We start from the raw sequence: 144179 nt of genomic DNA, 5'->3' as shown, positions 1-144179 counted from the left end.
TAATTAATTGTGATTTTTTTTTCCTCAATTTAAATAATCTTTATTATTTAAATAAATTATTTTTCAATTTCTATCTCTATTCAGTTATTCAATTATCATTAACCCTTTTCTTAATATTAATTAAATATTTATTATTTAATTAAATTCAATTTCTAAATAATTAAATAGTTTCTTTAACTTATTTAATTAGCTAATTAATTCTTCTAATTCTAATTCAAAATCCTTAAATGCTAATTTCATTTAATTACATTATTTCTTCTAATTTCTTCTCATTTCAAATACATGTGCAAGATTTCAAAAATCAAATTGAAAACCAAAGTCAAGTTCTAAATATATTTAGATAACAAATTGAATTTAAAATAAATTCAATATTTGAATTAAATTCTCATGCAAAGATTAAATTGAAAACCAAAGTCAAGTTCTAAATATATTCAGATAACAAGTTGAATTTAAAATAAATTCAATATTTGAATTAAATTCTCATGCAAAGATTAAATTGAAAATCAAAGTCAAGGTGCAAGCACATGCTAAATTAATTAATTTAATCAATTAATTAATTAAATTAATTATCTTTTCAATTCCTATTTTTATCTTCCACTTTGATTTTTTTCTAAAAAGCATTCAATCAGTCATCTCAGTTAACTATTCCATCTATTTTAATTGAACATTTCAATTAATTGATTAACTACATCTTTTCTTTAATTCTCTCCAATCATTCTTTTTCTAAATAAAGCTTTCTTTGTCATCAATCAATTATCCTCCAATCATCCTTTTTCATCTTTCAATCAGCTTTTTTCTCAATTAGTTAGCTCATTTATCTATTCAATCTTTTATGTTTCGCCTCCAAATCAGTAGTTCAACTATCAATGTGAGCTCACCTGAGTTCCACCTCTTGATCAATTTGTTCCACCTCTCATTCAATTCTCTCCAATTATCTATAAATTGAGCATTCAATCTCCATTTTCAACAATCACGATGAATCACGAACTTTGAATCTTTGTGTCATTTGCAGGTTGTCAGCGCGATATCTGAGAGCCACCATACCACAAAGAAGAGAAGAACAATGGAAGCCATGATGCACAATAGGGAGTTCTATATTGATCTATATTTCATTGAGTTTTTGTTTGAATTCTATTAGGATAGGGATTCATGATTTCCCTTTGATTTCTAATTGATTATATGATGAATTTTTACATACGACAAATAGAATTAATCGTCAAGGTAATGTCATTCCATCTAATGGTTTATGTTTGGAATTTGTATTTTTCTATCATGTTTTGTTTACTGATGATGTAATTGATGATCGTGAAGGTCATCAAGGCATGGATGACCACCTTCCAAAGGGACTAAAAAGTTATCCCAGACAATTTAGTAGGTTTCCCTACTACAAGCAGCTACACATTGTGCATTTGTTTGATACTATGCATATTTGAAAGATTATAACAGAGTCATTATGGAAAATATTGGATGGAATGCGTGACAAAGAAAAAATTGTCAAAATTTGTAGTGACATTCAGGAATCCAATCATGCAATTAAAAATGGCATTCAATCAAATAGAAATGGAGACCAAATTAATATAAGTTCCCTTCCTTGGTTATTAACAGAGCAGCAAAGCAATGCTATAAAAGAAGTCATACGAAAAATTCGATTTCCCACAGGATTTGCTACGAACATAAACAATCTCATATCAAAGAAAAGTGAATTTGGGTCAGGGATGAAAACGCATGATTGGCATACCTTCATTAAGGTAATTCATGTTCTTGTGCATTTACTATATAATTGTATACTGTGCATGTACTTTTCATTGTATTATGTTAGAAAACAATGAAAATATCATTTTATAATTGTTGTAGTACGTTCTACCTCTCTCTCTCCCAGACCACTCCGACAATAATGTCAAGCAAGTCATATATGATCTTGAAAAATACATGAGGTAAGTAGTGATGTTTTTCCAATTTTTTGTATAGATATTATATTTGTGATTTGTTTTACTTGTTATGTAATATATTTTATATTATTTTGTAAAGTCTTGTTTATATATTTTTGCGTCTTGAATCTCTTGTAGGTGGTTGTCATCTAAAGAAATTCATAAAGAAGATATAAAATATTGGAAGAGAAAAATTCCTCATCTAATGTGTGAAATGCAAAAGTGTCTACCTTCAACTTTTTTTAATGCAAAAGAACACTACCTCATACACCAAGTTGAGGAGATTGAATTGTGTGGACCTGTATACACTAGGTCAATGTGGATGGTTGAGAGGCTCTTGAAATTTTTGAAGGCTTTGGTTTGACAAAGAGAACATCCTGAGGGTTCTATGGTGGACGGATATATGGTATACCAAACTATGGTGTACATTACTTAATATCTTCCTAAGTTTGCAGCAAAGATCCACATAGATCTCATTTGGGATCCCAACCCCATTAACAAATTCGAAAGGGAGTACTTGATGGGGAAAGGTAGATTAAGGAAAGTGAGAGGTAAGTATAAGATGTTATTGTAGTTAACTATTTCTTAATCTTCAAAATAAATTGGTTGTTAGTCATCTATTTATTGTTTGTACAGTTGGTCGAGAGTGGGATGCACTACATTTGTATATTGCAAACAATCTTGATTGGATGACGGTATGGATTGAACGATGTCAACATTTTGGTCACACATTAACATTGGAAGGTGTGTCTTCATTGGTTAAAGAAGCTCATCGTAATGGAGATTCCAATGTTACGCAAAGGGAAATTGATTTAGCATATGGTTTAAGAGATAAACAGGTACGTATAAATTTATTAATCACCCATATGTTTATCAACTCACGATGCAATAATTTTTACATGTTTGACATATTGCAGGTCAAACACCACAACGCTATCTACTTTAATGGTCATAAATTTTGCATCAAAAAGTTCGATGACACGAAGAAAACTTGTGATTCTGGGATGACTGTAGTCTTTGAGGTGACCAATATTTCATCTATAAATGACATACATCCTCAAGAGTCTCAAAATCGATACTATGGCATTTTGGATGATATACTTGAGTGTGACTTTAATTCCTTCAAATTAGTTTTGTTCGTCGTCAAATGGTACAGGCTACAACTAAATAAAAATGATCCTGATAGAACTGTTATTGAATATAATAATGGATTTACAATAGTTAATACAAGGTTGTTTGAGCCAGTTGGGGATGAGCCCTGTGTTCTTCCAAGCCAATGTGAGCAGGTATTTTACTCAAAGGTTCCACATAAACCAGGTTGATCATTTATTGTTAGACATGATCCAAGAGGAAGGTCAATAAAGTATAATGTGATGAAAGAATAAGATACCAAAGAAGTAGAAGATGATGTATATGATGATCACGATCGATAATTAGTCGATGATGTTCCTGACGGAAATGTTCACGAAGAAGAAGAAGTTGATGATGATGATGATGATGATGATGATGATGATGATGATGATGATGATGATGATGATGATGATGATGATGATGATGATGATGATGATGATGATGATGATGATGATGATGATGCTGATGCTGATGCTGATGCTGATGGCGATGGCGATGGCGATGGCGATGGCGATGGCGATGGCGATGGCGATGGCGATGGCGATGGCGATGGCGATGGCGATGGCGATGGCGATGGCGATGGCGATGGCGATGGCGATGGCGATGGCGATGGCGATGGCGATGGCGATGGCGATGGCGATGGCGATGGCGATGGCGATGGCGATGGCGATGGCGATGGCGATGGCGATGGCGATGGCGATGGCGATGGCGATGGCGATGGCGATGGCGATGGCGATGGCGATGGCGATGGCGATGGCGATGGCGATGGCGATGGCGATGGCGATGGCGATGGCGATGGCGATGGCGATGGCGATGGCGATGGCGATGGCGATGATGATGATGATGATGATGATGATGATGATGATGATGATGATGATGATGATGATGATGATGATGATGATGATGATGATGATGATGATGATGATGATGATGGTCATGATGATGAGTTAGATGAAGAAGAAGACCAATGGCATGAATGGAATGTATGAGGTATGTGATTAGTATATTATCTATCTATTTAATATTGATTTCTTGATAAAAATTTATTTGACTTATATGGTTACATAATTAATTCATTATGTGGATTGTTTAGTAGCTATGTGATGGATGGTGATTTATGATATATATTTGATTGATTACATGTTTATGATGATACATATGTGATGCTTATGATGCTCAATTACATATATGATGATACATACATGATGCTTATGATGCTTATGATACATATTTATTTATTGTTTATCAAATTACAAATGTAATGCTTATGATGCTCAATTGTCGGTGCTGATTTCATGTAAATATTTTGTGTGATGTTGCCACCCTTAGTGGAAATAGGTAATTGACTACAGACATCATCAACCCTTTACTTGAGGATCCTGCATAGTCTACATAAAGTAAAGGTAAGGAATAAAAAAATATAAAATGAATATGATGACTGCATACTATTCATGTTATGTACTATGTAATTTTTAGTATATGTATCATGTAATTTTTAGCTAACATAAGATAATTGAATTATATATGCAGGAACCTAAACCCCTTTGACGAGGATCCTACACATTCTCATGGATCGACGGGTATAAGTCAATACACCCAATAGAAACAGTTTATTTTTAAGAAATTACTAGGAAAACAAACTTCCTCAGTTTTTCAAACCTCGACATTAGCAACAAATCTAATACAGTTATCAACACTTGAGGCCCCAGTTGGAATTATTCAAATTTTAATCACAATATCAACTTTAGGGTCGACTTCTTCAACAACATTACCCTCATTTGCAAAATATCTCTCTCATTACTAGCTAATTCTCTCATTTGATGGAGTGTAGGTATCACCAAATAGGTATTTGTCAGATGTGTCTTCCTCGAATGAGGAAAATGCGGGAATAGAAGACGAAAGTGAGACATGTAGTAGATCTAAAATAGGGAGATCAACTAGAGGTCAAAAGATTAGAAGAAAATTCAATAAACGTATGAAATTTTTCCTTGCTCAAGGGGGGTCATATTCTTACGATGATGAGACCAAAGGTGACATCGAGGTGCCCTTGAGGTACAAACATCTACAGAAACAATGGGTACCCAAGGAACTTCCTCCAATAAACATTGATTTTTGTGTTAATGAGAGGATATATCACATAGCACCTTCGTCGTTACATGGTTTGGGCCTATTTTCCATGGACGGCATAAAGGTCCGTTACAACAAAGTTATTGAATTGATGGAGTTTTTCGGACCTTGTTACAATTACAAAAATTGGATGCAGATTGTTCGATATAAAAAAAGTATGCGTAGGTATGCATTGTTAGCAAATTATATACAACATAAAGATAATGATCAAAATAAATGAGTGGCTATATACATTGATGGAAGGCCAAAAACAACATGGAATATTGCAGGTTTTATAAATAGTACGTGACCTGGGTCAACTAATAAGCAACTCAATTGCATATTTGAGGTGCGTGAGGGAAATCATGTATCCGTATGTGCGATAAAATCAATAAGTGCAGGGGAAAAGTTGCTAATCGATTACAATTTAAATCGTATAGATACAAACAAAGTTACTATCATGGGGGTGGTACATAGTATATACCATTTAAACCAACCTCCAATTAATGACTCCAATATACCATTTTATTATTAAGTTTTTTTGCTAAGTCTATTGGTTTCATTTCGCTAACGTTTTTATATTTTTTCTTTGTCACAGGGCGACATGGATCCATCAAATAGCACAGATAGGGATGTAGGTCCTGACACTTCTACCGATCAGGTAAACCTTATTGTAATTGTACAAATTAGATGGAAGCAAACTGTTACATTATTATGTTCTTTTCTTGAGTGTTTTGGAGTAATTTTGATTGTGTTAATAATATTCTTGTCACAAACAGATGTTCAGGGAAAGGGAAAGGGACCTGCAGTACCTCAACACCTCTATAGGGATGTGGACTCAACAGCATTATGCGATGATGACATCGCATTTACCACAAACCCTACAAAAATGATGAAAAAGTTTGTTAGAAAAATTAATAGAGAGATTCTTGCTTTGGCATCCATGAGCCCTCAAACCAATGAAATAAAAGAGGGTGCAACAATTGATGTGGATAGCACAAAACTTGCAAGTAAGTAGTAATGAAAGCTTTAATTATAACAAAAGTTCAATAATGGTTTATATTTTATTCACTTCTATGTCGTTAACTAAAATATGTACGTGTTATTTTTATAAGATTTTATGTGTCCTCATCAACCTAGTGGCCATTATCAGGGTATTGTAGGTAGTTCAGGTGATGACCATGTTATATACATTAAAACTGCTCCTTTTTTAGACTTGTGAACTTTTTTTTTAATTCTAGTGTTATTGATCGTATATTTATTATATATTTGATGCAGAGGGATCTAGTTGATTCTCTTCATGACTGCTCATTCATACCTTAGGGAAACAAACCCCCTTACACATCCCTTCACTTGTTCTCAACAAACCCCCAACACATCCTTTTTCTAGATCCTTGACTTGGATCAACCTCTCACTTCATCACTTATAATTTTCGAGAGCTTCATACTGTGATTTGTTCTTCACTGTCATTTCACCTCTCACAATATGATACTCTCTCCTTTTAAATCTTGTCACATTCTACTTGAGATCACATTCTACTTGAGCTCAACTTCCAACAAGACAAGTTACATGTTCAAGAAACTCCATGTTATCCTTAACATTGTGAAAATACAAAGTATTTCAACCATTATACCTTAACATATACTTACCCCTGTCCTCCAAGAGTGTTATTTCACTGTCCTCATCTCATTAATGTCTGCTCCAACTGCCCAAGAACTCATAATCTTCACTTACTCATAGAATCCTTACAAATTCTAAAACTGCAAAATAAGGAACCCCAACTACCATTCATTGTGACTGTCATGATCAAACAAGTAGATTGAAACTTTCTTGGCTTATCAATGTCCATCATATTGGGGAAGGGTATTTAGAGTTGTTCCAACCTTATTTAATCAACACAATCCTATTTCAACCCATTGGACATCACTCAACAAAACAATATGGTTTGTTGTCCCAAAACAAGGAAAACTTTGTCGCAGTCTTCTAGGGCACTAGTTTTCTTGACATTTGTACAACCATTCAACACAAGAATAATTAAATATGAAAGATACTTGAGTTGACAATAAAAATCCAGAATTTGAGAAGTTTTCAATGACTACATGAATGGATATTAACAAACCCTTGTGACTGACCCGGAACTAAGGGTTTTGGACAGTTTAGAGAAAAACAATTCAACCTCTCCTCATTCTTCACGGCAATTGCTCTAACTTGGCACAAAACAAAGTTAATTCATTACACTTCACCCTCAAATCCTTGATTAGATATTTTTAATCTATTTTCTTGATGAGAAGAAACTTGAAACAGTGCATGAAATGTGACTGTCATGGAAATTTGCAATTAACAAGTTCCAAAACACAAAATCTTATTGATTTTATTAAACCATAATATATTTCAGTGTTCTTCAAGGTGTCTCCTTCCTTCTTCATTTACACTACCCTCTTGTCACAAATTTACCTACCTTTGTCCTCCTTCATATTGTTCTATCATTAAGATTAGCATCGAACACTAATAAAGGTTAATCTATCTTTACAATTCTTAATAAAGGTTCATCCTTGTTTACAATTCTTGTAGTTTTCATATATTTGATGTTTTATGTATTGAATGTATTATTCTTTAGGTGATGTCAATGTTCTTGTGCAAACGCCGCCTCATCTAAGGTTAGCCCCACCTATATTGCTGACTGTAATGTTGGCAACGCGCAGCATGCAAACATCGTCTACTACATGTCATGTTGTCCCACCCACTGATGGTAGATCCCTCTTTTTCTCTCTCTTTCGTTATGTGTCCATTTCCCTTGAAGCATTCTTTCTTGGTGGAATTTCATAATGGATTCCTTTTCTGTAGCAGGAGATGCACATGAGGATGCACCAGAGGCGATTACTGTTGATCACATACCATCATTTCCTAGATCTTCTTGTATTGCTAGTATGGGAATGTTGCATGCCACATTGGTGGTGAGCGACAAAGAATTGATTCCCTTAAAGATACAGAAGGTTCCAGGTACTTTAAAATTATTATTATATATAGTCTAATTGTAATTTACTTACTGATCACTCATTTTGGACTAATGATCTCATGATTTTTTTGCAAGAAATGATATTTTTTATAAAAATCTTAATGACATTGCATTGCAGATATTTGAGCCCACCATATGTAAAAGGTGGAACATCATATGTGACCTAACCCTAATCCACTATTTTGATTTCATATCATTACTAGAATAGTTTTCCTTTTATCCTTTTTCTTGAACTATATCAAAGGTAGCTTTAGTTTATTTTTTAATCTAACAGGCTTGTTTTTGCTTTAAAGGTGGAATGACCAAGAAAAAAATTTAAAAGATGAACTAACAAACCGTATGGTTGGGTTGTTTGAAAATGACACATTTGACAAAACCAAGGTCCTTGAAAAAGTTGGCACATATCTAAAGTATGTGAGGGACCAATACAGGACACATTTAGAGAAGAACGTAAAGTACGAGCGTCCCCCCATGATTCCAGAGAGGGAGTGGAAGGACCTGATTTTGGATTCAAAGGAGAGAATTGAAAGGAAAAAGGAAACACACCACTAGATGCCAGAAGAAGGTATGTGATACTATTAAGAATGTAATTATGTACTAATTATTCTTTATATTTATATAATCTAACATATTTCAAACTTTTCATAGACTGAGTGAAACGTCAAAGGAAACCAAGGAAAGACAAGAAAAGCATGGGCAACACAAACTCGGCTCTGGTGGTTATATGAAACTTGCCGCATGAATTGTAAGAATCAGTAAATGAAATATCACATCAAAATATTTATAAATTGCAAACAATTTTTTTTTAATCAAACAATACAAGCAAAATTCACAATACTAAGCAAAAATGAAGGGCTTTGAATTCAATAGAGCGCCCACAGAAGATGACAAGAGAATTGCCTACAAGCAAGGCTATACAGCGTGGCTGAACGGCTACGAGAATTCAGTGGGAAAACACGAGATTTTGATGCATATGTCACAAAGGTAAATAATATAAATGAAAATGATTTCAAATTGAATTTTGTACCAATAATCTATTTGATGTTAAGTTCCAACATAAAGTGACTATATTCTTTTTAAATAAGCAAGCAATGATAACAATGCACATGACATTGGAATGCAGCCTATTAATCATGGAACACAACATGGACATGAGATCCGGATGTGTATTCCAGTAGTGGAGGTATTCATTTTCTATTCAAAAAAATTTATGTAATTATTAATACAATTAAACATCTTAATTAAATTGTAATTAGTGTAGTAATTAATGTAACCTTTTTTGTTAATATTTTAGAGCATGTAGTCGGTGGTGACCAAGTGGAGCATGATCCGGGTAGACAACATCAAGAACGTGATGTTCCCCAATCAAGTAAAGAGGACCATTGTTATTCCTTTAAACAAATTTAATTGCAATTTGTGTATTGATTAATGTAACCTTTCGTATTTCAACTCCAAGGGATCTAGAGGGTGTTCAACATGTTGAGGTTGAGGCTAGACAAAATGATGTGGAAGATGATGTCGCCCCATAAGGTAAAGAGTGCCACAATTATGTTCTTTTAATTAATGAAATACTTGTGACAATAATAAAAAATGTTTTGAATTTAACCCATTTCTTTGTTATTGCAGATGACCCCCTTTGGTTCAATGTCCTCATCCTCTTTATAGGACTAGGCATACATCGAGATCATGAGCAGAGGGCAAAACAACTGAAGATGGGGGAAATGATGAAGAATACGATGCTCCACTTAATTTATACATAGCTTCAACAAAAAATATTGTAATCTACCTTATTTGATAATGATTGATTTTTATGTGTTAATGAATGTAATTATATGCTAATGAATGTTCATGAATGATATGTGTTAATGAATATTGATGAATGTTATGTGTTAATGAATGTTAATGAATGTTGTGTTAATGAACGTTATGTGATAATGAATGAATTCTATATTTTAATAATGGATGAAAAAATGATTGAATGTTAGATGTTAACGAGGAATCTAGAGTGATGTTAGGGGGGGAGGGGCCAAATGAGCTTCCACCTTCACATGGTTGGCCCTGTTAAGTAGAGAATATTAAACTATTCTTGAAACAAAGCGACGCTCAATAAAATAACACACTTTTCAATATTTCATTATGTTGCACAGTTAAACTTATTGAAAAATGTATATTGAATCTTAATTGCAAGGTCCAACAGAGCCAACATGAACAACAACACCACAAGTTGTTGGGTATAATGAGCTCCCATATTGTCTTGTATGCACACTAACACTATGAGTTTCTTCTAGTGCTGATATGCATGGTGTGACTGCAAAAGTTGTGAATATGCCTCATCCTTGTAAACTTTTTTATTAGTTGACATTTTCTTTAGCATTTTTTTAATTTTCCTTATCATTTTAATTCTAACCACTTTTATATGGAATTTATTGTTCTATTTTTTTACTATCTACCAAACATTATTGATACAAGGACTTGCATTGCATCCATTTTTTCAATTAGGTATTATAAAGGGTAGGTTGTATTTGTAAATGTCTCTTTGAGTTCATCCAAATTTTATAACTGTTACCTCACATCTCGTTAATGTTGCAACAGGGATTATGGCCAACATAGGCTACGATTGCAACCTCTCGGTGCCATAGAGTCTCTTTGTTCTTAAAATTATAGCAGACTGTCAGGTACATTCCCTCTTTTTCACTCCAAATTGTAACGGTCAATGCACATGACCAAATTTCCTTTGACATCTAGAGGATAGTATTAACTTTTAAGTAATTAGAGGCTCTGAGGCGTATTTGGCCAGTATTTATTTTTGTTGGATATGATGGTTATGTTTTAAGTCATCTTAAGATGATCTCAATGAGTAATCATTCACTAATGACATTTTTTCATTTTTCTTCATGAATGTTGGTAATTTTTACAAGTTAAGATACCCATTGAGCACATAGGCACCTTTTAACATTTGTTAATAGCGGGGGGAACAACTCTTTCTAATGCTAAAGAGGATACAGTGAAATTCACAATAACCCATTTGTAGGTCTCAACCTCCAAGAGACATAATTAAGATGCTTGAGTCATCTATGTGCATGTTAAACAACCTCAATCTATTATAAGCCTGAATTAACATATAATTAGATGAGTGCACATCAAAAAGTTGCTACCTCCTAGAGGTAGGAATAAAATGCATCAAAGCATCCTTGTAAATTCATTACTTTGTTAATATAATACTTGATCTCTCTAAAAAAAATGTGTTATGCACAATGATTATGATAGCCAATAGTTCTCATTTGATGATCATCTAGGTCAACTTTTGATCTAAAAGAAACTTATCACAAAAGGGGTCGTGGACTATCCTCGTTCACAGTCAAACCTCACTATAGTTGAGATATCAAAGCTTTCAATCACACGAAAGATATAGCAACTGTAATGTAGATGTCAACTTGAAGAGAATGAGTAGTGACAATAGAAGTCATACAAAGTTAGAGACCAAGAGTTGCCAGTCAAACCAAAATCCCTAGATCCATAGATGATACAAAGAGCAGTCAAATAACTCTTCATGAGTGTAGATAGTTAGCAAATCATAGTGATGAAGGTTTTTTAGTGGTTATGAGAAAACACTTAGATAAGAGATCATTTTTAAAAGATGACAAGGATGCCATCATACTCATTGTGACAATAAGGACATTCACTATTGCAAAGATAGTTGTGAGTAAGAATTTTTGTATCAAATCAATATAAATAATATCCTATGCTTATTGCAGAAGCCATACACCTGAGCCAATATTCATAGTGATAAAGGAGCCTTTCAACATTAGCAACATAGAGGATATAGACTATCAAAGTTTCAAATAGTGGTAGGCATGCATTCAAGGTAGCTCAAATAGAGGAGATTTGTTAGAGAACAAGCCATGATAGAAACCTAGAGACAAATCCTTGTATTGGGCATAGTTAAGAAGGATAGTGCCCTAACAAGTTCTAATGATTTGCTTGAATTGATCAAAATATTGTTGCATTATTAGCCGATAGGCTACATTTTGTGTGGGGTTTTGACTTGAAACCTGTCTCACGCCGTAAAACAATTAACGGGTTGACGTGAAAGTGTCGGCTTTCAGAAGTCATTATATGATTTTTTGTATTATTATTTTTATTTTTTTTAAATAATCGTCGGAATTCTGACGCCCTCTTTTTGCACCGATGACTATACCGTCGGGCATACAGCATCCTCGTCAGTACATAGTTCCTGGTTGCCCTCAGACGACATCAGCATTTCGTTGGAAATCAACAAAAAACATCTGACGAGGATGTTGTATGCCTGACTGCATTCTCTTGGCAGATGAGTGGTCGGAGTAGCACTTTTCGATGGCTACGTGTGTCGGCAGTCCAACAAAAAAATAGTCGGAATTCTGACGAGCTACCGTCAAAATTGACCCCCAAATGTACTAGTGGGAGTTCTGGGACTCTGAAGTTTTGAGATCATTTATTTAGTGACCCCAGAACTTCGGGATCTTGAAACCCCAGAGCGTGCCTGGGTTACTTTATTGACCAGTTTCTTTGCGGTGCACTTTGTGTCCCTTCTTTTTCCTTGTTTGTGTGATTTGTCCTCTTCTTGACTTTATGTTTGTGTTTCTTTGCTTGGTTGTCTTTTCATTTCGTGTGTTTTGTGTTTGGTAGCTTACGGTTTTTCTACAAAAAAAGCCAATTTTGAAATCGGCAGTTAGGGTTTTCGTTTTCTTCATTTTGGAACTTCGAGTTCCCGAAGTCGCAAAACTTCCCTTTTGGCTTGCTTCGAACTCCGGAACCCCAGGTTTTCAGGATCCCAAAGTTTGCTTTTCTTCTTCCCCCTAGCTTCGGAACTTTGAGTTCCTAGAGTCCCAGAATTGGTTTGTGTTGTTCCTCGAGTATTTCGGCATTTCAAAACCCTGGAATCCCAAAGTCATGGTCTTTTTCGCCAAGTCCACCTCAAGATTCTAGGATCTTGAAACCTTGAAATTGGTCTCTTTGTTGAGTTCCAAGCTTTGGGACCCCGGAACTCTGAGATCCTAAAATCATGCATAAGGGTTTCTTTTGACCCTGGAACCCTGGGATTTTGAATTCCCTTGCTTTCTAATCAACCTTCTAAGGTACTGATTACACGTAATCTCTTATGCAGATTGAAGAATTCTTATGGAAATATCAACAATCTGAAGGAAGAAAGTCAGGAACAAGATAAAGCTCAAAAGGAATCCCATCATCCACTTCAATAGACTGCTACATATGAAACTAACATGGTTCCAAGGAGAACAGGAGACAAAAAAGAAGTTAACCCCTAGCTCATCCATGTTACCATAGAGAGGGAAACCATAATCTTGTTGATAACTGCAATTTTGAGGGAAGGCTTGGACTACACTTGTCATGCACAAGCAACACCACAATGTAGAGACACTCATGTGGAAGGTGGAGGCGTAGTCACCTCTAAAGAAGACTCAGGGATCACATGCAACAGGTGATAGCTAAGTGGAGTTCAAAATAAGGGACTTGCATGTCGATTGCAACTCCCACCATTTTGTAACTGAGTCTTAGGCATACTTTACTCCTAGAGTATAGGGGGCAAGACACTATAAATGTAATGAATTAGGCCATTTCAAGGATCTAAAAACTAAAGATTGGAGGCCATAGTTAAAATTAGAAGTAGCTTAGGAGATGGAAATTTTCTGGAACTTGGTTGAAGGTCATTCTAGATTTTTTCCATTGCATTTTCATGTTAGCTTAGCTGGAAGCAACCTAATGTAAGCAAAATCAAACATTCAGTGTCACAAATCTGTTGAATAACTATCCTCATTCGAAGGTGAATATATGAAAGAGAGAGTTGTGTTTGCGTGACTTCAATCTATGCATGTATATGGTGATTGATGTTAATGTCAATGTGGTTTATTCTTTCTTTCCATTGAATCTAGCTTCATTGATATGTTAAATTGATGATTTGCATGTTGATGTATGAATGTTCCAATTTCCTCTAGGTTTAGTTGATATTGTCAGATGGAATGAATGTTGAAAGTTCATCATCCTCTGCATCCCCTTTCACTTTCTTTTTTTTTTTGTCAATTAATTTAGATTTAGTTTAGTTTTTCTAACTTATGCAAATAAATCAGAATGTTACGAATCAACAGGCCCCTTAACAAGTACATCTATGTCAACCACTGAGTTACCCAACATCATCATAACCCGACTATAGAGACCTTACAATCGTCAATCTTTTGATATTGATAGCTTTTTAGGAGAGGTGGTGTGTGAATTCATGTTCTGCCTGCATGTTGGTGAGTGTTTTAAAACACCCATCAACAGAAGTGGTGCTAGAAGGAGGGTCAGGTAAAGTTTTTATGATTTGTTTGCTTAAGTTATGGTGAGCTGAGCCTTGGGAAATCTTGGCTCTGATGGGTAGTCCTTGGTGCATACCCAGGGTTGTTCACCCAATCCCTCATCATATGTACAATGGGCTTCCTATGTTCTATCCTGAAACTAGACAAAGTGATTTCAAGAATTCTATAGAACTTCTTCAAAATGTGTCACATGATATCATTTGTAGCTTGTTTGCAAGTACTTTTCAAGGTTCGGCAACACACTGGTATGCAAATCTGCCCACTGGTTTAATTTGTTCTTGGTGGGAGTTGGAGTTTTTATTCATGTATCAGTATGATCCAGTAATGAGAACACAAGATGTTTTAATTCAATTTCCAAGGGTTAAAAGAAATTTTGTTGAAACTATTTCTCAATTTAATCATAGATTTCTTTTAATGTATCAGAGACTTCAATCTACAAGCAGGATTATCGGCACTTATTGCTTGAAAGAACACTATCTTTGCGGTATTGGTCCCACATTTGCAGCAAAAGTGAGAAGTTTGGGTGAAGTCAATGATGTTAATCAGTCAATTAGTATAGCCTTGATGTTATTACAATCTGGCTTTGATGCACCAAACGACCATTACAATGAATTCAATGACCGAGTGACAGAGAATTGTCAATATGCATGGGATTTCGAATCAATATACACCATTCTTGTCCAACAATGACCACATGAGAATCGCAGTGTTTTAAACCTTCTTAACATATATTCAACCAACTCAACAAATGAACATAATCATGACTAATGAATGCAAATTCCAAATATGAATGACAATGTTTCATCTTATTTTAAGAGTCTAACTGTTGCAACTTCTTTTTTTATCAAGATTCAATAAGTAGAGCATCAAATTATAATGAAATTACAGCTGCAACAACAAGTGTACAACCATGTCAACCCAGATGGCTAAGTCAGAACAAAGATAAGGCAGTTGCATTAAACATTGATCATGAGAGGGAAATCAAGTTTGGAAGTGATTCAACAACTGCTTTTGAGATATTTTGAAGAAGTTGAAGTTGTCACAATGCTGCCCCAATATTTTTATAATAAAGAATCAACAAGTGGAGAGCTTCATATGCATTGTCAACGTGAGTTTCATGATGATCAACCACATAATGAAGGTGTGCAAAATTTTGGTTTATGGTTGGATACTACACTTGCACATAAACATTTGAATGGAAGGTTGAGAGAGTTGAGTGTCTCTAAGTCTCTAGTGGATATTTCATTGGTATATGGATATAGGATACATTGCACAAACAAGCATTATGAGATTAATTGTTATGTTTTCCTTGAGTGATTGGATAGATATTTTAAACACATGATTATAATTGAGGATGTATTCACTCCCCTGGCATATCATTGGGACCTCGAGTTGACAAATGAGTTGAGAGAACAACTCTTACTACTAAAGGCACAACAGGATTCACATCTATTCACTCATAAGGGAAATCTGCTCAATGAGAGCTAACATGATGAATAATTTAAGACAAGTGTGGATGAAGCTAGTAAGTTGGTGTTTATGCCTTCCTCTATTGATGAACATGAAAGAGATGTTGACTTGACTTCACTATGTAACAAAAATGTTCATTTGTGTTTGAATTTATTAAACAAAGAAGCTGAGTTGACGGCTAATCTTGGTGTGATTACATTAAGGAATGATAGTCTCATCGATTTAAAAAGGTAGCAATACTAATCTGTGCATTGATTTTGTGAGTAATGAGACTGATCTTACAAAGATTGTGAAGTTGAAAAGGTAAATGATGGTTGCATTTGTATTGATGACAGTAATAAGTTTGAAGTTAGCCCCATAGCTGATGAAAACATGAATCTTTCCCTTGAATTTCAAAGCTATGATGCCCCAAGTGATCAGAATTGTAATAATGAGAATGAAGGATAAGTATTCTCTGATGAAATTGTAGAAGATATTTTCTTATGTGTTGATGACAAGTTGGGAATTAAAACTCTTGACACAAACAGAGAAGTGGATTTAAATCATAAACTCCTTGACAAATGTCTGGATCATATTTATATCAGCCATGAGGGTGGATTGGAAACTATGATAGGTGTTGATGGAACTGTTTATGCACATGAAACTAACTCTCCATTATGGCAAAGCGTTTATGACAGGGTTGAACTTGATAAAACACGAGCAGACCAAGAGCATACTTGTGAGAGGAAATCAAAAACGGAGTTGTCTACACAAGCCCATCAATGGGAAATCAAGGAGTGCCTCTCTAAATCTGATTTTTATGAAATTTCAATTGAAGGATCTTATTTTTCATTTTCTAGTAACTTTGAATTGAATGATAAAATATTAAATGTTGATTCATTTCTCTCTAATTTTGTTGATCCCATCCAGGAAATTGATGAAGTCGATGTTGTGCATGAAAAGGAGGATCTCCAAACATTGCAAACTAAAAGTGAAGATTGTGTTTAGCCCACTGTGGAAGAGGAAGTACAAAGAATGATGAACCTTGTAGCAAAGCAAAGTACAACAATGGACAAACTAGGATACTCTAGTGATATAGAAGATTTTGCAGTATGTGATTCATGTAGAATTCATCTTTCGAATTCACACCCGAAGGTATGTTGTTCTGATTTTATACTTGACTAGGAGATTGTTATAAATTTTAAGATGGATACTGAAGAAGGTGATCTAAACAAGAAAGAACCTCATATTTCTTGTTTATTAGGAGAAGGCTTTGAAGTATATAGTCCAATGGTAGTCGAGTGTCTTATTTCCCCCTTTGGGATTTTTATTCATGATAATGATTTGTTAAAAATTGAAGCTAATCTTGTTGACAATCAACATAACATGTAACTAACATATGTTGCTTTTCTTGATAGGTATGAACCCAAGTTGGACAACAAGTTGTACCTTGAGTAGGGACCTCGTAGCGATGAAGTTATGGTGTAGGAGAGTGCTCCTACAACGCAATCAAATCAGGTGGCTTCCTTCCTTTTTCCTCTTGTGTTGATAACTTTGTATTTGAATATGATGCGGGGGAAATAAAAACATGTTTGTGGGTAGATCATGGTCAAAATGAAAGCCCACAGTTGATAATCTTTAAAATTTTGTGCTCTCAAAATAAATTGAAACTATTAAAACTTTACATTTCCGAGTATAAAAATGAGTTTGCTAGACTTGGGACTTGGTCGACTAAGCTGTAACTATTGAACATAATGAAGAACCAGTCAAGAAAGGTGAAACTTTTTGTTGTCTCATTTTGTTTAGATCAATTCTTAAGTTGGTTTAGTGTTAGTTTAGGCTAGCTAGTTCCCTTTCTATTTTTGTTGTTTTTCCTTGTTTGTTTGGTCTTTTCTTTCTTTCAGTCTTCCCATGTGTCTTCTTTTGTTCCTTGTGTTTTGGTTTAGTCTGTCTTGTTTCCTCATCCCTTTTCCTTGTTCTTTTTGTTCTTTTTGTGTTGTTGTTTTCATGTGTGGGTTATTTTTATTTCCTTGTTCCTTTCTTGTGTCTTTGTTCCTTCTCCTTCCCTTTTAAGGGCTCCCATGTTCCAAGGTGGAAGTTGAATTGTCGCATAAGGGATATAACTGAGAGTGGCTTAGTTGATAGTTTGCTACATGTATTTTCAAATACTTGAACATTCACTTGCCTTAGAGACTTTAGTTTACTTTCATACTTCTCAATCTTGAGGTTACTGGCATGTATCATGACTTGGTGCATTTTTTAGTTTGTAGGAAGCAGTTGAAAACCTACATGAACAACACATCTTAAGAAATCCATAAGTTAGTTTATATCAAGTGTGGTGGTTCTATTCAGGGTGAAAAATCCGAAGGTTTACATTTCTTCACGATCTCCACTGTGGTTCCCAACCCAATATCAAACTTCATTGTTTGAAAATTGAGAAAAGAGAAAAGAATGCAATCATGAGAAAGTACAAAAAAAGAGAAAGAAAGGATAAAAGTAAGAAAAAGAAAAGCAGAAAGAATCATCAAAATCTCAATTTACAAGGGTGATTCAAGTACCTCCACTGGGTTATAGACACCTGACTGGTAATGGAGCAATACTTGAGGAGAACAAGAGGTATCTCTATCAGGGCTATAGACTCCTAGCTAGTAGAAGATCTATGCCCAGGATATCATTGCATGTTGGAAACTACATGCTTCACCTACATAGCTTGGATAGTGCTTACCTTTCTTGGTTGTAACATAACTTGATGGATGGTTAATGAATCAATTGCACACACTTGGGATTTCAGTTGTAACTTGGGTCTCTTTGGTGTGTTGAGGCTTGATTATGTCAGTGTTCTTTACGTTGTCTAGTATGAACATAACTAGAGATTCTAGGATCTTAAAGGGTTAAGTACTTGAAAATGTGTGAAATCATTTTCCCAGCTAAGTCGCAATTTTTTATGCCCTACATAATGCACCCCAACTTTTCACTTCTCGAGCTAGGGGCCCCCCTTTTTGAATCGCTTTGTTTTTATCCTATTTTCCTTTCGTTCGCATTTCGAAACCCCGAGTTCAGGTAGGATCCTGAAGTGCATCTTATTCCTTCTGTTTCTTCTACTTTGTTTGACTTCAAATTTTTAGGATTTAGAAACCCTAAAGTCTTCATTGTTTTCCACTTTGACACTTTGAAACTTTGGAATCCTAAAATCTCGAAGAGTCCCTTCATCGGTTTCTCTTTGATTTCAAAACTTCGAAACCCCAAAGTCTTGAAATCCTACGTTTTCTCCTTAGAGCCTCAAGATCCTATAATTTTGGAATCACAGGTCCTCTCTTCATTTTGTTTGTTTCTTCTTCGGAGTTTCGGGACTCCAAAGTTCTGAGGTCATTTGTTTAGTGACCCCGGAACTTCAGGATCCCGGAACCCCCGAGTGTGCCTGGGTTGCGCTGTTGGTCGGTTTCTTTGTGGTGCGCTAAGTGTCCCTTCTTTTTCCTTATTTGGGTGAGTTCTCCACTTCTCGATTTTGTGTTTGTGTTTCTTTGCTTTATTGTCTTTTCGTTTCATGTGTTTTCATGTTTGGTAGCTTAGGGTTTTTCTGCAAATAAGCCAATTTCTAAATCGGCAGTTAGGGTTTTCATTTTTTTCATTTCAGAACTTCAGTTTCTAGAAGTCCAGAAACTTCTCTTTTGACCTGCTTCAAACTCAAAAACCCCAGGTTTCCATGATCCCAGAGTTCGCTTTTATTCTTCCCACTAGCTTCAGAACTTCGGGTTTTCGGTCTCTGTTGTTCCTTGAGTATTTCAAAATTTTGAAATCCTGAAGGCATAGTCTTTCTTGCCAAGTACATCTCAGAATTCTAGGATCCCAGAACCCCAAAATTGGTCTCTTTGTTGAGTTTCAAGCTTCGGTACCCCAAAACTCTGACATCCCAGAATCATGCTTAAGGGTTTCTTTTGACCTCGGAACCTCAAGATTCTAAAGTCCATTGCTTTATAATCAACCTTGAAGGGTATTGATTACGCGTAATATCTTGTGCAAATTGAAGAATTCATATGAAAAAATTAGCCATCCCAAGGAATAAATCTAGGAACGAGATCAATCTCAAAAGGAATCCCATCATCCACTTCAGTAGATTACTACATATGAAACTACCATGGTTACAAGGAGAACAACAAACAAGAAGTTAACTCCCAGCTCATCCATGTTACCATAGAGAGGGAAACCATAATATTGTTGATAACTATAGTTTTGAGGGAAGTCTTGGACTACACTTATCATGCATAAGCAACACCGCTAGGTAGACACACTCACGTGGAAGACGGAGGCGCAATCACCTCTAAAGAAGACTCAGGGTTCACATGCAACTAGCGATAGCTAAGTGGAGTTCAAAAGCAGAGACTTGCATGTCGACTGCAACTCCCACCATTTTGTAACTAAGTCTTAGGCATAGTTTACTCCTAGATTATAGGGGGGTAAGACACTATAAATGTAATGAATCGGGTCATTTCAAGGGTCTGAAAATTAAAAATTGGAGGCCACAGTTAAAATTAGAAGTAGCTTAGGAGATGGAAATTTTGTGGAACTTGGCTAAAGGCCATTCTAGATCTTTTTCATTGCATTTTCATGTTAGCATGGCTGGAAGAAACCTGATGTAAGCAAAATCAGACATTCAGTGTGACAAATATGTTGAATAACTATCCTCATTTGAAGGCGAATATATGAACTTCAATTCGATTTCCTGTTTACTTCAATTATTTTCTTTCATGTGATGAATGTTTAATACTCTTTTATCTGATTCAACTTCCTGAATCTAGAGAGAGTTGTGTTTGCATGGCTTTAATCTGTGCATGTATATGGTGATTGATGTTAATGTCAATGTGGTTTAGTCTTTCTTTCCATTGAATCTAGCTTCGTTGATATTTTATGATGATTTGGATGTTGATGTATGAATGTTCTAATTTCCTCCAGATTTAGTTGATATTGTCAGATGGAATGAATGTTGAATGTTCATCATCCTCTTGCATCCCCTTTCACTTTTGTTATTTATTTGTTGTCGGTTAGTTTAGATTTAGTTTAGTTTTCTAACTTATGCAGATAAATCAGAATGTTACGAATCAGCAGGCCCCTTAACAAGTACATCTACATCAACCATTAAGTTACCCAACACCGTCATGACCCGACTATAGAGACCTTGGAGTCATCAATATTTCGAGATTGATAGCTTTTCAGGAGAGATGGTGTGTGAATTCATGTTCTACTTGCCTATTGGTGAGTGTGTCAAAACACTTGTCAACAAGTAGGTTCCATTATCAACATCTTTATCACTAGATATGATTTAATCCAATCCTCATGAAATTTTATGTTTTTTCTTGTGCCTTTATTATTTATACTTCCTTTGATGAGGACCGAGTACACTCTTTTGGATGATTAGGATAATGATTCCCCAACTTCATTTTTAATAGCCCTATGAGGCTTCAATTTCACATAATGCACCAACATAAAAAATGCTCAATCATGAAACTCAATCCAATAAGAATGTTCCTCATCAATACACATTTTTTTAGTAATTTGAATTCATGCTTTGAAATGTTGGCATGATACTTGATGGATTTAAAACTTTTTTTTTTCAAAAAAAATAATTTGAGGTTCTTCTTGTTCTTTTTGGAGAATAAATTTGATGCTTACTTTTGTCATTTAATTCATGGTATAAATCCATGGAGTAGTTGGCATGCTTCTTAGGAATCTTTAAGACTATTAAAAATTTTGTTTCAATGGTGATGTGTGTCATGGTCTTCCATCAAAATGACCCATGCTTGTTTCATCTTCATTGGGGAATCAATTGATCGTTTCAAACTAAACTAAAGGTATCTACTAGATTTCATTAGGTCCAAAAAAGGTCATGGTTGAGAGTTTTCCTAAATGAATATCATTTATCAATGTTTACAAATGAACCTTAATGTTATTTGTGTACTCGTTAGTGAGCAAGTACTAGGAATTTAATTCATTGGGGGTTAAGGAAGTATAATTTTTTCTTGTGGGTGCAAAAAAAGTATTGGAATCACTCAGTGGAATTAAAGGTGTATAAGGCCTACTCGTACATATGCTCTTTGAATGTTTAGCAATACTGTCTATATCTATTATTGTGGGACTTGTGGGTGTGCTAATCATTAGGAACCTCTGTCGGGAATCATATTCCTACATGTGCTTTCATTTGTTTCTGGGGCTTGTATAACATTTTCTTGGTCAAAGAATGGTTCCTAAGTGACTTTCTAAATATTCTTCATTGGTACCAATGAAGATATTTAGTTTTTCCCTTGAAGTGTTAGCCATACCAATTATGTTTATGTGGACTTTTTGTTTATAGGTAACCCACTTCATAAGGTTTAGTGGAGGAATCTCATTTGGTTTTGGGTGAAACAAGGTAGGTTTTATTTTCTTGGAAAACACATCCTCTTCTACATCTATAGAGATATCAATATCTAAGGGTAAGTTGATCATGTATATTTGATTCATTTATCCAAAGGATAATTAAAATGGTTCATTAGTCTCTAATAATTTCACTTTCAGAGTGGTCTTAATCAAGATAGCTCTTACTTGTTTAGAACCTTATCCTTGATCATATGTCTTAATCCCTTATTTTTTGATGGGTTCTAAAAAGTTGCATCTTTTCTTAATTCATATAGTCTAGGGAATGGGTTTGATTACAACATTGTTTGTATCAAACTCATAATATAAAAGTGCCTATGTGAGCACCCTTAGCAAGAACCATAACACCTAAACATCTTGCATCCTACAATCGAGAAAACAACATGCACATCAAAATCATTCAATTTACTTAGAAAAAGTAGGTTCAATACCAAACTAGGGATATGTATTATGGTATTGATCTCTTTCACTTGTTCATTGGGGAATCAAATTAAAACTCTTCCACAATAAAATAATTTCATATAATAGTCATATCCAAGATACACTTTCCTACCATCACTTTCTTCATATTTTGTACACCAACCCCAATGTGAGGTCCATGTGAAAGGATAACCAAATTCAATCAGCCACGCACCTTTTTGTTACATGTGCAGCCAAGGCCATGACAAATCCATTACCATCATTTTGGGAGGACTTTTCAAATTCCTCATTAATTTTTTGTAGTCATCTTTTTCTTCCTTACAATATCCTCGAAAATGGTCAATATGTCATAGGTCCAACATTTTTCTTGGAATTACTAGGATAGTTGGATCTCTTATGGGATTTATACTTAAGCTACTCTTGTTTATTTCCATTCTTTCATTTTCCTTTCTATCTACTATAAATAGTAAGGACATGCTTGGCTAAATTGGAAGTCTTTATATGCGTCTCTTTATAAAGCAATGGCCTTACTATCTTATCCATTTTGAATTTAGAGGTAGTAGTCTCAATGACCATAATTAAGTTATCCTATGAATATAGAAAAGAACACAACAAAGTAGTGCAATGATCCTCCTCTTCCATCATCACTCCAACAAAGTGAAACTACATAACAACCATGTTAAATGCAATCAAATATTTGACACCATCTTCTATCTTGAGAATATACAACTTGTTTCTTATAAAAAAAAATTGTTCATTAGGGATTTAGCTTGATAAATCCCATTCAACTTCTTTCAAATGTTCATTATAGTAGTGTTTTCATGCACATTCAACAATAATGAATCAACAAAATAGAGTCCAATGAGAGCCTTAGATTTTGCATCTATTTTGTCTTCAATTTTTTGTGACACGTCAACAAGTTCGCATCCAGATATAGCAGCCCATAGATTTCTATTCACAAGCACATCCTCCATCTTGAAATTTTAAACTTAAATGTTTGTACCTAAGAAATTGTCCATTTATATTTTGCATCTACTTGGAATCTCTTCTTACATTAAGATCAAAACACTTATGCCAAACCTCTCCCTCAAATAAAGATTACTAGAAAAAAAATTCTAAATACATGTAGAATTTGAGGTGATTGGGATTAGACATTAGATGAAAGGAAGCAAGATATATGGAAATATTTCCTAAACTAATCGTAGATGAAAGTATTGTTATGATTTTTGAATCTTTACAATTACATAAAAGAGAAACACGTATAAAATAATTATAGAACAAATGTATACATGGGTAAATTCATTTTAAGATATATTCTTGCAATCCAAACTAGGAATTAATTGTATTATCACCAACAAACATTACAATACAATCTCAAGGACGTGTGATTACAAGAGTATAACCAACATACAACTCTAAGATTATTCTAGTAACATAATGCATATATTAAACTATCAAACCCTCTATCTCAAGAACCTAATAAATAGGAGAAGCAATTCTCGAAACCAGTAAATACTAATTACAAAAAACATGAGTTACAACCACCTAAAATGTGGCACCCAAAACCTTTTAATAAGAAATTCAACATTAAAAACCTAAGCTAAGTCCATAAGTCAAAAGTAGTATATCCAACCGATATGTCTTACACTCGATATTACCCACTCGCCAATTCAGGCATTTCATTTTGGCTCCATTACCTTCATTCAAAGATACTTTATGATGTGTCATAAAATAAGTCATAAGTTGGTCAATAAGTCTAACTTTGTCTTACAACTGATTTTGGCCTACTTGATGTTTTTATATTTAAATGTGGGAGGCTGAAATTTCGAAGGCAAAAAGTTTTTATTCAATAGGTTGTTGGGGGTCTTTTTATTTAAATTGTAGATCTCAAAAAAATCTATGCAACAAACATCCCTTGAAAGACAGAAACTATGTGACTTTTAAATTTGTAGTTGTAACATATTAAATTGATTCTTCTTATTTCATTCTATGATATATAAAAAATAAGTGAATCTATAAGTGATAAATTCAATTTTTAGTTGAAATATAGTGTGATCCTAATTTAGACTTGAAATAATCGAGAGCATGGAAACAAGATTCATATAGTAGAGGATATATATATATATATATATGACCAATGGATGGATGCAAAAGAGAAGGCATGGATTTGTTTGAATATCCCACCTTATACACTTCATATAGTTGATTTATTGATCCTATGATTTGTGAGGTATGATGGCTTCTTAAGCTATCTTATCTAATTGTGAAGAGAAATTTATTCCTATTGGAACATACCAATATGTTGAGAGGGAAGGTGAATCAATATATCTTCAAATTTCTACTTCAACTACTTCTCTAACAATCATCATCACTTTGTTAGGTGTATTGACATGAACATCAATAGTGCAAGCAATGAATGCGACAACACAAAAGAACTCAACACCAAATTTTACATAGGATATTATAGAATAGAAAAACCATGGTGAGCAAGCTACTTGGATCTACTGCCCAAATCTAGCCTCACAAAGAAATATAAACAATACAATGTCATTTGAAGGCATCAACCCTCAAGAAACACCAATCCTCTTGACAATACAACGTTTATGGGCACTAAATCCCCTAATCTGAGAGCTCCAACTCAATATAAACTAGTATCTATGATCTACGAGAGTATTGTATGAGTGAACAAGCAAATTGATCTTTCAATAGTGGAAGTGTGGAGAAGTATTGTTGTGCAGACAGTGTGTTTAACCGGAACTGTGATCAAGCATTTGGAGATGCTATTCTTTTGGTTCATGTAATCTAGATTGTTGTTCAATCTTTGTAAGGTGGTGAGCCTTCCCATGGTTGTAGCCCTTTGTTGTTTTGAGCAGTGAGCTCTAGGCATTGTGCCTAAATGCATGAGCATTCCCCATTGTAATATTTACAGATACTACTGCAAAGTATCATCATCATGTGGGTAGGTTTTGATCGTGTTTTTTCCCTTAACCAGGTTTAATTAATATTAAAGTAAGTTATTATATTATGATAATTTAATTAATATTAAATTATTCTTACAATATTACTATTATTAATATTTCTAATAAACTCTTCACCAAAGTAAAAAAATCTATTAAGACTATTATTATTATATTGTACTTTTTTCTATTAAATATAAGGAAAGCACAATACAAAAGGATGAAGATAGCAAATATATGCAGCTCATATACGTGAGTGACTACACAGTAACCATTGAGTATCTAAAAAATAGTCAAATTTATACAACAAGATTCCAACAAGCATATACATAAAAAATTTACGGTATAAGATATCAAATGCCTAGTCATATATAATTTCTCCATCCAGAGAACCATTGTCTCCCATAGCTCAATCCACATTATCCAACCCTATGCGCCCTCATTCCACATCAGCACCTTGCCCCATAAAATTGGGTCCACATATCGATGTATAACATGTTCCACTACGGGAATGTTCTATTAATGGGGAGGTTCATTCATCTTTTTCCAATGATTAAGCTCTCTGATGAAATCATCTAGACCAACCTCGAATGGAGATCTTTATTTAGAGCTTCTGGTCCAAGTGAACCCATGTGAGATTTCTCGGCAAAACACTATAGCACAACCATCCTGAAGAAGCCTCTCAAATTTCCTTCTAGTGAGCTGAAAGACTATTGTGACCTGCAAATTAACATCATAAAAAATGAGTCTCCTGAGAGACTCAGTAAGGCATCTATCTCTGCCACTGAACACACTAGCATTCCTTAATTTCCAAATATACCATAGCAATTCAACTGAAAAAATAGACCAAAAAATATTAAAATCTTTCCTAATGCCATGAATATAACCAGAAATGATCTCATGAGTAAATATTTTACCACCAATGCATAGCCTAAACATGTTTCATAGTTCCTTAGCAAAGAGGCAATCCAGAAAAATGTGCATAAAAAACTCAGGAAGCTTACAAAGGCTACAAATGGAAGGTCCACCATCAGGAGCTCTTGTAGGGAGTCTATGCAGGATGAGACGCCAAAGAAAATATTTCTTTTTAGGTTCAACTGGCCTAAACTAGACGTGGTTAAAGAGTTTAGTCCAAAAGGAATCACACTAGTTCAAGTTCCAATAGGAAGTTATGTGATCCAGTATAGAGCCATTATCAGTAAGTAGTTTATACACAGTTTTGGCTTTAGTATCTATCAAAACAGTCCCGACAGGCCACTTAAAGGAAAGAAACCTGGACTTATCTAGAACACATGGTTTGAGGAGAGAAAGGGGGAATAATCATTATGAAGGATAGTAAATGTTTTCATTTGAGAGATGGGAATATCAAATTTCAGCATCATATCAACCCAACTATAGAGACAAACATCTTTGAAAATATCTACAAAGTTCACCATTCCTTTGCAAGCCCATGCCTTGGCAGATTACCCTTGGAGAAGTGTCGGCATCTTATTATTATGTTTAAGGTTCCACAAAATCAACCTATCACCACAAACCTCCTTATCATCCCATATGATGTCATTATTCAATAAGAACTTCCTATTAATCTCCCATGCTTTCCAAATGGATTTGAAGACTGTTTATCCTGTAGGCCTAATATCAAATTTCCCTACAATGATGCCATTAAATGATAGACCTTTCCATTTAGTGATTTTCCTAGGAACAAATTTAGCAATATTATGCCTGATTAAAATCTTCCATGGTTCATTTCCTTGTAAGGCCTTACAAATCCATTTGGCCACAAGGGAGACTCCTTGCAGTCTTAAATCCTTCAAACCAAGACCTCCCTTTTCCTTGCTCATTATGCACCATTGCCATTTCATAGCATGCCATTTCTTTCCTCCTTTCCCTTTGGACCAAAGGAAATCCTTAATTAATCTTTGGATATAATCAAATTGATAGTTATTGAAGATCCATACAGATGACTAATAGATATTATAAGAATCTATAGAATTTTCTGACACATCTGCACTCTTCCTGCCATAGATAGGAAATGTTTGTTTCATTTACTTAGTTTATTATTAATTTTTCCCTTTATCCACTCCCACATATCTTTCAAGTCAGGCAGAACATCAAAGGGAATCCCAAGATATCAAACCTATAGACTAGCCCCCCGCCCCCCCGCCCCCCCGAAGAGAGTACTTGTTGAACCATGAGGGAGGTTTAGGCTCCCAACTCAACATGATAGATTTAGATAGAGAGATTATAATACCCGAAGCTTCACAGAAAACATTCAATTTTTCCATTAAGGTATCTATATTTCCTTCAAAACATTCTGCTAGGATGGTTGTATCGTCTGCAAACTGGACATTAGATAAATCCTCCCCATTAGGCAGAATAAGTCCTTTCACCCCAGGGGAAATACTGCACTCACAGCAAATAATACAATGCATCTGCAGTAATGACAAAGATAGCAGGTACTAATGGACATCCCGGTCTGATAGACCTAGAGAGATTAAAGTCATCTGATCTACACCCGTTGACATCCACACAAGCCCTCGCATCCTTTAGTAATGTCTTTACCATCTGACAGTAAAATCTAGGGAATCACATACCCTCCATCATTATGTGCACAAAACTCCATTCTATCCTGTCATAACCCTTTTCAAAATCCAATAGGATCAAAGAGGTATCTTGTTTAAATTCCTTTGCCAAATTCATGGCTTCCCAGCAGGTAAGCAGTTTCTCAAATATACCTTCCTTTCACAAACCCAGTTTGGGTGCGATTAATCACCTTCGGTAGTATGCCCTCCACCCTCTTAGCTAGTACCTTCGCCAAAATCTTGTAGGACAGGTTCCGCAATGTAATAGGCCTCCAGTTCTTAATCAAGGTTTTGTCACCTTCTTTGGGGATTAATTTGACGAGACCTCTATTAATTTCCCCCCCTAATGATCCTCTTTCAAAAGCTTCTTTATATACCAAAAGCAAGTCCTGACTAATCCATTCAATGCACTCTTTGTAGAACTCCACAAGGATACCATCAGGGCTAAGTGCTTTATCATTACTTAGTCCTAAAATAGCCTTGTTGATTTCTGCAAGTGAGATCTATTTCTCCAACATTATAGCATCTTCTTTGCTCACTTTCTTTGGGATAAACCTCTTAATTCTGTCTCTTGCTCTCAATTTTCCCTCATTATTGTCTTCAGAGGAGAAAAGTTGTTGGTAGAAGCGTTCAAAGGCCTTCAGTATCTTTGATTAATCAGATATTGAAGCCCCATCCTCCCATATGCTATCAATATTGACCTTTTCTTCTTTATTTTTGAGAAGTTGGAAGAAGTATTTAGACCCTCTATCCCCCATATCCAACTAGTTAATACGGGCTCTTGTTTTGACTCCCTAGATTCTCACATTTTGTATCCTTCTCAAAGCTCCCTTAGCAAGGCACAAGGCATGCATTGCAATAATGTTAGTGGGATTATTTTTGATATCTTCCTCCGCTTTCACCAACATCAAATGGGCTTCAGATTCCATCCTCCTAAAATCTTTGGCTCTCTTTTTACCCACAGTTTGAAAGAGGTTTTTCCAGCTATGAATAAATTCAATCCACCTGTTGATGTGACTATCTTGTTTCACAATTTACATATTGAAGTGCCTGATAATACGAGTTGCCTGCATGATATCTTCATCCTGTAGTAGAGAGGTATTGAGAGAAAATGTGTCCTTTCGAGCACTTGGTCTCGGGGGAGGTTCCTTATACAAGATACCAATAGATATGGGGTGGTGATCTGAGAGATTATAAGGAGTAACTCTCACCGAGGTCCCATCAAAGTCCTTTTGGCTCTAAAGAACTCCACATTGTGATAGAACCTGTCTAATCTGTAATAAATCCTTTTGCCTCCCTACTGGGAGTTACACCACGTGTACCAGACCCCTTTAAAGTCTTTCTTACCTTCTACCAAGGGATCCATGAGCCTGAGCTTGTTCAACATTTTTTTCCAAAAAAACCTCTTATCTCCTTTCCACTCAAACTTCTTACCTCCACATTTATCTTGTTGGTTATCTATCATATTGAAGTCACCCCCCATGATCCATGGAATATCATCAATCTGATACATCCATTTCCAAAGTTTTTTTATTTCCTTGTACTCGTTCGGAGCATATATGGAACCAACCCCAAACTCAAAATTTTCATGTTTTAGAATAACCCAGACCATCCAACTGCATGGTGAGCACCCCTATGGAACAACACATTTGTTCCACCTGTTGCTCAACAGGATGGCCGCACCTTCTTTTCCTTTCTCATGTTTAGTTGCAAAGTAATTAGAGTCCCTCCAGATACATTTCAAGTTTATATTTAGACAAAAATCTACAGCTTTCAATTCTTGTAAAGATAGGATGTCCACATCTTTCCTAGAATTCAAAAAACTTTTCACAACATATTTTCTGTCTAGGAATTCCAAACCCCTAATATTCCAAGAACAAATATTTAATTTCATGCACCTAGGGGACTATTTACATTGGGGCCCTAAAGTTGTTGTAGCATTTGGGCAACCTTCCTTTTGGGAATTTCTTTTCTTGATTAGAAATGGAGGACCCACTAGGTCTTCCGCTTTTCTTTTTAAATTCAAAGATTTGATTCGCTTTCAAACAGAGAGAGGATTATTTTTTTATCTTTTTGGATTTCTTTTTCCTCTTAGTCCTTCTCATCCCAATTTCTTTCATGGCTTTATCAACTAAGTCTTTATTAGGGTCTCCTTGGAAGGGGACAATAGCACATTTAGTAGCCTTATCATTATTAGCATTATCTTCACAATACTTCTCAATCTCCATATTCTCCAGGGTCCCAACAATTGTGCTAGAATCAATCATCTTACTAGATTCTCCAAGATCACTACTAGGAACCAGGCCAAATCTGAAGGGAGGAGTGCTATGTAGAGGGGAATCCTTCTCCTCAGAAGAATTACCATCTATAATTTCTGCAATTTTGGAGGTATCATCCAAGGCATCCATCAATTTGACAGAGCCATCATGCGGGGACTTATCATCTTCTGGAGACCCTTCAGATCTCGTCTAATCAACTGTGTATGGAGATTGTCTCTCAAGGGTACTACTTTATCACCCTTGAGGGTCCTCTCCAGAACTTGACTAGGACCAAAGTCCTTGCTCTGATCACAACTACACATCTCCTAATTATCAGCCTTAATCAACTTCTAGATTCTATTTATAGTATTAGTCAAGTTCTTCAATTTCGTCGAGATAAGTTGTTAGGCATTCAGAGTTCTATGAAGTGAGGGATCACTAGCATCAGCAGGCGGGGGCGAATGAGCCAAATGCATGTAGGGGGATGCATCATCAACAGAGACACGATTTGCAGCTCAAATATTGGCACTGAGGAAGTCAAGCTTCTCAATAACAGAAGAAGTCGCTTTGGGAGGAGCAGGGTATGAATTACAATCCAAAGCACAACAAGGTTTATCATTGGTAGTCGATAAAATAGGACTAGGGTAGGGAGGGACAACATCGGGTTGAGCGGCATTAGGAGGGGGAAACAAGGAGGGGGGAACAGAATGAGCCCCATAACTAATGATATCAACATAATCTGAGGCCCCTGTTTTGGGAGCCGGTTCACCCTGAACCCTAGTTTTAGATTTAGAATTAACTGAATTATTGGCAGCAACCCCTTTTAATTTATGGTTGTCATCCTTACCTTTCTTATTAATGAGTGGGAAGTTTTTCCTGACATGGCCCTCTCTCCTACATAAGAAACAAACATTTATTTCCCCCAAGAATTCAATGGGGCAGATAATAGTTTCCGTCTCCAACTCCACTTTCAAGTCACTTGGCAAATCCTTTCCAGGATTGATGGAGACCAATAGACGGGCGTCCATGTGGGTTAAGAGGGAGGTCATCTCATCCATACGTAAGACATTCCCTACAGGTTCCAAAGAAAGGGGTAAAGTTTTCCACAAGAATGGGGGAACTTTATGCACAGTAATCCATCTCGGGCTCGACAAAGCCAAAATTTCATTCAAATTAGCATATGGTTCCCAATTAACCGCCTAGAAAAAACCAGACCCAATGCTCCAATATTATTTTTTAATAACTTCTTTCTGACTATTAGAGTCTTTGAAAAGAAATTAAAAAGCCCTTTCTGAATCATATGACAAAATGAAAATGCAAACCCTAATTTCTTTCCCCATGTATTATACAACCAAATATTCATATAATTTTTGGACGGGACCTTACTAATATCCATGGGAGCAAGAAAAACCACAATACTTCTTAACCTAGTTTTTTCATTGTTAATCGCTACAGACATCTGTTCATTAAGAATGACAATGAGCGCAAGTTCAGAGATATCCTTACCTCCTCGTTCGTCACTTGGTCGAGGGTCATCCTGCGAGCACTTTGCAAGGAATTTCACTCCTTCTGATACCTTTTGTGATTCAACCACCGCCTGCTTGAAGGTTTTTTCCATTCTTTCTCCAACCACTGAACTTGGGTTTGCATTATGGCTCGGTGACTTGTTATTCATACAATATCAACGGCTAAAGGAGACTGCACTAAATGCTAAGGACGATGGAAGCCCAAAAGCATCGAGGAGGCTATCCTCGGCCCGTGCGAGGCTAGGGCTCGCACAAGCGAATACAACCTTCTCTCTCAGACAGGCTCCACATCTCCTCTCCAGCGCTACTTCAATTGTTTTACCATAAAACCCTTGTTATTCAAGTAGGACTATTTAGGTTTGTAAGACAGTAAATATGATATATTATATTGTAGTTTCTTTATATTAATATTATAATATTAGATTGGCATATTTACAAGTTAACTATTAGTATGATGGAGATAGATAGAATTGATTAATAGTTAAACTTAGAGTGAGTGGTAGTTAAGAGGAGAAAATATTTTTTTTTGCTTTTCATGCATTTAAGTGTCACAAACACATCAAATTTAATGCTCCTAATTTTTATTAACACATATTTATGCATCCATTATGTTAGTGTATAACTATTAGTATGATGGAGATGGATAGAATTGATTAATGATTAAACTTAGAGCAAGTGGTTATTGAGAGGAGAAAATAAATAAATTTTTTATTTTATTTTTCATGCATTTAAGTGTCACAAACACATCAAATTTAATGATTCTAGTTTTTATTAACACATATTTGTGCAATTATGTGAGTGTAATATGCCATCGACGTAAAGAAGCCAACCTCATACAAATCAAGAGGCACCAGCCTCATAATTGATTAAATAACAGATAATAGATGCCCCATCTGAAATAAGGTTAGAATGATACCAGAAAGAACATTACATCACACATACCACCTTTGTATAAAAAAATAGATCATAAATTCCACAAACAAAACCACAAGATAATTAACTTTGTCATATATCCAGATTCTCACACACGCACCTACGGAATATTTCTTCTATATTTTGTTGCAATTAGACACAATCCTGATGTCGACTTAGATGCAATAAAAGCATCGTAAACAATTTCCAATGTTGGCCTATAACAAATCAAACATATTGCTTCTCAATCAGCCTCTAAAATTCAAATATAGCCATTGACTCATTCATCTCTCCTTCTCACGACAGAATAGACGGTCACGATGCAAGGTCGCAATAAAAGAAATTAGACATGTCTTTTTATCTCTCAATTTCACGCAGATCTTGCGAATGCATGAAACTTGTTCGATCTTCAAGATTAGATCGTATCAATCCTTTGACTTAAGTCTTTCTTCTTTCATTCGGACAAAGGGGTGAGTGAACATTTAAGTCATAACTCAAGCAGCAAATAATGGGCAATACTAAGTCAAGGAATAAATATAAGAAAAGTGTATGCACCCACAACACCAGATTAGAATTTGAGACTTAGAGCAATGTGGAAACCCTAAATTAGAATAGAGTGATTAATGTGATACTTCTACAATGAACAACATAGATCATGACAACTTTTACAGCTCTACATGACAACATTGTAACATTGAGTGGCTCTGCAAACAGTCTCTCCCTTTGATGAACAATATCCTCAATGCCAACAATCTCCCTACAGCTTTGCACACATGATATCAATGACAACAAAATTTGTCAATAGGTCCAAATGTCTTTATATTGAAAAAATTATACCAAATTAAGAATCAATTTCTTGCTCATCCATTTACCTATTTTGATTATATCAGGCAGAAGAAGATATGCCATAATTTATTTAGTGATAGCTAATAATTATTTTTAATAAATAAATAGGTTTTCCACTTCTCAACTCACTTATTAACTTCATCATCAACCTTAATAACATATATTCTTCAAATCCGTTTCCATCATTATCCAAATTTATTTTAAAGTTTTTTTGTTTTTTTTTAATCATTTTATAAACTAGAAATTAAATTTATCTATTTCATCATCTAAAAATTATATTTTTTAACATTTTAATATTCAAAGAAACGACTAAATTTGATATGACAGTGAATGGTATTCTTTGGAGTTTTTTGTATTGTGGCAGAGGATTGAGACAAATGGATCCTATCTTCCATTATCTTTTCATTATTGCGCCTTAATTCTTTGGTAGAAATTTCCAAAGGTTGATTAATTCTAGAATTATAAATGAAGTTAAAGCTGCTTCTTCCTCCATCAGTAGTTTGTGGATGATTAAATTCTCTTTGCAGCTACTTCTATAGAAGAAACCAAACAATAGAAAATGTTGTAGAATAACTATGTTAGAGCTTCAAGACAATATAATAATTTTAATAAAAAAGTGTTTTATATTTATTTGCTACAAATGCAAATTTTGGGATGTGAACGAGGTGCTCTTCTTGCTATTTATCTTGACCTTCATTTGCCTACTAAGAAATTATCAAACAATTATTGAAATAGCATTGTTGAAAGGGTTTAGAAGACTTTGGCTAAATGCAAAAGGAAATCGTTAAGCTAAGTTGAAAAACATCATTTATGGAAAGCTTCTCTTCAAAATATTCTACTGTAGTATCTCTCGTTTATTCAAGATTCCAACTTTCATGGTTGCAAGTTTTGAGCAAATTCAGGGAAAAAAATAATTCTAGACTAGAATGAAATAAAAGACTAGGATTGAACCAATGAATTGGGAGACGGTATGCAAAACAAAAAAGAAGTGAGACTTATAAATTAGAAGGTTGCAATCTTTTTAATAAAACTCTATTGTTGAGAGTTGGTTGGAACCTTCTTCGGAATGATAAAAACTGCAGACACATGGTTAAAGGTAAGTACTTGGAAAATAGGGGTCATCTTCCCCCTCTCTTCCTAATGGTTCTTTAATTTGGAATATCTTGAAAATATCAAATTTTTTAAAGCAAGGACTTTGTTGGAGGGTGGGAAATTATAGGAGAGTTAATTTTTTGAGTGATTAGTGAAAAGATGGTCTTTTGTTGTCCTTGGTATGAATTTTTTTATAACTTGAGGAACATCTTATAAGATTGGATTAATGTTCATATATCCAAATAGAATGGATTAGAACCTAAATGGAAAGGATTTTGTTTGCAAGTCAATGGGTGCAAGATGGAATGGATAAATTGATTACCAATTGATGTAGAATATATGGGATTGCATTTTTTATTGTATTTCTAGAGAAGTTTGGACCCCCAACCCATTAAATAGTTTCCAAGCAAGGAGAACCTATTGTTTGAATGTAGATGATGAAAATGAATTTTCTTCTGATTCAGGTCAAATTTGAAATCATATGGTTCTCCTTAAGATCAATTATTTTTGGTGAGATGCCTTACATAATGGAATCCTCACTATTGATAACTTGGATAACAAGGGATTTCAACTAATAAATAGATGTGTTTTTATGTTGTCTTAATGATAACAAGATAAAATGTATTGATGATGGAACTACTCTGCATCAGATTGATTTATGCATTATACCAATGTAGCTTATGGCTTACCCCTATTAAAATCCCTCAAGTCAAAAATACTAATTTGTTGGTAAAGGTGATAGAGGATGTACCTTCAACTAGTAACCCTAAGGTCTCTACGAAAGCTATTAAACAAAAAAAATTGTATACTCTTGCTAAGGTTCTGAAGGTTAAACCCTTATCCCCATCAAAAACCTTGAAACCCTCCCCTTAGAAACCCTAACTTAGTTGACAAGTGTAAAAAGAAGATTGTCTTTGTTGATAACCAATCAATTGTGGAAAAGGGTGTCTCCTTCCTTCACCTCCCAAAGGAAAGCCTCTACTGTCATAGAAAACTAAAAAACTAAAAAGAGCCTCTCTATTGTTGCCAAGGGATAGATTGTTGTTAGTATGAAAGATGATGCTAAGGTTTTGAGGGAGCATGTTATCGATATTTTTGATGAGGAAGAGTCTGGAAAGGGTGAGGAAGAGTCTAGTAAGGGTGATAAAGAGAATTTGGGTGGTAGAAGGTCTGTCAAATTGGCCAAAGGATAAGAAAGGTAAACACATTGAGATAGATTATGAAGGAGATATTATTGAGGATGAGGATTAATTTTCCTCCAACAAATGAAGAAACCTACTATAATGAGATGGTTGACCTTCTGCAACAAAAATAAGAGGATGTCTCTAATTCTTATTTTTGCCTAGAATGATTATCATTCTTCTGGGGTTGTGGAGAATTCAGAATCAAGGGAATAAGAAACCAACAATGAGGATGAATTAGGAGGATAATGAGAGGACTGAGCAGCAAGAGGAAGATGCATAGATAAAACAAAAAAGAATCCTTTGGACTTCTACGCTCAAAAGAATCCTTTGGATTCAGACGCCAAAATTGAAGATATTAGAAACAGAATTGGTGCCATTACAAGAAACAAACATGAGCAAGAGGATTGCAAAGGTTGTGACAACAAATGGGACAACATTTATAACTCCTTGAATCAATACCAAAATAGAGTTCTAAATATGTATAAAGCCTTCTGCGAATTTGTTAATATTACTGATGGAATTATGAAGAGATTTGTGATTGGAATGGTGATTGGGCAGTCAAGAATAGGGAAAAAAAGAAACAAGACAATGTGGGGGATCAGCAGAAGACTGTCAGGAAGCACAAAAATACTAGGCATTCTTTGGAGGCTACTTGTTGTGAGGAGTCTATGGACTCTCAATCTAGACATTGGAACTATTTCGATTATTTAATTTTTTTTCTTGGGTTGTTTTTGTAGTGTAGTTGTTTGTAGGTTTTGGGTTGGCCAAGTTGTCAGTTTTGTTATTGTTGACTTTCTTATGGTTAAACTTTATTGTAAATAAGTTCAGGGTCTTTCCTTGCTTAATCTATCAAAAACATTAATAGTTAATATTGAGACACATTTCTTAATATGTTAAGATTTCAAGCACATTACCATACATAAATAGAATGTCTCGTCATCATTACAAGATTAGTCATGCTAAAATTAAAACCACTTATTAATGTAATGTTTAGGAGAAAACACGGTTCAAATAAGGCTACAATAAGTGTGGACCTTACAAGCATGTGTGTTAATTGCCATGTTGAGCGTTTGATCTTTGGAGAAACCCTAGCACCCATGTCTAGCATTAGCCATGGCAAAACAAATTACTAACATCCATGTTGGATGTTGGAGTCCATATTTTTTATTTTCAAAAGTATAATTGGCAAATTTAATTCTTTGAATATCTAATCTTCTAAAGCTAAAAAAAAGTTATGATAAAGTGACAAATATTTCCCCATATAGAATCAATTGGTTATATATAGGAAAGGAATTTTGATATTATTTTAATTTATAAATAGCATGTTTGAGCTCATTTTTAAATGAGTTCATAGATTAATTGAACTAAGAATCCATAATTGGCAATTGTCTTGTAAGTTAAGCAATCAATGGTCAAACCTTGTAATTGAATTAACTTGAAGGGGGGAACTACATTTTATCTTGATTTTGTGGATGTATATATAGGCAAACCCATAGGATAAGAATTTTAATAGGATCAAATCAATAACTTAAAATTCATTATCTTCACAACATCTAGGATTTGATAACCTTCTAAGAGAGAGTGGTGGTTCTTTCATGGCGTTAAAGATTTATAAAACACATATGGTTAGTAAATATAATTATATCTTTTGGCTAATGATATGTTCAAACATCAATCATGATCCAAGATGATATTGTGTTGAAAAGGATATATCTATTCTATTAGTTGCACTAGATAATAACTGAATTAATTGTACAAAGTAGTCTTTTATATCTTTTAATCCAATAATGTATTGTTTGTCAATAATTGATAAACTTGCTTGAAGACCAATTGTGATGCTTTGATATCATGTGTACTTACATTAATGATGCATATTCTATAGAAATGACAAATGATTTGTTACCTTTAAAAGAAAGAGAAAAACTTTTAATGTTTCCAAGTTTTATTGTGGTTTTTTAATGGCTAAGTAGAAGAGTCGTTGCATCTTTAAAATACCACATGAATTTCAATTGACTACATTTCTTTTAACTACACTTTACATCTAATTAAAGAAAAACTTTCTTCTTTAATCAACAAAGGGCCAAGGCTGGATATATATATAAAAGTAGGATATACATAGTACAAGTTTTTATTTTCCTATCTAAAGAGGTCAGAAGAAACACGCCCCAATTAAAATATACATTAAATGCCCAAAAAACTATAGGGGCATACCAAAAAAACATCTTCCACACATAGAGTCTATCGAATCACCAGATAATAAACCAAGTCATTCACAAGAAAGAAAAGAAAACTAAAAATGCCAAAACCGGCCAAGAAGAGCCATGACAAAGCTACACTGGAGAAGAGGGACTAGAGGCAGGCGAAGAAGGAGCACAGATAATTGAAGTGTCCACCCAGTGGACTATTGTCAGAATCTGCCTACTCCACTCAATTTCAAGAGGTTTTGTAAAGCAATCAATCTTTTCCATAGGCTTGAGGCTCCCATGAGAAAAGACGTCTTTTAGTTTAGTTTCCCAATCGTCCACTCTCTCAACTGGAGCAAGTTCTATCAACCCATGAAATTCTAGATACTTCCTTATCCAATTCTCCTCGGGGGATTTTGTCAATTTGAATATTGCCCAGAGAAAATTTTCACTTTTACGATGAAATGCCTTTCTTTAAACATTATTTCTTTCTCAAAATATAAAATGGGAAACCTATGGGGAGGTTTCCCGTTTCTGATAGTAACATTGAAATCTATTGGCAGAGGGATGGTCAATTTTTCATCGATATTCTATAGGATGTTTCTCAAACCACCCAACAAATCTTCCTTAAATACTTTCCTACAAAGCCTCTCAGTTTTGTCTTTGGGCAAACCAAAGTGAAGGAGAGTAGCTACGAACAAAACCAGTATTTCTATGTTTACCCTATATTTGTGGTTTGTTCTCATAAAAAAATCACCTAGTATCTGTTTTACAGCTCTAGAAATTATAAAATGTGGTTCATTGAGGACCTCCCACGTCCTTTTTTCCTTGATTTCCCCTATAAAATCCATATGTCTCTTGGATGAGAGAAGTTGAATGGGGGTATCCATTGAATTTGGTCGTCTCTAGCACCTGCAATCACAAGGAAAATTGCTTTTAACACCTCTCAAAGAAGAGAACCTTAAGTTGTAGAGAAAAATTCAATATGATGGATTTGAGATATGTCTAACTAAAAGCTTGACGAAGAAGCAAAGACGCATTCAATTCCATTTGTAATCCCAAGGAAAGCCTCGAGTGGAGGCAACTTGCCCTATCAAGTCCTATCCCTGCAACTCTCCATCATTTCTAACTAATGCTCCATCTTCGTCAAATATATCCATAATGTTGAATTAATAACCGTTGTCACTATCCAACCCAACATGCCACCAAATGTGTCGACTATCTAAATTCAATATAACACTAGACCAAAGACCACTAACTTCATTTACCAGAGTGACTGACAAGACCTAGCAAATCATAAAGATCCACCATCTGATGGTTTTAGATTTGATTTTTGGCTATTGATTACATCAAGATCTTTAAACTTAGCACTCCACCTTAGCCAATACAGATAATATTAACCTATCATTGAGACCTTTTTGAAAATCTAGCCACTAGCATTAATTCAAACACAAATTTTTCTCTATAAAGTAATTCCCCCAATCCCATCAAAACCATTGTTGAAAGCAATTTCATCAGCAAAAGAAAAACATTGATCAAAATAGTTAATTGCTTGGTCAACTTTATTTTTTGAAAATCTTGGTTATTTTCAATTTTGAAATTTGCCAAAATCACCACTATTATCATTTCAAGACTAAGAAAAGTTTCTTTCTGAATAAAACTAGAGCCAGATTGTTAACATAAAACACTCTCAAATAGGATCAAATGCTTCAATCTCCAAAGGAAAAGAAGTTCTGATAAATTTATTGTTTATGTCATTTGCTCCTTTATTAGCTAACTGATATGCCTTTCCATTAGCTTCTCTAAAGATATGATTGATCATCAAGGCTTCAAAATTCTTAATTAATTTAGAAGCTCTACTTAAAAAGGAATTGAGTCTCCAATTGGGAGCTTTGCCTATCCTTAGAGCATTAATTATAAAAGTTGAATCGCCTTCAACTTCAACTTTTTTGATGCCAAGTTCTCTACATAATGCCCACCCTTCGATGGCTACTTGAACTTCTTCTACATTATTAGTATCCTTTGCTAGAGATTTTGCTATTTTAGCAACTATCACCCCATATGATGAATGAATTATACATCGTGCTCCTGAAGCACCTGGGTTACCTCTGGAGGCTCCATCGAAGTTCAACTTAAACCATCCGTCCTTTGGAGGTGCCCAAACTGTTGAAGCTCTGTTTTCGACTATTTCCTCTCCTCCTTTTCCAACAAAAGGTGGACTTTTTAATCCAAACCAATTTTTTTTCATTAAGATATCCCAGTGAAAAAATTGAGATTTATCTAATGAATGTGAAAAAAGGCCACTGTTAACTAATTCTACAATGACCTATTCTAGTTTATTAATAAAAGATTCACAAGTTATTTTTTCCCCTTGGAAAATTCTTCTATTTCTTTCCTTCCAAATCTCCCAAATTAAAACAGATGGAGAGGATATCCATACTGAATTAAATAAACTTGATCTGTAAAGAATGGGCTAGCTTTTGAATAGACTCAAAATGTCATTTGGCAGGGCAAATTTCCAGCCTAATTTAGCACATAACAGTTGCCAACATTTGGAGGCAAAAGGATAAGTCAGTAGAGTGTGATTTGTTGATTCTTCTTCAAATTCACATAGCACACACTTTTAAGGACCTGAGTAGCCTATCTTCTTAAACCATTCTGCTATTAGAATCATGCCCTGTAAAGCTGCCCAAGCAAAATAACATGCTTTTGGAAAACATTTCTTGTCCCAACAAAGAGAGATGGGAATTTCAGATCTTTCAAAATTCTGGTTGTCAACAATAGATTTGTATCCATCCTTGAAATTATAGTTACTAGAATTTTCTCCAATCCAAATGATCGAATCAGCCCCATCTTTTAAAGCCAAAGATCTTTTCGAAAGAATATCTATTAGAGACTTAATTTCTGCTATATCGGCTAGAAGAACATCAAATAATTTCCATTTCCAACCCAATGAAAGGTTTTTGTTGGAAACTTTTGTACCAACCTTAGCAGGTTTTGACCGCGCGGGATAAGGTCTCATGGGATAAGAAACGTCAAAGGTAGATAGACTTTTCCCTTATCCCGCAAAGTAAAACAGATATCAGAGGCGACCCGCGGGATAAGAAAACTAAGGCATGGTGGGCCCTAGTCAGCTAAGTATTTGGCGGGTTCAGATAAGGTCATGTGGGATAAGGCCCGAGGGGCCAACCGAGGTAATTTTGCTTATCCTGCAGGGTTAGAAAGGCAACAACGCCATCCTGCAAGATAAGAGAACAAGAGAAAACATAGGACTTTCTTATCCCATGTGTTCCTACGGGATAAGAAAATAAAGGTAAAACAAAGGCATCAAAAGCCCTACGGGATAAGGAAATAAGGGTAAATCATAGAGCCCCTTATCCCACGAGGTGAAGCCCGGTGACAAACGATGTCACGGGATAAGTAAGCAAAGAAAAATTACTGCATGGCTTTTCTCGTGGAGTTATAAAGGTAACAACAGCGGCCCGCGGGATAAGTAAGCAAAGCAATCAAAAACAAAAAGCCCTTATCCTACATAAAAGAAAGAGAACATTGTGTGGCCCACGAGATAAAGAAAAAGAAGGTAAGACAGTCAAAGTCTTATCCCGCAAGGTAAAAATAGACCCACAGAGATGTTGTGGGGTAAGAACTCAGAGCATCTCAGCGGTCAAACACAGCCAGGGAAGCATGGACCTAGGGTGCCACGTCAGCCAATTGCGGTCGTCGGATCTTCATAAAGGCCCGATCCGATGACCATGTTTTAATCTTCTATTGGGCCTGTTGGATGCCTATGTGGAGAGATCTCGCACATCCATCTTCGTGTGAATCTCTTAGATTAATGGTGGACGTTTGAATTTACGATGGTCATTGAGTTTTGAATGCTCTATGTAGGGTGGTTGTCAACCCGATGGTCAAGGTCATTCTTTGCTGAGTCAGTGCCTAATTTTGGACCTGATCTCACTTCAACCACCAGATTTTCTCACCTTCAATCTAAACATGATGCTTGCAGCCGATTCTAGACGCCACCCATGCCTCTTCAATGCAGTTTAGAGACTTTTGGCTCTACAGGTACACAAAGACGCACTCAGATGCAGGGTTTTCCCTTATTTGCAGGGATTTTCGCTCTTCCAGAGGCAGAGGGTGCCTTCAGAGGCCAGATGCAGCATGCCATCAGATCATCCTCAATCTGATCTTCTTCTCCACTCTCAAATTTTTGTAACCTAACCCGGGTAGGGTTAGGGTTTTCATCAGTTGTTCAATTTTGAGTTATGCCTGAACTATAAAGGTAATTTTTGTATTTTTTTTATGGATCTTCTTCCTTTTCATTTTTAGTTGAATACTTGTTTTCATGATTTGTAAAAGTTGTCTTGCCTTTACATTAATGGATTATTCTTAATTTGCCTCCTTTAGTTCTTACAGCTTGTGTAATGTTTTACGTCTTTCTATCAATGTATTATGTTTTGTTTTCCTTAGTTGTAAGTGTTTGTGTTGATCCCTCTGTGGATGTCGACTAAGAACTGAACTCAGTTCCTATCTTAATTTCACCAAATCCAACCTTCACTCGCACATAGGTGGCTAACTAGGATATAAATTTTTGCATACTCAGAGCAATTCTATTGATGTTATGTGCAGATATAGGCAAGAAGAAAAAACTTTCAATCTAGATGCAAACCTTTTTTCCTTTCTCAAGCAATCCTTCTTCCCTTTTTTCCCAAAAAGAATTAGTAGTGTTAGATTATTTGTGTTGGGTTGGTCCAACACCTGCATCAGATTGGAAAGGAAGTCGACCTTCTCTGTAGATTCAACATCACAACAGTGCAAGGTCTCACACTTGAGAGGTTGTTTCCATGTTTCACAAGGTTGGTGATCAAGCCTAATCACTAAGGATGTAAACTTTTGTGACAATAGTTTTTGGCATGCCCAGTGGAACAAATTTCAACATACTTGTTGAGGATTCAGTGCTTTTCCTGAGAAATTCAGCCTTTGCAGGAAATCAATCAAGCACTTGGCGACTCTAAGCAACAAATTCAGACTCTCGGTGATACCAATTGCAGCTTTATGCCAAGAAGAAACACCAGATCATCATCTAGAGGTATTTTTCAATTCACCCAACTCCTTTATTCTAATTATAGGAGAAGAAGAGGTAGACATTATTTATCACATGTTAGGGGAACCCAAGAAAAAACATTTGCACCCCTAAGGTCCCAGTCTACCCCTCCTATCACAAGATTAGCTCAACCTAAAGGCCCTGCCATCCATATTAGCATACCCTTATTTGCAATGGTGGTCCCAAGAGCACATACCTTTGTCACCTTCAATGGTGGAAGCCCCTTAGTCCTAACTCAAAAGAATGACATTCCAATAGCAGCCTTGAAGGCTATACCATTTTTTACTGGAGAAACATCTACCTCCCTTAAGGAACATATCCAGGATGTGTCAAACATATACACTGTGTTTGATGTCACTGAAGACAATGTTGCAATGAGGCTTCTTGCCTCCTCATTCAAGTGAAAAGCCTTCCAATGGTATAGAGGGTTAGCTCCTAACACCATTCACAAGAAGGGATGAGTTAGGATAAAAGCTATGCAAGCATTTTGTAGATAAAAGTGATCATCTGTCACTTATGGAGTAGCTAACTACAATCAAAAGAGCACCCCATGAGTTCATGGGTGATTTCAACTATAGATTTCAAAAGACATGGGATAGAATCCCATCATTAGTAAAGACTTCATCAAACCATTTTTTCTATATTTTTGTAAGGCTTTGAATGGTGATATTGCAGCTATAATTCAATCTATGGGAGGAAATAATCTCCCATTAGCTTACAAGAGTGTTTTAAGGTAAAAAATTGCTTAATACAAGAAGGAAAGTTCTCTCCTAGGCCTCCAATGCCCTTATTTCTAGAGGCTTCTACCCAACAACCTGTTCTAGCACCAATACCAACGGCGTCTTCAAGTCATTTGCTTACACCTGCACACCATCCAGCTTCTGAAATTCGGGAACTCAAGCCTACTATGGAGGCTTCAATGCAAAAAATGAGCCAAAAATTGCAGGGATATGGAAATGAATTGGTCTCAATCAAGAGACAGTTACCACAAGCTAACAATAGGCCTTATCAAGCATCAAATCAAAACTATCAGCAGCAGAGGCCTAATTTTCAAGGGCAGAACCAATGGAGCAATACTAGGCCCTTGAAAAGTTTGATTCCCACAACTGCAAGCACCTCAAAGGCTATAGTACCAATTTATAACAATCTTTCTCAAGAAAAAGATTGGTGTGTCCCATGCAATCAACCACATAATCAGGTCTCATGTCAGAATGGTGAGTTTTCTCAAGCCTTGGTGGCATAAGAAGAGCCAACAACATCAGAGTAGCAACAATTTGTTGACTGTCACGATCATCCATACGAGGGTACAACTTTCTTGAATTGACAAGAGGCTGATTTGTGTGGCATGAATCAAACAAGTGGGGATAGTGTGGCCAACAACACAAGATCAAAAAGGAGGGTCATAGATCTTAGTGCTAATTCTACAGCAACATCTCAGACTCCATCTGTAGCTCAAGCTTCACAACATATCCTACAATCTTCAATGACAAAGTCATTTGATAAGGTGACTACTCCAAACAAAGAGCAAGACTTGACACAAATTGTCAAAGAGGGAGAGCCACCTAAGGTTCCTATCACACCAAAATCAAACCTAGTCGCTACGAAGGTCCCTACTAAGGCTACCATCCCCTTTAATATTGTTGAACAGATGAAGAGAGCCAACCTCAATGTATCGATGTGGGATGCTCTGGCTATCCCATCTCAAAGAGACCTACTTCAGGAAGCCTTAAAGGGGATAGATGTTCCATAAAATACCAGTTAGGGTTGCAGTTCTTCAACTTCCACAAGCTTGGTGCAACCTTTGGATGTAGAGAGTTCAAAGAAAATCTGTAAGCATCCCCCTTTTTATCTGTCATTAATCATAGAAGATAAACTTGTTCATAATTGCATTATAGATAGTGGGGATAGTAGTTCAGTTATGCCAAAAGAGATAACTGACCGCCTAGGTATTAAGTATGAACCTATCACAAGAGGAGTTGTACAGCTTGATGGCACATCACTCCAGACTATTGAGGTCATTAAAGATTTAAATTTGACCTTTCATGCCTGCCCAGGTTGTAATGTGTTGCAAGACATCTCAGTGATTAACCTCCCTACTTATTTTGACATTTGTTTATCTAGGGAATTCACTACTAAGATAGGTGGCTACCTATCTTCTGATTGGTCACACATGTTGTTTAGGACAAGATATTGCACCAAAGTAACCATTAAGGATGACATGTTGCCAATGATCATATAGAGCCCTATACTCCAAGTCCTATCAGCATGAATTGTACTCTCCATGAGGAGAAAGAAGAAATTTTAGTAAGAAATCCTGCAACTCAGTTGGATGAGGTTCTTGTTGCCTATTTGATGAGTGGGCAAATGCATTTCAGTTTGACCCCACTGATGAGGTCAATAATACTGGCTTGGGTACATATTGTATACATGAAGAAGACACCCCCATTCCCAATCTTTCAAAGGAAGACAATGATATGCAGGGGATATGGGACATGTTCTTTGATGGTTCAAGGAACAAAAATTGTGCAGGGGTCGGTGTATTGATGATCTCTCCCAAGGGGGAGAAATATTTCTTTTCTTTTAGACTTAAGTTTATTTGCACTAACAGTGTAGCTGAGTATGAAGATTTGATTTTGGGTCTCCAAATAGCACAGGGGAGAGGGATCAAATCTTTGAAGGTGCATTGAGATAGTGAGCTAGTTGTAAATCGGGTTAGAGCTCAAATACCACCAAGAGAAGCCTTCTCAAGTCCTACAAACATACAACAGGGGACCTAATTGAGGGATTTGAGGCCTTCAATATTTCTAGTGTCCCTAGAAATCAAAATAAACATGTTGATAGACTAGCAGCAGTAGGTTCCCAACATGACATTCCACCCCATATTGCAGCGAAGAAAGAACAACATATCAGACTTGTGGTGAGACTTGGAGTGCCTGATAACCAAGTGAATTGGTAAGTCTTTGATTCTGATCAACAAATTGTGAACTTCCTACAAGATGAAGCAAATTTCTCCCATAGGAAGCAAGGCATGATATAGGACCAGTATGGAGATCGAACCATGCAACTCGGTTCTAATGATTTGCCCAAGAGGTTGATCACCTTGGAGGGGATCTTCAACCATGATGATCAAATGAAAGGGAGAGTGATGAACCTAGCCGCCAAGAAAGGAGACTACAAATCAATAGCCATGGTGGAAGGAAAAACTCTTAATTTGGGGAAGGTATGTTCCTAATCGAATCAAAATACTTTTGTCAATCTCTATCAAGAGTATAATGATATTTTTTCTTTTACCTATGAGGATCTAAAAGGGTTTGATCCTAGTCTAGCTCAACATACCATAGAGTTAGATCCTAATGCTAAACCAATCAGACAAGAGAAAAGGCCTATAAATCCCAAAATTGAGCCTTTGATGAGGAGAGAACTATCCAAGCTTATAGAATCTAGCATTATTTTTCCAATTAAGCATTCTTTGGGTAGCCAATCTTGTTGCAGTTAGGAAGAAAAATGGGGAAATTGGACTGTGTGTAGACTTTAGCGACCTCAACATAACCTCCCTTAAAGATCATTATCCCCTTCCTTCCCTGGAACAAATTTTAGCCAAGGTTAGTGGCTCTGAAAGATTTTCATTCTTGGATGGATACTCAGGGTATAACCAAATCTTAGTCCAAGAATCTGACCAATACAAGACTGCATTCACTACTGAATGGGGCACTTATGCCTATTGTAAGATGCCTTTTGGACTAACAAATGTAGGTGCAACCTTTCTTGTATAGGGTTTCTGGTCCCTTAAAAACTTGTTTTTCCTTAATCAAAAACAAATGTAGGTGCAACTTTTCAAAGAGCCATGGATATGGCTTTTAAGGGAGTATTACTAAAATTTGTACTAGTATATCTTGATGATATTACTGTATACTCCAAGCATGCAGCAAATCACTTTGCTCATCTTGAGCAAGTTTTCAAAAAGTGCAGGGAATATGGTGTGTCCTTGAACCCCAACAAGTGTATATTTACCATTGATCAAGGCAAACTACTTGGACACATTGTATGTAAAGATGGTCTGGCCATAGACCCAAAGAGAGTGGAAGCCATTGTGTCTCTTCCACTTCCACATCATAAGAAGGGACTTTAGAGCTTTCTGGGTAGAATCAACTTTGTTAGAAGGTTTATCCCAAACCTTGCAGGCTTGGTCAAGCCTCTCACAGCCATGCTAAAGAAGGATTTTCCCTTCAAATGGACTAAAGAGGGGAAGGAGGGCTTTGATCAGATCAAACAATCCATTGCTCAGACTCATGTCCTAGTAAATCCAAACTATGAGAAGGATTTCATCCTTTATACCTTGGGAGGAGAATCAAGTATATATGTTATCCTAACACAGTTAAATCAGGATGATTTGGAGTAGCCCATAGCCTTTTTCAGTGAAGGCCTAAAAGATTATGAACTTGGGTACAACTATGTGGAAAAACAAGTCATCATAGTTGTGAGAGCACTAAAAAAGTTTAGAAACATGCTCTCAAACAACAAGATTTAGCTCCTAGTCCCACATGCCATCATTGAGGATTTCTTTCTCAACAAGGATATAGGTGAGAAGAGAGCTCGATGGATTACTAAGGTCATGGAGTATGAACTTGACATCAAAATTACCAAGTTAGTGAGGGGAAGAGGACTCTGTGAGCAATTCAATTCATCTTTTAGGAAAGAGTCAAAGACCTCCCTCTTGTTGTAGGAAGAAGAATAGGTTGATAACCAAGGAGATGCACAAACTGGTTGGTTGGAAAGTTATGTTTGCCTTCTTAAAGGATGGTAGCTATCCTTCTCACTTTGATAGAACCAAGAGAAGGCATCTCAGGTTGCATTCCATCCCCTATGCCTTAGTGGATGGTATATTATTCAAAAGAAGCCTGGATGGTGTCTTGTTGAGGTGCATCCATGGAGATCAGACCGATAGACTATTAGAGGAATTCCATAATGGGCCCTCTAGTGGCCATTTCTCAGCAAGAACTACAGCTATGAAGATCATGAGAGCGGGCTATTATTGGTCTTCTCTATTCAATGATTCTCACAAATGGGTTAGACGATGCAAAGAGTGTAAACTTTTTGCAAGTAAGAAAGGGTTAGTTGCCCTTCCTCTTCATCCCATTTCAACTAATCAGTCCTTTACACAATAGGGGCTTGATTTCATTGGCCCTATTAATCTAATGGTAAGTGCAAGCCACGAGTAGATTTTGGTTGCCACGGACTATTTCACAAGGTGGACAAAGGTTGTTTCTTTCAAGGATGCAACCGATAATTCAGTGGTTCAATTCCTTGAGGGGATTACAACCAGATTTGGAGCCCCTTCCACCATCATATCAGACAATGCCAAGGCCTTTGTGGGATCTCAAATTATTCTATGGGCAATCCAGCATGATGTGTTTCTAAAAACATCATCAAATTATTATCCTCGAGGAAATGGCTTGGCTGAGTCCTCCAACAAGAATCTAATCAAGATCATCAAAAGGACTCTTGAGGACAATCAGAGAGCATGGCACTTAAAGTTGGGAACGGCCCTGTGGGTTGATAGGACTAGTCCCAAGAGAGCATTGGGTAACTCTCCTTTCATGATAGTAGATGGGAACGAAGCTAGAGTCCTCCTATCCCTTGAGTTTCCATCCCTGGACCTAGCACATCAGTTGGAGCTCCTAGAAAATGATGTCTTATTGGTAAGATATGCAAAACTTACAGAGCTTGAAGAGGTTAGGGAGAAAGCCAAGCAAGCTTTAAATGTCCATCAGAGACAGGTAAAGAGATACTTTGACTAGAAATCCATTTTGAGGACCTTCCAAGTCGGATCTCTTGTCCTAAAATGGGATGCTGATAGAGCGAAACTTGGGAGGCACTCAAAATTTGACGTGATATGGAGTGGTTCCTATGTGATTACGGGTTGCAAGGAGGCTAATGCTTTCAAGTTAACCAAGTTGAATGGGGAAGATCTCCCCATTGAGGTGAATGAGATTCACCTTAAAGCATGCACTTAAGGGTTATTGTTGCATCTTTTTTTGTAAATATTGTAATTTATGTTCTTCTGCTTTCCAACAAGTGCACACACACAGGCTATTCTCCAGAATGGCGAAGTTTTGACTTTTGTAGGGGCAGAGATTCATCTCTTGCTTCAAGTGTTGACTTTGCACCCAATGGACTTCATAAGGCTATTGATCAATGTGCCAAGTCGGCCTATCAACCCCTCCGAGTCACCAAAAATGTTGGCAATTTTTGTGCCAACCTTAGTAGGTTTTGACCCCAGGGGATAAGGTCTCACAGGATAAGAAAAGTCAAAGGCGGATAGACTTTTCCCTTATCATGCGGAGTACAACAGACATCAAAGGCGACCCACCGGATAAGAAAATAACTAAGGTGTGGTGGGCTCCAATCAGCTAAGTGTTTGGCGGGTTCAGATAAGATCATGCGGGATAAGGCCCAAGGGGCCAGCCGAGGGCATTTTGCTTATCCCGTGGGGTTAGAATGGCAACAACAGCATCCCACGGGATAAGAGAATGAGAGAAAACGAAGGACTTTCTTATCCCACACGTTCCCATGGGATAAGAAAATAAAGGTAAAACAAAGGCATCAAAGGCCCCGTGGGATAAGGAAATAAGGGTAAATCAAAGAGCCCCTTATCCCTCAAGGTGAAGTCGGGTGACAAAAGATGTTGCGGGGTAAGAAAGCAAAGCAAAAACACTGCATGACTTGTCCCACAGAGTTATAAAGGTAACAACGGTGGCCCACGGGATAAGTAAGAAAAGCAAGCAGAAACAAAGGGTCCTTATCCCGCATCAAAGAAAGAGAACACTACGTGGCCCACGGGATAAAGAAACAAAAGGTAAGACAGACAAAGTCTCATCTCGCAAGGTAAAAATAGACCCACAAAGATGTCGCGTGATAAGAACTCAGAGTAGCTTAGCAGTCAAACATAGCCAGGGAAGCGTGGACCCTGGGTGCCACGTCAGCCAATTGTGATCGTCGGATCTTCATAAAGGCCCGATCCGACGACCATGTTTTAATCTTCTATTGGGCCTACTGGATGCCTATGTGGAGAGATCTTGCACGTCCATCTTCACGGGAATCTCTAGATCGATGATGGACGTTTGAATCTGTGGTGGCCATTGAGTTTTGAATGCTCTATGCAAGGTGGTTGTCGACCTGATGGTCGAGGCCATTCTTTGCTCAGTCAGTGCTCGATTTTGGACCCGATCTCACTCCAACCACCAAATTTTCTCACCTTCACTCCAAACATGACACCTGCAGCCGATTCTAGACGCCACCCATGCCTCTTCAATGCAATTCAGAGACTTTTGGCTCTACAGGTACACAGAGACGCATTCAAATGCAGGGTTTTCCCTGATTTGCGGGGATTTTCGCTCTTCCAGAGGCAGAGGGCGCCTTCAGAGGCTAGATGCAACATGCCATCAAATCATCCTTGATCTGATCTTCTTCTCCCCTCTCATATTTTGTAACCTAGCCCAGGTAGGGTTAGGGTTTTCATTAGTTGTTCAATTCTAAGTTATGCGTGAACTATAAAGGCAATTTTTGTATCATTTTTATAGATCTTCTTCCTTTTCATTTCTAGTTGAATACTTGTTTTCATGATTTGTAAAAGTTGCCTTGCCTTTACATTAATAGATTATGCTTGCTTTGCCTCCTTCAGTTCTTACAGGCTGTGTAATATTTTACCTCTTTGTATGAATGTATTTTGCTTTGTTTTCCTTATTTGTAAGTGTTTGTGTTGATCCCTCTGTGGATGTCGACTGTGAACTGAACTCAGTTCCTCTCTTCATTTCACAAGATTCCAATCTTCACTCGCACATAGGTGGCTAACTAGGATAGGAATTTGTGCATACTCAAAACAATTCTATTGATGTTTTGTGCAGATATATAGGAAAGAAGATCAAGCTTTCAATCTAGGTGCAAACCTTTTTTCCTTTCTCAAGCAATCCTTCTTCCCTTTTTCCCTCAGAAATCAATAGTGTTAGATTATTTGTGTTGGGTTGGTCCAACACTTGCATCAGATTGGAAAGAAAGTCGGCCTTCTTCGGAGATTCAACCTCACAACAACGCAAGGTTCCACACTTTAGAGGTTGTTTCCATGTTTCACAAGGTAAAAGGTGATCAAGCCTACTTACCAAGGGTGCAAACTTTTGTGACAACAGTTTTCATCTACCACCTCAATATAGTGGCTCACAAAAAGGCCCCACCTTGCCTTTGAGATTGCCTTTCAATTACTTTGCCCCATCTCTTTTTCTAAAGCTTGATACCAACCCCATGAATCTGACCAAAAGAGAGCTTTCTTCCCATCCTTTGCATTCCAAGAAATGTTATTTGTGATAAGGTTTCTACAATTAAAAATGAACTTCCATACTCTAGAACCTTTTGGGGGATTTCAAACTCTAAAAATGTCTTCCAAGCTCATGTCCTACAAATATTTACCCTTTAGGATTCTTACCCATTTCCAATTAGAGTGCTTGTATATTTTCCATACTAATTTAGCTCTTAGAGCATTGGTTTTCCATAGTTGATTCCTCAATCCCACACTATCCAAATGTTTGGGTTTACATATCTTATCCCAAGCTATCAAAGCCATTTTTCTTTTCTCTGTCATACCTTGCCAGAAGAAGGATCTCATTTTCTTCACTAATTTTAAATTAGCCCCAATTGATAAGGATAAGCAAGACACAAGATAAATTGGAATAGAAGATAGAACTGTCTTTAACATAATAATTTTGTCAGCCCAAGAGAGCCATTTTGTTTTCCAACTCCATTTTTTTGTCCATCATTTCACCCATCGAATTCCAAACTTTGGTAGTTCTTATACCTTTATCTAGACGTAGGCCTAGATAAAGGCAAGGGAGTTTCCGGACCCTAAAATTCAACTTAGAAAGAATATGATGTTCCATTTTTTTTTTGACATTAAAAAAGACCTTTGATTTTTCTTGATTGGTCTATTGACCTAAGGCTAAAACATATATATTGAGGATCTTCTTGGATTTAATTGCTTCTCTTTTGTCAGATTGACCAAAAAGAATAGTATCATCTGCAAATTGTTGATGGGTGACCAACTCCACTACATTAGTGATCTTAATTCCTCTAATTAGACCATTCTATTGATTGATGTGGAAGGTTTTGCCCAAGGATTCTGCCATAATAATAATAAGAAAGGGAGAGATTGGGTCCCCTTACCAAAGACCTCTAGAAGAATAAAAAAATTGGGCCACCCTATTCCAAATCTCATAAGATGAAAGAAAAATTGTGAAATGAATCTCTAAATATCCCACCATTTTATTAGAACCCATGCCTACCTCCCCAATACCCCTCTCGAATCCATTCATTTTTTATCAAACCAAAGGGTGTTAGACGGATTAGTGACTACAAATTTATTTCTATGATCTTGAAGCCATGCAATACGTGTCCAATCTTTCCAACATGTTAGAAAAGTTTTTTCGTCAAAACAAAGAAACAAAAAAGTGTCATCAACAAACTAAATATAAACTAATTCAGATCTATTAAGAAGAATTTTTTCATAGGTGATCCAAATTAAGTCTCTCAAAATAAATAGTGTGAGCTTCGACAACAACAACACAAAGAGGAATGACTAAGAGAAACCCTTTCCTTATTGACCTATAAAGAACAAAGAGATGAAAGAAAAATATATTTATATCTACATAAATTATATTAAAAAAAACAACTCGAGAATTCTATAAGATTTGCCTCTACAAATCAAAACACTTAAATAAAAAGTATAAAATTCATTCTTAGCATCCTAATCATTGTGTATAACATCTCTTATCTCATGTTAAAAGAAACTTACAAACATTCGCCACTATATGGACCCTTTAACAAAGTTAGTTTTCATATCTTATAAATATATTTGGTTATTTCTAATAATATTATATTTATTTATATTTATATGTTTTAGTGAAGTTAAATAAATTCTTTTTTAATTTTTATTCATATTTAATAATTTAGTTACATGTTTAAGTTTATTATTTTTGTAATTTAATTATATTTAGTGTAGTAGTGAAAATTATATATTTATGCCCTTTCTTTAATATTTTAAGTCTATTTTGATTACGATGACCTTCATGCAATAACAAGTTTATAAATGTCATGTTCTTGTGTTAATCTAGCTCATGACATCATTATATTTAGATACTATCATCAATCACTCTTAGAGATTAGTCTTCATTCATAAAGTTCTCATTCACTACCTTAGATCAGGTTATTTTCTTAGTTACAAATTTAAATCTTGAAAATCCAACATTCAAATTCAATACATTGATGTCCTCCCACCCAATGCATATTTGTGTGTTTTGCTGTATTAAAAGGCATTCATCTATTCACTTTTAAGCCATACTTAGACATCATATGCCCTAGTATAGTTGCACATCATCATAGCAACATCGATGAAGAATCTAATTGTATTTTGATTAGGATGACCTTAATGCAATAGCAAGTTTACAAATGTCAAGTTCTTGTGTTAATCTAGCTCATGACAACATTATATTTATTTAGATACTATTATCCATCATTCTTAGAGATTAGTCTTGATTCATAAATTTCTCATTCACTACCTTAGATCAGGTTATTTTCTTAGTTACAAATTTAAATCTTGAAAATCCAACATTCAAATTCAATACATTAATGTCCTCCCACCTGATGCATATTTGTGTATTTTGTTGTATTAAAAAACATTCATCTATTCACTTTTAAGCCATACTTAGACATCACATGCCCTAGTACAGTTGCACATCATCACAGCAACATCGATGAAGAATCTAATTGTATTAGACAATCTCCAAAATCTAACCAATCTTAACATTTAAATTCATCTAATTTTCACAATTAATTTATCATTCATTATTTCCAATCCAAACTCATTTATTTAATCATACTAAAAATTTTGTGTAAGGGATTTATGTTTCCTTATAAACAGGAACATGAATAGATAATTTGCGTTCACTTCAGATCCCTTTTGAATCCAAACTCGTTTATTTAATTAGACTAAATTTTTTGTGTAAGGGATTTATTTTTCCTTATAAACAGAAACATGAATAGATACTTTGTTCACTTCAGATCCTTTTTAAGTCACTTCACACACCATAAACACCTACAACACCTATGGGTGTTTTTAATTTATACAATAACTTTTCAATTGACAACCTTGCACATATACCTGTGCCTATCCATGTTTCCAACCATTTTGTCTCCATTCTATATTGCCATTGCCCAGACTTCAAGCTTAATTACATAAACATTATTCCTCCATCATTACATTCAAATTCTCACCCGCAATTAGCGTCTATAAATTGACAGATAAGATAGCAAGTGAGCTTTACAAAATGCATCAGAATTGATTTAGGTTAATAAGCCAATTACATTCTTATACATTTCGCCCATCATCACGACCCAATGGATGCATGCGCACTTAGTTAAATAATTGGATAACTAACAGAGTGCTATTTTGGCAGATTTGATGAGTCACAATCTTAATCGAAATCTGTTTGAGACTCTTACACAACATTTTTCTCACCGTTAAGTATTTAGTTGAAGCTAAATTTGGCAGTAATAAACGAACAGAAATGTTAGGCAGAGCCCTGTAATATACTTGAATCTGAGATCCGTATCTCTCATTTATTCAGTTTTGCAGAAACACTTTTTAATTAAAGCAGTCCGAGTGACTTAAGCTGTTGAACATGTTCAGCTGGAAGAGGAGGTGGAGTCCCATCAGAATCTAGTATCTCACCATCTACATCTTCAACGACATATTCCTGAAACACCACAAGAAAAATCCATAAATAAATTTTGGTTTCTGCATAAATTTGTATATGGTACCCAACAAATAATATGATAGTAACAACTAACAACAGAAGTAGTCGTTTGCTCGACTATGATTACTTGTAAAGTTGAGGCTTATATGAGGTCATGTTTGATGATTTTTAAATAATTTTCATCATATTAAAGTTTCACGCTTGAATACCCTTAGGCTTTTTAACCATGACTTCTGAAACTAAAGGATGCTGCTTTAATAAGGAACATAAACATCTAATAATTTTGTTGTTTAACTTAATTAGGTTAGATGTTTGAGGCTTTGGAGTGTTATTTCAGCTATGTTCTAGTTGTTCCCAAAGTTAATGGATGATTGGATATTTATATTTAAATAGCACCATGAATTGTACTTTCATACTAGCACATATGTGATTGCATTCTCAAATCCATGATTTATCCATGATTAAGAATAAGATGGGTTTACAAGTCTTTAAAATGACTCCAGCTTGATTGTGTAAGTACCCTGATGAAACTTTACCTGAACTATAGCCATACAACAAGAAAGCCTCTTATAAAAGTGATGTCACAATGACGAAATCTCTTTGTAAATGTACTATGGTGGTGGTAATATGTGAGCTAAGTAAGGATGATGTACTCATCCGGAAAATGTGTGAGGTATGCCAGTACCCTGCACATCTCTTGAGAAAGGTGTCATAATGTTTGTAATATAGAATGCTGAACACTATAGAAACCATATCTCTGTTGTAAGTCATGATGGCAATTTTTTTTGCCAATTTTAGGGACGGCTAGGGGACAGCAATATAAAATATAGGGAAATTTTAAATGTTCATATGAAAACATGGATATAGCATGCATATTAAAACATTATAGAACCTTAAGTTTTCACAAACGAACATTTGTGTTCAAAATTCATTGTCACTACTCAATATGCTTTCATAATTCAGAATTCATTGTCAATATGCATGTGATATTAAAAAAAATAACATACAAAATGCCCAAAGGCTACACTATTGCCATATAGTTTCATTTTCAATTACGAATCTCCTAACACTGCATGAAAATCACAGAACTCCTTTGACTCTCTACCATTGTCATGGTCCACATCCACCTCATCCAACAGAATCCCAACCAATCCACCTGGTGTCTCCTCCTCATCAACATGGGCCACGTCTTTGAGATTAACATCCCACCATAGATTCAACCTCTTTTCCTGCTATCCTGCTTCTCCTCTTTCAAATGGCTGCTTGCTTCAAACCCTCTTGGTGCTCCACTTCTTCTCCTCCCATACAAATAATCAAATGAGTCAAAATATTTTGCCTACTGACTTTTAAGACGTCTTGGTGGGGGGTAGGGGCCCACAAAACAATTAAAAAAATGCCTTTTTTCGCAACTTGAAAGTGTTATTTTTTCAAGTGTCCTTGATGCCAAGGACATTTGGCCATTCCTAGGGCAGTTGAGGGATGTCCCAAACATCCCCGGCCATCCCCAGGATGGTCAAACACCTTCGGCATCAGGGGACAATATTTCTAACAAAAGGGGAGGTTTCCAAAAAATTTGCAAAAAAGGGGACGTCAAGGGATGTCCCCTAGTCATCCCAAGAACGGGGATGGGATTTTTAGGACAGAGGATACATCCCCAAGTTTCGTAATTTTTTTCCTGATAAATTCTCACAAAATTGACAATATCTTTAGCTACTTGAGAAAGATATTTGCTTCTACAATATAAATAATTGAATATATATGTATAATTGGATATATGTATTTTTTAATTTTTTATTGTTGTCATATTTAACTATATCTATAAAGGGATCTTGAAAATTTGTCATATCCATACCTATTATATTTGTATTCACATCTGATATTGTATTCGTATTTGTATGTGTTTCCATTCAACTCTAGTAAAAACTAAATTTGGAGTTATTGAAAATATGTACCATTTAGATTGATCTACATGTTACCCTGCCTTAGTCACTTCGAACAAATAATGTGAACCTTAGTTGGAGTGTGTGGTAGTTGCCTATGTGATCTCATTCTTGCATGTGTACGTTTGCTCAAGATCCAGGTCTAAAGGATGTTGAATTTGAAAAATAATTGAATGAATGATTCAATAATCGGATGATTGCATTAAACGATATACACACATATATAGAGGTTACAAGACGATGTTCTATAATTAGAACATAACGTTAAAGTTAAAGATTAAAGAGCTAAACACTAAATTAAGCATGAAAGCTAAATAAAGCTTAAAAGCTAATTACATAATAAAAAGCTAACTTAACAAGCTAAATAAATCGACAACTTAAAATAGAAGATGACCACTAAAAATCAAAGATGACCATTATAGAAGATATTAATATTATTTTAACACCCTCCCTAATGGTCATCGTACTCAATACCCTACAGAAGACACTGCAGGTGTTATGATCACAGATGCAAAGAACACTCTACTGCTACGAAGACCCTCCCAGGATCTGCAGAATGTAAATGACCAAGAGTACCAAAAGCCATTCAAGCGAATGTAGCCTTCACACGCAAATTAGAGATCTGGCACACATGAATTACAGAAACCTGAAACGATGATTTTGAGGAAAAAATCAGCAAACCCTTTTGCAGAAGAGTACCAACTCCAAAAGTGACTGCAAGATACCACGGTTGCAAATGTTCGCCCTGGCAGGTGCGACCCAAACTGACTGCAACAAAGCTCAATTTCTGAGGAGAAAAATCGATCAAAACCAGAGAACTTCGCGAATCACAATTACAAATAATTTTTTAGGAAAAAATCATAAAAACCAGCAAACAATTTTTGAAGAAAAAATCATGAAAACCTAGAAATTTGAGGTTACAAAACATCGTTTTTGTGGAAAAACAATAAAACCCAGATAACCAAAATCTTACGCGAACATCGCGGATTACAGATGAGATAATTTTTAAAGGAAAATTATACACCCTGCGAACAATTTTTGAGGAAAAAATCGTGAAAACCCTCCCATGATTTTTTGTAGAAAAAATATGGAAAACCGACAGACAAAAATTTCAGGAAAAAATCGTGAAAACCCTGGGACCTTTAAGACAAGGTCTGGCCTAAATCAATTTGATAAAGGTAACAATATTCAGATATCATGAACATGCACTATTTCCAGGTGTTGTGGCAGCTGTTGAACTTCTGTCTGTGTTCCAACATGATGCTAGTCAAAGATGTCATCACGGAAACCGAGGTTGATCGAGGTCAACTGAGTGAAAGCAAGAGACAGAAGAATTTTATTTTTATTTTTTTTAAATCAGAATAGAGGCAGCTGCACAAAAAATTTGAAACCGTGGAGGAGAGTTCTGACACGAATTCCAAGGCACGAATTTCGAGGTTTGGAAGAAACCCAGAAATTAAAATTTTCTACAAACTTAAAATAGCATAAACGATGCCCAGAAGACAACAAAATTCCCGACGTCCACAGAATAAGCACAAATTGTGAACTATTTTTAAATTCCAAGGCAAATTCATTGGCACAAAATTTAAGGCACGGAAAACGAGGCACCTAAAAAATCTGAAACCAACCCAAAAAAGCTCTCAAACAACCCACCAAGAATCTGAAAACAGAATGCAAATCCGATGGCTCAAAAATTGAGGCACGGAAAATGATGCACCGAGAAAAATCTGATGACGAACCAGTTGAGGTCTCGAAAAACCCATCAAGAATCTGCAACCAGAAAAAAAATTCTACTTGAACTGAAGGGTCAAAACCCTAGTCGATAATTGCAGAAACCCTAGGAAAGTTTTCAACCTACAAAAAAAAATCCGCCCAGGAAGAGAAAAAGAACCAAGTCTCTTTTTTTTTTTTTTTTTTTAAATAAAAAAAATAAGTTTTAAAAAAAATCTCTTCAATAAAAACTTCGAAAAATTTTAAAACAAAAACTTTCGAAATTTTTAATTTCCATGCTCTAATACCATGAAAAATAATTGAATGAATGATTCAATAATCGGATGATTACATTAAATGATATACACACGTATATATAGAGGTTACAAGACAATGTTCTATAATTAGAACATAATGTTAAAGTAAAAGATTAAAGAGCTAAACACTAAATTAAGCGTGAAAGCTAAATAAAGCTTAAAAGCTAATTACATAATAAAAAGCTAAGTTAACAAGCTAAATAAATCGACAACTTAAAATAGAAGATGACCACTAAAAATAGACGATGACCATTATAGAAGATATTAATATTATTTTAACAGAATTGATGCTAGCTAAAGAAAAGGAGGAAAATACAGCTTAAGGAGCTTTACATTAAATAGTGGATACAGGCCCACGTGCAAGAGATTGAGAACAAGGTGTTCTTACCAACTACACAGAAAATGGTGTATGGACCAAGTACAAAGGTTTGATCTTCCAACATGGAACTTTGAAATGCTCTTTCTAAAGACGGAACCAAACTGTCACAAACCTTAAATGAGTGAGGTGTGCGATGCATGTCATGGTGCTCTTTGTACTTCTATTTTTGGCAAGAGAATTTCTTGCACCTATCGTTGAACACTCTTGAATGTGCTGAATTTTTGTTATGCTTTATCTGCGTCTCATTCCTATGTGCATGACTTCAAATGGATAATGCGCAATAGAATGTCCAAGAATATCAATACTTGTAACCCAATATATGTCTAGAAAGGACTATGCCCCCTTGAATTGTGTAGAGCTCTGTTGTAGGCATGATGGCATACAGCAAATGGCATCCAGTGCACAAATGTGCATAGTTGTAGATGCACAAAAGGTGCAACAATGTGTGGTTGACCACCTCAATCTAGCCATCTATCTATAGATGGAAGTTTGTGGACAGATCTGGTTGTGTATCCAATCTCTCCCACAAGGGTTGCTAAAATGCACTAACAAACCTTGGGTCATGGTTAGACACAATGGATATTGGTAGTCCAAAATGCATCCAAACATGACTACATAAGAGGTGTGCAGTTCCCTATGTTGTGATATGTTTCTTGCAAGCAATCATAATGGCTATTTTTGAAAAATTTGTTAATAACAACAAAAAACCATTTTGATGCTTTGTCAAAGGTAGCCCACTCATGAACACCGTGTTGGTGGATTCCTAGGGCCTTTTGCAATATTACCAGAAGCTTGTAAGCCTGAGCTTTAAATTCATGGGCTTGCAGATGAAACAGAGAATACAAGACTTGATATGATGCTCAATATCTGCCCACGTATGAGGCTAACAAAAATGTTTCTTTAGCACTATCAGTGTTCTAGTGACAATAAAGTATCAAGTTGCTTTGGCGAGGTACGCCTTCTAGAACACAAAGATGCTCAAGCTTGAAGAGAAGCTTATTAAACAAATGGAATATTGTAATGTCCCCTATTAGGAGGCTGTCAATTCCCAAAGAGCAACATTTATTACTACCTATTATATTACATTAATTCAGATTAAATAGTTATAGTTGCTCATTATACAACTTAATATTGTCATTTCCCTAGTCCTAATCCTAAACCCTTCTAATTCTAACTCCCAGAAGAGGGCATTGGCTTGTCTAGGGCGCTTGACACCACCTCCTCAATACAGCCCAGATGTCAGGAACATCAGTCCATTCACCCTTGAGGCTCTTTCCTTGGAGTGGATTTACTTTGCCCCTCCCTAATAGCACCCATCTCCCTTGGGGAATAGAAGGATTAGAATAGATTTATGAGGACAAAATTATGGCAATATCACTTTGTACTATGGATGTATATTATGACTGTCATACAAATTGCAGTCTATATTAATATTACTATTAAATTCTACATAAGAAAATTATCAGGCTTCGTAAATATTAAGCATACATATTAAGCACATCCCCAATGCATACCACCAAGAACAAGGATGTTACTACCTATAACTTAATAACAGTTCTGATCAGATCTGATCCATGGTGATGTCCAGTTTGGTTCAGACTCAAGCCTGACTCTTAATTGATATCCTCTATTCTTACCGATTCTTGACATTAGACCAAATGCTCAGATTGAGCGATCCAAATAGGATATATTAAAAGATATAAAGATTCGATGATGCTGAATGAGTATGGGTTCTGTATTAAATATCTCAAAAGTCTGATCGGTTGCATCCCTTCATTGGAGTAGGCATATCCCTTTCTTTAATCGTGGCTCTGAACCTGCACTAATTGCAAGTTATTAATTAAGGACGGTTTGTTAAGGCCAATTATTCTTTATGTTAAGGCATAACAAATCGGTTTTGACATATAAATAACATTGATCAGTTTGTTATCGCTGCCAATAAAAACTAAAGGCTGATTATCACTGTCTATTGCTGAGGGGACAATCTCTGACGCCGGCAGTCCACTTGGTATTTGCTTTAATAATTAACTTTATTTATTTTGCAGGTTACCGATCAGGATGAATGCAATTTTATTATATATAAGTTTTATTGAATACTTTTTCCCTGAATTTATTTATTAATATATTTGTTTCTAATTACATTGTTATGATAATGAATGTTTACTTATCATATTTTATTTTATCCGATTCATAATCGGGGCATGACAAATTTGCCAACTTGTTTACCTTGCGCAAATGCAATTTAGCTTTGTGCAATATCTGGGCTATTATGTATACTGTGTTTTCCAGTCAAGAAATTGTCACTGTGGGAATCTAGCACTATGATGAGCATTTGAACTAACAAGCAACTAAAGCAATCTATTGCCATATTGTCTTTCTCCTTCTTGTTCTTGATCAGAAAATAGAATTGCTAGAAATATGTCATCTACTTCATGTGATGTGCATTCTCTAGCTTGCTTTGTATGTGTAGAAACTGAATTGGCTTATGATCAAAATGAATTACTGTCTTTTTCCCCAAAATGTAGTGGTGCCACTGCTTAAGAACTTCAATAATGGCATACGATTCTTTCTTGTAGGTGGAGTTGCATTGAACCATGAAGATAAATGTTTAAAAATGGTATGCAAGTGGATACCCATATGTTATGAGTATTGTGCTGAATGCATAATCAGATGCACACGTCTGAATTAAAAGAGGTGTACAATGTAAAGGCATTGCCAAAATAGGTGTTGTGCAAAGGCATTGCTTGATTTCTTGGGAGGCATGCTGTTGTGCACATGTCCAAACAAATGTTGATTTTGTGCACATAATCTATTTGACCAGTCAACAGATGTGCAAGAATGTGAAAACAAACTTCTTGCAGAAGTTTTTGACTCTAAGAAAGCTGCACAATTTCGTGACGTTGCATGAAGTAGGCCAATCTTGATTCACCTTGATCTTCTCTAGATTTGCATGGATGCCTCTTTAATCAATGATTTAGCTCAAATATTGGGTTTGCATTATGTCAAGAGTACAATTGCTAAAGTTGGCCCACAACTTGTGTTGGTTTAAAGTGTCTAAACCACGTGAGATGTGCTCCACGTGTTCCTCCCATGTCTGATTGAAAATTAGAATGTCATCGAAGTAAACAATCACAAAGGAAATAATGAAGGGGCACCACATGTCATTCATCAATGCATTGATCACGCCAAAAGGCATAAGCATCTGTTAATATAGTCCTTGATTTTGAATGTTGTTTTTAAAATGTCTTCAAGACAAACTAGTATCTAGTGATATTGTAACTTGAAGCCAATTTTAGTAAAGTATTGCACACCACAAAATTGGTACAATAGGTCATCAATGTGAAGTAGGGGATACCTATTTTTTATTGTGATTTTGTTGAGTGCACAACAGTCAATTTGAAGGCAGCATGTGCCATCTTTCTTTCACACAAGGACAATTATGATGTCACATGGAGAATAGTTTTGGTCTAATATTAGCCCAATCAATTAGCTCCTACCTTTGTAATTGAATTTCATCGTTCTCCCAAACACATCCATGGTATAGCAAACTATCAGATGAATGGATCTAGGGACCAAAACAGTGTTTTTCTTGTGCAATGTGTTGAAATGTCTTTGCATTCAAAGACAACTTTGTGATACTAGTAAGTATACTACCTTGTCAAGTAGGTGATTGCACAACCATGTGTACTATTGATGCATGCTTTCTTTCTTGTGTAGGTGAGGTGGCTCTAGATGGACCATAAAAAGCACAAACTTCTGTATGTCTGAACTCTGAAATGATATTGCAACATTGCTTTGTAGAGAGCAAGCCACCTTGTTCTTCAACAAAAACTTATTAAGGTTGAATTAGCAATTGTTGACATGCATTGTCAATTGCAACAGTTTCTAATAGGCACCATCTTTGTCATACACATATAGCCTCCCAAGTAGTATGTTGCAATGGTACATCACAAGTGACTATGTTGTGCTTGGGTTTATCTTAGATGTAATGAAGAATTAACTTGTAATAATAAATCTAGCCTAGCAACAAAAACAATAGCGATAAGATGAAAATGTGTACAAAAGGAGAATGACAATTCCAATATCTATATTCAATATTATAATCAAAGGAAATGCTCATATGTATAGACTCTGGGATGCACAAATCAAAATGACAAGTGTTCTAAAGGAGTTGAGTTGACCACAATGATCTGGTCAACTAACTCAACATGGAGTAGTGGTGTCAAGTGAACTCAACTTGGTGAGGATGTGGTGGCACCTAACTATCACCAATCAAGGAGTGAATGAGGTTATTATTCCTAATTTAGTAAGTAAATAAAATAAATTACTAAGTAAACTTAAATATAAGGTGCAATAAATACTTAAACCAACAACCCTCAAGTGCAACTTAGGGAAAATAGAAATGGGTTTCAACAAGAAAGCCACATGAGGTACACGTACAATTATGAATGAACCCCAAGATATTGTACAATGCTCACTCCACAACATGTCCACATCAGATGCATTAGTATAAACAATTGATGAAGTTGTTGGTGCAAAAGGTGTAAGAGAGAAGGGGCATCGAGAAAAGTCTCTTGGCCATCACAACATTCAAGATCTTCCTAGATCTTCCCAGCAAGTAAGTTCCTTATCTATATCAAATCTTCAAAAGTTATCCCTTTATGTTTTGTCTCAATCTTGTAGTGCATCTAGGTGTGAGCACAAATTTGTTTAAGGTCATTCACTTAGAAGAGCAATAAGTTGTCTCAATAACATCTCAATGACCTAGTTTTTTCGCAATGCAATATTCACCTTCACATAAGAAAAAAGGTTAAGACCCTATAGACTTGGATGATATTTTTCCATATAGAAACTAGACTTCACATGATGAGAACACCCCTTGTTTATAGAGGACAAGATTGTTAATTTTGTGAGGCAATCTAAGGACATAGCTATAGAAGAAGCATTAGACATTGGATTCAATGACATCATTATCAATGATGTTGAACATGAGCCACAAGAACTAATTCCATCTAGTTCCAAGGTGGAACCACGGCCTTCTAGTATGAGAGTGAAGCAGCAGCAGCAGACTACAAGGAGCTGTTTGCCCCAATTTTTCACTAGAAAGGGAAGAGAAAATTGTATATTGTTGTAACGTACACGGATATGCAATTTATAATGATGATTTTCATTTATAATCATCATAAATTCATAATACATATCATAGTTGTCAGTTAGCTGTTGTATTCACATGATGATGCAACATTGTACTCTTTTTATATTCAAATTTAATAGACTCATTTGATGCAACATCCTACTCTTTTTAGATTTTATAGACTCATTTGTACGAATTGGAACTGTATTATGAATAAAATTAATGTTTTTTAAGGAGGATAAAAAAAAAATTTAGTTGTGAAGCTTTTCCAAGTCCGAGCCAAAATTGGGTCTGCAGAGTTTTTGCAAAGTCCGAGTTTTCAAACTATGGATTCAACAAATCTGTTTGCTGTTTTTGTACTGTCATTCATCGTCCAATAAAATAAATAAATAAACACCAATACTTGTAACTAATATCTTATCTCATGACTTGTGATCAAAACTAATGATAATTCCATCTAAAAATTATACCAATGAATTGCTTAACAAATTATTAATTGTTATCTATGAGACTTAAAAAATTAATCAACTTCAGAAAAAAGCTATAAATCCTCAAAAGAACAAACAAGCTATACTACAATCATTGTACTCACTTTTGTCAACATTCTTTTTGCTAAAATGTGGTAATGACGCTGCCATATCCTCTGGCCAACCATTGTTGCTACCAATACACTGTAAAAGATCCCAACAACAGTAAAAAGTCCCAGAGTCACAAGCCCTACTATGAGTAATATTGGTGCCCCAGCTTCACCAGCACCTCCCAAACATGTACCACATTCCCCTACAGTGCCAGCACAACTTTCAAAGCATGCAGCACAGTCAGTCCACATGCAGATAGTCCCTGGTAAATGACAATCTGCACAAATGCTGCATATATTCAAACATACTGAAAATGGTCAATTTTCCAAGTAGGAGGCCCCATAAAAATGAAGAAATGGGAATCTTTATCACCTATTTCTTTGAAAGCAGACATTTTTAAATTATTTCTTCCTTTTATACTTTCTCTCCAAGATTTCCAGAATTTATCCTCAAAGACACATTCCTTGTCATGCAGATTAAATACCTCTTATACACATGATTGTTACTAGAATCCATAATCCATCTTAATAAACTTACAATTTTCATGTTTCAAACACATATTTGACAATATTTGGTAGTTGATTTAAAGAATAAACAGAACATGATATTGATAGTAGATACACAAGACCATGAAACACCAATTCATATACAATGCCTACAAATTTACCAGACTTCCAGCTGAATGTGATTTTTAAACATTTTTTAACATGCATGTAGTTGAAATCAACTAAATCGCCAATGTGTGCAATTCAATGTAAAATGTACATTTTTTAAATAAAAGAACATATATTTGATGAAAAGAAAAATTTACATTAACTATTTGGGACAATGGTATGCAGAGTAGTGAGAATAAGATCTTAAGTACAGCAAAAGTAAACAACATGGTAGCTAAAATATAGAAACTAAGAGTGCTAAGACAGTTACAATAGAAGAAAATTTTACTTGCTTCACAGTTTCAAACTTTCGTTTATAGCGGTAGAAAGACAAGGAACAAGGAGAGAGCAAGCAGCTTCAGTATCTAGTGTTTAGTGGCCAAATTGAGATGAAGGATTCCCCGTACTGTAGAACGAGCCTGTAGCATGTTCCTTACTGTAACTCCTGCATCCATTGCGAGGTGGGAGACTTCAGCAGCAAACTATGGATCTAATGAGGAAATCATTTTGTAAGTCGGTTGACAGGCTCAAGTATGTTTTGGCATTTACTATATGTCATGTCAGAACCACATTCCTGGATAAGTATTCCTACATTTGGCTGGGTCATGGTTGAAGAGCACATGAATTTACTGAGAGGGGCATGAATCAGTATATTAACAAATTTTTATTCCTTAAAACTCGAATGAATATATTAGCAATACTTTATAAAGCTTACTCAACAGCTGTGCAAGATTTAACAAATAAGAACACCAAAAACACAAAATTTACGTGGAAACCCTAATGGGAAAAACCACGGCAATAAATGCTTATATATGTATATCTTCTTTTACAATGTTTGTAGCTAAGTTACCGATTCGGGTATAGATATGGGTACAGATTCGTAGATTCGGCAAAAAAAAAAATTCCTTGGGTTCGGGTTTGGTATATTAATTTTATAAATATACATAATATTATATATATGTTCAGACACCAAAATTAAAAAATATAATTATATAAAGCATGCTGTATAAACTATCAATCTATCACTACCATTATTGATTATTACAAATGATACAATTACAATCCGTACAAACATATGTTATTGATTATTAAAATGAGTTGAATGATTGTTTAGATGCATCATAAGGGGTGAAATCAGGGTTTATTGTAAAAAAAAATATAAATTTGTTACTTTATGACCTGTGGGCCCCAATTTTGGGAACCCACGGGCCTAAGTCCGTGCAGATCCGCCCGGGTCCTCGGATTCCGCTCTAGTTCCTTCCAGGTGGCTGGGTCCTCTGTGGGTCCTGAGAACCCTGGCAGAATCCAAGGAGGATCCAAAAGGAATCAGAACCCAAACCCAGGCCTGCAAAGAAGAATCTGGTATCTTAAGTTTCTAGGCACCAACCTACTAGAGGAACCAACCCCTAACTTAATTTGTGAGCACCAACAAACTAGAAACACTGACTCCCACTTCTGAATGTAGGCACCAACCCCTAAATATGAAGCACCAACTTCACAAAGATGAAGCACCAACTCCACCAAAATGAGGCACCAATCTCAATACAAAATTCTGCTATAATTTGCCTATATATCCTTTTGAATCTTCCCCAAAATTCTCTTCACAAACTGATGTGTAGATTTAATTCAATTAGTATGAATCTGCCCAAATTTCCTTTCAATCTGCTTTCAATAAGCTGTTTAAGATCTCTTGAATCTGCTCCAAAGTTTCCTATTATCTGCTCAAGACAAACCTTCATGTATTGGCAATATTCTTCTATAAATTCCTTGTGAATTTATTTATGCAAGTCTTCTTAATTCTGCACTATTTCCTCTCTTTGGTGCATATGATCTTCAATGTCTATACAATGCACATTACACTTGCACTTCTTGCACACTTCAACAAATGATTTGGATCTGCCTTATATATCTTCCAAATGCCATTTCATAAAAAGGTTGTGACTTTTCAACAGCTATTGAATGGTTGTGTCTCTTCTTTAATAAAATTAATTTTTAAATCAAACTGTTTCTCAAGCATAATCTCTGCCTTTTGTTATTTGTTTATCAATAAACACAAATAAATGGATTCATAGCTTTTCACATCTTTATTGTTTGCTTGTCCAATTAAATGCATCGATGCTCTTTACACCTCAATCGCTGCCAGTGTTTTTAAGACATCGTATCTTTCAAAGAATAAAGATTCCTTTATTTTTGGTCTCATTCTTATTTTGTCTTTCCTGCTTTTTGTCTTTTTCTAATTTTTGTTTTTCTGTTTTTGCCTTTAGTCGACTTTCTTTAGTCAAACCTTTATAATCGCTTCCTTAATAAATAGTTACTGCTGTCTTTAATTTTCAGTGCTACTTTTTTTATTAATCGATGGTCTTAAATGTTTTGAGTGCCAGCTTAATTAATAATGTTTATCAATATAAAATTGCATCTTTTAATCTGCCACTTTTACAAATCACATTTACTCAAACTGTTTATGGTTCATGAGGTTGTCTTGACTGTGTTGGTTGAAAATTTTGTACACCCGGGAGGATGTGCAAAATTGTGGTTTCAGCCACACTATGTGAGTATAAAACTCTCCTTATTTAGGGAAGGCTCCCCCTCTATTACTACTAACACTAATCTAATTTGGGTGGGATAACATCTTATTCTCTTTCTTTAAAACAGATGATATTCTCTCTCTTATTTCAGAAAAGAAGTTACAGCAACAACAGTAAATAGAGAAATGAAACTTTTTGTAGGATTTTTAGAACATAAAGGGAAGCAAAATTTCCATGAAAGCACAAAGACTTCCGTCACTTCCCCGAGACGGGAAAATAGAAATGAAAGCACAAAGTCTTCAGCACTCCTACTGTCCTACCAACCTTGTCAAAATAATAACAGTGTACAAGACACAACATCTCAAAATCTATCTATATGATGCACTTCACCTTACATGCACAAGACTTAAAAATAAAAGGAGCACAAAGTCTACAAATCATCTCCTTACTTGAGCTTTCTACACTAGCTTCAAACGTGATAAGCAGCTCAAAGTCTACAAGACCAAGTCTGAAAACCAAACATATAACTCTAAATACAATTAGCAGCTCAAGGTTTGCAAGATTGAATTTAAATCCCTATAGAACAAAAATCACAATCGATTCCAAAAAATGTCGTCACATAACAACTTGAATTGGCACAAAGTCTCAACACAACTTGCCTCTTTTATTGAAAGCAATTTGATTTACATCTACGCTCAAAGTCTTAGAGTGCACATACAAACTGGCAGAATTTTGTTGCATTGCCAAAAGATATAGATTACAATAGACCCTCTCCAGCATATATAGGAGAGGAGCCTTGAGAAAAAGGTGGGAGGATCCCAACTAACTTGAGAAATTCTCTCAACCACCATGACTTATTCCAACTACAGTGCTAATTTTTTTCAACTTGAAGTTGCTTTACATGTAATTACATTTTACAAAAATGCAAGTAAAAGTGACACTTGCAATTAAAAAACTTGTTTTTACATGTAACTTGTCAAAACAAAATTACAAATGCATAATTGAAACTATTCTATGTGTCTCTGTCTGTGATGATCTTCATGCTGCTTCAGGATGCTAGAACTTGAAGTATTCAAGATTGGTGAAGACATCTCGAACCGGAATGGGAATTTGCATCCTGAATGATCTTTGTGTCCTTGGCCAACGATGAAATTACTATTGTATCTCTTCTTTTGTTCACTAATGAAGAACCCGTAACACCTTATTCAAGATGAAATTGTTATAAAACAATGCCCATGCCTTGATTTGTTGGTTTGATAGATCGTGTGTGCAAACAAGACTGACAAGGGAAGGGATAAATTGATGCAAAAATGGGCTCACAAGTGAATTTCGGGTTTTGACGACTGCATTACATGTGTAGAAAAACAAGAGCATTGGCTTGCAATTGTGGAGAATGGATATGCTATTTCAAATGTGTAATGGGAAAATACAAGTTTGCACTTGTAATTGGTTCCTAGAGACTCAATTTCAATTGTTTTTTAGTGCATTTTGGACCGATTTCGGGTTTTGGAAGGCTGACTGCAAGTGCATGTATAGGGAAAAACTTTTACACAACCACTTGTAATCGGGTCTTGAAGATCCAACTACAAGTGTTATTTATTTGCAAAGAGGGAACATTTAAAACTTGCTTATGAATGAAAGAAACTTGCAGTCACCTTGTGGAGATCTGACCATGGAGGGAAGAGCATTAAAATCAAACTCAAATCTGCAAAAACTTGCCAATGGTAGAGCCAAAATGGGGGATTCAATATAGTTGCAGAGCTTGCCAAGTGTTCTTCATGCCAAAAATCTCTCCAATCAAGGTACATATGAGCAAGAGCAAGTTAAAAATCCACAAAAACACTTGCAAAACTAATTTCGGGTTTGGGGAGACTTATTACAAGTTTAAAATAAATTGTAATACCTCATTGCAAGCTTTTCGGATTTTTCATGACCCATTTCAAGTTGAAAATGTCATAATGCTTTACTTGAAGCAAATTGGGTTATTTTTTGTTCATTACAAGTTAAAGTAACTTGTAATGGGAGCTTTTTAAATCACTTTACAAGTTTGAAAAAATGACTTGAAGGCCAATTTCGGGTTTTGAAGGACATTTTACAAGTTGAAAAGACTTGTAATTTCAAACACTTGCATTCACCTCAAAAAGTTCCTACAAACACTTAAAGTGAAAAAAGGAACATAAAGTGAAATTTAAAACTTGTAAATGCATCAAAAAGTTCCTATACTTGCAACGACATCTAAAAGTTTCCCAACTTGCAGTGACTGCTCTAAAACCCGAAATTGCACAGAAAATGACCAAAATGAAGGCCAAAATCAACCAAAACTTTCATAGAGATGGAAAATAAGCCCATGATTGATTTATCATCAAGAAATGTAGACTTTCCACCTTGACAAGCATGCCTTAGAGCCTTAAAATCTTGTACTTTTGTATTAAATCTCCTACTTGCAGTGACTGCTCTGAAACCCGAAATTGAAAAAAAAAAACTTTAAGACAATGAAAATTGGCAAAAACAGAGGTGAAGGACTTGGATTCATCAATGGATTCCTAGGTGATGGAAAAATGCCTAGGAAAACATGTCTAGAGCCTTAAAATCTCAAATTTCAAGCAAAAATCTGTGGGGTCGTCCCAATTTGTGCAAGTTCAAAAATTAGGACAATAGACTGATGTATAACCAGGGTCTTCAAACCATGCGTAACTAATGAAAAAATACTTTGTAATTTGTTCCTTCTAGTCACTGACTATCTCTGTTCTTTGATGACATCACTGCCAGCATCCATAGATCATTCTTTATCTTTACTTTGGTGATTTGAAGGCTGTCATTCTTTTTGATTTGTCTATGTCATCTTGCTGCTCTCTTTAAATCAACTAACATGCCTTGATCTTGATATGAAGTCGTACTGCCGTTCCATAATAGACTTGAGACAACTAGCATATTAATATGCTTATCTCTATATGAATGTCTTCAAAAAGCTAGTGATATCAATGACAATTTAGCAACAATGGTAAAGGGCATCTTCAAGATGTGTTACTGCTAATATAACTGTAGGCAATAAATTCATTGCTTGCCACCAAGCAAAGAATGCAATCTTCTGATACAGGAATGTTGAGCTTGTTGCCATTGACATCTTTGGCCCTGGCAGTTATAGTTGCCTCCAATCTTTTCATGGCAATTGCCAATAATCATGGCAACAGCATTGATAGACAACTCAGAATGAGATTAATGTTGAGTCCTTGCGGGGTTAGGGAGTGGGGAGCCTATAGATTGAGATGAAAGCACGATACCTATCTAAGAAGGGGTTTTGCCAAAATTAGTATCAATGTTTGCAAAATGGTAGTTTTCCAACATGAAATGACCATGGAAAATAAAGGCACCATTATGGGAAGGGTTTCAGGAGGAAGGTATCAACTCGGCATACGTGGAGGGATGAAAAATTTGATAGATCTAGCACAAAGTTAGAACAAGGTGTTTACCCTCATATGATGGGATCTGGGGAACGAGGAATGGATCAAGAGTTTGGAATGATAATGTTGATGATGGAGCCAAAAAGCTTGTGTAGAAGGTGATGTTTGATTTTGAGAAATCCCAAGAGAATAGCATTCTGAAGACTTAGGTTCAATATCTATAACCAGTGAAATGCCCTCATCATCAACATTGATATGAAGTTGCCTTTGAGCAGCACAATCAACTTGTTGCCTGGCACTAGAGTTCTCAAGGGAATAGGGAAGTTTTGCATTATTCAATATTTTCCTACGTAACACAAGGATGCGTCCCCGTGCTAAAATCCCCCATCCCCGTACCAGGGACGTTCCGAGGTGTTGGGGACGGCCAGGGGACATCCCCCTGCCCCTGCCATCCCCAAAATTGCAAAATCTATGGGAAACGTCCCAAAAACTTGGGGAAATTCTTCCTAAGCAAAAGACATGGCGAGAAACAAGGAGGATATCCAAGATAAGTTCATCCTCCTCTTCAACCAGATCATCCACAGAAATAATGGCAAGAAACCATAGGTAGGTGGATCAAAATTGCCTTCCTCCACCCAAATGTTTGCCCAAGTTTCAACCTCATCTCTTTCATCTTCATCTACTTAGGCGTCTTCCTCACCCACATCATTTGCTACAGCAAATCCCACGCCACTGTACCTAGGGTTCGCAGAGCACATCATGCTCATCTCTTTGTCATGCAAAAAGATTTATGCGACATGATTGTTTATTGTTTATATCTAAGAAAAAATTTGTGGTTGCATTTTAGGGTATGTTACATGTGAATACCTAAAAATAAAAATAAATCTTTACAAAAAAAAATGTAAAAAATAATTTCTTAAACCAATGATAAATCATGGACATACATATACAAAGTAAGCAATCACAATGCACTGTCAAATTCAATTTCACATGCACATTGCATAATTGCTAACAATGGCTACCAATATCTGAAAATGATTTCCTCTTAAAAAGCAGAAATGAACATGAAGAGTGAAAGCCATTTTAACAGTTAAACACAGTAAATTATGGTTTTAAAATGTCTATCCGAAATTTAACCCTATCAATAATAAAAACATTGGCATTTTCATTTTTTAAGGCAGCAGGGTTTCAGTTAATGGCTGAGCATTCCTCGATGGATAAATAGAATACAAAATCATGAATGGCACTCTTATCCATATTCTTTACAAAATATGAATAAGCATGTGCAAACTACCTTAGAAAATTACTGTCTGCAACACCCCAATGTGATCTTTGCTTAAGGATTCATATATCCACTTTGAGATTTATCAAGGTATATTATAGCAGTGTGAGACAACATGAACTTAAAAAGTGAACCATACAAAATTAGCAATAGAGTAAGCTTAGTGAGAATTCAAAATAAAAACATTAACACACAAAATTAATTGTCATACCCTGGATGGCAGCAGCAAAGACAAAGTTCCCGACAAGGTTGTGCTAAATCATTACGTACACGACGGTCATAACAAGTTATGAAGCAACCAGAGAGTCCTAACAAAGCAAAAAATAACAGTGCTCCTGCATGTATCCAATAACAGTTATTAGAATGCCACAAGGATACACACAAAAAGTCATCATCTCTGTATTGATCAGAAAACATGGGTAGCCATCCAACAAATTACTTCTTAATTGCAATATATTTTCATTTATCTGGAATGGATGTGCAAATAATCAATGAGGAGATAAACGAGCCACATTTTACTATTTCAGAGAATAGTTCAATAATCAGAGTTTCTACTTAAAATACTTTTCAAATCTTCTGGGCTTTCCATAAAACCTTAGAAATAAGAATAGGCAATTTAAGTACCCAAGTTCAATATGAGTTAAAAGATTGAAGTGGGTGACCCACAGTAATACAGGAGGATGGATGTTTGTTCAAGGGCTGTGATGTAATAGTGATGGGAGTACTTGTAAAATCTACTGTACCTATACAAAATTTTCATGTGAAGTTCATTTTTTACGTTTAAGAAAGTTAGTTCTTATTTAGTGAGTTACAGTTAAACCCTTGTCATTTATGGTCACAAGTGTTCAATTTGCCCAAGGGAATATCAAAGTTCCTCAATATGAAGACACAGAGAGATTGCAATGATCTGAAAAACATAAGCATTATGACCAAACTCAAAGAGTTAAAGGTTTTTTATCAGCAATATGCCTTGTTTAGAAAGAGCTGAAAATTACATCCCTGTACAAATCACTAATCTGCAACATCTTGGGGTATGTAATAACATTCCCCCAAAGGAACATGACGCAGAATTGATTCTTCCACATACAGCAGTTTTTCAACATATAGATTTACCAAAAGAACAAAAATATGATCAAGAAAATGAGCAAGAAGCAGAAAGAGCTTGCTCAGACAGAGAGTGTACAAGTTTACACAGTTTTAAGCATCAATAGTTGTCAAAAAGATCTGACATGCAAGACCTGGGAGAGAACATCAGGATTTTCAAACACAGAAAAAATAGCCAAAAGACCTGCAGAATTACACAGCTGGACAAAAGTTGCAAAATGCTTATTAAAAAAGAAAATATGACAAAACCTGCAAAAATGCATGTCATAAGGCCAAATGGCCAAAAATTTGAAGAACAAAAAAAGAGACAAAACTACCCCTGGCAGGTACCGTATGAGGTTTTGCCCAAAAATTTAAAAATAACAAGAATGGAGCTAAGTCACTCAAGTATATGCCTGATAGTGTCTTGTCCTAAAGTTAAAATTTAAAATAGTTGTCCATCATCTCATGTGTGTGCGAGCAGAGGTTTAAACACAGAAAAGTGATCATTGGCAGAAAAGCATGCTTATGATGTACCTTGGTCCTAAAAGTTACAAAAATAAAATAAAAAATGCCACTTACTGTCCAAGTGTACACCAGATATAGTAAGTGTCTAGTTCACCTGAAAACACAAAAAGGAGCAATTCGTATGGAGGAGCACACCTTGGTATTTTCTGTCAGATGGAGGTAATTTGGTGTTATGAAAGCTCATTTCTCACATTCTTAATCAAAGGATTTTCAGCAAATTTTAGAGGGATCCAGTTTCCAAGGTGCCATAAGAGGGTTCAATCAGTTTTACTGCAGGATTAGCAGCATTACATCTTCGTCTGGGCTCTGTTTCCAAACATCTAAAGCAGAAACTAGGGTGGAGCTTTATTCCTCAGAAGTCAGCAGGTTGTCAAGAGTTGTATCATCATTGCTCACCAGTAAAAGCATTAACAGCAGGTTTGTAAGAAAGAACTTGAAGATTTCTTACAACCATTCTTTGTGGTACAAGTTTACAACAATAGCAAAACTGCACAAGACAGCAACAACACTCTTTCATAAAACTAAAATTGTGCTGCAACTAGAGTTAAATAACTTATAACAGTAGGGTCACTAGCAATTTTCAGCGGGAGTAATGAACAAGCAACATACTATTATGATATTTATCATTTCCTTCACTCTGCATTCAAGGTATTCCAATATTCGTGGTTTAATTTTCATTGAAGGAGGTCATGTGGAGGGTTTTGTTGAGCAGTTGTCCTAATAATAGATTGTCAACGGTCATATATGACAAGGCTTATTGTTTTAAAAACATTAAGGTTTGCAAGTTTGCTAAGATAATGAAGAATGATAGAGTTTTCAGATTCAAGTCACCAAGATTGTTTGGTGAATTGCAAAGATTGATAGGGTTTACAAGTTTCTTTTGGGAACCCATACCAAGAGGGTTTTGTCATTGAGAGTAATGAACAAGCAACATATTACTATCATTTCCTTCAATCTGCATTCAAGGTATTCCAATATTCATGGTTTAATTTTCATCGAAGGAGGTCATGTGGAGGGTTTTGTCCTAATAATAGATTGTCAAGGGTGATATATGACAAGGCTTAGGGTTTCAAAAACATTAAGGTTTGCAAATTTGCTAAGATAATGAAGAATGATAGGGTATTCAGATTCAAGTCACCAAGATTGTGTAAGGTCCCCTACCTGATTAACATAATTAATCTATTTGAATATACAAAAATTGATTGAGAGACAAATCATGAGGCCAGTCATTGTAATGTCCCTTCCTCAGGCATCTTAGACTTGAGAGGAGGTTGGCCTACTATTAGGGTCTCGTAGGTCAGCAGTGTGGTTTGGGGACCCAACCGAGGGTTGTAGAACTTAGCAGGGAGTTTTTTGGGTCTTTCAGATTGGAGTCCTAGGGTTGAATCCATGGTTAAAATTGAAATATTAAAGTTGACCTTATATGAATAGTAAAAAGTGAATAGTAATAGAGAAACATAAGATGAATAGTAAAAAGTGCCCCCCATCCTAGTAAAGTTGTTTTTAAAAGGGGGCCAAGTTCACAATGAGGAATTAGTCCCTCAATGATATTTCATGATTTTTAAGGCCAAATAGTAACCCCAAAATAGATAAAAAGGCATTTTGTCTATCAATTGGATTCATTCTTATGCTTCCAATTTTCAAATCAGCAACAAGCTTGAGGGTTTCAGCAGCTTGGAGCTTCAAAAAACGCAAACTTCCGGAAGAATTTGGAGATTTGGACGAAAACCCATCTCTCCTGGTGACAGGTTACATCAGTATTTAGCTTCAATGTACATTTGACAGCCTTCATTAGGGATTTTAGTGCAGATTTATCATTTTGAGGGCAGGTTTCCATCAATTAATTGCAGGGCAGACCTTTTAGAGATCATCACCACTCATTTCCATCTTATTCTCAACCAGCCGCTCCATTTTGGAAACAAAGGTATCAAACCCTAGGGTGTATTTGGAGTTGCAGCTAATATTAGAGCTGATTTCTTATATTCTATCTGCTGGAAATTTGTATCAGACTTTTATGCTCAATTAAAGGTATGTACATCGGTCTTTTTAAGTGAAAGAAAGTTATCTTAATTGCCTTCCTAATGTGTTATGCATTATTCTATATGGTATCAGCTATTTCTTTCACTTAGCATTCAAAACATTGTTCAAAAACTCTCAAAAACCCAAACAAAACAAAGAAATCAGTCAAACCCCCACTTAACATACGCTGGCCAAAGACTTTATCAGCAAAACAAACAGTTGGTTTGGATCAGATTTGGTTAGAATTGGGTTGGGGATCTTTCAATCATTGATATTCGTCAATTTATTAGTTATTAACGAGTGCTTATTTATTTTCCTCATTAGATGATTAATTTCATTGTTCATATTCTTAATATAGATATCAGACCTTGCTACTACTTTAGTTTTAAGGGAGAAGGTCTATGTATGTTACCAAAGCGCTTAGAGACCAGATACAATAGATTCCCTCAAAGTTTACAGATCCAAGCCCTTACCTATCTTGGGTCTATACCCTCAAGGCGTATGGGTCGCTAATCCCCACCCTATCTTGGGACTTAACCTATTGCTTGGATTTAGACTGCTCCTCTTTGGAACATCTCATTCCCATCTTCTTAAATACTGACGATAATAACATGATTTAGACTATAAGTATACTAATTTCTTATATATTATGAATATATATGAAATTAAGTATGACTGTCATACATATTGCAGACCACATTAATATTACCATTAATTCTGCATAAGAACATTATCGGGCATAGTATATTAAGCATACTTATTAAAAACATTCCCATGCATACCACCAAGAACAAAGATGTTACTGCCTGTAATATAATAACAGTTCTGATCTGATCTGATCCATGGTGATGTTGCTGGATGCTTTTGATTCCTTTCCTTTATATCTCTCAATGTGTGGGAGAGGTTGCACCTCTTCATGTATGCCCCTTTGGCAAGAGACACACCCTTTCAACCATTACCACCCTTTGAAAGAGTGCAACTCTTCATTATTTCTGCCTTTTGAAAGGAACACAACCTTTCACATTCAGATATGCACTTCTTATGTATATCAGATCTGCACTTCTGATTCCCCAAATTAACCCCTCAAATGAGGTTCTCTTGTCCCTTTTATATCTCATGTTTGAGGGAGTCACAACTTTTCATTTCAAGTCTTTGACCTTTCGTTAACTTAATTAAAATTTCATTATATTTAATTGTATTCTTTTATATTTTTATTTTTATTTTAGTATTATCATTTATCATTAGATTGTATTTCAAAGTGGGGGCATTACAGATTGCTTGGTGAATTGCAAGGATTGTTAAGGTTTACAAGTTTCTTTTGGGAACTCATAATTATGGAACTGCATCAAAGTCACCAAGAGGGATCAATCACATGCAAGACTACGTATTTTTAGTTGTGGATATGGTTGGAGGATGGCTGTTGTAATGTCCCCTACTTTGAGGCAGGCTCTTTATCAACAATTAATCTATATTATTGAATGCATCATTAAATATTATTAAATCTTAATTTAAATGTTTAGATTAGTAGGCATTTACTTCTTAATAATACAATTCCATGACCCTATATATCAAGGTCTTATCCCTGTTACTTCTCTAACCCAAACTGAGGAGGGAAAATTATTGTGCTAGTGCACTTAGAGACCAATCAACAAGCAGGCTCGCTCAAGGTTTCCGGGCTTGCAGCCCTTACCCCACCTTGGGACTACTCCCTCAAGGTTTCCGGCATACCTGTCCTTACCCCATTCAAGATTGCCCGACTTGTGAGGATTTAGACCGCCTTTCCCTACACAAATCATTCCCATCCTCCATCATTATCAGAAGTATTAAGGAATGGGCTATTAATATTAAAGTCTTTCATGTACTATGAATGTATATGAAATTAAGTATGACTATCATACATATTGCAGTCTATATTAATATTACTACTAAATGCTGCATAAGAATTATCAGGCTTCATATATTAAGCATACATATTAACATCCCCATGCAAACCACCAAGAACAAAGGTGTTACTGCCAGTAACTTAATAACAGTTCTGATCTGATCTGATCTGATTAATGGTGATGTTACTGGATGCTTTGATTCCTTTCCTTTATATCTCTCAATGTGAGGGAGAGGTCACACCTCTTCATCATGCATGCCCTTTGGTAAGAGACACATCCTTTCACCATTAGCACCCTTAGAAAGAGTGCAGCTCTTCATTATTTCTGCCCTTTGAAAGGGACACAACCTTTCACAATCAGATCTGCACTTCTTATTTAAATCAGATCTGCACCTCTGATTCCCAAATTATCCCCTCATATGAGGTTCTCTTCTCCCTTCTATATCTTCCCATATGAGGGAGGAGTCATGCCTTTTCATTATTTTGCCCTTCTGAAAGAGTCACAACTCTTGACCCTTAATTACAATTTTATTATCTTTTATTAAAGTATTTTCTTTATTTATTTTTAATGATGATTTCCCTTAAATTAATATTAAATGACTCTTAATTAAACTATGTCATCTTTTAGTCACCTGTCTAGAATATAGTTTAAGACTGCAATTATGATTTAATCAGTAAGGCTCTGATCACGCTTTTATTAATGCTGTATCTGGTATGTTCCTTGACGGGGGCATGACAGCTGTTATCAGAAAACCTTTTAGAAGGTTTATATTAAGATGTGATACTTTTACAATGAAATTTATCTAAAGATGCCCCTGTTCTAGATGAACAATTTTACAGTTTTGTATTTAAGGCTGACTTGGTTTGCGAGTGATTTTAATCAAGAATTTTAGATATTCATTTGTGTATTTAATACTATTTATCTTGAAAAAATTACATGACTGAAGCATCCAAGCATGATAAAAATTTGTAAATGAGTGCTATTGGCACTTAGATTTTTATAAAATAGCAATTTTATGCCAACTTGCTGCTGAAAATGTCGTTCAAGCCTACTTATGTGTTTTTGTGATATTGCAATCTTGTGAATTGAACAGTATTTGATAGCTATTGCAAGCTCTGTATTGAAGTACTTATTGATTAAGGATTTGAAGCTTTAAATGCAAATCTTCATACTTAACTCATAAAATCTTGTGGGTTTGTTGAATTGAATTCAATCTTTGCATTTTACTCACCCTTTTTAGTCTCAAGTTTACCTACAGAGTGTAAGCATTTGTTGCCTGTTGTAGGTATTAGTTTTCTACAGAAAAATCTAAAAGTCTCTTGTATTAAGTGTAAGTTCTGATAAGCTTTGTGCCCGTACCCGAGAACAAAAAGACAACATCTGTTTTAAGACTGTCTGTATTTCATACGAAAAAGCAATTGTTTGGAGTTCTAGAGTTTAACTTATGTTACAAGGGAGCTTTCCTTACACATTGCTCTGATTTGTGATGTCCTGAAAATGACAAATTAAAACGCTAACAAGAGCATGACCCGAGTTCAAATTTCCTTCACCACAATAAGGCAGTGCATCACTCTAATGGACATGTGGTGAGGTTTTCGTCTAATGCCTATCACGTGCATTTGTGGATTACCCAAGTTTAAAAATTTTAAGAATACAATTAAAACCTATCCCATATTGTGTTAATGGCATAGCATAACCTCATCCAAGATTCACCAAGTAAAAAAAGAAAAATGAGGATGGAAGGCTATTAAACCCTATATTCCCACCCTAGTCTCCTTGTGAGCTCAGATCGAGTAGCCTAAAACAAGACCTATAAACCTGTTTCAAATACTCAACAAATTTGACTGAGTTTACTCAAGTCTGGACCGAATATTTCAAAAATTCATGTTTTTGGTAAAATATTTTATATGAAACTTTTCTAAAGGTTTCGAAGTTTTTGTTGAAAGTTTGAATCAAAGATCAGGTTCCCTCATCTGTGATGAGTAGTCTCAAAATAATTCTCACATTATATCCTAACGCAATCCCTCACTGAAACTGTGGAACAAAGAACTTAGAATTTCATATATTTCCTACAAGAAGTTCTATGGTGGAAGCTGCAACAGTGTTTACTTGACAAGGATATCCAAAATAATTAACCAATGAAAACCAAACTCAAACCATTTAAAACAAATCTCACAATGACACAAGGAAAGGCTAAGGAAGGATGGAAGCAGCAGGGACACAAGGATGGAAGGCTGAGGAGGAAAGTGAAAATGACAAGCAAGTTTAAACTTCAGGCAATTAAAGAAATGTTGAAGAGTGGGCAGAATTTTTGGAAAAGAATTCATGGAGGATTGATGTGCAATTTTTAAGAAAGCTAAAAGGAACTTAAAAGATAAATTTATAACATTAGGGATGACCCATCTGTAGTTGATGTGTAATAAAATGAATGAAATGTGAGTTAAGATTGAACAAACATGACATTAATACCAATCCATGGTGTGGTTGATGTACAGTGTTTGATCAAGGAACAAAATGAATCCATCATCAAGAACAATCCATGAGTGGTCAATGTGCAATGCTAATTGAAGTGTATTCTTTTTATGTGAATATTTAATAAGAGATGCATTATGTCTCTTGTTCACTACTTGTGCTATCAAATGTCAAGTAAGATGTCATTCCTTCCTGAGTTCCTCTACATGCTCTCTTTCCTTCAATTTAATTTGATTCACTGCCACCAACTATGTGATCAAGAAATCATGTTTGATGATATGTGTTTGAATCCCACCTTGTGTATCATGTTTGTGGTTGACAGCCATGGCATTCATCTCTCAATTTAGTTGGGTTGGCCTTAAGATACCACATTGGTCGAGTGGTAAATAATTCAACTTCATCAATTTACATGTTGGAATCATGGCAGCATTTCTTGGAGATCATGCAAGGATCTCATGTTATAAAGTAACTTTTTGTCCATTTGTATCATCATTGTATTGGATGTGAGCTCCATGTTGTAGACAACTAACATTGGCTGATGGAATTCAATCTGTACCATGCTTTCTGATTGAAACTTCATAGTTCATACATTGAAGTCCAGAATATATGTTCTTAGGCCTAAATTTCTTCTAAATTTGGAAATTGATGTATTGAACATTTTATGCTTTGAGTATGACGCCATGGATATCAAGATACACTAGTATTTTGTCTTAGACTCTTAACACTCAACTCTCATGATTTTGAAGCTATGCTCGTATGCATGTAATTCTTTGTTGCATTGCTGAAAGGCTTGTATGATTGTGAATGGTGTAATTTATCCCAATTTTGAAAGTATGATATTAGATGTTTCTAGGCAATGATCATGAAGCTTAAACATGTTGGAATTCAAGGGTTGAACCATTATAAACAACAGTGAATATGTGGAAGTTATGGCTCATTTTGTTTTTCAGCCAACTGGCTCACATTGGCTTGCCAATGTGGTAGCTTTGGCATTTCGTCCTTTGTAGAGGCTTTTAGAGTTTGAACTTGTTTAAATTTTTCAATGTAAAACAAAATACTTTTAAGGTTTAAATATGATATTAGATCTTTAGGCGATGCTTTGGCCATGTTCATGGTCAATTTTGGAGTGAATTGTTGTAATTTTATTCTTCCACTGTTCCAATTTACCTACTTTGACCAAGGAGTGAATGACATCTGTCAAGCAAAATGAAATTATGGTAAGGGTGAATACTTCCAAAAGGGGCAGACAGCCAACAACGTATAGTAAGGGATAGTAAGGGTTAATGCTTCTCAGATATTTCTTATATCTTCCTTGCTCAACTTCTCTTTGTTTCTCATTGAATGATCTTCACATATATTTCATTCACTCCATCATTACTGCACTTATTTCTACTCCAAAACAACTCTAACTCTGCAACGAATCTCCTCAAAAGGTCCGCTACAAATCTGTCTTATATCTGCTATAAGTCACCTCGAAAGTTCTACTACAAGTCTGCTACAAATTACTCAACTTATGATCTCAAGGAATGGATCAAATAGTGATCTTTGGCCATAACCACAATCAGTGATTTCCTTCTTGAACCAATGATTTCATTATCAACGACATTCTTCTTGGACCAGCAATGGCATCCAATAATCTCGCCCATATTCCTTTGACATCAATGACAATATGCTTGACAACTAATTCCTTCTTGACATCAATGACAACATTATGATCACATCTACGATACCAATGCCCACAAGAATCAAACTACAACACTATTAATACAAGTTAAGGTATACCTTGCCATCTCCTCAAACTTTTTACAAGAATGATCCATACTCATCACATTACATGGGTATCACATAGGTGGGGAAATGGAACGTCAATTTCAAAATCAGCACAATGGGGTTGGGGATACAATGTGCAAAATAAATTCAGCCCTATGTGTGTGCACACGGTATAATAATAAATAATAAATAACATAAAAATATATAATAAATAAACAAATAAAGCCAAAATTAATAAATAAATAAAATTTAAGTTTGGCATCGATGTTATACGTCCCAGGTTGGCATGTGTCTATGTGTGTGTGTGGGGGGGGGGGAGGGGGGTATAAAAATAAATAAAATAAAAATAATTAATAAATAAACAAAACAGCAAAAATTAATAAATAAATAAAATTTAAATTAAAGTGCGGCACCCACATTATAGGTCCCAAGTTGGCGCCTATTGGTGTGTTTTTTATTTTTATGCACTTCATACACAGAATAAAATACCAAGTATTTTATCCTCTCTTGAACAAAACCCTCTCGAATGCTAAACTATGTGATCATATGAGGTGACTCCAAGGTTTCTACTGTTAGGTCTTGACGTGTTGATAACTCAATGGTTTGATGTGATATTGTTGGAATCACAAGGAGACTTACATTTATACTTGAACTCTTGTTGGAACTTAGACTTCACTTGATTTGAAAAAAAAAAAAGAGATTGAGGGCCTAGAGAACTCTAATCTACTCCTAAGATCAATGATAGCACTAGATGTAGTGCCCCTCCCTAATTCATCTTGTCTTTCTATACATCAGAGGATTATATTGATCTAGCTTAGTCTTCCTTATGATGATTGGATGGTAACACGCTATGTACTAACCCTATTATATGATTGAATTGAATATGAAGATGGATCTATATTTGATATGTGTTCATTATTCATGATGGATCATATTGCTTATGGGGTTTTGATGACATTACGATTATGCTAACCCTACTCTATGATTGTGATGTTTGAATTGGTGCCACGATGTTTGTGATTGTCTTCTAGTGTCTTCGTGATTAGAGACGATGTCATACCACTCATTGCAAGCATGACATGACGTGACGTGACGTGACGTGACGTGATTCTCTATCACTTGCCTAATCGTTTATGATGTATATATGTTGTATCATGTTTAGTGGTGGTTGCAAATTTGCAGGTACCGGACATCGCCTCCACCTGGTCTCACAGGTTTGAACGTGTCCTATCCCAATGGCAAGTTGTCGAAGATGGCATGTGTTTCCCTCTCATACTCTAGGCTTAAATTGATACCCTTGTCAGTTAATATCTTGGCTTGAGTCGTTGGTCAGCGTCATGTGGTATGTTGTTCAACCCTATGAGGGGTTGCTTTGTGAGTTTGTAATTATTAATCGATTTGTATAGTTTATTAAGTATTAAAATAAATTAATGGATGGCATTAATATTTAATATTAAATGTGTGATTATTATTATTGGGGTATAACTATTCATTAATATTTATTTTATGGATTTATATTTTATTGGTGCTTTTATATTATTATTATTTTGTGGTTTAATGTTTATTTGAATATTTATTATTTGAGTCTTTGATATATTGGATTTAGTATGTATTATTTATTTATTTATTCATTTTTTTTTTTTAGGTTATTTATTGTTTATTTAATTATTTATTCGTTTATCTATTTATATTGGTTATTTATTCATTGATTGATGGTTTATTTATTTTTTAATATTTATTTACTTACCCCTTATTATGGTTTGTTAATATTTATTTACTTACCCCTTGTTATGATTGGCCCTCTCGCGAGTTGAGATTGTGAAGATATTATTATTTAATTGTTTATTTGTTTATTTATTTATTTATATTATTTTGTGGTTTAACATTTATTGGGCATTTGATTTATTTATTTTATTTATGAGCCCTTTCTATTTTATTTATTGATTAATGGGTTTATTTATTATTATTGTTTATTCTTTTACCCATTTATTTATTTATTATTTTACCTTACCTACCCTCTTTTATTATTGGTTGTGAGATTTAGAGATTTACATAATATTATTTGATTATTATTCTCACCTCGAATTTGGGTATGGTTGGTAAGAAATATTATTTTATCGATTATTTTGATTGGCTGGATTATTGCATAGTTTTGAATCGATTTTTTTAATAAATAAATTTTCCTAAGCATTATCAGGGGTTGGCTTTTTGGAGAATTTTTTGTATGGTTGAAAATTTGAAAGCTTGATTTGATTTGGCAGGATTTTGGTTGGATTGCGCTCTCCGGATTCATTTTCCATAACTTCAATTTTACTAAGTCGGAGATCTATTTCCTTCTATTGTTTTTAACTTAAAAGATTGTTTTCTTCATGTCTACGAAAAGATTGTCTGTCGAGAGCAATTTTGAAAAATCATCATATAGTTTGATAAATATAAATGTGCATATGAGACCTTGGGATAAATATATTTTACATAGTTTTCATTTTTATGAGATGTTGGGTTGATTTTTGTGTTTGTCGTGAATTTTATTTCCGTTAGACTTTTTGGGCATATGCGCTAAGCAAACAAACGCATTATTCTATTTAACAAATGTGCGACAAAATTTAACAGATGCTCTAAAAGATTTAACAGATGCTCTATAATATTTAACAGATGCTTGAAAAGATTTAACAGATGCTCTAAAATATTTAATAGATAATCTAAAAGATTTAACAGATGCTCTATAATATCTAAAAGAGGCTTGTGATGATGTTTTTTGAGATTTTCTAGTGCTGTTCATGCTCAGATTTAATAATTTTATTGTATTATGGCTCCAACTTGTTGATTTAGCCTTGTCGTAAAGGTTGTTTTGTTACTCCAGCAAGTTGAGATGCCTTGTTGTAGAGGTTATATTCATGATTTGCTCCAACGAGTTGATTAGCCTCACTGTTAAGGGTTTATTTGTATATGTGGTTGACTTGGATGGTTTTATGCACCATATTTGGCTACTTGTTATATGAGATCTTATTGAGGCTCTTGATTATATATATTGGCATTGTTGGCATCTTGGCAATTCGATTGCATTGCTGATTGGTCTTGTCATGTGGATTCTTTATTGATGTTGCATATGAGCCCCTTTGTTATTGTTGTTGTATTTCCTTGAGGTCTTGGAACAAGATTAGGGGGAGTGGGTTTTCATGTGATGACCGAGATCATGAGAGATAGGCTACTAGGAGGTTCCTAGTAAGGATGCTTGGAGTCTAGACTACCAAGGCACATTGAAAGTTTTGCTTGTTGTAAATAAGTGATAACATAATAATTAATTAGATGGGTTGGGTAATTAGGACTCACCTAATCAAGATAATAATGGATGTGAGCCCCAAGACTTAGTCCTAGGAAGGCCATTGTGAAGGCAAGTCAATCTCCCTCGTTCTCTCATAGGTTGAGATGGCTCCACATGTCTATCAGGATGATGCCCTTCTTTGTGAGGATAGCATGCAAAAACATGTCTATCAAGGTGGTTCCCTTCTTTGTGAGGATAGCATGTGATGACACTCCACTCCTACATGTGTCCTTGGTCCTTGATCTTTATGCCATGATTGTTGGTACGTCTTTGGGAGCTTCTATCTTTTATGATTAGCCATGTGTTGTGTTGGCTTATTCTTTTGAGTTGCTTCTTGTTGTGGTGTTGGTATTGTTGAGTCTCTTTGGTGGTTAGGTGTCATCCTAGGTCATGAGTGTGAGTTGGGACCCCAGGTCATCTCCTAGCACGGGGGGTGGTTCCTTTGGTTCCACATGGTCGGGTGGTTTGATGCCTTCTTCCATTGAGATGTTCTTGTTGGATGCTCTTGTGCATGGATGTGGAATTTTTATCTCTTCAGCTTATGGATGGATATTGTAGCAAATGGATGCACATGATTCATATGGCATATGTGTTGTGGATTTCATAAGATAATTGCATATGTAGATGATAACTATGCTCTTATGATATATATATGTAATGATAGCTAATGTATTGGGAAATGGTTATGACTCTTGTAAGAGAACACATTGTTGTATTTGTTGTATCTTGGATATTGACTCATTGATGGAAATAATGTGAATGGATTAGGAAGTGGTAGGTGGTGACCATCACTCTTTTAACCAAATTAAGTGTAGTAATCCTTGTTGGCCCTATAATGTATCTTGGTTATAGGTATCTATGCTTTTAGGGATTAAGATTCATGAATGAATAATGAAGCTATTGGATTGGGAATATGTGTATCTCATGTGATTGAATTGAAAATTATGCTTTAGACTTGTGTGGAATCTTCTATTAGAAATGAGAAAAGTAATACTTAGCATTGAAGATTGGATATGTATGGATAATTGATGATTAGGAGACTAGTATTTTGTGATCTTACGTAATGGGACTTGTAGGTTGAGATTGTAACGAGCTGTTATAGATTATGAATGTTGTAAATGGATATTTATTATGTATGTAATTCTAGATTGGAAAGGAATCAAATGATTAAGTAAAGTGATTGGATTATTTTTGTGTATCTCTATGGATAGTAGTGGTAATGTTAAATGATTCGTGTATGTCTATGAATGAATGTTCTAAATTGAAAGATATTATTCCTTAATGTTGGTCATCGTTGGATTATGAATATGAATGTGTGTCTTGTAGGTTATATGGTTACTCTTTAAAGAAATAAACTAGATCTGCATTAAGTGATACTTTATGTAGAAGATGATATTATCATGCTAGATGGTTTTATAACGGAATTAGGAACACATGATTTGGGTCTTAAAATGAATTCAAGAGTTAATGGGGATATGTAGGATTTGCATTCTTATGTTAGGAAGCAATTGATTAGAATCTAAATGAGATGGATGTTGATGGTATCATGGTATATGGATGTGATTTAATGATAGTTAAGTAATGGCGTTGAGATACCCTAGGGAATGATTGTTAGTAAGATGTATTGTTATTTCCACTTCCGTTATATGTTGTATTAGACATAGTTATGTTACAATGTTTTGTGCGTGCATGTGAAGTAAAGCCATGTTTGGAGTAATGATAGTTTACTATGTTGCATTAGATGATAAAAAAAAAATATTATCTCTGTTTGTAGTTAGTTTAGTTATTTTCTCTAGGGTATTTTGGCGGGCATTACACTAGATCATGCTTGGATGGACAAATTACCTAAACCAAGCTTTGCTTCGTCATGTTGCCAACAACTGCACAAAACCGAAACAATCTTTCAAAGGAAATGAAAGGTTTTCATATCATTAACGTTCATCCAAATACCGAATACACTGGCGCATCTTGAATAAAAATATCCACAATTGAACTTAGCAAATCTTAATGTTCAGGCTAACTATGTAAATCATCCAACCACAAATAGTATAAACCAAAAAATTATCAACATCCACACATTACTCCATCACAATCAATGAACTTATCTAACATGAGGATATAACAAGAAACCATATAATATGCAAAAGAAACACCACCATTCATCATAAAATCAATGAAAAGTATGTTTATTTACATGCTTGGCAACTAGTTTTGCCTTCTCCTACTCTACTCTACTTGCTAACTACTTGCTATTTAATAATCTATTCACTGTTAACCTTTACAAATGAGGAGAGCAAGTCATTTTATAGAGCTCCCTTTACAAATGATTGGCCAAGATCAAATCTAAATCAATGGCCAAGATTGAAAGATAGAAACCCTACTTAGGGTTAGTTATAACTAACTTTGCTTTACATTTAATGCTTAACCAATGATAAAATTACATTTTTTACGACACATGTCCCTCCTTGAATTTTGACCAGTAAGAATAGAGATTAGGTAAGATAAAAATTATTTGATTAAGTGACATCTGTCACTTGCTCCACCTTTGAATGAGTCAAGTTCACTGAACTTGGACAAGTTCACTGAACTTGGACATGTTGGTCTTGATTGACAAATTAATGTGAGTTGTCGCCACCTCAGCTTACACCTTGTAGATCATCGCAAAGAAGAGTTTGTGATTCGAGCAATAACTCTTGATACTCAACATTTTCAAGCCCATGATGATGATCATATTGCTCAAGTCGACCTTCTAACCTTATTTGATTCTTTTAACTTATCTTGATCACTTTCATAATTTATCTTTCTCGTATGCTGAACTTTCATCTTGCACTTAACATTTGGGTATCTTCATGATCTACTAGCCTTGAATCTTGGATTTCCTGAGGAAATTCAAGATAATTGCAAAATTTTCTCATCTTCATTGCAATATCTTGATGCTGTTCATCTTGATGCTGATTTGCCTTTTCTATGCCAGAGTATCTCGACCCCTTCACCATCTTGCTGAATCTTGCATCCAGATGAGCTGCACATCTTCAAGCTGCTGAAATGGCCGTCTTTATCATTACTCAATCATTCTGTGCACTGCACTCTTGTATTTGCTGATAAAGCTCTCCTTGAATGTTCATCTTCTGTCTTGATGTTGCTCGCAACCTGCCCCTTCACTCCCTTTATCAGTCACCTTCAAAACAAACAAGAATGCTATCAAACACACTTAATATATCTGATATTCCACTCTAAGTATTCTGATTTCTGATTTTCATGTCTAATTTTAATCACCTCAAGTCTGATTTTCCATCATCTAAGATCCAATTGGGGTTTTAAATCTGAATTTTTTTACATTTTGAAGTCTGATTGTGGATTTTGGCAAGTGGTGGACAAATTGTTGCACTTCACCAAGAGGTCGTGGATTTCTTCATGTCGTGGATGATCTCATGCTTCCTCAAGATGGTGGTCTTTAGCACTTCATCACTTCAAGCACTCATTGCCATGTTGCTGATTTAGGTAAGGCAGAGATAAAGTTGATTTCCAGCCTCAAAGTTAGTGACCCAACAAGGTCGTGGATTTGAGCATCACTCACCTAGGTAGGTCGGGGATTTGAGCACCACTCACCTAAGTAGGTCACGGATTTGAACACCACTAGGACAAACTTACCACCATCCACCTCCAAGTCATGGATTCCTCTAGTTCGTTGATTTTGGAGGGTCGTGGATAATATTGCTCACCTCCGAGTCATTGGCTGCCTTGATCACTTTCACTCTTCTTCACACTTAGTCGTTCATTTGTTCAAAGATCGTGATGTTGCACTTACCTCTATCAAGTCGTGGATTTTGCCAACCTAAGGATAATTTTGCTCATATCCACCTCCAAGTCATGGATTTTGGCAACTCAAGGATGATCTTGTTAGTGGATTTTCGCAAGTGGAGTATAGTCACCATCACTATTCAATCTCACCAACTCCAACACTTAGTTTATCAATTCACCCGCAATATGGTGTTGATCTTCATTCTCCAAGCAAGGATTGAGTTAGTTCATCATTTCTTCTTCACTTCATAGATCAACCTTGCTATCTTCATGCTTGAGGCATAAATTCTAGCAAGTCATGGATAAAAGTTGTCACCACACACTTAGGTCATGGATTTGAGCAACTCAAGGATAAACATTGCAAGCGTGTCCACCTTGACTTGATCTTCATTTCACTTCACCTTCATCATCAAGGTATTGGGATAGCATCATTTCTTCATTCATTGTTACCTTCAAAGTTCTTCAAGTCATGGACCTCCACAAGTCGTGGATTTTAGCAACTCAAGGATAAAAGTCATTGCTCACCTTCTTAGGTTGTGGATTTTGCCTAGGCGTGGACTTTGCCAGGGTGTGGATTTTGGTGAGTCATGGACAACTCACTACGACCTCTTCACTTATTGACTTCACCAAGTGTAAAGGAACTTCTTCATAGGGTTAACTTGGTGTTTTCTTTCTCTCATCATCACCTAGACCTTTATTGATTTTCATCAAGCATTTCACCTCAGTTGATCATCACTTCTTGATCATTCCTCACTTCTATGCTCTAACCTAAGGATGTCCACTTTGCTCACTTGACTGTTCATCACACCTAAGACTCACTCTAACCTGACCTAGAGGTTGCAGACTCTTACAGCTACAAAGACTCCAAACTATTCTAGAGGGGGACCTGACTGCTGCTAGACTGCCCAACTTGAACACATCCTGGCGACAAGGCATTGCATCCCCTCAGAAGCAAGAGGTTAAAGACTCGAACTATTGCCAAGCTAAACAACTAAGCCAAGACAACTATGCTACCAAGCAAAAAAGTGGGGATCCTCATTTGCAATGGGGCAATGTGTGAAAATGTCACAACAGCGCCATACCTGAAGGAGTTGAAATTATTGTATTCTGCAGCTCACCTGAGGTAGGACAAAATCCCTATCCTCAGGTCTTTTTTTCACTATTTTCAGCTGTTCCTTGAAATCACTGGCCTAAGTGTGGGGAAATTACATCATTGAAGGTCTGCACCTTGCCTGAGAACAGCAAAATACTCACTCAGCAGTCATCCATCACCCATTTGAAGGATTATTTCAGATGGAAGACTAGCCTGGTCAGATCTTGCACCTGAGAATCGATAAATTACTCCAGATCTGCACCAGGTCTGCAGTCTTGCAGATAATCTTCACTAACAGGACCCTCATACCACTCAGCCTGGTTTGGATGTGCCTACAGCAGTGAGCAGTTTCAACCAGTTTCATTAGTTGCAGGTGTGGACACCAAAAATCTCTAGATCTGCCCTAACCGGTGACACCAAGTAACAGGCAGCTATAATACCCCATATCTGCTCAAGCTGGACACATTATAGCAGGCAGCCAATTACAATCAGCACCATTTATACTGAGTTAAGGAGTTAAGGACTGGCAGGTGCTGTCTTATGGTTTATGTCATTTAATTTCAGATTTGTAGTTCTGTGGATTAATTGACGCAGAATATAGTAGAGATTTTCAGACCTGGGTGACAATAGAAGCTAATTTGTATCACTAAAACCCTAACCAGAATAAGCAGGTCATCACAGCATTCAATCATGAATGAAAAACTAATTGTTCCTCTAAGAAGTCCTTTGTTGTGTGCTTATCATCCTGGGAAACATATGTCAGCCAAACTTACATTTTTGGTAATCTTGATCTCTTATTTGATCAAAACCCCACTAATGTGGTTTGCATTCTCTCTGAATTTCCTGTTTGTTTCTTTGATTGAATGAGAAAAAAAAAGGCTCGGTTGGCGTTTATAGGACTTCTAGGGAAAAGGTTTTTCATTTTGTTTTGCTCGACTTCTCTTCTAGTTTTTGTGGCAGACTTTAACAATTAGATCAGGTTAAAAAATACAGCGGGCACATTATTCTTTACACAAGGCCCTCACCCCAACAAAAGAGTCACAATATGCCATCAGTTTAAGCTCTTCCATTAGATCAAGAGATGTTAGGGAGAATACCTTGCCTACTTGAAACATCTCCCATATGTGTTCTCATGTTCAGGGTTACCCGTTTCCAAAATATGTACTCTACCCCATGGTAAGCATCACTGAGTTTCAGCATAAAAAGCTGTATTGTGATTATTCGTATGGCTTAATAACTTGTATTGAAGTGATATAAAGTGATGTGTTTGGGTTACACACCTAGAAATGGATAAACTATTAATTTGAAAAAAAAAAAGAGAAAATTAGTTATTGGCTACTTATCAACAAACATTAAAACTGTGAAGAGTATATCTTTTGATTAAATACATGACTAGAAGCTACAAGCGAAAGCCAAAACTGAAGTTTATGAAAGAAAGCATGTTACCGAATATGTAGTAGAACCTAATTTTACTCTCAAACCCCCAGGCTAAACGCAGCCAATCTTGCTGATGATGATCTATCAAATAAACTGAATATGCCAAAGATGCAATCACCTGCACAAATAAGCAATGCTATTAAGGATATAACATTTTGAGTGCAGTTCTATTCCAACTAATGCATAAAAATCAGCTTGGACAATAAGACTTCAATATATTGTCTGAAATGATATATACCTAATATAAATCTGCTTAAGAAAGCATACCATCATGGTTTACTTGTGCTTCTGTCCAAAATAAATTGTATAGTCTATGACAGCACCACTTATACTAATGAAATTACATATGCAATCCATCATCTTGAATCAAAAAACAAATCTTGGTGTCACAACTATTTTCTATATTTTATTCTTCATTCATATCTTGTTCAGGAAATGCTGGCATCATTGTACTGATTCATTGCTCTGTGAAAGACTATTTCCTTTGAACAAGTACAGCTTCACCAAGAACACATGCACCTAAAGCATCAAATGGAACTATTCATCTAATCTCTCCTTAAAGAGTCAGAAGCATTTGAAAAATAGAGATTTGTTAGATTTCATTATATCCAAAACTTTTAAAGATTCCTCCTGTCATTGTTTCTTTACCAAATGCATCAAAATTAAGGTTTGAGGCTTTGTTCACACTACCGTATTAGTGGAACTGCTTCTGGAAGTTCAACTGTGTGAGTACTTTTATTCCAATATTTCAATTCACAGTACTAGACTCATCATTAGGAAAAGGAACTTAGGCTTGGGGAGGAATATAGTCAGCCTATTTAGTATGATATGTTGTATCATTAGTTGTACAGGAATATGCATTGAATAGGCACTCCCTTTAATGATCAATCTCTACTAACAAAACACTTACATATTCCTGCATCAAAATTTTGAAATGAGCATTAAATTACAGTTGAGTTGCATCTCATCCAAATGCTCACATGCAATTGAGCAAATGAATGGAGCAACTGCAGACCCCATGGAGTGAGTCTGATACTTAATTTCCTTACTTCTAGTGCCTCAATTTTACAACATTGGATACATACCTACTAGAGTCTTTACCTAGTTTACCAGACCATTTTTCTCATAGGATGCACACTTCAGCAGCAATGATAGCAGCAGATACAGACCTGTACACAGGAAAGAAAAGTATGGAAAGGGCAAATGCAGGCAGAGAATAACACCCACTCACATAGGGGAGGGTGCATGCATGCAAAGAAGAATTCCCAGTTATGTAGTGCATGCCTCCAGCACACACACTGTTCTAGATTTATAAGTTTTCATGCATCCCTCCAGCACATGTGCTGTTATAGATCTATAATTTTACATGCGTCCCTCCAGCACATGCCATTTGATTTTAAAGTCTTAGTTTAAATTTTAGACTTTGCCAATTTAGCATGTAGCAGCTTGCTTTTCAGATTTAGCTATAGTTCTATTTTCAGCTAATGTACACAAGTTAGGAAACTTTGGATTATTGGGCAGTTTGACTCATGCAAGGTAGGGCGCACTTCCAGTTCCTAACCTTCTTCATCTATAAAAGAAAGGCAGGAATGTAATGTGATTTTATTCATTCAAAGTTTTGAGCTAGTGCAATGTATTCTTTTCAGATTTAATAAGAAGAGTAAGACAGTTGCAGGTTAGAAAGTTGAAGACTCCGTATTCACTATTCATATCTTCAGCAGTATGTGTTTGTGGATACTTGTACTCAGGATCACCAATTTTGATTAGAGTTTTTATGTTTAAAGTTGTGGTTAATTTTCATAGTGCAGAATTTGCTCACCATGGTCTGAAAATTCAAGAATACATGGATGTGGCCTTGCCTGTGCAAAGCTATCAAACTGAACATTTGGATGGAGATGACAGTTTTGCTAGAAAATTGGGGGAAAGGAGCATTGTTAGAGGCAGAAAAAAGAGAAGGGAACAGTATCCTCTCCTGTCACTGCATACCCTTGTAAAACTTTGTCTTCTGACTTCTAATAGTGGCACTAGGAATCATGGCAAGGATTCAGTCCATTTAGGATTATATATTGGGTCATGATCTACTCTTCGTTCTCAATCCTCACTTGAGAGTGCTGATTGAAGCAAGAAGTGCAGTTAATTTTTTATAGTTTTCTAATATACCATTCAATGTGGAAAGCTGTGTTGGTGCTACTTTCTATTCATTGATGGAGGTTTTATTTCCTTTTTTACGGTCTAGCATTGAAAGCTCCAAACTTATCACAATATTTGATAGCTGATGTTGCAAGAGAAGGTAGCATATACAGGCATATTGATCAATCAACAATGGGCTATATGGAGAAAGCCAGGCTACACCATAATGCCCAATATTCAGACAGATGGAAGAAACTGGACACATCCTAATATCCTTGAAGCCTCTATGGAGGGTACTATTTTCCTCAACAAAAATTAAGCTTCAAAGAAAATTAAGAGTGGATTATTTAAAGTTTATGAGGTTACAATGAAGGTACGCATTGAAAATGTTTTTCAAGTAGTTACCAACAATGCTGCCAATCATTTAGCTGTGCAAAACAATTCTGATGGAAAAGTGCTGAAAAAATTCCAGAGCTCCTTATATCTACAATTCCAGAGCTCATTGAGCTGCTTAAGCAGTCCATAACCTTGACTCATACTGAGCATCTTGGAAAAATGGATAGGCCTTATACATGTTGTGATGAGAGTTAGAACCATTAGCAAATGCATCTGACGCCATGCATGGTTCCTCAACTTGATGAGAAAGATTACTGAAGACAAGGAGATTGTATGATGAAGGAACACTCAGCTGCCACCTCAGTTATAACCTTGTAGTCATTACTGGAAGCAAATATTTTGTTACGAATCATGTCATTCTTTGTCAAGATATGTTGCTCAGTCTAAAGAATGAAGATTCTTCATCATCCCTTCATCTAGGATCTGAAACCTTGTTTTTCCATTGCCCGTCATTCCTTGGGGATCATAAACGGTCACCTGATTGGATCTCCAAACCAGATTCATATTCTTTTCAACCTTTCCAAAGCCATCCCCATCAAGGCTATCCTTCTAATGTTTATAGTCCAATTAAGGTTCCTTGTGATATACCCTCTCCAAGTGGCCAGGTTCATGTCAAGAAAGGCACATAAAGGAAAGCCCGCTGTTGTCCTGATTCTACACATAAACTTCCAAAGGGATCATCAAGAACATAAATTTGTAAAGTGTGGCAATCATCCAATTGAACGCAAACTCTCACATAGGCTGCAATAGTTTTATGTAGTCACTGGAACAGAACTTTGTACAAGACATTTAAAAAAGGAATGCAAATTTATGCAGAACTAAATCTTCTTAGAAAGTATATAACTCGGAGACAGTAAAACATGATTGATCCCCTGGCATGGGTAGTAATACCTACTCCTCAATCTGTTTTTCTTGAACATATATTTTACAATATGACAAAAATAAAGATCGGAACTCATTCACTGGCACAATATTCTAAAAGATGCACTGATCTCATCCACATAAAAAATTCAATTTATGACTCCCTTATTAAGATTTTACAGAACTCCTATAGCTCTTGGATTCACAAGATTAATCAGGATATGTAGAATATAAACACCATTCATGATTAAAGAGACGAAGATACATGCATATAGCATATTTGACTCCAACAGTGTTAATTGCCTATCCTGCTCTGCTCAAAGAAACATACACTGTGTTGCCTAGCAAGCAGAAAGGAACACATTCACTGTGTAAACTTAATGTAAGGCAGCAATGAAGATTCCTCTTTAAAAGAGCCAAACTATATGGTCACAGTGAAAAAGACCCCAATAAACAGAACTAGTTTAGAAAAATATGTAGAGTTAAATTGGCTGAAGACCAACTTTGGATAAGATTAGGCATATAGATAAATTCAGATCTTATGTACTATTTTAGGCAAGTTAATGGAATTGGAATTACAAGGCAAGAAATGTTATACTAGTTTAATTCAATAAATATATTTATTTTAATCAACTTTCACCTCTTGATATCTGTTCAAGTCTTATGTTTTCCTGTAGGCATTAGAATGTCAAATCTCCAGCTTTATCTATAAAATCAATGTCTACATCATACTTATCACTATAGATGTACAACCCAAAGGTAGCTACTCATATTATAAGAATCTTTATATCTAGGAAGTTATAAAGACAGGAATCGCACAAGCTGGACAGCTGCAAAGATGAAGAGGACATCCCTGGTTACAAAGAACCGAAACTTCAATGTTCTCCACTTCCTGTCTGCTGCAACATGTACTCTGAGATGATAAGGGGCCTTGCATGTTGTGCAGTGAGCAAATGCAAATCCTTCCTGGCAAGACAACCATAGAGTAAGTAAAAAATTTGTGAAAGAAAAATTTGGAAATATGAAAAGGAAAATCTTCTAACCAATAATTGTAAGAAAACCAAAAGAAAAAATTGTGTTCTCCAAAGCAAGAAGTAATCTTTCTGAAAAAGGAGAAATCACAACACTTAAATGAAAAATGATGCATGCATGTGAAATTCAAATGCCCATGATACATTAAAATTCAGAAGCTTATATTAAATTATTAATTAAACATAAAGAAAAGAAGAATATTGATTCTTTTAATCATACTAACTAATGCTACAGGCGTAGGTAAAAAATCAGGATTCTTCCATTCTTAGTATACTGTTTTTAAGGATGTCATACTATAGTCTATGACTCTATGCATTCAACCCACTTTCCTAAAATTGAGAAGCATATATTAAATTATTAATTAAACATAGAGAAAAGAAGAATATTGGTTCTTTTAAGCATACTAACTAATGCTACAGGCATAGGTAAAAAATCAGGATTCTTTCATTCTTAGTAAGTATACTGTTTTTAAGGATGTCATACTATAGTCTATGACTCTGCATTCAACGGCAACCCCTTTTCCTCTTCAAAACGGACATTTGCATTGATGTGTGAAGGACAACATTCAAACTTTGACTATGTTAAACATGTTCCTCAGAATAAGTTTACTTTCAATTCAAAAATGAGTAACAAGAAGAAAACAGAGAATCGATACCATTGTTTTGCCAAAGAAGCCATATATAAGGCAAATACATACAGAACTCATTACGCCAGTCAAGGGGTCAACTCTTTAACAATTAGAAGGAGAACTTAAGAAAAGGGTACCAAAAACAAATTTGGATAACCGTAAAATGTAGGAATGTTATAGAGAAAATGCAATTGTCTAGCTTTAAGACACTCCAAATTAAGTAGTTATCTTGGTCTGAATTAAGCTGGTGATTCAAGGGGCATTACACTAGTTGAGGAACTTATTATAGTATAAACAGTAATTGAACAAACAACAAACAAAACAAGATTGACAATTACAACATAGCTTAACAAAGTAGATTTTTGTTTCACATGAGAGCTTATATGAAAAGAGAAAACTTTATTGAAGAGGAATATGCCTTCTAGTCTCATCATATGCTTCAGATCTAGCAATTTATAGCTTTTCCACACAAAATATTGAAAAAATATTAAAAATAGTAAATTAGAGTTCTTGATGAGAACTCAAGAGTCACCACAGTTAGTGGTGACCCATTCACTCCTTAGAAATTGAAATAAACAGCCAAATAAGAATAAACTTATTTAATTTTGTTACCCTTGGTGAGGCCATAACTCCTAGCCTGTTGCACAAAAACTGAAGTTTGTATGTGCATTGGAAATATTAGGTAATGAACTAATCAATCCAAGTTGGGCCATAGCATAAACAAGGTCCAATCATCGTGTAACGAAATTAAGCTTTGAAGGGCCTAAAAAATGCATAATACAAAAACATAGAAGTACTACTGAAAAAACAGATTTTCAGAAATCTAGAGAAACACTTCGAGTTCCTAATACTAGTTATGCGGAAGAAAGGGTTAAAAGTTTCTAGATTAATTGAAGAACCTTGACCATTCAATCTTTGGGATGGCATTGCAAGCATCCAATACTTAACAAAATCCAATTACACACTTAAGGTAATGATTCATAAATAGTCAAACATTCACATTGATAGTAGAAACTTGTTAACATATGCAAAATATAAATGACACTGTTGATAATAGTGGGTGAAGACAATATTTATATATGATCAGATTGTCTTATCACCCCTCACAACTTATTTTTGCATTTCTCTCCTACACACAACCTTGGAACTTTAGTGTTCTATTAAAACCACATTTTTTAAAAATTTTCAACCACCTACTATTGACAAAAGAATGGGTTGATTCAAATAGGCTAACTCCCTGAAATTCTTTGTTGGAAAAGTTATGTTTCAATATTTCTGACCTGCCATTTTTCCTAGCATTGTTTATTTCTACATCCATCACAACCTATGAGAGTGAATTTGAATTCCTTCCACAAATTTGACCCTTAGACTTTGGCATTTAGGGTTGAATTTGAGTGGGATTTCTCTAGAATAGCTTGCCTTGTCTTGTCCACTGCTTATACCAACCTTGATTTTAATAGTGGGTCTACTGCTACAGTCGAGACAAATTCTACAGTCGAGACAAATTCTCCACTCTTACCAGAAGCCAAATTCACAACCGCCATAATTGGGCCACTTTTGCTGCACATGGAATCCAGCTATCTTGTCACTCTTGGTTTAGATGCACCCCTATTTCATGGCATTCTTAAGATGATGCAGATCATCCAACTCCTCTAAGATGAGTACAATCTCTTATGCATTGTACCAAAGTTTTAAAACTCGGACTCGCCACGGACTCGGCAAACCAAAAAATTGGACTCGGACTCAGACTCGTGAAAAACTCGCAAAAGACTCGTCAAGGACTCGGCAAAAAAAAACGTAGTTTTACAAAAAAAAAAAATAAAGAAATTAATGCATTTAGAGAACATAGGAGCCATAATTGAAACATTACACATGTCATAAGATCTCCAAACACTCAATATTTGAAATTTCATCATTCATACTCATAGTTTCAAACTTTAAAATGTATAATAGAAGCATAAGTTTATAAATGTTTACAAAATTACATATACTGATAGGTCTAGATCTTGGGGGAGAGAGGAGGAGAGACTGAGATAGAGAGTGGTAGAGAGAGGGGATAGAGGAAGAGTGATAGGGAGATAGATAGGTCTAAAATTCGGGGCAGATAAAGTGAGTGAGATAGAGAGGGTAAGAGAATGCTAATAGGAGCCTACTGATTACTGAAATTTGACTGTCTGAAAATTTGAAAGATCTTTTAAAACCTAGAATTTGCATTATAATTCCTAGAGATCTAAAATCACTCTCAAACATCCTGCCAATATATACATGAAATATAACTTAAAGTATAAGAAAGGAAAAAGACATATTGAAATGCCATATTGATTTCCTTTCTTATACTTAAATGTTATATTTCATGTATATATTCTGATGAAGGGAATGAGACTGACTTGAAAAAAAAAGATTTAGATAATTTTTTGTCGTGTTTTCTAGGTTGCACGAGTCTAGTCAAAAGACTCGGGAGTCCAAGAGTCAATTAGAAAGAATCGCGAATATTTTAAAGACTCGCCAAGGTTCGCCTCACGAGTCCATGGCAAGTCGACTCGTGGTGCCACTGGACTCACGAGTTCGTGGCGAGTCCACGAGTTTTTAAACTATGCATTGTACCACATTGAACATCAATGAATTTTTAATGCCAAGGCCTACGACAATCTTCATGACTGCATAGGATACGACTTGATCGCATGGTCCATCAACTTTGACCCAATTTTTTGCTAAGTTTAGACACCTACCGCCTTTTTCAAGGCATCGCTAAGATGCTATAAATCACCCCCAACACTCCTCTGACATTAGTATAGTCTCTTCTACTGTAATGTCCCTATTTTCGTGAGCATCAAAGTTCGAGGGATTAGCCTATTATTTTGACTCTTGTAGGCTCAGTTCCAGGGCCTTTGTAGTCAGTGTGTAGACTTAGTTGAGGGACTTACTATTTATAGTAAGTCAATCTAGCAGTAGTGTTATCTTTAGTCAGGGCACCTGGACATATGGGGGTTATTCAATGTTGACTCCAGCTTCAAACGACATGTCAAAAGACTGAATATTGAGGGAGATATTAATATTTTAGTGGTTAAGTTATTAAATTAACTTATATGGATATTATAAAGTCACCATAAAGTGACTCTATTAAAATTAAAAGCCACCTAAATATTATAAAGTGATTTTTATTAAATCACTTAAGTGAATTTGAACGCACAAAAGAAAATTAAACCATGGAGAGTAAATTAAATACATTTAAATGTATTTAAATGACTTTGGGTGTACTTTCTTAGGAAATGTGCCATTTGGAGTTATTATAAAGTTATATTTAAATAATATAAAGTGAATATCAAAAGAGTACGTCCAAGTGGGGAATTAATTCAAACGTTGCATAAAGTATGTTAAATACATTTTAAATGTATTTAACTCCCTTCAAGAGGAAATCACACTTTTTGGAGAATTATGCCTTTTGGGGTTTATAAAGGCAAAGCAAGCAATTCAACCTCTATTATTGATTGTTGATTATTGATTATTTGACATTGCTTCTATTTTGCTCTGTGGAATTCCTGTGATTGTGAGGCTATGGAAGATCAGCTGAATTATTGCAATTGTGAAGGCTTCATTCAAGAGTCTTATTGTGCTTCAACAGTGATTCTTTATTTCAGATATTGCAGATTTTTCAATAAGGAAAGGGCAAATCTGGTTAGACGCCCCCTTTAGCAGCATATTTCATTTCAATAAGCAGTCGTACATTTTCCAGTTCCTGGTTGTACAATTCAGGCTTGGCACATGGGGTGCAGAAAAGGGACGTTGTGACTAGGAGGCTGAAACGCCTTTCTAATTTGCAATATAGTTGCCCCATTCCCAACGCCCAACATAATCAGGTGGATTCATCTCATTTTTTACTTGGAGAAATTGTATTCTAGACTTGTACTTCAATTTTGGTCAGTTTCCCAGTTTTGGTTGGCAAACTCCAAAATTCTTTATTTAAAATAAGTTGAGAACCTACGGGTATGTTTTATGTATTAGTTTCATTTGCAACAGTTATTAGATTCAATTGCCCTATATTTGCTATCTATTCAGTTTTATGAGAAATTCTTGCCTGGTGCACTTGTTATTCTTATTTCAAAATTGTTCAAAACCCTTGAAAAATCCAAAAACAAATCAGCAATAGTATTTCAGGAGGGTTAGAATTAGTAGGGTTCTTACAGTGGTATTAGAGCTTTGATCCTGCCTTCCTGGAGGGTTACAAGTTTTTATTCATCAACGTCAGTTTGGGCCTCACAGGTTTTTACACATGCAGGAGGCTTGGTTTACAAGAAACCAGGATCAATTTGTAGAGATTCCATTGGGAATCATTGACCTCACACGGTTGACATTTGAGTGACCAGCATTCTTGCATTGTTTCAATATGGATAAAATACAGTCCATACAGGATCTCATGTCAGAGCTCATGCAGGCTTTTCAAAACTATGATAAGAATCTAACAAGGCTTCTACAACATCTGGAGATATTGGATCCTTTGTTTGCAAAAGAAAGGAAAACACATGCTAATGCAAATGATTTTACCAATACAAAAGATGCATTAGGGAAGGAGGAAGTCCTTGGAGAAGTTGAAAACATGACACAAAGGTATGACAATAATTCTGATTTTTGCAACTGTAGCCAAACTATTGAGCATAATCATGATGTAGATGTGCTAGTAAATGACGAAAAAATGTTGCGGAAGGATCTACCAACGTTGGCACGTGAGTTGGAAGTGTCAAAGATGAGAAATGTGCAAAGGATACAAGCTCTAACAGTTCTGATTTTTGTAGCAGCAGTCACAATTCTTTGCACTATCATGAGGTAACAGCCATTCCACGCATGGAAGAGGGTTGTATGAAGATTCCTAGCATTGACACTCAAGATTTGGGTGTTAAAAATGATTTATGAGTTAAAAATTCAAGTCACAGCAAGTCTGATTTTGTATATCAGACCTTGGAAGATGTGAACAAGAAACAAGTCATGTGTGATGGATGATTGCAAAGAGCTAAAAAGGCAAGGTTATTGGTCGCACAAGCGAAACAACGTTTGCAAGAAATCGAAGAACGTTGCAACCAGCTAGATCAAGCAAAGAAGCAAGGGGAGTCACACCTTAGATCTCTAATTCTTCAAAGGGAAGAACATATTAAAGTTGAGCATGCGAAGGAGGAGCTTCTTGAGGTAAGCAAGCATGAAGAATATGCAATTATGTGTGAACAACAGAAGAGGTATGATTCAAAAAAAATTATTGGTACACATAACTTGCATCTTGAGACCCATGAGTTATCTTTGGTTGAGAGGCCATTAAATGCTCAAGCCTTAGAGATGTGTGACCACGTTGAATACACACTTAGTGGATCAGCCACTAATGTCATTGCTACACATGAGGCTAGGAAAGAGTTAGATCATTTCCTCGTCATGCAATAGCAACATGGGGATGATACTCTATCATCCTATGTACCTATTGGTATTGTTAGCATCCCCTTGGGTCCGTCTTGCAGTTTTGAAGGTGCTATTTGGTTTCACATCAGCAACATAAGAGGGGAGATTACATGTTATTCAGCACCTATGGGGGGGATTCAGCACATCCAAGGCAATTCAGCGAAGGGTTGAGATTGTTGTTGTGTTGTGGGTACTCTCAGTTATTCCTATCTCCACGAAGCAGAGGGATGTGCGTATTGTTTGCATTGGAACTTGGGTGTCGACAAGGTTGGCACTACAATTTGGATGGGTCCCTTTGGTTGGCTTCACCACTTCTGGCACAGTGAAGTTGAGATCAGATTTCAGCAGCAAAGGTCTGCGAGTGTTTCTCATGGCCGACTTCCATACTGGCTATGGGATCGAGGGATTGTTCCAACTGGTGGATTGCTTCTTCTTTCTGTTGGGGTTGACTTAGTTGTAATATACAATGGTATCATGTTGATGCCACATGGTTTGGAGGGAGTACCCTACAAAGTGATTTGGGATCCTGGCATTCAGCCAAGCATTGAGTATAGAGTTTGGGATTCTTTGGGTACATCGAGATTCTAGACAGGGTTTACAGTTGAGCATTGCAACATGTTCAATGTGTTGAGAGTATACCAGCTCATCCTTGGCCTTCTTGAACATGTTTTGATTTTGATGCACTATTCCTATGCGCAGGAGTTGGATAGTTGGCATCATAATTGTCCCTGCGCAGTTGTGTTTACGTTGGTGCTACAGGAGTTGGTGGGAGATGAGTGGTACATTTCACAATTCATCTTTTGGACTTCTGGTGGAGTGGAGTTGCTTCGCAATAGAGATTGCTTGAGGACAAGCAATTTCAGGGAGGGCGGACTGTAATGTCCTTATTTTCGTGTGCATCAAAGTTCGAGGGATTAGCCTATTATTTTGACTCCTGTAGGCTAATATGTTTGGATAGAGAGTCTCAGTGGCAGTTCCACTTCTTCAGTTCAGTCTTGGGTTTAGTTCTAAAAAATAAATTGAATGAATGATTCAATAATCGGATGATTACATTGAAAGATATACACACATATATATAGAGGTTACAAGATGATGTTCTATAATTAGAAAATAATGTTAAAGTAAAAGATTAAAGAGCTAAACGCTAAATTAAGCATGAAAGCTAAATAAAGCTTAAAAGCTAATTAACTAAAAAGCTAACTTAACAAGCTAAATAAGTCGACAACTTAAAATAGAAGATGACCATTATAGAAGATATTAATATTATTTTAACAAGTTCTAGGGCCTTTGTAGTCAGTGTGTGGACTTAGTTGAGGGACTTACTATTTATAGTAAGTCAATCTGGCAATAGTGTTATCTTTAGTCAGGGCACCTAGACACATGGGGGTTATTCAGTATTGACTCCAACTTCAGACAGCACGTCAAAAGACTGAATATTGAGGGAGATATTAATATTTTAGTGGTTAAAATATTAAATTAACTTATATGGATATTAATAAAGTCATAAAGTGGCTTTATTAAAATTAAAAGCCACTTAAGTGAATTTGGACGCCCAAAAGAAAATTAAACTATGGAGTAAATTAAATACATTTAAATGACTTTGGGTGTAATTTCTTGGGAAACGTGCCATTTGGAGTTATTATAAAGTTATATTATTAACTTTATTAAAAAGTGAGCCACTTAAATAATATAAAGTGAATATCAAAAGGGTACGCCCAAGTGGGGAATTAATTCAAATTTTGCATAAAGTATATTAAATACATTTTAAATGTGTTTAACTCCCTTCAAGAGGAAATCACACTTTTTGGAGAATTATGCCTTTTCGGGTTTATAAAGGCAAAGCAAGCAATTCAACCTCTATTATTGATTATTGATTATTGATTATTGATTATTGATTATTTGACATTGCTTCTATTTTGCTCTATGGAATTCCTTGACAAGGGTTTTAGAGGTTTGGCCATCGGAAATTCTTCGTGGATCTGTGATTGTGAGGTTGTGGAAGATCAGCTAAATTATTACAATTGTGAAGGCTTCATTCAAGAGTCTTACTGTGCTTCAACAGAGATTCTTTAATTCAAATATTGCATATTTTTCAATAAGGAAAGGGCAAATCAGGTTAGACGCCCCCTTTAGCAGCATATTTCATTTCAATAAGCAGTCGTACCGTTTCCAGTTGCTGGCCATACAATTCAGGCTTGGCATGTGGGGTCCAAAAAAGGGACGTTTTGACTGGGAGGCTGAAACGCCTTTCTAATTTGCAATCTAGTTGCACCATTCCCAACACCCAGCATAATCAGGTGGATTCATCTCATTTTTGGCTTGGAGAAATTGTATTCTGGACTTGTACTTCAATTTTGGTCAGTTTCCCAGTTTCCGTTGGCAAACTCCAGAATTCTTTATTTAAAATAAGTTGAGGACCTATGGGTATGTTTTATGTATTAGTTTCATTTGCAGCAGTTATCTAATTCATAATATAGATTCAATTGCCCTATATTTGCTTTCTATTCAGTTTTATGAGCAATTCTTGCATGTTGCACTTGTTATTTTTATTTCAAAATTGTTCAAAACCCTTGGAAAATCCAAAAACAAATCAGCAATAGTATTTCAGGAGAGTTAGAACCAGCAAGGTTCTTACATCTACATTGTACCACATTGAACATTAACAAACCCATAATTCCAAGGCCTGAGACAATCTTCACGACTGGAGATGACGTCTCTTCACCTTATTGTCTAGTAACTTTGACCCAATTTTTAGATCAACTTTGTTTCCACCATCTATATCTTTCAAGATTGTACGTGCTAATTTCCCTTTAAATTCATTGCTACCCTTTTACAAATGGCTCTTGCCTATAGCCCCAAAACACTTTGTGGACTGAAATCTTATATTGTATTGGATCTAGAAAGGTCTTTTACCCTTTTCCAATTCAAAGTATCATGATACTATACTCATATTTCAGACCCAATACATATGTCATACATGAAACTACTATTTTTATGGAGCCAATATTCTATTTTGATAAGGTCTACAATGTTCTTCAAGAGATTTTAGCTGAACTCTGGACATGCATAGAGAGGACGGTTCTTGATGACAAGACCAGAGAAACAACACAACAAAAGTTTCAACTTTATAAGCGTAAAACTGAAGATCTTTCATCTTGAAAATTGATAAAAAAGAGATGAAAATGCTACTAGATAAAAAATTTAATCTAAATTTCATCTTTCATTTACTTTTATCTACATTTATTTATATTTTCAATTTCTAATTCTAGATAATATATAGTCGGTATGATGGTGCTAAGGTACCTAAACTTTGGTGGATTTTATCATTGGGGCACCTAAGCTTCAAGGAATTATGGCATTGGGGTACCTAATTTTCAATAGATCATTGTTCAAATTTCAAGCCAGCGATGTAGTTCTTCTATTTGTAAGCACAAATGGAATAACTCCAAACACACATTCAAAGAAGCTAAAACAATCAGCCTGGAAGAGGTCAGAAATTTGGTTCATGTACGATATAACCTTCACCTCCACAATAAAGAATCAGCAAAGACCAATTAAGAGCCCATTCGAATTGATGAGACCAGGCCAAAATCAAATTCCAGAAGAACTAAGGACTTTAGGCAGTTTTGGAAGCAAAGGCAATGCCCATTGGTGAGCAAAAGCAAAAGCACAAACAAAGCGAGAGGCTACTACTTCAACTTTTAGATAGCTCAGGTTAGGAATGGTAAAGCAAGTGATGTTGAAATCAATGGGTCCTCTCATGCCATATACTTTGAGTCCCAAGAATACCACAGTCCACAAATTTGGTTATTGAACCACTTAAAACTATGTACAATTACAATGTTTGGTTGTCTTCCACATGGTATAAAAACTCACAAAGTACTCGGCCAGTAACTGTGGAATTTTTTGTTGGGCAAGCACGTGAGGCCAAGGATTTGGCAAGTAGCAAGGGGAAAAATCAAGCGACTACTCACAGAAAATTGACCAGTCTCTACTGAATATTCAGCCACACGTAGCAAACAGCAAAGCACCCTTAAGATGGAGAAAAAACACTCAAAAAACACATTATCTTTGCTTATTTAACCCTACATGCCCACAGTTAAAGCTCAAACAATAATGAATCCTTGAGACCAATTTGAAAGAATTTTATAGTAAATTTGACAAGCACATTTGAAGAATTTTGAGTTTCTAGATTCGTTTTTTCTTTCTTTCTTTTTTCCAAGCATGTAAATTAGTTCTAGCATATTAGTAATAGATTTGTAAAAATTATTTTAAATGTTACTTGCAATAAAATTGATTTATAATTACACTTTAGAGTCAAGAAAATAGTTTTCTTGGTTAAATTAATTAATAGCATTGCTCTTCAATTACCCGATTGCACTTTTAATGCATTAATGAGTTTTATTTGAATTTTACTATTCAAATCACTTTTTTTAACATTGTTTCTTTTGGTATTTAATTATGTTGCAAGTTAGATATGATGGCACCCAGCTCCCCACAAAGGTCAACATCAATCAGTGGAAGTCCTATTGGAAGCAAGACCTTGCTTGGAAATATGTCATGATGGGGACCAATATCATGGAGTGTGATTTGCCTCTTATGCACAAAGAAGCTTAATGAAGGCATTAATTGCCTCAAATACCATATTGCAAGCATTCCTAACCATAAATCTAGTCATGTGAAAAAGGTAAAAAAGAGGAAAAACAAGAGATACAAGCACTCCAAGGATTTTTGGATGAGAAGAAACTATAGAGGGCAAGGACACAAGAAGCCATAGCAACAGCCATTAATCCTAAAATGCAAGCAGCAATTGAGAAAGATATGGCACGCATTATGAGCTCTAGTTGTGGTCCACGCATACAAAACATATCTAGTTCGAGCAAAGCCAAATCATAGGGTTTTTTGTACCTAGAGCACAACCTTTGTTGCGAGGTACAAGGTGAAACAAGGAGGTGCACTTGGAACTGAATAAGGCATGTATGAGTTTCCAATTTAAAGCTTCTCTTCAATGTGGCAAAGTGCCCGTGCTAGGAAAATTTGGTGAAAACATTGATAGTTGCAAGGAAAGGTACAAACACCCTCGACAATAGACTTAGGTGGGAAATTACTCCAAGATGTTGTTGAAGATTCAAATTAAATTTTGAAAAAACGAAAGAGACAGTAGCAAAAGTTAAATGCATTATTCTTTCAAATGGGTGGACAAATGGAATGAATAGCACTCTCATCAATTTTTGGTGGCTTCAATGGTGAGATGATTTTTTGAAGGTAATTGATGCCTCCAGCAAAGTAAAAAATGCTAAAATTTTGAGCATAATGTTGGAGCAAGTTGTTTTTGAGGTGGGTTGATAATGCAACAGCATACATGGCAGCTAGAAAATTACTTTAGGAGAGGCATCTATCGCTCTTTTGAACCCCTTATGCAATGCATGGCCTTGACCCTTTGTTGAAAGGATAAAAAATTTGATTAGATGAGACCAATGGTAGAGAAATTCAAATAACAGCACAAAATATGTTTATAATCACCCTTGGATTCTTAGCTTGAAGAGAGATCACACCAAGGGGAAAGAGCTTGGGTGACTAAGTGTCACAAGGTTTGCAACTAACTTTCTAACATTGCAAAGCATTACTAGTTTGTTGACATCAATGAAGCAAATGTTTGTGAGTCAAGCATGGCTAGACTCAAATATTCGAAAAAGGTTGAAGGAAAGAGAATTACAAAGATAATTTTTTATAGAATATTTGCGAGATACCTAAAGAAATTGTCAAAATAAATTCAAACTTCAGTTTAAACTTTAAATTGAATCCTTTACTTTAAAAATTTGAAGGATTTATTTTCATTGAAAATTGTTAACTTTAATTTGTTTATACTTGCAAGTGTTGTAGCCTTTGGTGAGAGTTTTGCACTTGGTGGATAGGGATCAAAATCCGATAGGATACATTTATGAGGCTATAGATATGGCTAAAGAGACCATCCAAAACTATTACAGCAGGGATAAAGACAAATTTGATCTCATTTGAAAGATTGTTGATCAAAGGTGGAACAAACAACTCCACCAACCCATTCATGCAATAGGGTACTACTTCAACCCTAAGTTTTTCTTCTTGAATAGCTTCACAGATCCCAATGGAGATGTTATGAAGGACATTTCTACATGCATTGAAAGGATGATTCCCGAGGTCGAGGTGAAGAATCTCATTATTTTAGAGTTGCAAAATTGCAAGCAAGCTAAGGGAAAGCTCTTTTCTTCAACACTAGCTATTCAAATGGGATCCATTTAGACACTGAGTAAAAAAATAGTCTTAACATATCTTAAAAGCTACAAATTACACTTATAAATAAAATATTGCTTGCTTACAAACTTTTGAACATCTTATTTGCAAATTCATGGTTGGAAGATTGGGGTGGAAATACCCCAAATCTTAAAAAGCTAGTTCTCTTAAATTTGTCTAAACCTTGTAGCACTTTTGGCTACAACCACAAGTAGAGTTCGTTTGACATCATTCACACAAAGAAACACAATAAGTTGACTCAATGACCTAGTTTTGTACAATACAGCCTTCCACTTCACACAAAAGGTGGAGGGCAAACCACAAGAGCTTATTGATTTAAATGAGATTGATCCCTATAGTGAATGGACTTTGTAGAATGAGATCTTGTTTATAGAGCAAGAGATTATTGATTTCGAGAGGTAAGCTATAGACGGTGTAGATGAAACAGAAGCAAAGGAGATTAGATCGGATAACATCAATATAGATGATCTTGAATATGAGGTAAAGGAATAGTCTCTGACATCTCCTAGCAAGGTGAAGCCACAAGTGCAACCAAGCGTGAGGACTTGATACTCTCCCCAATTTTTCACTAGAATGGGGAAGAGAGAAAATCTTGAATTTTGCTTGGATATGTGCTTTATGATGATTTTTACAAACAATCATCATAAATTCATAGTAGTATCAACTAGCTGTTGTATTCACATGATGATGTGATTTTGTTCCCTATTTTTATTCAAATCTATTAGAAAATACTTCCCAAAACATTTTATAGACTCACTTGATACGTTTTGTAACTGTATTTTACATTAAAGTTTTGTTTTTTTAAAGAAATTTAATTATATTTTTTAAGTGATGAGTTTTTGCTGAGTCAGAAATTTTGGTTTGTCAAGCCCAAGTATGTGAACTATGACCTCTGAAAAATAAATTGAATGAATGATTCAATAATCGGATAATGTATTCAACAATATACAAGCGTATATATAGAGATTACAAGACGACGTTCTAAATTAAGAACAAGTCGTTTAAAGTGAACTACCAAAAAGCTAAACGCTAAATAAAGCTTAAAAGCTAATTAACTAAAAAGAAAAAGCTAAATGCTAAATAAAGCTTAAAAGCTAATTAACTAAAAAGCTAAATGTCTATTAAACAAGGAACTAAATATAGGTGACTAAAATATAATTAAATATTCTAATACTCTCCCTTAATGGTCATTCTATCTACTAACTACCCTACAGAAGACACTACAGATCTTTTGATCACAAATGAAAATAACACTCTGCTGCGGTGGAGACCCTCCCTGGATCTGAAAAGTGTTAATGACCAAGAATACCAGAATCCATCCAACTTGACGTTGGGTAACCAAACTGAAACCTGAAACCATGATTGAGGAAAAATCAGCAAACCCTCCAAAACTGAAGATACAAATCATCATTTTTGTGGGAAAAAATGGTAAAAACCCTTGAAACGATTTTTGTGGAGAAAATCGAACAATACCCTGAAACTTCGCATGGCAAGACCCAAAACACCACGTGGTAGACACCAAACATCACGCGGTAAAACATCAGACATCATGCAGGAAAACACCAGACAACATCACTTGGTAAAATACCAGACATCACGTGGTAAAACAACAAACCTCACCCGGCAAAATTGTTGTTTATAACTAGGAAAAGATGGGTTCGGATTGCCTTAAGGCAACATACGAACCCATTTAGGACTGGGTCCTATCCTTAAGGGGTAGCGTGGCCCCAAGACAAGTCCAGCCCCATCCTCCACGCTACACCAAAAAGGACTCACGCCACAAAATATAAATTGGCGCCAAAAAGGATTGAGGCCGACCTTGGTCAAAAGATCCATATAAATAAAGTTAAAGTGCAAACACAATTCAATCATCAATGCAATCAGCGAATTAGCTCTACTAATAAAAGTGCAAATTTATCCAAGGATTGTGCGAACTTGTCAAGGATTGTGCGAACTCGTCCAAGAGGATATAGGCCTCTTTTGGTGCAGACTTGAAGTGCTTAGAAGTACAGATCTGACATACAAAAGGGATCAGATCTGGAGAAGCAAGCTAAGTATTGTATTTGTGCAATTAAGAGAGAATATATAATCTGACCTGTGGGTCTTTAATGCTGGGTTTTTCCTCCTTGGAGGTTTTCCCAGGGTATTTGCGTTTGTCTCTTGCTTACTTGTTTCATTTCTAAGTTTACTGAATTATGGTTTAATAAAATATTACAAATCTGATTAACAAACTAGGGCATAATTAAAAGACATAAATCTGATTACTGATCTAGGGCACAAAATTAACATGGTATCAGAGCTAAGGTTATACTAACCCTCAGATTTCAGTAAGCTCTTACCTTCAGGTTGTTGTTCGTCTTTTATTAAGATAATGACAGGGGTGATGTTAGAGGGCATCATCGGGTCCTCATCAAGGAGTCATTCTTTAATTCATTGTGGAGATTCGAGTGAAGAACCAAAGAAGGAAGTAACTGATATTTCTCCTTTCAGATTTTCAGATCTCTGGAATGCAAAGTGTATACTGTGGAGTTATTACCTTATTCAAACCTTCAGAGTTGTTGATTTTCAGAATTGGTCTAAACCCTAGATTGGTATATATTTCATGATTCTTAACCCTTGATGTGATCCAATCCAATTTTAATAATGAGTGAATCTTTGATGGTATGGTAGATTTATTTGCTACGAGACATGCAACTGCTATTTTGTATTGCTAAACAAAATCAGTTGTATTCCCACCAATCTTCAAACCCTAGTTGACTGTGCTAAGGCACATCAAGAGGAGATTGCGAATTATGGCTTTTGAAGATAGACTGCAAAGATAGTTTCTTTTGGGAAAGCTTTCGGTTCCAGTGTCAATGTTATCTAAACATCAACAGGTATATTTTTCTTAATTCTTTATTAACTTTATGATGAGAGACTTTATGATAATTGAAGGTCAAGTATTCCTGTTGAATAACTTTGTCAATTTGTTTACATGGGGTTTCTTTGTCAAGTTGTAATAATAAGGGTTTCATTTGATTCTTATGGGTTTGTGTTTACTTAGTTTTGTAAAACCCTTGTTGGGTTGTGTGAAAGGAAAATGATATTCTCTTTGAATTAACCCGTGTTGAGCCAATCATGTTTTGAGGTTCCCTGTGATAGGTGTTTATCCTTGTAGGTCTGCAAGCAAGTTTGTGCCTGTGTTATCCCGAGTTAACATCCTTATATCATCCCTATTGCATTCGAGCTCATGTCATTAAATGTTTTGACAAATGCAGTTTTATTATGTGTCAGTTATCTGTTAAAATAACTGCATGACAGGTTGCTTTCAGTTAATTGGTTACGATGATGCTCTTTCCTACATAGTAGAAGTTAGAATGTAATGTTGATTTCTTAGGATTTTTGTTTTCTATCGATAACATTTATTGGCAATCTTGTTGTGTAATCTCTTGATGGAATTTATCCTCATCTTATCTCAGCAATTGTGCTATGGGTCCACCTTATTGAAAGATAGATGGACAGGATCCTTGAGATTAACATAAAAGATTGATTGTGCAGAAGTTAAGGAGGAGCGCCTCCTTCTGAGTTGGTATACTCTAACCTATGTTGGTTGATTACCTTTTATTATGAGTATTAGCATGTAATTCTTTTCTTGAGTCAAGCATTTTTCAATTTCATCATAGAGTATGATTTCCTATCCCGGAGTACAGGAAATTGATTGGATCTTTCAGTGGCTTGGAATGCTTCTGAAACAGGGCATACTAAATCTTCAAGGGAAATTATTGATGGGAATACACTCAAAGGAAGTTCAAGTACTTTGGAAGTTGTGATTGGACACAGCTGCTGCTGAGAGGGAGTTCCAGCTATTTTGGTATATCTTAAGGGGTTATGAGATTCAGGTGTGCAGATTGAAGAAAGTCCTGTATGGCCTCAAACAGGACTCTCGTGCTTGGTATGAAAGAATACTTGTTAAGTTTAGAATTTTGTAAAATGATGCTGACTCTAACATCTACTTTAAGTCATCCAATGATGAAATGCTAATTATAGTTCAATATGTGGATGATTCATTTCTTACTGGTAAAGATGAACTTATCATTAGATGTAAGAAAGAACTAGCTTCAGAATTTGCAATGAAGGACTTAGGTTTAATGCATTATTTTCTAGGTCTAGAAGTATGGCAAAGGTCTAACGAAATTTTCTAAGTCAAGGAAAGTATACTATTGATATTTTGAAAAAAATAAATAAATAAATAAAATTAGAATGATGGATTGTAAACCCATGTCTACTCCTATGGAATCTAACTTAAAGAAGTTTAAGTGTTTCTGTAGCTAACTCTGATTTTGCAGATCCATCAGAGTACAGGCAGTTGATTGGATCACTGATGTATCTAGTTAACACTAGACCAGACATATGCCTTGCAGTGAATGCTCTCAGTCAGTTCATGAGCTTGCCCAAACATGTTTATCGTGTTGCAGCCAAGCACATCCTAAGATGCTTGCGAGGCACAGTTGATTATGGGCTGAAGCTGCTTAAGTTCAGATTGGTCAAGAAGTGTTACGGACAAGGAAAATTCTTCAAGCATTCACCCACTGCGATCTCTTGGACCTACAGGGACAGTCCTCAGTTGCATTAAGTATTACTGTAGATAAATACATTGTTGCAAGTGTTGCATCAAGAGAAGTAGTGTGGTTTCTCAAAAGTCTTGTTGTGCTATTTTGATTTATTATCAGGGTTGTATATTGATGCCTGACAATTCAGTGTTTTATGGCAGGACAATCCTATGTTGCAAATGTTCTCACCAAGTCTCTTGAAGCTTGAGATAGACTTGGAGCTGTGAAGTCTCAACCTCTGTGATACATTGTGTTGTATCAACCATCCTCTGCGGGCAATGTTAAATGGTAGAAAAGATCCTCTCCACCCTCTGCAGGCAATGTAAGGTGGATCCAGTCTATGCTTGTGTGCGAGCTGGAAGACTATGTTATGTAGTTCCATTCTATGCTTGTGTGCAAGATGGAAGACTACAATATTCTGATTATGTCTATTCCATTTCTTGCTTGTGTGCAAGATGGAAGATTATGATGTTACATTCTTCTTTGGGAGAAGACTGAGGTAAAGACAATGAATGATGGATATGCGTGATCGATGGCATGGAAAGACTCCATGATGTGCATGAATAAATTGTGTATGTATTCATGACTTGCAAGCGTGCATGTTAATGTTTGAAGTCATCCACGGGCATTACAAGATGGATACTATGGGATATTGTGCAAAAAGGTGCAAAGAGGCACCATTCAGCTAAAGTATATTAGCACAGATGAACAGGTTGCAGATATCCTTACCGAACCCTTATCTAGAGTGAAATTCGAATACTTCAAAGATAGACTTGGTATTGTGGAAAATGGAACCTTGATTGATAGGGAGCTCCAATCTCAGTGACTCTATCTACAGCACCTAGATCATTCTTTGCTTGTGTGCAAGAATGAATTGTGTCCAATCTATGCTTGTGTGCTAGATGGAAAATTGTAATTATGTAAAGACCCAATTGTGTATTACACTTTCTACGCTTGTGTGCTAGAACCATCCTATGCTTGTGTGCTAGGTGGAAGATGTAATTCTATGCTTGTGTGCTAGATCCATTCTATGCTTGTGTGCTAGATGGAACTCTAAAGGTTCAAATTATGTATTCTCTTCTTCCCTAGTTAAGAGGGAGTGTTGTTTATAACTAGGGAAAGATGGATTCGGATTGCCTTAAAGCAACATTCGAACCCATTTAGGACTAGGTCCTATCCTTAAGAGATAGCGTGGCCCCAACACAAGTCCAGCCCCATCCTCCACGATACACCAAAAAGGACTCACGCCACAAAATATAAATTGGCGCCAAAAAGGATTGAGGCCGACCTTGGTCAAAAGATCCATATAAATAAAGTTAAAGTGCAAACACAATTCAATCATCAATGCAATCAGCGAATTAGCTCTACTAATAAAAGTGCGAATTTATCCAAGGATTGTGCGAACTTGTCAAGGATTGTGCAAACTTGTCCAAGAGGATATAGGCCTCTTTTGGTGCAGACTTGAAGTGCTTAGAAGTGCAGATCTGACATACAAAAGGGATCAGATCTGGAGAAGCAAGCTAAGTATTGTATTTGTGCAATTAAGAGAGAATATATAATCTGACCTGTGGGTCTTTCATGTTGGGTTTTTCCTCCTTGGAGGTTTTCCCAAGGTATTTGCATTTGTCTCTTGTTTACTTGTTTCATTTCTGAGTTTACTGAATTATGGTTTAATAAAATATTACAAATCTGATTAACAAACTAGGGCATAATTAAAAGACATAATTCTGATTACTGATCTAGGGCACAAAATTAACAAAAATAGCAGACATCACGTGGTAAAACAACACTCCCTGATTTTTTAGGAAAAATCAAGAAAAACTCTCCCATGATTTTTTTGTGGAGAAAAATCAAAAAACCCACGCAAGCTTTGCAAATGACAGATAATAATTTTTAAGGAAAAAGTTCTAAACCCTTCGAACAATTTTTGAGGAAAAATCGAACAAAACCCTGAAACTTTGCATGGCAAGACCCAAAACACCACGTGGTAGACACCAAACATCACGCGGTAAAACATCAGACATCATGCAGGAAAACACCAGAGAACATCACTTGGTAAAATACCAGACATCACGTGGTAAAACAGCAAACCTCACGCGGCAAAATAGTAGACATCACGTGGTAAAACAACACTCCCTGATTTTTGAGGAAAAATCAAGCAAAACCCTTCCATGATTTTTTTGTGGAGAAAAATTAGAAAACCCACGCAAACTTTGCAGATGACAGATAATAATTTTTAAGGAAAGAATTCTAAACCCTTCAAACAATTTTTGAGGAAAAAAAATGTGAAAACCCTGGGACCTATAAGACGAGGTCTGGCCTAAATCAATTTGATCATGGCAACGATATTCAGATATCATGAAAATGCACTGTTTCCAGGTGTTGTGGTAGCTGTTTAATTTCTGAGTGTGTTCCAACATGATGTTGGTCAAAGATGCCATCACGAAAATGGAGGTTGAACAAGGTCAACCTAGTGAAAGCATGAGACAAAAGAATCTGATTCAAAAATCAGAATAGAAGCAGCTGCACAAAAAATCTAAAACCCTGGAGGAGAATTCTGTCACGAATTCTAAGGTGCAAATTTCGAGGTTTGGAAGAAATCTAGAAATTAAAAAATTTCTGCAAACTTAAAATAGCATAAATGGTGCCCAAAAAAACAACAAAAATCCCAACGTCCACAGAAATAGCAGAAATTGTGAACTGTTTTTAAATTCCGAGGCAAATTTGCTGGCACAAAATTCAAGGGGCGGAAAACGAGGCACCCAAAAAATTCTGAGACCAACCCAAAAAAGCTCTCGAAAAACCCACCAAGAATCTGAAATCAAAATGCAGATTCGACGGCTCAAAAATCGAGGCATGGAAAACGATGCACCCAGAAAAATCTGACGACAACCCAGTTGAGGTCTTGGAAAACCCACCAAGAATCTGAAACCAAAAAAAAAAATCGACTTGAACTAAAGGGTCAAAACCCTAGTCGAAAATTGCAGAAACCCTAGGAAAATTTTCAATCTTCAAAAAAGAAAACCTTCAGGTTGCAGGCCCGAAAATCTCCAGAACCCTATAAAAAACATGAACTGCTGCCCAGCACAAAGGAATTCGCCCACGAACTCAAAACCCTCAAAAAGCCTTCAAAAAAGCATAATCGTTTTTTCATAAAAAAACAATAAAAACAAATCTGGAAAATATTCCAAAAAGAAGGCCATGAATTTTTATTAAAAAATTCGCCAAACTTTAAAGAATCCCATCGACCCGCTCTGATACCATGAAAAATAAATTGAATGAATGATTCAATAATCAGATAATGTATTCAACAATATAAAGGTGTATATATAGAGATTACAAGACGACGTTCTAAATTAAAAACAAGTCGTTTAAAGTGAACTACCAAAAAGCTAAACGCTAAATAAAGCTTAAAAGCTAATTAACTAAAAAGAAAAAGCTAAATGCTAAATAAAGCTTAAAAGCTAATTAACTAAAAAGCTAAATGACCATTAAACAAGGAACTAAATATAGGTGACTAAAATATAATTAAATATTCTAATAGCCTCCCCCACTCCCTTCTGTTTGATTCCAAGGATATCATTGTTGTTTGTAATTAAGGCTGGCGAATTCCAATTGCCTTGGGCAACATTGGAATCCGCCTCCAACATATAGGGTCAGGCCCAATACCTCTCGGCTCCAACTAAAAAGGCCTCCACGCTACATCCAAACCCAACTCGCCTCCATGATAGGGCCGAACCTATCCAATTCACTTAAAAGGAATTAAATTAATTAATATGTTTAATTTGCAAAGAAGGCAGACATAATTGAGAAGTATTACTACTCCTATAAATAAAGCATATACTTCTCATAACATCATTCATTCAGTTTTGCAAGAAGGTGCGAAATATATTCTAAGGAAGCGAAATATAGAGTCAAGGCAGTTGATAACAGCGAACTACATTAAAGTGCAGCAGAACATAATAGAAGACAGCGAACTCCATCAAATGCAACAAATCACCACCAAGAGATAGAGAACTCCATTGAAGGCCCAAACAAACCCTATAGAAGGACTGTGTACTACTTGAAAGGTGTTGCTACCCTTGTAACACACAGCAAGTCTGATTAGGAGGACTGCAAATCATGATCTCCATTAGCAAACTAATTGTGAAGACTTCTATCTCATCTTCCTTGTGACTGCAACATCTATACTCCAGATAAGTGTGTAATTATCAATTGAATTCAAAACCATAATCAGATCTGAGGATCTTTTGGCTGAGTTTTTCCTCCTAGGAGGTTTTCCCAGGGTAACTGTGCTTTGTCTTTATGCATTCATTTCCTTTACTATGCTTAAATCTGGAAAACAATAAATTTAATTAACCTAGTTAAAACTAATTCTGATTTTCTGAGTTTTATTCAATCTGAAAGTACTAAAATTAACATGGTATCAGAGCTATAGGTTAGATCAATCTTCAGATTTAAAATTCAGTACACCTTTATTTCCAGATTGTTGTAGCTTTTGCAGATCAGGTCAATGGGGCTGAAAGTTGAAGATAGACTTGATGGAAATCTCAATTTCACTGCATGGAAAGTTCGAATCAAGTTGGCCATAGAGGAAGAAGATCTTCTCCAATTCATAGAAGCGAAAGAGCTAACTAAGCCTACGGATGCTGCTGAACTAAAACAATTCAAAAAGGATGCTGTCAGATTCTCATTGATTTAGTCAAAGACCACCTAGTCACCTCTATTGCCTCATTTACCACTGCAAGGGAAATGTTCAGCCATTTACAAGGTACATATGAAATTAACAATCTCAGTAGGGCAATTACTTTAAGACAGCAACTTCTTAATATCAAAATGGCTAAAGAAGATTTTGTTATTTCCTACTTCATGAGAATTTCAGAATTAAAGAATCAACTAGGTTTAATTGGCCATAACCTGGAAGACAAAGACCTTGTCATGATTGCCCTAAATGGCCTACCTCACTCATGGGAGTCATTTATCCAAACTATCAGTGGCAGGACTGAGTTGCCTTCCCTTGATCGCCTTAAGAATGATTGCATTCAAGAAAAGTCTCGCCTCATCACAAGGGGGCAAACCAAAAGTCCCCATGTAGATGATCACCTCATGCTGAAGAAACCTTATCCAAAAAGAAATAGGGATTTCAGATCATTTAGTTCCCAAAACCCTTGGAAGAAACCAAGAGATACCTCACGTGTCCGATGCTTTAGATGTGACAAATTTGGTCACTATGCTAAAGAATGTCAAAATAACCCTAACCAAAGTGAAGCCAACCTAAATGAAGTCTTAGAACAAAATAATGACTTCCTATTCATCTCCGCTCTATCTAGCAGTGTTCCTTCAGATAGCAATACATGGTTGATTGACAGTGGTGCCTCCAGACACATTACAGGTTATTGTGATCACCTTTCAGGCTTAGTTGAAAAGGATACCAGCCTTCACGTGGTAATTGGTGATGATGCTCGTTATTCGGTAAGAGGTTCTGGCTCTACCTCCTTGAATTTAGATTCTGGTATTTCCTTGCACCTCAATGATATCTTGTTTGTTCCTGGAATTAAAAGAAATCTAATTTCCATTTCTGCTTTAGAAGATAAAGGTTATCAAATTGCATTTTCTGAGGGAAAAGTCCTTGCTTGGCCTAAGAAAGCTAATTTTAAATCTGCTCGTATAATTGGTCATAGATATGATAGTCTTTATAAGCTCTCTACTAACCCTATTCAAGCACTCATTAATGAGGCTCCGAAATCCTGTGAGTTATGGCATAGAAGACTTGGACATTTGCATTACCAAGCTCTTCCATCTCTTGAAAGATTAGTCAAAGGTATGCCTAAACTTAGTCAAATTCATGATAACACTTGTAAAGGTTGTGCTATAGGCAAAAATGTTAAAAGTACATTTCATAAAAGTGAAAATAGAGCTAAAGACAAACTAGAACTTGTTCACTCTGATTTATGTGGTCCTATGTCTATAGCATCTCCTAGTGGATTTCTGTATTACGTAATCTTCATTGATGATTTTTCTAGGAAAACTTGGATCTACTTCTTGAAATCTAAAGAATCTGATGAAGTCTTAAGTAAATTTAAAGAGTTTAAAGCATTAACTAAAAACTCCTCTGGTAAAAGAATTAAATGTTTAAGATCTGACAATGGAGGTGAGTACACCTCCGGTAGCTTTTATGATTTTTGTGTTGAGTCAGGAATTAAGAGGGAGTTTTGTGTACCATACAACCCTCAACAAAATGGTGTTGCTGAAAGAAAGAATAGGACTATTATGGAAGCTGCAAAGGCTATGATACACGATCAAGACTTGCAGATCTTTCTATGGGCTGAGGCTTCTAGAACAGCAGTGTATATCCAGAATAGATGTCCTCATCGTGTCCTAAAGAACATGACCCCGGAAGAAGCCTTCACAGGATCCAAACCAGACATTAGTCACCTCGGAATCTTTGGAAGTCCTGTGTATGTTCATGTGCCCAAGGAAAAGCGATCAAAGTTGGAAACCTCCGGAAAGAAAGGCATGCTAGTCGGATACAGTGAATCCTCCAAGGCATTCAGGATTCTCATCCCAGGTCAAAGATACGTTGAGGTAAGTAGAGATGTTACATTTGAAGAAGACATTGCCTTTAAGAAATTGAAAGGTTCTTGTGTTATTGATGAAGCTAATGACAATCAAAATATAAATGTTGATTTTAACCCTGAGATTCAGAGGGAGCAAGTTGAACCTCCTCCTCAAGATGATCATGATGACCCTCCAGAACCCATGAATCCCACTGATATTCCTAGTGGCATTGTCATTACCAAAAAGAGGCCTCTCTGGGTAAGGAACACCATTCAAGAAGCTGAAAGATTTGCTACTCCCAGAGGCACCTTCCATGAAGCTAAGAGACCTCAGGTATTCTCCAACTATGTTTCCTTGATGTGTAATCTCATTGAAACTGGACCTTGCAGAATTGAAGAAGCCTTAAGTCATCACGCCTGGAAGCTTGCTATGGATGAAGAATATCAATCAATCATCAAGAATGATGTGTGGGACATTGTGCCCAGACCCAAAGGTAAATCTGTTGTTTCCTCTAAATGGTTATTTAAAATTAAACGTAATGCTGATGGTAGTATTGAAAAATATAAAGCTAGATTTGTAGCTCGTGGTTTTTCTCAAAAGGAAGGCATAGACTATGAAGAAACATTTGCTCCTATTGCTAGATATACTTCTATTAGAACTATAATAGCCATTGCTGCTACTAGGGATTGGAAACTACATCAGATGGATGTTAAGACTGCCTTCCTCAATGGTGTCATTGAGGAAGAAGTCTATATTGAGCAAACTGAGGGTTATGAGATTCAGGATAGATTAACCCATGTGTGCAGGTTAAAGAAAGCTTTGTATGGTCTTAAACAAGTTCCTCGTGCTTGGTATGAAAGAATTGATAAATACTTGCTAAGTCTAGGGTTTTGTAAAAATGATGCTGACTCTAACATATACTTTAAGGTAGCCAATGATGAAATGTTAATTCTAGTTCTTTATGTGGATGACTTATTTCTTACTGGTAAAGATGAACTTATTATTAGATGCAAGAAAGAACTAGCTTCAGAATTTGAAATGAAAGATTTAGGTCTAATGCATTATTTCCTAGGTCTAGAAGTATGGCAAAGATCTAACGAAATCTTTCTAAGTCAAGGAAAGTATACTATTGACATTTTGAAAAGATTTAGAATGATGGATTGTAAACCCATGTCTACTCCTATGGAATCTAACTTAAAGAAGTTAAGTGTTTCTGCAGCTAACTCTGAATTTGTAGATCCATCTGAGTACCGGCAGTTGATTGGTTCTCTGATGTATCTAGTTAACACTAGACTAGATATATGTTTTGCTGTGAATGCTCTCAACCAGTTCATGAGCTTGCCCAAACATGTTCATCTTGTTGCAGCCAAGCATATCCTAAGATACTTGCGAGGCACAGTTGGTTTTGGGCTGAAGTATCCACTTAACACTCCAATAACCTTGGAAGGTTATTCTGATGCAGACTGGGCTGGAAGCGTCAAAGACAGGAAAAGCACCTCCGGTATTTGTTTTAGCTTGGGATCCGCAGTAATCTCTTGGGCTTGCAGGAAACAATCCTCAGCAGCATTAAGTACTGTTGAAGCTAAGTATATTGCAGCAAGTGTAGCTTCTAGAGAAGCAGTGTGGCTTCGCAAGCTTCTTGCAGGGCTGTTTGGTCAAGCTTGGGATCCTACAGTTATTCACTGTGATAACCAAAGTTGTATTAAGATGTCCATCAACCCAGTGTTTCATGACAGGTCAAAACATGTGGAAACCCATTATCATTTCATTCGAGATATGGTGCAAAGAGGTGCTATTCAGCTGAAGTATGTCAGCACTGATGAGCAGGTTGTAGATATTCTTACCAAGCCTCTATCCAAAGTGAAGTTTGTGTACTTCAGGGATAGACTTGGTATTGTGGAAAATGAAACCCTAATTGAGAGGGAGTCTCAATCTCAGTGATACTTTGTGCTGTATCAAACCACCCTCTGCGGGCAATGTAAGGTGATATTGTAAACTTCTCAGAGAGAAGTATAATTATTAACCATCCTCTGCGGGCAATGTAAGATGGTATTGTAAATGTTAACCACCCTCTGCGGGCAATGTAAGGTGGTATTGTAAACTTCTCAGGGAGAAGTGTAATTATTAACCATCCTCTGCGGGCAATGTAAAATGGTATTGTAAATGTTAAACCATCCTCTGCAGGCAATGTAAGATGGTATTGTAAAAACTTCTCAGGGAGAAGTGTAATTGTTAAACCATCCTCTGCGGGCAATGTAAGATGGTATTAGTGTAATTGTTGACCATCCTCTACGGGCAATGTAAGATGGTAGAAAAAGATCCTCTCCACCCTCTGCAGGCAATGCAAGGTGGATCCAGTCTATGCTTGTGTGCAAGCTGGAAGATTATGATTATGTAGTTCCATACTTGCTTGTGTGCAAGATGGAAGATTATGGTTATGATTCTCTTCCCTAATTAAGAGGGAGTGTTGTTTGTAATTAGGGCTGGCGGATTCCAATTGCCTTGGGCAACATTGGAATCCGCCTCCAACATATAGGGCCAGGCCCAATACCTCTTGGCTCCACCTAAAAAGGCCTCCACGCTACATCCAAACCCAACTCGCCTCCATGATAGGGCCGACCCTATCCAATTCACTTAAAAGGAATTAAAATAATTAATATGTTTAATTTGCAAAGAAGGCCGACATAATTGAGAAGTATTACTACTCCTATAAATAAAGCATATACTTCTCATAACATCATTCATTCAGTTTTGCAAGAAGGTGCGAAATATATTCTAAGGAAGCGAAATATAGAGTCAAGGCAGTTGATAACAGCGAACTACATTAAAGTGCAGCAGAACATAATAGAAGACAGCAAACTCCATCAAATGCAACAGATCACCACCAAGAGATAGAGAACTCCATTGAAGGCCCAAACAAACCCTATAGAAGGACTGCGTACTACTTGAAAGGTGTTGCTACCCTTGTAACACACAGCAAGTCTGATTAGGAGGACTGCAAATCATGATCTCCATTAGCAAACTAATTGTGAAGACTTCTATCTCATCTTCCTTGTGACTGCAACATCTATACTCCAGATAAGTGTGTAATTATCAGTTGAATTCAAAACCATAATCAGATCTGAGGATTTTTTGGCTGGGTTTTTCCTCCTAGGAGGTTTTCCCAGGGTAACTGTGCTTTGTCTTTATGCATTCATTTCCTTTACTATGCTTAAATCTGGAAAACAATAAATTTAATTAACCTAGTTAAAACTAATTCTGATTTTCTGAGTTTTATTCAATCTGAAAGTACTAAAATTAACGATCATAATACATTAATTTTATTATCACTATGCTTTGTGTGCTATCAGATTATTTTGTAATGTCCCCAACTAGGAGTATGCCTGTTTTCCATAATTAAACACTCATACTTCATCATACTTGTTATGCCTTAAATCAAATTATTAAATCTAGAGAACCATTAGTATTCATAATACAATTGATAATTACTATAATTAAGCCCCAATCCTTACTTATTTCCTAATCATCAACACTAACGGAGGATGGGGAATAACTATGTTAGGGTGCTAGAAAACCATTTTCCACAAGTAGGCCCAAGGGTTTCAGGAACACCCATCCATACCACCTCTTGGGGTTCACCTACCTTGTGAGATATTAATACTGCCTTTCCCTAACAAATCCAACCAATCCTCATGAGGGGAAATAGAGAATGATAAGGATTAGGTCATTAATATACTAATCTCTCATGTATTATGAATGTATAAATAAATAAATGAAATTAAGCATAACTGTCATATAAACCTGACTAACAAATATAAATCTTATTGGCATTATTTATGTTAAATGCATATAGAAGAATAAATGAAACAGCTTATAATATAGGCCATGTATCTGCCCCTTATTCCTAATAAAATTCAAATATAATATTACTGTAAATAAGTATCTAGTTCATGAGTGAGATACAGCATACCAATCTGCTGTTACAGCAATGATTTCCATTAATATAATATGATCTGATCCTTCGATGATCAGAGTTTTCCTTTTTATATCATTCATTTACACTGGAAGGTTATGTCCCTTCCTTTGGACACAGCCTTCCCAAGAGTGGTGCCCCCTTATCATATCCATTCCTCCTTGACATAATTTGTGTTTGCTAACTAATGACGTGGCTGCCTTTATTATTTATAAATTTGCTTTTGCTAATTAATGATGTGGCTGCCTTTATTACAAATAGAGGATGCTGATCACAGCCTTATGAATATTGAAATAGCTGAATTATGAGATTGCTGGCAGTAAACATGGTCACCGTCTGTGTTGTGTATCAACCTTGGGGTTGATCATCTTCTTTTGCTGTTTGGTCTGGTTTGAGTCTCAGAAAGTTGTGAGGTCCTCAAACAAGTCAGTTTCCTTTTATTAAGGGCGGTGTGAATGTTGGGGTCATGACGGAGGCATGAGATATTTCATTACCCCCTAGTAACCTTCTCGCTTCCGTCCCTATAACTATGTAACCTGGTAACATTGGAATGAACACAGAGGTATCAGAGCACCTTCTTGACCCTAGAAAGAATGTTGGTAATACCATATTTTTCTGATATGAAAAAATTTATTTTGGCAACAACTGCAAACTATCAATTGTATTTCTATGATCTCGTCATAATATTTTCAACATGGCATGCAAAGTGTTGCTTTGGCCAGTTGAATTTTGACAAGTTGGCATCTCTGGCTTGGTGCACCAGGCAACTCCTGCTATCTTTTCTCTCTAGACATTTAGTACCATTTACTATTTTGGTCATTTTCTGGCATCGATAATTTAAATTTACTTTGTTTCAGGAGCCACAGTTATTGCATTTTGTATGGATGATGGCTCATGTGAATTGCTTTCACTGTGAAATATTGCTCTCTCACTCAGCATACATTATGAAATGATCTCTGCAACTGAATGAGAAATCACATGAACTAATTGTGGTCATTAGCTCCCACGGGATTATTTCACTTTGTAGGCAACAATTTGAATAATCCAAGAACGCACAAGAAATATTAAAGTTTATGATGACGAAAACGTAGATATTGGACATGTTCCCAGAGCCTCTAATTAAACACAATGATAGAAAAGAGTATGCAGTATCTGTGTGTCTTTGTGACTCTATTGTGCTGTGGATTAGTGCAATAATTTTAAATTTGAAACTTAGAGCATCACGAACCTCACGACAATTTGCAGACTTTGAAGAAAAAGTTAAACGAAGTTCAGGTTCCAAACATCCTAAATGCTTTAAAAAGAAATCATGGTTTAACTTTCTTATACCTATCAAGATATGAAATTTGAACAATTTGAAACAGCTAAGTTGTCCAGAGAGAATCACAATGATAATTAGATAGAAAATATACCCTTACAGCTCGCCAGTGATCAAGACATGCACGGTGCACATACTTTGAAGTTCCCTTACATTTACAAGGAGCAATAAAATCCCTGCCTGAAAAAATAGGTAAAAATTGCAATGAAACAGTTTACCAGTATATCATGATGTTTTCTTGCTCAATGGAAAAGAATGCATATATCTCAATGTCACAAAAAGTACCAAAGCTTCAAACCTGTAAAACAACTTTCAATGCAACAAATACAAAATGTGGAGAAAGTAAAATATTAAGCTAAATGGTAAATCAATCGTAAATAAGATAAATAAATAAAATGCTCAGCCCTCAATTAACAAGGTAAAACCACCCCTCCACAAGAATACTGCATTCATAAAACTGAATTAATATCTAAATGAAAATAAGGTGACATTCTCTTAGAAAGAGAGAAAAAAAGGGACAGCTAAGTACAATCATGTTTTTTTAAGATTAGAAAACTACCAGATTACTGTAACATCTTTTTGTTAGATGGTAAAATTCCATGCATCTTAAAGTCTACAGAAAGCTTGCAAAACCTAAATTTTGTAAAATGCATCACAATGATATTATGTGACATATTTCTATATAGCTTGAAATACAGAAATACTAGTATACTTGATCAAACAAATAATACATATTAAATACAGTGCTGAATCTCAGTTGGCAAGTCAAAATCATAGTAACCATTTAACATTTTTATTTATGATGTGTAAAGGAAAAGAAAAAGGATAAAACTAAAAAACTTAAGCCTCAAATGTGAGGCAATGGAAAGCAATTCACAGAACGAATATAGTAAATTGTTCAAGAGTTAATATTATTAAAAAGGAAGCAATATATGTATTTTTAAGGACTGGAACCATTTGAAGGTAGGCCAATTGGGCAGGTTGGCAACTCTTTGGAACCCAACATTATTAAGATGTAAAGCAAAACTGATATTGGTGGTTGGGTTCAAAGCTGTGTAAACAGTAAAAGCTCTGTTAGAGAAATTAGAGGCTTTTGTTGTAATGTGTATGCTCCCCATTGCACTATCCTAAAAAGAATACATTGGGAGGACTTCTCACATTTCTTGGCCATTTTTGAGAATCAGAAATGCATCCTAGATGGGGCATTAATGATATCATTAACCTATTGAAAAAAATAAGGCTAGAGAGAATTATGCAATGCCCTAGAGACTTCTTGCAGTTTTTGAAAGCTTATTGTAAGAACTAAATTTTTCTTTAGTCATTAGAGTCCTTTCAATAGGTCCCAAATGTATAAGAGAAATTTATTTATTTCTTATGGAAAAAATCTACTCAAACCTTTTTGTCTTTTTGTGCCTGGAGTTCTACATTTTAGGAGCGTCTGCCCTAGGTGACGATGCTAGGATTGTTATTATCTTATCGTTATTAATTGAGATTATCCTACACCTTATTGACTTTTAGCTGAGATTTATTCAAGTGTAACTCCTTTCTTAGGAATCTCTATATTGGAGTGTAACTCCTTTCTTTGGCACACATGGGTGTGCACACCTCGTCATGAGGAATAGGACACATAGGCATAGGCTTTGGCAAGATGGAACATATAGAGGCGAATGTAACTCCTCTTTTCATCTATATAAAATGGAGGCTATCCATCTCTTTTCTTTGAAGAGGTATTGTTATCTTGAAAAATCTCATGGTTTACGTGGTTGAAAGATTGTAAGCATTGTAAGATATTGTGAGATTTCAAGTTGCCATTTTCAATAATGTACATGAGGATTTTTCCACCAAACAGTTCTCCACTTCAAAAATCTCATCTCGCCTTTCATTTTTGTAGATTTAATAATCAGGGGATTTTACTTGGGCCCCTATCTTTGAATAATTGGAAATATTATACAAGTGACATATAAATGCCATGTTGTCTAATATATGGCATACATAAGAGCTTTAAAAAGATTAATAAACTTAAGGGCTATTACAAAAATTCATACATACATGAGCTACTACAGCTCAAGGACAAAACTACAGTCCAGACTCCACAACACCCTAAGATTCATTCCACCTCCACCTTCCAAGCTGCCATCCCCCAAAACAAATCTCCTTAACGAGAAAAGAGTATGCAAACGATCTACCTTGATACTGAACCTGAGCAGCCATGTAGCACATCCCATCCAAACATATAAAGACTGTATACCTGCTAACAACCAAAAGACACCAAACCCCTAGCACTACTCTCCAAAGCACCAAAAGAAGTAAACCCTGCCACACCATTAATCCATGGACCAATGGCCAACTCCAAATGTTGAGGCATCACTAGTCAATCAATTGAGGGCATTAAGGGGAACAACTCTCTATGACTCCTGCCTCTTTCTTGCCCAATGCATTTTATCCCCACAAATATGTGGAAAAGAATGGTCACTTGATACTTCTAGTCTTTTGTGACAATAACAGACACATAAACAATGTAAAACCCTTTTTAAATCTTACAATAGGCCCTTAGCACACAAACGTCCTTTTCCAAACATTTCACACTGTCCAAAACTAGTTCTAGTACTATTTCACCACCTTCCTTCCTGCCATTCCCTTACTCTACTACCATTGTTAGCATCCCCTCAAGTTAAATGGAAAGGAACATTTGTAGCAAAATTACCCTCATGCTGACATTTGAGACTCCCACTATCAATTGCTCCACTAACTCATACCTCACTATCTCTTTTAAGCATGGTGAGCCCCATACTCCTAAACCATAATTGCCAAGAGCCACCCTCACATATTTCAAGATTGCATCATATTCACATACATAGATGGAAGGAAGAAGTTGATCAAAAACAATTCCCTTTCTTTGAGGTCTCTTCCCTTTTTCAACTTTTTTGTTGAGCCATCTTAAGATAAATAACAATCCAGACATAGCCAAAGAAAATAATCACTCATAACACAAACCAACAAAACATTATGGAATTCCAACACCCCAAAAGTATTTCAAAACACTCCACACAAGCCATCTCAAATAATTCCTCCTTGACAATACTTTTGAACCATCCTGACCCTTTTCTTTTAATACTCGCACAAAGGAAAGCACATAAACATTAATGCTATAAGGACATGCCATCAGCTTGAGGAAAATCCTAAAAATGTAATAATTACTATATGGATATTTGAAAAGATTTCACCACCCCATTCATGCTCTCACCAAATTACAATAAACTACTATTACTAAGAAACATACTACAAATAAAATCAGCAACTGAATTAAGGTCGACTAATTTACTCATTTTTTGTTCCTATCCCCTTTGCTTCTTCCACAAATTAATTCAAACTCTAGCTTGGACTCTTTCCTTTATTTAATCCATGATCACAATTATTGAGTCTCCTTCCACTATCAATTTAAATTTTATACACATTTTGAGAAGCCAAAATGGCCATTCCTTTGACCAATGCTTCCCATTCTACTTCAGTATTTATCCTGATTGCTAAAAACAGCAAACCATCATACACCAGAATTCCTTTAGACTTTTGACAGTCAAAACTCCTCCTACAATTCTCAAGTTCCCTTTAGAGGCTCCATCAAAATTCAGTTTTACATAATGTATAGGAGGGGGAGACCGAGGCTTGTTACTATTAGTCTTTTGCTACTCATTGTTTCTCTATTTTTGTTGACCATTTGGATTCACTCTTAGCCCTTTAACAAGGATTAACTTATCAATCCCACACCTCACAAGAATAGCAGATTCTATGAAGGGGAAGGAAGAATTAACTTTCCTTAATTCCAAAATAGCATAAGCTCTAATGGCTGTGCGATTCCAACTTCTCTCAACCAAAGATACCTTATCTCTAAAGATACTTGAGTTACATTCTAGTCATACCCCTAAGGAGTACTCAAGATAGCTATGTTCCATAATCCTTTCAAGTTGCTATAAACTACCAACCAGATACATAACAGTATTCTTTCTGAACATGGAAGGAACCAATACAATCCCATGAACAATAAAACTTTATACCAAAACTCTAAGGAGAGAGCAATGCCAAAAGCAAATGATTAACTAATTTTCTGTATCACCATACAAAGTACATCTCGATGGTCCATCAAATCCTCTCTTAATTAAATTGTCACAAGTCAATAATTTGTTAAGTGTAGCCAGCCACACAAAGGCATTGCATTTTGGTGGAGCCTCCTCACACCACAATAATCTAATAGGCCACAACTCTATTGCTAAAAAGGACCTTTTCTTCAATAAAGTATATCCTACAGACATTGCAGATCCCTAAAGGACATCAATTCCATCTAGCATTATCCTGATGGTTTAAGCTAGTTACAATAATAGATGTCGAACTTCTGCTCCTCCAAGATATTAACCTCATCTAAACTCTTCTAGGCTCCATAAGAACAACCATTCACCTTATTTTTCTAACAATAATCACAAAATTGGATACACCAATTTGTTGTAAGATTTCTTTTTGATTACTCCATCCAACTCACAAAAATTGCTTAAAGAGGTATGACACAAACCTTCATAGTGCACAACATTTTCATAATTTTTTAAAAGGCAAACCAAAAGCAAGAGGCTAGGCAAAACCACCAAAGAGTGTCATGTCCCCTTTCCCTATAAATCATGTAACAGACCAAAATGACCATTTCTAGACTCCCATATTTTCCCCAATCCCATTTTGTGTGTAAGTTCTTCCCCTTAATCTCCCAATCATCTGCCTAAGTCCCCCAAGGTTCCTAAGTGTGAAGGCACGAGAAAGTTCCTAAGTCTATGTAAGCAATCAAAGTCACGGAGTTACCCTCCCCAACGCACCTTTCTTCTCAAGATCGTCTCTCTCTTGACCATTGCGATGTCAAACTTCTCCATACTACCATGCCTCTCGATCAACCCTAGCTTTCACCCCTCACCTCCTTGAAATTTCTAAGTCCAACATGCAATCATACCCCGTCCCTCCTCACATTCAATTCAAATGTCAAACTCCTTCCCTCTAGCATACCTCACCTCCAAACTCCAATCTTTGACAAAACACATAAACCAAACACATAAACCATGAGCCAACCTTGACTTTCAAACTTCTCAACACTCCTACCATTTTTCATTATCCCTCTCCACCTACCACCTTGCATGTCAAGAGTGCCATTAATGGTAGAATGACAACATAGCTCCCCGTGGGATTCCACTTGGCACTAACATTCATCCCAATCCACTTGAAGCAAAACCACATTTACTTCTAGCAAGACAAACCATGAGGAAGCCAACAACCGCCATTAATGCAATAGCTAGGGTTTTGAACCCAAAGGGGCTCCTCATCATACTTACCATCTCCAACAAGAGTGAAGGGAAATACACTCAACAGCTATTAAAAGCCATTCCTACATACTAGGCCCAAGACAAAGATCACAATGTGGATTTTGATGCTCTTCTTGGGTGTCTTAAGTTTATAGTGATGGGATCAAAGGGGCATCTTCAGACAACCCAATACAAACCCTCACCAAAATTCATCATAAGCACTTGTGTTCAAGTGTCTAGATCTAAGAACAAAACCCACAAATTTGTGAAGGTTGAGAGAGGAAAAGCTTGTAGATATGATGTCAGAGGAAAAAGCCCCTTCAGCAAAAGGAGCAATCTCACACAATAGTTGCATTCGAGCATAAATGGCAGATAATATCAACAATATCAAGCCTAAACAACACTTTCAATCATCACAGATGTAAGTGTTAACTTTTAGCACTTTCGGATTAATATAAACTCAGAAAACAGATTTTAGTTTCTAACTAAATTGATTAGATGCAAGATTTAGAGTTTTCTACGTTTAGGCATCACATAGAAATGAACAAACAAGAACAAGACACGGTTACCCTGGGAAAACCTCCTAGGAGGAAAAACCCAGCCAGAAAAGATCCTCAGATCTGATTATGGATTATATTCATATGAAGATTACAACACTTATCTTTAGTACTTGAAGATGATTGCACATAGGGCTGATAAGGTCTTCAACAAGTCTGCACTTTTGTAAGACTCAAGCCTACCCCATTTAACACAGTAATCAGCAATCAGATCCACACCCTAGGTCAGCACTTTATTGTATCTTAAGTCTGCCCCCTTCCCTGAAACTGGACTGCAACCCTAGCTGTTTGAATCTGGAATAGTTCGCCCTCCTTGTAATGGCATTGCAGAATAGTTCGCCCTCCTTGCACTAGTATTTGCTCTTGATATTAGCGCCTTTTATGACAGATACAAATCGCCAATATTACTTCTTCAAACTTCGCATTTTAGGCAGAGGTATAATTCGCATGGAATGATAAAACTGAATGAGTGAGTAATGATGTGAAATTTATGTTTATTTATATGTGGAGCAATAATCTTAATCATGTCGGATTGCCTTATAAATTAAAGACCTTTAATTTATTTGACCGAAATGCATAAAGGATAGGGTTGGCCCTATTCATGTTGGCATGTTAGCTTGTATGTAGCGTGGAGTGTAGCGTGGGGTCTTTTATTAGATGCCGTGAGGTATAGGGCCCAGCCCTACACGTTGGGGAAGGGGCTGGCCCCCTTGGATGGATTCCAATGTTGCCCAAGGCAATTGGAATCCGCCATTCCCTAATTATAATCAACAATAAGCAATGTTGTTTCAATTTGCCTTAGCTACTATAGGAAAATATTGTAACACTTTACAATTTCATTCCATTTAATAGATGATCTGTCATTTGGATTCCCTATAAAACATTGTACCCTTAAGTTTTTTATGCAGCTATGTAGTCCTGGGCTATCATTCTTGTGACAATTGTATTTTAACCTATTATAGCTACAATAGTGGTGTTTTGTACTGAATTCTGAACCATTTAATACAAAGTTGCATGGACACAGATACGGTATCCAATACGGATACGGCTATTTTTTAAGACCCCCAATATGGATACGGCTGGACACGTCATTCATAAAAAACACATACACATATATTTAACACAATTTTCTAAGTTATTCAAGGAGATTTTCATTACTTCAAAAGCAATATAGACACATAATTTCTACATAAACAATGATAAGTTGATTTAACCTTTTACAATATGCAAAAATAGAAGAGTTGCATTGGAAGATAACCCAAAAAATGGGTCACTGAAATAGAAAAACATTCATTTGTCTTTCTCATTTGGTGTAGGTTTTGTTAATACCATTTTAAAAAAAAATACATTAATGAAGTTTTTTAAAATTAAATTTTGGAAGATTTACGTCAATTTTTTAAAAAAATCAAATCACATTAGTATTTAGCATGGTTGGAAATCTAAAATTTTTGGGCATGCGTGGGTACAATATTCGACGTGTATCTGGGCTGTATCGGATACATATCCGTTTCAAAAATGAGAACGGATACGGGGAAACGTGTTCCCGAGAAGGGACAAAAGAGTTTCCGGCAACTCTGATTGTCTTTCTTGTAGGTTGTTATTTATGTAAATGAAATGAGGAACTTCTATTTTTGCTTAGATTGGGCAAAACAGATCAGGATTTATTATTTTAGGCTTAATTAATGAAGTATAATTATTTTCAAGTTTGCTAAAATTATTTACCCTAATTTTAGCATGAGACGTTACAAAGAGGAAAAGAGTAGAAGAACCAAAGCAACCCAATGAGGTGTGGCAACGAGGGAGCAAGCCCAAGAAGTCAATGAAGGGGTAGCCACTACCGCAAAGAGAAAGAAGATGATGTGAGCCATTGTGGCAATAAAGGAGATGTCTACAACAACTACCACAAGGGTAGAAATGGTGGTGGAAGTTACTACAAAGATGAAAGAGTAGAAGAAACCTAACACAAGGAAGGTCAACGGGAGCATGGAGGATATTCTTAGCATGATAAAAAAGGAAGCGAGAAGGAAAGCCAAAAATTCTTTAGAGGAACCTATTTCACATGGGGCAAATGACACGAAGACTTGTGTCAAGGACAAAGGGTAGAGAGCAACGCCAAAGTTGCATTTAATGATGAGAGGTCTCCCACTTCAAAGAGGGACCCTAAGGATGGGGATATGTTGGTTCCACAGAGGGCTCTAAGGTGCAACATGGGGAGTAAACCAACACAAACGAAAAGTTTGTTTAGGACTCTATGCAAGGAAGGTGGTAAAAGTTGTGAAGTGGTCATATATAGTGGTAGCATAGACAATTTGGTGTCTATAGAAATCATCAACAAGTTGGGACTAAAAAGAATGAGGCATCTGCACTCGTACAAGCGTGGCTGGTTTCAACAGGGTGACCTGATTTCAGTAGAAGAACAATGCTAGATGAAGTTCAACATCAAAGTGTACCATGATGAGGTGTTGCATGATATTGTGTCAAGGGATGTCTGCCAAAAGTGCAAGCTATTGCCACTCAAGGCAAGCAAGGGACAGTTTTACAGCAAAACGGGAATATGCATTAGGGAGAAGTGATATGCATTGATTCCAAAGATATGCAGCATTGCTGGAACAAATAGTAACACCACAAATGCAAAAGTAGGAAAAAGAGTTGGAGGAAGAAAAGGAGATCATCGAAAGGAAGCAATCCAAAGGATTAGAAAAATGAACAAGAGGATAAGGAGCTACACGGAGGAATCTACGGCCTTGGAAGATCAAAGGGAAGGATATGTGGCAGCGAGAAACAAACTAACAGATATGAGGGATTGGTTGATAGGAGAGGAAAACCTGTTGTGACTGAATAAAGGCCAAGGGTGGGTGATGTGAAGCATGACTGGTGCAAAAAAGTAACATAAGAAAGGTGGGAAAGTAGTGCTCAAGGTGGATCGCTGGAAGCATACCTGAGGAGGTGAAAAGAGCGAGATGAAGTCACAGTGAGTCAAAATTTCCAAGCTGAGGCCAGTTGCCCTATAAAATGAGGGACTCATTTTTTTATTTACTCCAGGTGTCTAATGCATAAGCATCCTAAGGATAGTGTGGAGAATCTACATTGTGTCTAAAAATATAGGCACCTAAGGTAAGATTGTCTTTGACAAATAGTTGACGATTTGGGATGAGAAAAAGTTGTTGCATTTCACCACATTGGATAATTAGGTATTGTGGTTTCAGTAAAATTTGTGTGTGATTTATTGATCGTCTAGTAAAGTTTGAGGTAATTTGGATAAGTTTCGTTTAGTTATTTGGCAAAAAAGTGGTTACATGTTGGCAATTGAAACTGTTTTGATTTGTGGAGGATTTTTTCAGGTTTGCACCCAAGGATAGATATTCCACGAGGTTGTGTGGATTGTAGGAAGGTGTGTGATGAACCGCATGGAGATAGGATTCAAAATTTTGTTACTGCAGGTTGGCAACACATTTCATGTGGTTTTGGGCTTCACGCCATCTTGGGGCTGACTCGGATTATTTGGGAAGCTGCAGAAAGGAATAAATATGAGATTTCAAAGCAATTGGAAGCAAGCAAAAAAGATTATGAAAAGTAGTGGAATTAGAATAGAGCAACAACCAAGGTGTAATGTCCCCATTTTCAAATAGGATTTAATAATAAATACTAAAAATAAAATTTAAAATACATTGATCAAAAAAATAATAAAATTACAATATAAAAGAATAATAATAAAATTTAAATTTAAATATAAAAGAATAATAATAAAATTTAAATTTAAATATAAAAGAATGAAATTAAAATAATTATAATTTAGTTAAGGTTAATAAATGGTAATAAGGCATGAAATGAAAAGTTGTGACTCCCTTAAACATGAGGTATAAAAGGGAGGAGAGAACTACATTTGCAGGAGGGAATTTTAATCTACAATCAGAAGTGCAGATCTGAATTAAATAATAAGACAGCAATGAGGAGACCTGACCCTTTAAAGGGCTATCTCTTTCCAAAGAGATGTGTCTCTTTAATGAGAGAAGAAGGTATAAAGAGAGTAAGCAATTAAGATAAAGAGAGGGGAATAGAAATTCAGATTATGAGTTTAATATAGAAGGGTGGGGGCAGCAATCAAGGAATGGAATGAAGAGAGGCAGAAAGAATGAAGCATAGGGATTAAGGAAGGGTTAATGGAAGACGAAAGGAATGGGCAGAAAATAAGGAAGTGACTTTTAAGGACAGAAATGGTGACAGGTTATGACCCTTCAAAAGGGCGGTAATTGTGAAAGGTTGTGACCCTTGCAAATGGAAGGCATGATGAAGGGGTGTGATTTCTCCCTCACAATAGAAGATATAAAGAAAAGAAGGTCTCATTTGAGAAGGGAAAAGAGATAACAATTGGGAAAGAATATATTATTCTAAAAGTAGCAATGAAGGGTGGTGACTCAATTCTAATGAAGGGTGGTGACCCAAGTCTTATGAAAGGTGGTGTCCCTTTCACCAATGAAGTATAAAGAGATCATTCCAATCATTCAATGATCACTTATCAGTCATCATTCCAATCATTCAAATCAAGTGAGCAATCAATCAGCAAATCATTCTATCAGAATAGCATTCATTCAAACATCAAATCAGACTTCATTATATTATCACTCACCAATACCTCAAATCATACAATCAAGGGAATTCATTCAATCAATCAATCACTCATCAATCATCAGATCAGAAACAAAGACATTAATAAAATAATAAAATAATAAAATAATATCCAGATCAAACAGAAAAGAAGATTACAAGAATACTGAACGCTATAATAATCAGATCAGAATATAACTCGTGAATATTCCAACCCACTATGGTAATATAGAAATTGTTGTTTAGTTTTATATATATGGATTTATTGCACATATCTGTTATACATTATTAAGCATTAAAATATAGATTTAACACTACAACACTCTGTCAAAAGGGAAGGAAGGAAATCTGCAATTAAGGGAGAACAGCTATAGAGCACCCTGCTACGATGGCAAATAGGGAGAGAACAGCTATTAGGGCACCCTATTACACCGAGAATGGCTAAGGGCACCCTATTGCAATTTCCCTTCCAACTCCTACATTGAGGGACTGTTGATGAACCCAAGATTCTCCAGCCATGGAAGAATGGAGGGGGATTGCATGGAGGGAGAAACGGCTGTCGCTCGGCACCCTGCCATGCCTCCTTATTCCATATCTTTCATGACTGAGATCCCACATACAAATTAGACTCTAACTCAGAATCAGGATTCAAATTCAAGATCACATTATTTAAAGAGATATTTTACTTGGTACAACGTAACCCTAACCATAATTTGTTGCAATTGCAATTCTAGGGCAAATTCTAGGGCAAATTAGGAAGGGGACATTACGCAAGGAGCAAATACTGGGAGGAGAGTGAGGCAACAAAGAGCATGATGTGGAGTACAATCATGTGAGCAGGGAGTGTGAGGACTATATAGTATCATTGTGAACTTGAGTACAGCAGCGAGTCCAGAAGTGGTTATGTGTATATGTGAGGAAAGCCATTGTGGCAGATTGTAACTAAGTTTTCATTATGAAATCAATAAAAATAAGAGACCTTCTGCTGATTGGGTTTTTCCATTGTTGAGGATTTCCCAAGGTAAATCTGGTGTCAATTGTGGTGTTTCTTTCTGCTTTTTGTGTGGTTAATTGTGTGGCTGCACGATTGGAGGGTTCTTCTTGAGACCCTATAGCCGTGACCGCATTAGTTGTTGCTAATAGTAGAAGTGTAATATTTAGTGGTTTGAAGGTCTTTTCTAGTGGCAATTGATTTGTAATCGGAATCTACAACTATTAATAGAAAGACAGCTTAATCCATTTCCTGCACATATTATTTGATGCAGTGGCTTGTTATGTTTTCTGAGGTGGGGTACTCAAATTTAACCCCATTTCTGACTAACTGTTCACAATGTATTAACTTCTGAGAGTCTTCTATAATAAAAACTATATAGTTGAATCCGAGTACTCTCAAAGTCTCAATGCATTAATTATATATATATACATATATATAGAGAGAGAGATATATATATAGATATATATATACACTTAACTTCTGAGAGTCTTCTATAATAAAAACTACATAGTTGAATCCGAGTACTCTCAAAGTCTCAATGCATTATATATATATATATATATATATATATATATATATATATATATATATATATATATATATATATATATATATATATATATGGCAAAGTTTAAAACCCCTGTAAAAAATATATGTACGTACGTACAGGTATGTATGGATGGATGGATGGATTTAAATACATAAGTCACCTTCGAGAGATAAAAGAAGGGATGTTGTATGCTACATTTGCATGCTGGACAGACCAGACCAAACAATCGTGTTTAGGTTTCCTTTAAATCAGTTTATCTTTAGCCTCTAGTTTGATTGATAATTACCAATCCTCCCATTACCCCATGCACAGACAAAAATGGTAAATATGTGCCCTATTTTAAGAAGACAAAAAATGGAAAACATGTGCTAGGTAAGTGCGGCCGTGCCTGGTCTGGCCTGGCAAATGATATTAGATATGACCTCTTTGTATCATTGCAAATGGGATCCTCTCTGGCTCACTTGAGTAATTATAGCACAAGTTCAATGTGGCAACTCATCTAGTCCTACATTTGAGTGACTGGCCACAATGCATCCGTTGACTGATTGCAATGCATATCTGCTGAATCTTTCATATAGCTTTATAGTAATATTTAGAAAACAACCTGATGTTCTAACGATCATCCAATTATCTCATCGATTCCAGGCTTATGTATACTGCGGTCCAACTCTCTCCTTACAAGAGCGATTCGACAGCAAGTTGGCATTTCAAACAATGTTTCCATTTCTACTTTCAAAGATATGAAAACAAGCAAACGTGGCTCTAAACCCTGTTATTTCTGCATTATCATTCGCTGCGGAAGGCCTAATTGGAGCTTATCATACCAATTACAATTGAACTGGCAAAATTTGCATATTGCAAGGGTTTGTAGCTTGGAATATAGCAATCACTCATGTTTCATGACAGATATTGTTTGCTGTGCCCCTTAAATTTGATGCCAGGCAAACGGGCACCACGAAAGATCGCATGGGATGGATGCATAAAATTATGTAGCGATTAAAAAATAATAATATTGGAGACAATACCGTCAGTTTCGAGACATATTCTGCACTGAATCTGATCAGCAGGGCCTGCTTCCAAATCAATGGAGTCTCTCTCCCTATTCATCACAAGAAGCGATGTCGCCTCGCTGATATTCATGTTCGTGCTCATATTCTTGCTCGACGGATCCCCCACTTCCATGTTCCAATTCTCCTGCACCCTCGTCCCTCCTTCCTCACTCTCACAAACTTCACCCACTGGCTTCCCTTTTACCCCTACGCTACCCGACGGTACGTTGGACACGCCAATGGGAAACTACGTATATGTAACGGTGAAATTTGCATACCCGTGCTAGTTTCCATGTAGATTTGGGGCCATTTTCATGGAATGGTTCCATATATGGGGGAGGGTACTATGGAGATGGTAGTTGATGAAAGTGATTTCTTTTGATATTTATTTTTAAAAAGAATTTCTTAAATTTAAAAAATAATCAATAATGTGATATCGTATCAGTATTTAGATTTGAAGTCATTTTCATGAAATGATTCTATAAATTATATAATAATATGGTAGGGGAGAGGGTACTACGAAGATAGTAAGTTCTTTTGATATGTAAATGTCATGTTAATATTTATTTTTTTAAAGAGTTTCGTAAATCTAAAAAGCAATCAATAATGTGATGTTGCATGAGTATTTAAATTTGGGTCCATTTTTATGAAATGATTTCATAAATTATATATATATGGTAGGATACAGTGTACTACGGAGATACTAGTTGATCAAAGTGAGTTCTTTTGACATTTAAATGTCCTCTTAATATTTATTTTCAAAAAGAATTTCTTAAATCTAAAAAGCAATCAATAATGTGATGTCACATTAGTATTTAGATTTAGGCTCATTTTTTGTGGAATGATTCTAATAATTATATATGATAGGGGAGAGGGTACTATAGAGATAGTAGTTGATCAAAGTGAGTTCTTTTGACATTTAAATGTAACCAAAATGTGATGTCACGTAAGTATTTAGATTTGGGCCCATTTTTATGGAATGATTCCATAAATTTTATATATTAGGGGAGAGGGTCTATGGAGATAGTAGTTGATCAAAATGAGTTTTTTTGACATTTAAATGTCATGTGAATATTTATCTTCAAAAAGATTTTATTAAATATAAAAAGCAACCAATAATGTGATGTCACGTCAGTATTTAGATTTCGACCCATTTTCATGAAATGATTCCGTAAATTATATATAGTAGGGGAAAGGGTACTATGGAGATAGTAATTAATCAAAGTGAATTCTTTTGATATTTAAATGTCATGTCAATATTATCATGTGATGTCATGTTAGTGTACCAATAAATATGACTTAGCGTACAAGTATGGATCTTATTTTTCTTTATGACTATTCTGGACACCTCCACACAAAAAAGCATGTAGATGTGGCATCATATTTCAGCATGTGGACTCGAAACAAAATTTTATAAACAAGGGACTTACAAGTAAATTGTGATACAAAATTGAAAGTGATTTGAATTTACCCATATAAAATTTTGGGAGGCACAAAGTTAGAGTGTTCAACTATAGGACCCTCTCCCTTAAGTTGTTTTGTTTTTATTGTTTGAGGGCCTTATACAAACACAAATTCATTTAGCAATTTGATAGTGACGCACAAGTCATAAGCTAAATCTCTTTGGCTAAGAAGCAAGGATTGAGGGGTCTTCATTCCACCAAAGTCGTTTAGGATATGATATTGGTCTCATCCCTTATGGTGTCAAAGCTTTGCACTAAGCATGACTTGATCCCTAGTGGGCTCATTCAAAACCATTCAACTTCACCAATAGAACAAGGGTCCATTGACAAGTGGTTTTGGTCTTTTGGTGGTTGTTTTTATTTTGTTTCTCACATTTAATATATTTTAATTATATTTATTTGTATTCTTATATATTTTGTTATTTATATATTATTTATTTGCTTCCATTTGTATTTATGTTTACATGTTCATTCGTTATTTTAATATTGGCATTTTTTCTTTTGGGTCAATTTGAAGTTGTTTAAGATATATGTATATATATATAGTGACTTAGATTGTTCTCAATTTTAAATTCAAATTTTGAAGTTTGACATTTCTTAATAATCATTATGAGATGATTTTGTACATGTTTTTCATGACTTGAGGCTATGTTTTGGTATTTAAAGACATTCATTTATAGAAATTAATTATATTATAGAATAATAAGACTGCAAGGAGACACAAATAAATTTCTACAAAGATAAAAATAAATAACCAAAATCATATAGGTCACTTCTATGCTCAAGACCATTGTCTTCAATCATTAGTTTAAAATCGTAAAGTTGATATAAATAGAGGGTAGGAGAATTTGGACCAAAGGATCCACCAATCTTTCCTAAGATGTTTGCAAACACCATATTGATAGAATCAAACATAAATAAGGTCAAGACAAATATATCATTATGGTAACTTTTCGTTGGATTATTCTTGCAAGTCACATATTGTTCTCGTGCATCAAGTCATTTCATGGCAAATCATGGGATTGTATAAAGCTTGAAACATTCGTCAGAATGCAAGCATTATTTTCTATATGTAGTGACTAGATTCTATGCAACATTAACATAAACTCTTTAAAATTATTCCTAGAGCTAAGTGCTACCTATCCTCCTCTTTAGTTATTACGTTTATTATTAGTTCCTCCAAGAATTATAGTTGAGGGGTAGCCTCAAACAACAATTAAACTAATTTTTCTTTTCCAATCAGAAATTAGCTTTCATTTTTATTAATATGGATTATGAAGATTAAGGATGCAAAATTACTCAAAATTTAACTCAGTAGAAATTTGATGGCATATGATTGGCCTATGTTTATGATAGCATAGAATAATAGTCCCTTGATGGAAGAGAACTTATAGATTTCCAAGTCTAAAATTAATGATCTTTGCTATTTTACATTGTTGATTTTAGTTATAGCAATTTTCTATATCCTTCTTGGCTATGTTTCCCAATACGATATAATGGTCTTGCACAACCCTAGAAGAAAATACCATGACATTTTTTTACTTTTCTATGTCATGGAGTTTTGTTGATAGCCATCTCGCATGTAAATACAATGTGGCCCCCAAAAAAGTTTACAAATGTGGTTTCTAAGGAATAGTTGACATTGTGGTGTTTCTCTACCACTCAATAGTCCTTCTGACTCATTAGAAGACTTGGTCATGGATGCATTAGCGAACTCCACCAAAGCTAATTGCAAACTAAAGAAAATAGTGGTGCTAATTGACACAACAGTAGGAAATGCAACAGTTATCAATTGCAAACAAAAGAGGACAATTGGTGCACATTCATAAGAAATAGTGAAAGTGGGAAGAAGAATAATGTTTCTTATTCTTTTCCTTCTTCAAGCAATAATACAATCCAAAAATTGTAATCTTTACTCTAAGTAAGCATGCTAAAAAGAGTTAGAAATTTGCAAAGAGGTTTACCTTAATTATTGTTGGTGTCTTTGAAAAAGAACATTTAAGAGTTAAGACCATGAAGTGCCCACAATATTTTTAAAAAAAATTATCCATAAAAAATAAACTATTTTACTTAAATCCATTTACTAATAAACAAAGTTCTCAGCATGTTGTTGCTTAGGCTTGGAAAAAATATTAGAGTGGGAAAGGCCCATAGTAAAGAATGTCAAAGCCAAAATACATTTGCTACAAAAGTTGGTGAAATGTGTTTACAAATCATGCAACCTAAACTACACATAGCAATTGGCTAGAGATTACCTGTTATTTCTATGTGTAAATCTTGTAATTCTATATTTAGCTAATTTATATTTTTAATGTTTGGACTACTCTTATAGTAAAGCCTTTCAAATAGTTAAGATTTGAATTCCTAATTACATATGCTCTTCTTAGCCAACTCACTAGCATTAGCACTTTATTTGATGGAGAAATCAATGCTTGAGTAATCATGTTGGAATGGTGTATGAATCACTGCAAGCATTCAATTTGTTGAAAATTGATTTTTAGATGCAATGTGTATTTTCATTAGTACAAAATTGTTGGTGTAAATAATTATTCATCATGGATATTATTACACTTACTTAAGTTTACTTAGGATAATGCATTTCACAGTAGTTTGGGTATGAGACACTTGGGTGTTTGTGCCACATTGGGATAGTGTGTGTAGGAGAAATTCCACCTTTTATGGTGTTGATTTTGTTGTTACACTCCACATTCAGTGGGTGATCCACCTCATGTGGACTATTATATTATTTCTCCTACCTACCCACACCTATTTCCTACCTACCCTTGTTTCTTATTGAGCCACATGTCATGTTTGTGTGCTCACATATCCCTAGCCTTGCCTATATAAGCAGGCTCATCTACATTGTATGTAACAACTATTGAATCATTATTATTGATCATTTTCTATTGATGAGAATACAGTTTATTCTTATCCTATATTGTGTCTCTATTTTGTACATTTCATTGAGCTCTTGATCTTGGCAAAATCTCACATGGTATCAGAGCCATTGGGGCTTCATTGATTCGTCTTGAAGAGGCATTATTGCGACGTCAAGAGGCAAATCTGAGGAGCAGCATCTTTTGGAGGCGTCCTAGACCAGATCCGACCCCGCCATTGCGTCCAGAAGGCAGTTTCCATGAATTTTGGTTATAAAGTCGGCCTATTTTGGTGAGAAAAAAAAATTCGCCAATTTTGCTATAATCGTACGGATTTCGAAAAATTTTAGAATATTTTTCGAAAAAAAAAAAAATTTGTTTTTTCTGAAATATTTTTCAAAAATCAAAAAATAAAATAAAATTGAAAAATCAAAAAAAAAAAAAAAAAGCAATTTTTGGGGGGTCCGCAGACCCCCCCCCGTGACCCGTAGGTTGCAGATTGCAGGTCTGCAGCGCCGTCCGGACCTGTCGCAGTCAGTCCGGACCTGCCGTTCGTCAGAACTTGGTACCCGCGCCGCCAACCCGTACCCGTTGTCGCCGATCCCCGCCGCAGGTCCCCACCGATCGCAGACCGACACCACCGCCGTTGCTCGTAGGTCCTTCCGACGCCTCTCCCGCTCCTCTCTGGCAGCTGCTCCGCCCAGCGGCGCCCGCAACCACCGCCGGCCTCCTCTCCGGCGCCCTCAGCCTCCACCGTCGGCCATCGGCTCCGGCCGCTCTCTCTACCGGCGGCCAACCAGACCGGCGAACCCGCGCCGCCACGTGGCAGGCGGCCACTGGCCCGCAGGTACAAACTCTTACACATCATCCGTACAGTCGCCACGCAGACGCCACGCAGAGTTGCCCAATCAGCTTTTCCATACGCCACGTCGACAATACGGCTTGCACAATCACCGCGCCAT

At 35.8% G+C, this 144179-nt stretch overlaps 1 protein-coding gene across 1 annotated transcript; it reads right to left on the bottom strand.

The window, feature by feature from the left end:
* Window positions 1-54585: 54585 nt before the first annotated feature.
* LOC131045346 (uncharacterized) lies at window positions 54586-139205 on the bottom strand. Its single transcript, XM_057978930.2, has 7 exons — window positions 138855-139205; window positions 125888-125973; window positions 96785-96931; window positions 92588-92696; window positions 73382-73505; window positions 65324-65597; window positions 54586-55251 (listed from the first exon to the last, which is right to left on the bottom strand). The coding sequence occupies exons 1-7, from the start codon at window positions 139009-139011 to the stop codon at window positions 55144-55146; spliced, it is 1005 nt and encodes a 334-aa protein (XP_057834913.2). The 5' UTR covers window positions 139012-139205; the 3' UTR covers window positions 54586-55143.
* Window positions 139206-144179: the final 4974 nt, after the last annotated feature.

The sequence above is a fragment of the Cryptomeria japonica genome, chromosome 8, assembly GCF_030272615.1.
Source record: "Cryptomeria japonica chromosome 8, Sugi_1.0, whole genome shotgun sequence".
NCBI lineage: Eukaryota > Viridiplantae > Streptophyta > Pinopsida > Cupressales > Cupressaceae > Cryptomeria > Cryptomeria japonica.
Note: the sequence above shows the minus strand (reverse complement) of the source record. Positions and strands in the feature narration are given on the sequence as shown.

Bases quoted from the DNA above. Each gene is read 5' to 3' on its own strand.
- LOC131045346 (XM_057978930.2), bottom strand. From the start codon at position 139,011: ATGGAAGTGGGGGATCCGTCGAGCAAGAATATGAGCACGAACATGAAT. The intron at 125,974-138,854 runs GTATTGTCTCCA...CTATTTTTTCAG, and splicing joins AATATGTCTCGAAACTGACG to GCAGGGATTTTATTGCTCCT. The intron at 55,252-65,323 runs GTGAGTACAATG...GTGGTGTTTCAG, and splicing joins CAAAAAGAATGTTGACAAAA to GAATATGTCGTTGAAGATGT.